General features: G+C 41.7%; 1 protein-coding gene and 1 long non-coding RNA gene across 3 annotated transcripts; one reads left to right on the top strand and one right to left on the bottom strand.

Moving 5' to 3' along the window:
- Window positions 1-39460: 39460 nt before the first annotated feature.
- Window positions 39461-120147, bottom strand: ly86 (lymphocyte antigen 86). 2 transcript variants are annotated; one of them, XM_076291088.1, is made up of 5 exons: window positions 119926-120147; window positions 119633-119722; window positions 95391-95519; window positions 94936-94985; window positions 39461-39883 (listed from the first exon to the last, which is right to left on the bottom strand). In XM_076291088.1, the coding sequence occupies exons 1-5, from the start codon at window positions 120044-120046 to the stop codon at window positions 39848-39850; spliced, it is 426 nt and encodes a 141-aa protein (XP_076147203.1). In that variant the 5' UTR covers window positions 120047-120147; the 3' UTR covers window positions 39461-39847. The 2 variants fall into 2 exon arrangements, with proteins under 2 accessions (XP_076147203.1, XP_076147202.1); XM_076291087.1 differs by lacking the exon at window positions 39461-39883 and adding an exon at window positions 64985-66087.
- LOC143131783 (uncharacterized) lies at window positions 80204-85224 on the top strand. The gene is made up of 3 exons (XR_012988212.1): window positions 80204-80220; window positions 83950-84004; window positions 85194-85224. It is a non-coding gene; the product is annotated as an uncharacterized LOC143131783 (long non-coding RNA).
- Window positions 120148-144179: the final 24032 nt, after the last annotated feature.

Consider the following 144179-nt stretch of genomic DNA (forward strand, 5'->3'; position numbering starts at 1 on the left):
GGTGGAACCACTGCTGGACCAACAGTCGGGCCACCGTAGAAGCCCTCTGGTTCTTGGTTGGGATTGCTTGGGAATACTTAGTGAATACATCAGTCAAAACGAGGACATTTTCCCTGCCATCACTCGCTGGCTCTAATGTGGTGAAGTCCATGGCCAGGATTTCATTCGGCTGGGTAGCCTGGAGTGTTCCCCAGTAGGTGCGAACCTTTGGCTGGACGGCCTTTCCCAGCACGCACCTCTGACACTGTTGGCACCAGCTTTCAACATCCTGTGCCATATTTGGCCAGAAACAGCGGGCCCTCCGTAGTTGGAGGGTTCTTTCGGTACCCTGGTGTCCCTGCTGGTCATGGACACTTCGAAGTACGTCCTCCTTTAGGCACTGAGGAGTCAGCAACTGGTGTATTTCTGGGCCTCCCCCCTGACCGTGGATGAGGCGGTAGAGTACCCCTTCCTCCTCGACCAGGCGGTCGCATTGGCGCAGTAGGATCTTGCTGGAAGTGGACAAGGCCGCTCGCTCCTCCCTCCTTGGCCTGCTCCCTTGTCGACGGTACCTGTACACTGGCCCAATCACAGGATCTGCCTCTTGTAGCAGCCGCAGGTCTTGGGGCGTGTGGCCTGGCAGTGCCACCACTTCTTGGCACTGGCACCTTGTGTTAGCTCGCTGGACGATGCCTGACAATGCTCCCAGCAATGGGGCTTCTGTGCCAATGGCAAAGCGCTCCAAGTATTGCCGGGACAAGGCGTCGGCATTCTGGTTGTTTCTTCCTGGCCTGTACTTGATCGTAAAGTTAAACGATGCCAACTCAGAGGCCCACCGCTGTTCGGTGGCTCCTAACTTAGCAGTCTGGAGATGACTTAAAGGGTTGTTATCAGTCAAGATGGTAAAATGGTTGCCAAGTAAGTACTCTCTGAATTTTTCTGTAACAGCCCACTTCAACGCGAGGAGCTCCAACTTCATCGAGCTGTAGTTTTCCATCTTCCTCTCGGTTGGCTTCAACCCCCTGCTGGCGAATGCGATCGGGCGCAACTTTCCATCACATTCTTGGGAGAGGACAGCCCCGAGGCCGCCATGGCTGGCATCAATCTCAAGGGTAAAGGGCTTCTGGAAATCTGCATAGGCTAAGACAGGGGCGGTGGTCAGCTTCTTCTTTAGCGACTGAAACGCACTTTCACAGGCCTCGTCCCATGATGTGGCCAGTGGGACGGGAGGGGTCTTGCCTTTACGTCTTGGCCCGCTCAACTTCCCCACTAGATGGTGTAAAGGGGCGGCGAGCTTAGAGAAACCCTCCACGAACCGGCGGTAATAGCTGGCAAACCCGAGGAACGACCGTAGTTCAGCTAGGTGCCCTGGACGTCTCCACTCCTTCACCACTTCAATCTTGGCAGGGTCCGTGGCCACCCCCTCCGCCGACACTACATGGCCCAAGTAGCTCACCTGGGGTTGGAAAAAACGGCACTTGGACAGCTTGACTTTCAGGCCCTGCTGTTGTAGCCTCGCAAAAACTTCTCCCAAACGCTCAAGATGCTGCTGTACAGTAGACGAAAAGATGATGACATCGTCTAGGTAAAGGAGGACAGTCTGGTAGCGCCGATCGCCAAACATCCTTTCCATGAGGCGTTGGAAGGTGCCTGGGGCATTGCAGAGTCCAAATGGCATTCTATTAAATTCGAACAGCCCAAATGGAGTACAAAAGGCAGTTTTCGCCCTGTCCTTCTCAGCAACGGGAACCTGATTGTAACCACTTGTGAGGTCAATGGTGGAGAACCACTTTGCTCCTGAGAGAGCATCCAGGGACTCGTCTATCCTCGGGAGAGGGTAGGCATCACGGCGGGTTTTGGAATTCAACTGCCTATAGTCGACACATAGGCGCAAACTCCCATCTTTCTTGGTTACCAAGACAATGGGGGATGAATAAGGGCTGCTGCTTTCTCGTATGATTTTACTATCAAGAAGCTGCTGGATATGCGCCCTTACAGTCTCGTACTGAGAGGGTGGTAGACGGCGGTAAGGCTGTCGGACAGGGGCGTCATCAATCAGGGGAATCTCGTAAACCATCAAGGAAGTACAGCCCAAATCCCCATCCCCATTGGAGAAGATGTCCTTGTACTGTGCAAAGAGGGCTTTAGCCTGGGAAACTTGGGCTGGATCCAGCCCCTCCAGGTCAGAGAGGACCTGGTCAGAGGTTTCAGCGCATGGGGCTACATTCTGGGCAGAGACATACACACAGCACTCCTCCCATGAGGGCTCAAACTTAATACCTTCAGCACCCACCGAAGAGGCCATCACGGTCTGTACAGTGCCAATGGCCTGTCGTGGGGGTAGCCACACCTCAGTGCTCCCGACATTGACAACTGGGGCATATAAAAGGCCATTTTTGGCCGAGACAAGAGTGGGGGACATCAGAAGGCCTTCGGGCAACTGCCCATCTTCAAAATCCAACGGCTCAAGCAGAAATCTACCTGGGGACATGTAACAGGCACCATGGTGAGAGCGCCAGCTCCAATGCGAATGGGCAACTTCCCCTGGGTCTTAACTTTAAAGGGCTGGGAGGCATTGAAGATGGCCTTGATCTTCTCGCAATGTCTCAGGGCACGCAAGGTTGCAGGGGCCGCCGACTTAACTGGAAGGGAGTGAAAGAGCTGTGGGCCGTGCTGCTCAAAAAGGACCTGGTAGCAATCGCCAAGCACATTCATCCCTAGTATACCTGGGGTGGTCGCCTTACGGTTGTGAAAAGTTGTGTCTGTAGGGTTCCTGACAATCAAAACCCCCCTCCCTGGGATACACTGTCCCAATACCATCACATCCAACTCAATGTAGCCTGTGTAAGGTATGTCTAAACCGTTTGCTGCTTTAAGGCCCAGCCATTTGCAATCCTTCCGTTGCAAATGAGAAATTTTTTTACTGAAAAAGCTCTCGGTTACAGTTGTAACCATAGATCCCGTGTCAATTAAACATGGCACCAATACCCCCCCCATAACTACATCTAGAACTGGGCAATTCCCCACTAATTGGTCAAGAGAAGTAGAGCAAACAGAGCCAGGTACCTCCCCTCCCAGTGTGTGGCACTGTACACTGGGGGTTGCTAGTTTCCCGCCTGGCTACTGGAATTACTGGCATGGGGCCCTAATGGACTGGTGGAATTATCAGGTGGCCTACAAGGGGCCCATCTAGTACTATTAGAAGGGGGAGCAGACGAACAATACCGGGCAAAATGTCCAGGCTGGTCACACCGGATGCAGATAGGCTGCCCATCTGGAGTACGCTTATACCGCTCTCCCCCAGAGGCCTGGGAGGCATAAGACCTGTTGATGGGTTGGCTTAGATGTTTGACTAATGTGTCTAGTTGGGCTTGCTGTCTTAAGACAAGATCCTTGAGCTCAGCCATCTCAGATGACTTTGCAAAATTATTCTGGGGAGCTTCAGCAAAAGTAGACTCACACTGACTTGTATAAGCAGTTTCGTTGCCCCGCCCCGAAGGACGAAGACCCCGCTCCCGACCCGTCTGACCCTCCTCCACCCACCTAGTTGCCTCCTGACGTACATCCAGCAATGTTAACCTCCCATTAGCCCACACTGCCCGCTTGAGTTCCCTTCTTAACATGTGATCACGCACATTCTCGCAAAACTGGTCTCTAAGCACTATGTCCGGATTAGTGATGGCCTCGCTGTTGGACTGCTTGACCTTCTCCATAAGGTCCAGCAGTGCATGCGAGTACTCAAATAAAGATTCGTTGTCTCTCTGTTTTCGGTCAAAAAAACGTTGTTGCCAGTATACATATGACTTACTGCACCCATATACCTCTTTTAGAATTGTAATAATTTCAACAGGATTTTCACGGATAGCTATGGGACGATACTTGATTTCGTTTCTGGCTTCAACTTCGAGATGGTCATATAAAAACATGGCTTTTTCAACAACAGACATGTACCTTGACCTTATACAGCTTTCGGCCTCCTCGACCCACTCTTCCACAGATAACGACCCTGCTACCGCAAAACCAGAGAACTTAGGGCATCGTCTTTCACGGGGCAGGTAGAATGCTGCTCTCTTCATGTGGGTGGTACACCAGCTCCATCACCTGGTGCACTAGTCAGTCTCTCATTTTCAGCTTGAAGCTGAGCAATACGTTCCCGCAGCTGCTGTAGCTCCGCCGCTGCAGTGGGTCCGTTGTTTTCGGGGTCCGACATGTTGCCAGTTGCTGTTCTCTATACACACATAAAAATACAAAGTGCCGCAAAAAAACTGGGACCAACGGAATACACGTTCAGAATAAAAGGTCGTCCTGCCGGCTACGCCAAATTGTAGCGCCCCTTCAGGGCAAGCTGACTACGCCACCCCTTGAGAGGTATAGTTTATCTGAGCAAGGGGAACTCTAATAATGTTGTCGTCACAGTTGGTGAAAGTATAAAAATATAATCTTTATTTTAGAAATAGGCTCACAAGGCAGTTGGTTAGTCACCAGATAAACAAAAAAGAAATGAAAGAAGAGAGAACCACATGGACAAGGGTAGGGACTGGGGAACCTCAGCATGGGCCAATAGGAAGACTAAGATTAGGCCAGGTCTTTCTAACACACGTGGTCTGGCGCACACTGAACAACACACGTTTAGGTGCTGGGAAAATACACTCAGGTGATACGTGGAAAGGGAATTAAGAGTTCATCCTACACACACACACAAATGTGACAGCAATTAAAGCCCTCCTTACACTGACAGACTTTGGAAAGATTTGCAAAGATTTGGAAAAGATTTTTGAAAGACTACAGTCTCAGACCCTCTCACATCTAAAGACAAGTAGTAGAGGTTTTAAGTCACAGACTATGATTTTGCAATGACTAGGGATCTTGCAGGGTCACTATTTACAAGACTGCAACTAGATTCCTTTAAATTATTACCCATCGTGCAATAGATAAACAGGAGCTGAAATGATAGCCTATTAAACTCAAAGTTGTATTTTCGTGTTTCTGCAGCATTGTTTCATGCGTGACATCCCTAACCGATATAGAGTTGTTCTGTCACGTGGAAGAGCCGACTAAATATGTATAAGAAATGACAAATATTGTAAGAATAACAAATAATTATAGGCTACAGCTGTCGCCTATACTTTGCCCCTTCCTGTTTGGTGTTGGAGAGAGGTCACTATTGGTTTTTATAGTTCACGTCACTATTTGCATGAGCCACGACTAGAAAGACTTGCGATAATATCAAACATGTTTGATATTGTCGTAACGGCAAAACTAGAAAAGGACTGACTCCGACTGACTTAAAACCGCTAAGATTGGCACCTTACACTTAACGATCTAGTTGACGGGAGCGCGCCGCGATTCCAGGACAACTCCCATGATTTCTGTCCGACTTTGGAAATTTAGTCGCCGACTGTGAAAACAGGCCAAAATCGTACAATGTAAGGCCGCCATAAGAGTTCATCCTACACACACTGCCGTTGCTATTGGGCTACTGGAGTGGGAACACCGGCTACCCCAAAGCTAAGTCGCTAATAGGCCTGCTAAACACTGAGGCTTTTAACTAGGATGAGGGAGGGGAGACACTGGACAAAGAGAGAGAAAAAAACACAAATAATAATAATAATAAAAAAAAGAACAAAATAAATCCACTCTAGCCTACAGCTCACCCTTTTTACACAAACACTACGGCCGGTAGGCCAGAGGAAGATAGTTTATTTGTTTGTTTGGGTTGTCTATGGACGGCACCAAACATATAAGTAAAAAGAGAACAGCAACTAGCAACGTTGTATAGTTGCAGGGATCTTTGACACTGGAAGCAAAAAACAAACACGGTAAGAATGGTTGCACTGTCGAGCAAAAGTAGCAATTACAGACAGCCAACATGAAAAAGGCAATAGAGCATCAACAATTAAATACATGGTAAAATATTAGCCAGTCAGCATTGCAGTGTTCTACATTATTAGAACCAACATGAATGGCCGCTATGGCCTGACAATATGCAAAGCAATGTACAGATCAGGTTTAGTACATACCTGTCCAAGGAGGCTATGGCTTCTGGAGAACCAGTCACCCACCGCTACAGTAACCGTGCTGCCGGACACTGGTGAAATAGTACATAAAATGCTACATTGAGTCCAGTATCATACAACAGACAGAAGAAGGCAAACACACAGCTCAGTTCTATAACGTACCTTCTAGCTGACGTTACTAAAAACACGGCCGCATTCGCACACATGCACACACAAGCCTGCCACGGTCTTGCCCGTGTCTGCTCTCCTATACAACAGTTAAACAAATGCCCACTTAGCAAACTAGTTATCGTGACAACAGAACGTGAAAGAAACTCCGACATACCTGTGGACTCGCGGTGCGGTACCACCAACCCGGAACCAGCTGTGTTTACTACGAGCTACCGGCTTAAGGACCCCAGGTGCCTATAAATAAGCCTGTCGGTAATGCGGCAGGTAGCTTAATCAATCACCCCATTCCCACTTAATGACGTAGAGCATATGTTGAGAGAGGAGAGAGAGAGAAAGAGAGAGAGAGAATCATGAGACTAGCTGTGCAGAACGGGAGAGATAGGGAAAACAGCAAACTATTACTGGCCCAGGCTACATAATGATAACTTGTATGCCTACTATGGTTTATTAAACATCATAGTCATTTATTTAGTCAGTCATCATGTTCATGTTAATAAATAGGAAGGACACCTAAACGATAGCCATAAACCAAAATTTCGCGCAATATCTGCCGTTAGTCCTTATAGATACAGTCGGCAACTAGTCATAATCGTGGTTACCGCCCCCAGTTGCCGTGGTTACCGTGGCTGTAATGGAGGTGCACCGGCTTGAGTACAGAAAGCACCTATAAAAATATTAAATCTTTTAGCAAACATCACTAAACGGCACAAACACGTTTCAACTGAGAGTTATCTGTGTGTCAAGGAGGTTAAGGGTAACATTAAGTTCCCTCATTTTGCTAATTCCAGTTAAACGGCCAGAACTGTCTCGAGTGTCATTGTAGAACTGCTTTCAATGGCCGGGCTGTGTAACTCGGTTTAGCAAGCTAACCCTTTTGCCTTAACATCACATACTCGTAAGTTGCATCTGAATTTATTCTCACATGAATGCACATTCCCTACAATGTCCGTGGGAATAGTTTTAACAAGTAATGTGTACCAGTTGGTTATGTTACACTGACGATATAAAGTTAGCCAGTTAGCAACCTAATGATGCTACCATTGAATATAGCTTCCAGAGAAATTTGTTGTCAACATTGGGCAATCGAGGGTGAATTAAGTTGTTAGCATACACTGGGCAGTTAAGTAAACACAATTCCTTCAAATTATTGTGTTCAGAAACAAGCAGAACTCCACCTGAATGTAAAACGAATGTATAAAGTCTAACTGTTAGCTAGTTTGCCCACTGACTTCCATTGTGTGAGGTTAGCATGCTTTCCCCCTCGTGGGGGGCGTTAACCTTTCCGAACGTCTTAACCGACTGTATCTATGCGTGAGTCACAAGCTCCTCCCAGCTGACTCTGGCAGATCACGTGGACAGTCAGTCACGATCGATTATTTAATAAATAAATGTGAATTACGAATAATAATAAAAAGCTTCTACCTAATGTGACTATTTTTTCCATGAACTGTAAAAGAAAACATGATTTTTCCAGCTGTATTCTCCATAAAGAGTAAAGTACTTATTTCCGGAATTTACGTCACTTCCTGGACTCGTCTGAGGCTGGTCTAATGGGTCTCTCAATAGGCGTGTTCGACTTCGGCTGAGTCTGACTTGGTCTGGCCAGAGAATGTCTAATAAGGGGAGAACCGCCACTCTCGGGAAACTTCCGGTTTCTGAACTGGTTGCAGTTCCTGTTCTGGTTCCACATGAGGGCGCTCACGAATAAGTGCAGAATGAATGGAGGTCTATGGAGCTGTACCCCTCAAATCCACTTTTCTCGGGATATAATTTTTTGGCCAGAAATTGGAATGTTGCATGCGAAAGAGGGGGCAGAGAAAATATACACCGCTGAGTATTATATTTTTTGAGTCACTTATTTGTTCTAAAAAGCCTTTCAAATGCGTCAATGACATAATTCATTAGCAGCAAGCTAGTGAGTTGTGGGCAACAACGACCCAACCTGTAAGAAATCGAAAGGACGTAAGTACTCGTTCATTCAACTTTTGACCTATAATCCATATTGATCTTGCAGAAACCACAATCCAATCTTCGATTTGTCAACGACAACCAGGTGAAAGAGACACATTTAGCCGTCTAGCTCCATAGACCCCCATTGTTTTTGCACTTATTCGTGATCACCCCTAGCGGAACTGCAGCAGATTGCAGGTACAATGGAGTTAATAGGGAGTGATCCGGCTCTCCGTAAACGGGCTCTGGTCTGGCTTACTACGTAAACGTGATCTTCAGAGGCTAGCCGGGAGGAGCTACAACAGAGGGCAGCTCATCCCGGACAGACAGGCTACAGTCTGCCTGACGTGACTCACGGGAGACATCGCGGAATTTTGTTTGCAATAAACACAGCAGAACTTTCATTCTTACTCATTAAAATGAGCATGATGACTGACGAAATAAATTCTTATGATGTAGTTTAAATAAACCACTGTTGTCATACAGTTAACAGGCCTGCATTGTAGCAAATAAATTCAATATCAAGTGTTTCCCCTATATGTGTGTCTATCTATTTGGCCAACAGCAGAAAATAACAGAATATCCAAACGTTTTCAGTAGGCTAGCCTACCATTGTTGAAGAAATCACGTATAAGAAGGTATCCCTTCGATTTCTGTTTATTTTCGCATATTCCAACATAAGGAAGCAGCATTGGCCTCTGTTGTAGCTCCTCCCGGCTAGCCTCTGTAGATCACGTTTACGTAGAAAGCCAGACCAGAGAATGTCTAATAAGGAGAGAACCTTCACTCTCGGAACTCTTCCGGTGTGGTACTGCATCTAGGGGCGCTCACGGGCGAGTCCAGAATGAATGGAGGTCTATGGAGCTGTACCCCTCAAAATCCACTTTTCTCGGGATATAATTTTTTTTCAAGTAATTTGAATATTGTATTCGAAAGGGGAGGCAAAGACAATACACTTGGTTGAGTATTATATTTTTTAAAGTCACTTAATTGTTCTAAAAAGCCTTTCAAACGTGCCAATGACGTCATTCATTAGCATGATCATAGCATAGCATAGCATCAATGCTAGCGTGTTATGGGCAACAACGACCCAACCTGTAAGAAAACGAAAGGACATGACTCTTGACTTTTGATTGAAAATCCATATCCATTTTGCGAAAAATAAAATAAAATCTGAGGGTTTCAGTTGTTAAATAGGTGAAAACAACAAATGTAGCCATGTAGCTCCATAGGACCCCATGTATTTTGGACTCGCCCGCGATCGCCATCTAGGTGAACTCTGGTGAACTGCAGCCAAATTCGGTTTGTATGGGATTAATAGAGAGTGGGGAGGCTCTCCTTAGAAGGGCTCTGGCCAGACCAAGTCAGACTCAGCCGAAGTCGAATTCGCCTTATGTGTCTCCCGCGATATTTTAAGGCCATGTGACATGGTGTCACGGTGGTAAGTCCCTCCCCGGCTGACAGAAGTCGGACAGAATTTCTAACCAGCAAGCATTGCGTCCATCCCAGTATGCATCACATCAAGTCAGATCTGCACAGATCTGCCTGAAGTCTTCGGCTGAGTCTGACTTGGTCTGGCTTTCTACGTAAATGTGATCTTCAGAGGCTAGCCGGGAGGAGCTACAACAGAGGACAGCTCATCCCGGACAGGCAGGCTACAAATGGTCATGAGGGGATTCCTCCCAAATGGCCCTATCACGTCTTTGAACTGACGTCATGAGGGCGTGTTTCAGCTCGTGCAGCTCGTGGAAGGCAACTGCAAGATCTGTCTGCAGGCTAAAGCCCTCCTTACACTGACAGACTTTGGAAAGATTTGCAAAATTTGGAAAAGATTTTTGAAAGACTACAGTCTCAGACCCTTTCACATCTAAAGACAAGTAGTAGAGACTAGTAGTCACAGACTATGATTTTGCAATGACTAGGGATCTTGCAGGATCACTATTTACAAGACTGCAACTAGATTCCTTTAAATTATTACCCATCGTGCAATAGATAAACAGGAACTGAAATGGTAGCCTACTAAACTCAAAGTTGAATTTTCGTGTTTCTGCAGCATTGTTTCATGCGTGACATCCCTAACCGATATAGAGTTGTTCTGTCACGTGGAAGAGCCAACTAAATATGTATAAGAAATGACAAATATTATAAGAATAACAAATAATCATATAGGCTACAGCTGTCGCCTACTTTGCCCCTTCCTGTTTGGTGTTGGAGAGAGGTCACTATTGGTTTTTATAGTTCACGTCACTATTTGCATGAGCCACGACTAGAAAGACTTGCGATAATATCAAACATGTTTGATATTGTCGTAACGGCAAAACTAGAAAAGGACTGACTCCAACTGACTTAAAACCGCTAAGATTGGCACCTTACACTTAACGATCTAGTTGACGGGAGCGCGCCGCGATTCCAGTACAACTCCCAGGATTTCTGTCCGACTTTGGAAATTTAGTCGCCGACTGTGAAAACAGGCCAAAATCGTACAATGTAAGGCCGCCATAAGACTCCCGCGATATTTTAAGGTCATGTGACATGGTGTCACGGTGGTAAGTCCCTCCCCGGCTGACAGAAGTCGGACAAAATTTCTAACCTGCACAGATCTGCCTCAAGTCGAACACGCCTAATGACTTAGACCCCGTTTACACGAGCATGTGTATTTTTATAAACGAAGACATTTCCCTACGTTTGAGCCTTTCATTTAGACGCAAACAGAGAATTCACCCCGTAAAAAGGTTATCCAAAAAAACTCCGGCCAAAGTGTTTTTTTTTTAAAACTCTATTTATGCGTTTGGTTCTAAACTGTGGTAAACGGAGTTTTGGGCAGTCACAGTATGCGACAGAAGTACACCAAATGTGCGACCAATGTTTACATTTACATGTTCTCACGTGCAACTTTTCAGGGTTCTGATTGGTTAATGTGAGCTTGAGGCTATCGTTAGACTGCCAGTGTGGTTTGGCGTGCTCATGACAGCATGTATGTACACGGGTTTGTGTAAACACATTTTAAAAAAAAAACGGTCTCGTGTACATGCAGTTTTATTTGCAAACGTAGATGGCCAGATATTCGTTTAGGAAAATACTGTAACAAACTGCAAGGTTGTCTCAGAATGTTTTTTATTGGTTATGCACCAAAACACACGAACACATAATTCCGGACCAGACCTGGCCCTTATGCTCCAGCACTAAACATCTATCTTAGGCTGTATCTAAAACACACATCAATCAACCCTAGTTATGAACAATGTAAACAGGTGCAAATATAAACACAACAGACAGAACATACAACCTGGTTTAGAACATAAACATTACACACATACACACACTGCACAGCATCATGGGAGCACAGTCCTGAACAGCTAGGCTCAGATCATTACACAGCCCCCCGCCCTTGGTCGCTGTGGAGCTCTTCCAGTGCCCCGAACCGGCAGAACATCTCAGTGACCAGTCTGTCCGCTCTCGTGTGGGCGCTCTGATCTGGCACCGCATACGCCTCCGGCCACTTAGTGAAATAGTCCATGGCCACGAGCATGTAGCGATTTCCCCGCTCTGTGACTGGCAGTGGGCCCATGACATCGACGGCTACCCGCTCCATGGGAGCCCCGACTGCGTATTGCTGCAGCGGAGCGTGCGAGCGTCGCGTGCGAGCGTCGCGTGGGGCCCTTCTTCGCTGTGCAGGCGTCACAACAGTGAACATGCAGTTCAACGTCCAGCCTGCATCCCGGCCAATAGAAGTGGCTTCTCAGCCGACGAAGAGTCTTCGCAGTGCCGAAATGAGCCGCCCCCACTGCCCCATGCACATGTTCCAGTACACAGGCTCGTAATCCAGCAGGAACCAGCAACTGGAAAATGTCAGATTGTCTATCGGGGGCTCGCCAGTGTCTATACAACAGTCCTTGACGTGCTACTAATCCCGACCACTGTGAATAAATCGCTTTGGTCTCTGGATCGAGTGCTGATACGTCAGTCCATGGCGGTCGATGACCGGCTTCGATCCATGACCACACTCGGCCGAGCGTGGCGTCCTCCGATTGCGCCTTCCGGATCTCCTCCCTTGACATCACGTCCACCGGCGACTGCGCGTCTGTGGCCCCAGCTGCCGATCTGCAGTGCTGCGTTGTGGCGTGGGGCTGCGGTGCGTTGTCTCCGGTCTCTCGATCACTGTAGCTTGTAGCGGAAGGCGGTGAGACGACCTCGGGGTACTGCTGGCGATCGTTGACCCTCTCGCTGGCGTGAAGCTGGCGAGCGGTGGCTCTCTTGATGGCGCGGGGCTGGCGAGCGTTGAGTCTCTCGCTGGCGTGCTGCTGACAAGCGTTGGCTCCCTCACTGGCGTGCTGTTGGCGAGCATTGACCCTCTCGTTGGCGCGACGCTGGCGAGCGTTGAAAACAGCGACTCTCTCTCTCTGCCAGCGGTGATGCAGCCTGTAGCCGACGAGCGGGCTCCGGGTGGGCCGCGGCCAGGCTCCTCTCCTCCCTCCGGTGGCAGTGTTGGCACTGGTCTGCTGCACACGTGAAGGCGACCCGCCCGGTGTCGAATCTCCATGTCGTAGTCCTGGAGCGCCTCCAACCAGCGAGCCAGCTGGCCCTCTGGTTCTTTGAAGTTCAGCAGCCAGGTGAGCGACGCGTGGTCCGTTCTCAGCAGGAACCGTTTGCCGTAGAGGTAGGTTCGGAAATGGCGCAATGCCACCACCACAGCCAACAGTTCTCTGCGGGTCACGCAGTAATTCTTCTCCGCTCGGTCCAGTGAGCGGCTGAAGTATGCGACCACTTGCTCGCCCTGCTCGCCTGCTTGTGAGAGGACGGCGCCGACGCCCACGTCGCTGGCGTCGGTGTCCAGAATAAACGGCAGTCGAGGGTCAGGGAAAGCGAGCACTGGGGCCTCACATAGCGCCCTCCGCAGCCGCCGGAATGCCGCGTCGCACTCCCGTGTCCACTCAAAGAGCTGGCCTTTGTGCGTCAATAGATGCAGCGGGCTGGCGACTGTAGCAAAGTCCCGAATGAATCGCCGGTAATATGACGCCAGGCCCAGGAAGCTCCGCAGCTCAGCACCGTCGCGTGGAACAGGCCAATGTCTCACTGTCTCCACCTTAGCTGGGTCAGTGGCCACTCCGGCAGCCCCCACGACATGGCCCAGGAACCCGGTTTGCCTCCGGAACAGGTGGCACTTTTTCGGGTGCAGTTTGAGCCCAGCACCTCGTATGGCGTCGAACACCTTCTCCAGATGTCCTATGGCACCGGTGAAGTCTGTTGCATGACACAGGATGTCGTCCAGCATGTTCGTGGAATGCCCGCCAGGACACGCTCCATCAGCCACTCGAAGTTCGCTGGCCCATTCCATAGGCCGAACGGAACTGCCACAGCCCTTGCCCGATGGTGAACGCTGTCTTCGGCCGAGCTTCCAGGGCTAGCTCAATCTGCCAGTAGCCACTGCGCAAGTCCAGCGAGCTAAACCAGCAGGAGCCGGCAATGCTTTCCAGCGCATCGTCAATGCGGGGGAGCGGGTAGGAGTCTTTCCGGGTTACCTGGTTGAGGCGCCTGTAGTCAACACAGAACCGCCACGAGCCGTCCTTCTTCCGGACGAGTACAGCTGGCGCAGCCCAGGGACTACTGCTTGGCTCTATTACTCCTGCCGCGGCCATCTCCTTTATCTTTTCTTCAGCTGCTTGTCGTTTGGCGAACGGTAAGCGATGAGGTTGAAGTCGAATGTGCCGGGCAATTCCGGTGTTGATATCGTGTTGGACCAGGCTCGTTCGGGTACAGTCCTCATCTCTTGCGGTGAAGATGTCGGTGTACGCTGCTAGTAGCCTCCGCACCTGGCTACCCTGTGCTTCACTCAGCCCCTCACAGCTACGAGTGCAGAGTTCATTTACAGCTTGCTTTGTCTCTACAGAGGGCCGCGCTCTCTGAGCGGAGAGTGGTGATTGCTCAACCCGCTCTCCTGGCTCCTCTCTAGTGGGCGTGAGCTGAGCAGTGGCGGACTCAGCAAGCGGACCCAGGGATGGATTACTGCACGGGCCTACCGGGCCCAGGGGCCCAAAGGGTCAGGGGGCCCTGAAGCCCAAGCCTTTGCATGGAATCATTGCCTCAATATCAACAAATCAGGATGTAGGCTATGAATCTGATTGAATTTAGTATTGGCCATCCCCAAAATGCACCAGAATACAGGAAATCACATCAGAAAAATTTAAACAATTCTGGGGGAGGACCCCTAACCCCCCCCTCCCACATATACGACAATAAGTGGGGGGCCCTTAATACATCTGGGCCCAGGGGCCCGAAAGTTCATAATCCGCCCATGAGCGGACCTGGATGAGACCTGTTGTTTTCGCGGGCTTGAGTTTCGCGGGCTTGTGTGGGGAGGGGCGGAGACTCAGCAAGCGGACCTGGATGAGACCTGTTGCTTTCTGCGGGCTTGTGTGGAACGAGTTGGAGGGTTCTTCGTCGCGCCAGCTCTCCGCACTTCGTGCTCTGTCTTCCCCGCCGTGTGCAACACTACGCTTCTCGTCCCTAAGTGTAGTGTGAACCGGGAAATGTCCACCACAGCCCTCCATTTCTCTAGCACGTCCAGGCCGAGAATGCATCCTGAATGCTAGCCAACCAAAGCTGGCGGCTCGCCGTCTCACTGTTGATGCACACACACACCACTTTTTGTCCATACAGCTCCACTCGCTCTCCGGTAACTGTGGTGATGCGTGTTTTTGTCTCTTCCCAGCCTCTGGGTCTGGCTACCAGCGTGCCGGGTAAGAGACCGGGGCGTACCAGCGAGATGGTGGAGCCAGTATCGATCAAGGCGCGACACCGAGTCCCGTCTAGCGTACAGTCCACATAGAGTCCTCTTGTTTGGCCGAGCCGGCCCAGCCGTATGCAGTCCATAGCCAGGGAGGTAGTGAAACTTGAAGGTGGCATCCCTCCCGCCGTGCCACCTCCCTCTAGTTTGACTGGGGCGCGCGCGTGAGGGGTGCTGGGACGGGACAGTACCTCGCGATGTGCCCCGGCTCGCCACACCGGTAGCATCCGTCTCCGCTGGCCGGCCTCTTCCACTCGCGTGGGCGGTGTTGTGGTGGCTGTGCTGTGGTCTGTCACGTCGTCTCCAACTCCTCCCCGTCTTCCTCCATCGATGTCTGGCGTACACAATGCCTCGACTCCATTGTGTGGAAGATGTTTTCCACCCGTTCGGCCTCCGCCAGCGCCACGGCCAGCGAGTTGGGGGCGCTCAGGCGAAGGTGTTCTCTCAGCCGCTCCGAGTGGATGCCTCGCACAAACGCTTCCAGTGCCATCTCTTCATGTAGACTCTGGCTGTACGTTGGGTAGCCCCGCCGGGCATACAGTTGCAGGTCAGCCGCGAACTTGCCCAGTCTCTCGCCCTTGTGTCGCCGTCTGGAAGCGAGTTGTTCTCGAGCATCGCTGGTGAAGATTCTCTGGCCGAATCGTCGTTGCAGAGCGGCTTCGATTGCGGTCCAGCTTGCTTGCTCTGCCGGTGGCAGGTCTTCTAATACTTGTAGCGCTTCCCCCTCCAGGGCCAACGCCACCTGTACGCCCGTTCTCCCCTCCGACCAGCCATTCAGCTCGGCTGCCAGACGGACCTGCACCAGGTATGTCGCCAGCGGCCTCTCACCATTGTAGCGGGGCAACTTGGCGTTGGAGCGCCCTTCCGCCGCCGTCGCACCGGGGACCGGCTGATTTCCCTCGCTCCCGTGTGGAGCGGGTTCCAGTGGCGGGATGTTGCCATCAGCCCGGTTCGTCTCCTCCTGTGGCCTGGGGCTGGCTTCTTCGTTACGGTCACGCTGCAGGCTGGCTCCGTCTGCTGGGCCCAGCAGGTGGCCATGGGCGAGCGCGCTGTCGAAGAGTCGCCTTGGTAGGAAACTCATCATCGCCGGGATATCGGTTGCAGCTTTCTCCTCCCGTCCAGTAGGGGTCGACATCCCACTTCTGACACCAATGTAACAAACTGCAAGGTTGTCTCAGAATGTTTTTTATTGGTTATGCACCAAAACACACGAACACATCATTCCGGACCAGACCTGGCCCTTATGCTCCAGCACTAAACATCTATCTTAGGCTGTATCTAAAACACACACCAATCAACCCTAGTTATGAACAATGTAAACAGGTGCAAACATAAACACAACAGACAGAACATACAACGTTGTCAACCCACCTGGTTTAGAACATAAACATTACACACATACACACACTGCACAGCATCATGGGAGCACAGTCCTGAACAGCTAGGCTCAGATCATTACAATACCCTGCTTCGTGTAAACGTAGTCTTAACCCCTACTGCTAATAGAGCATCACAGTCCCGCCCCTCCTCCGAGAGAGCTTAGTTTCCGGAAGTAAATTTCCCATTCATTTCTCCCATTGACGTTTTGGAAAAATCCATATCTAAAGAGTTTTAGAGCATGTCTTTGGCTAATCAGCTACGGAGTAACTCATAAGCATACAACATATCATTTCGAGTGAAAAAACAAAGAGAAAGTCCAAAAAAAAGTCAAAGGTACAAGACTGTGTACATATTTTTATTTCCGAGCGAAGGAACTACTCATCCCATAAACCACCGCGCCTCACTGAATAATATATAAGCAATGCACGAACCAGCGCGAAATAATTTCCAACCGGCGACAGCACGGGAACCCTTTCCTCCAAACAGTGATTTTTATATAGTGAATGTGCAGTTAATAGCACTTATTTCAGGAGTAATCGTGCAAATAATCGTGTTTTGGTATTGAATGTTATATTTACCATTGTGTATTTTATATCGTGTGTGTGTGAAAGCGGTTAACGTTAGCAACATTGTGCAGTGCTTCGTATCTGACTGCCATCCTGATGCATGGACCGGTGCATGGTCTGCTCTTGGACCACCATATTCAGTTTGCTGTGAATTATTACGCAAAATGTTCATTAAATATACGAAGAAGTATTTCTAGGTTAATGATTGATGATATGACTTGTACAGAAGGCTACAGTAGCCTAGCTAATGTTAACTAGCATTACCAACCTCCCTGCAAAACTCACCACACAACTTTGTAGGTCTTGTACCTCATGCTGGCCTATACAAAACCCACAAGCTAACCCTCGGACACACAACAGTCAATAATGTGACTCGATTTAAAGTGGTTTTCACCCCTTTGGACACTCTTGATTTCGTCCTTGAAACAGTGAAATATTCACGGGGGCATGGACGATTTGCTAACCATTTTACTGCAGTGTCTAGCTGCTAGCCGGTGGTAGCATCCAGCTTGCATGTGCTATCAGCTAGCTAGCTAGTTCAAAAGTTGAAGTACTTAATGAGATACAGGGCTTTTTATGCCTCGACTAAGTTGATGTTTCCTATAAACAACAATTCATGTTCAAGGAAACAACAAGGTCACTAAAACATTATATTAATGTTAGCAGCATTATAATGACATTCTAATGTCTGAAAGGCTAATGATTAGCCTACCGGCTACCTGAAAAGTTAAGTGTTTAAACTAGCATTCAGTGTTCTATTTGATGGTGTATTGGCCCTGACTAAGTTCGTGTGATATATAAACCACAATCCTTGTTGATACAAGTACCAATGTTCGTCTAGAAAGTTTTTATTCACATTAAGATTTTCGCCATAGGCAGTAAAAGACTCAATCCGCCATCTTTGTCAATAATTTTCGCTGATTAAGTTTTTATGGCTTATACCCGAATTGTCAATGGAGAAATTGCATTGAATTCTTACTTCCGGAAACTCCTGTGGGCGGGACTGTGATGCTTTATTTTACTGCCTTTCTGAAGACACACATTGCTTACTGCCAACCAATCAGCGTTCCCCACCGACCACCCAGATTTTGGTGCTAAACCACAGATCTAGTTATTAAAACTGAAGGTAACAGCAAGGGCAGATAGGTCGTAACATTACTGTAAATGAGCACACATGAGTATTTCTGGACTAAAATATTGCAAAGCGATTTGGTTACTTTATTTGTCATGCTTTTATCAGTTGTAACATAGTCAAAACGTTAAGCATATCATATCAGAACATGAAATAATAACTAGCTGCCATAGCTATCCTAGCTGACTCTTATCGTAGCTCATAGTGCTAGGGCTAATGTAACTTGTCAGTTTGTACGTTGCCCAGCGAATAAGTAGGCTTAATTCTTATATGTCTTAAGTTAAAGAATTGAAAGAAATAATTGAAGGAAATAAAGAAAACGCTTGAACGGGTTTATCCATTTACATTCAGATCTTGCCATAGACTTTGCCTAAGCGCTTGCTTGCTTGGTAGTCTACCGTCCTGTTCAGTCTATGGTTGCTATAGCAACCGCTGCTGTGCTTCATAAACTGACGAGATAACCGTGCTTGAAATACTCCCGAAACACAAAGAAAACAAAACAAAATGTACCTATGTAAGAAAATGGGATGTTGTTGTATTCCAAACCATAGACTGTATATATAGAGTTACATTAGCACTATGAGCTACGATAAGCGTCAGCTAGGATAGCTACCTATAACGTTACAGTTGAGTATTATATTTTTTGAGTCACTTATTTGTTCTAAAAAGCCTTTCAAATGTGTCAGTGACGTCATTCATTAGCAGAAAGCTTGTTTGTTTGTATTTTCTCTGCCTCCTCTTTCGACTGCAACATTTAAATTTCTACACAAAAAATTATAACGTGAGAAAAGTGGATTTTGAGGGTACAGCTCCATAGACCTCCATTCATTCTGCACTTATTTGTGAGCGCCCTCACGTGGAACCAGAACCAGTTCAGAAACCGGAAGTTTCCCGAGAGTGGCGGTTCTCCCCTTATTAGACATTCTCTGCTCACGCATAGGGACTCTAGAAACCATCCTTCATTTGATCTTAGATAATTTCTGAAATGATCGTACGTGTGTGTGATTCAGAGAAAACGAACGTACGTACAAAAAAATGTGCGTACGCCACCCTTCCAGATGTGCCCATTAGGCTATAAATCACAAATGAATGTCAACTTGTGTGCAGCCGGATGGTTTTAGGTCTCCGCCTTAAACACCCCCTCATCAATATCATTAGCATAGGCCTATGTTTTAATGAAATCAATGGCCTAAACGCTGTAGCCTAAGTAAAATTATATATTGAAAATATTGTATAGGCCTAGCCTATGCCATCTGATGTTAACTATATGTGTCAGTTCGAATAGCTTAACTAATATGTTTTTTCCAAGCAAAGCTTTTTGGAAAGAGATCGTATGCATCCATGTCCATTGTCCTCTGCTCGCTTTCATTCCTTTTGCTTGCAGTAATGTGAATAATCAACATTTAGCATGTTTAGGCCTACTTTATAGAAAAGGAAAATTGGGTAGGCCTACCTTATGAAGGAAAGACCTCTAGGCCTACAGCATAATCCTGTACGTTATTGTACAGTAGGCTACTGTACATTTCCAATATGACCCAGGGTAATATGCTGATTTAGCCTACAAAACAGAGGACTAAATTATAAGCGTGATATGTCATGTAGGCTTAACGTTTCTTTTTGGATAGGCTATGTTTTTGCTGAAAAAGTAGCCTATAGTTCGCCGGTCATTATTCATTCATTCTGCATATCTTTGCTATCATTTTCTTTTAATAATGTCCAATGGCTTAAACATTGTCCTTTATTGTTTGCTTTAGGCCTACCTTTATATTTTAGCCTACATTATTCAACTCACGTATTGTCATATGATCTTGGGCACTGTAAGTCAAAAAAAGCAAACAGGTGCGCACTCTGCACCTCTTTACGCAACTCCGACGCAACACTAAATATGAAGATATTGCTTTCAGAGGATAACTTCCGTCCCTTGGTTGTGTAGGCTATATATGATATAAAATATCTATAGCCTACATTGTATAGCTTACATTCAAATATTACCTTTCTGTTACGAAGCTGGGAATAGGCCTATGAGCGCAAATTAGGATGTAGTGGAGGCTAAACGCGAGTAAACGCAGTTTATCCACCTCATTTCAGACATTTCAGAGTTTAGGCCTACCCACCTCTTATTAGAGTTTATCCACCTCTCAAAAGACTTTATTCACTTTTAACATTCAAAACTGTATTATCCAATACTATCCTATATTCCCAATACTGCACAATAACCTCCACCTTTATCAAACATGTTCAAATGCCTTTTTTTTTTAAATCTGATACCGCATGGCACAGTCCACCTCACCGAGATTGCAGAATTCATAGTTCACCCACCTCTTATTTTACCACTGCATCCCTGGCACAATGTACTTTTCCTCTCATAAACGAGGACAATTGGACATTTTATGGTCAATATTAGATTGGTGAGAACACTAAATATACTAGATCACCTGTAAGAATGTTTCAATCATTCTATTCTGTCTTGGTGTTTTTAGATATTATGAAATAAGTAAGCTATACGTTTTTTTACTTTCTTAAGTGGGCTATAGTTCTCATTAGCAGTTTTATGCCAAACCATGAAACATTAAGCTGCGTCCAAAAACGTCTTTAAAAATCTTCTGATATTGATCATGCATATGGCAAAGAAAGACATGAGATCGTTGGTCTTGGAATTTTGAAAATGCATCGCACTTAGACCTCAGATTACTTGCAGTATCCCGGCATTACCACAAGGAAATGGTCGTACGTCAAGTTTGAACCTGACGTGGAGAGAAGCACTTTTCCACGTCAAAGACGTTTTTTATAAATCTGAGCATTGGCATGGATTTGAGCGTACGCACGTCTAAGATCAAATCTGTGCGTAAGAACGCTTTATAAATGAGGCCCCAGGGCTCTTATTGCGCTCGGGGCTCTTAATTTGGGGACTTTTGCCAGTGACTGCATACAAATCTTTGCAATTGCAAAATTCATTCACCTAATATATTTATTAATGTTTTTGTGTTTTTGTTGTTCTTTTTTATAGCTCCATCAGCCAGGGCTCTTATAATATAGGACAGGGCTCTTATTGCGCTTGGGGCTCTTATTCTGGAAATTTAAAGGAACACGCCACCCAATGTCAGTAGTAATATATGTTCTTACCTTAACTTTCACGAGTTGAGTCTCTCCCGTGTCCATACATGCACTCAAACGCTCTGGTGCGCGGCTGGACTGTGTTAGCATGTTGCTATGCTAGCGGGCTTTGACGGCAATTAAGCGTAGAAGTAATAAAAAACATCCACGTTTTACCGACTTAAATACAGTTGCACGAGTAGTGTGTGGCGCAATAGCACTTGGGAGTACTTCGACCTAGCGTAGTAGTATTGTTAACACCTAATTGTAGATCCTATCCACCACAGAGTTTAGAATCCATGCTGGATCGACCCTCAGCCTCTCCCTCCCCTCTGAGCGAGAGAGAGGCACACACACTAGAGATGCGCTGATGGGCTATTATTTCAACCATAACTGCATAGCAAAACGTATCATCCATCAGCCATCCATCAACACCAAAGTTTTTTGACCAATTTTCGAAACGACACCCGCCCACCATCCGCTGGTTGTTTTAATGTAGGCTAGAAAGCCCTTGCCTGTTCTAGGAAGACTGATCCAATGCAGCAAATATATTAAAAGGCTAAAGTCGTACATTGGCTATGTTGTAGCCCAGCGGTTCCCAAACTTTTCCCCCCGCGTACCACCGCCTACATTCCGACTCGGCTCGCGTACCCCCACCATCCGACACATAAACACATAAAAACGTAACGCATTCTATATCCCCCCCCCCCCCCCCCTGTTGACAATATTTGTCCGTTTCCCGGTTTTAGGTGTGTGCATTTGGTCAGTTAAAAAGATATGAAAAGTAGCCTGCATAGTAGCCTAACTACATTCACATACAATAATAGGCCTACAACAACGCCTGACAAGGATGTATTAGTTTGGACAACATTAGGCTATACAGCCTAGAAAGGCTAAACTTAGGCTACCTTTAGTTTGTTAAATGTAAAGCCTAGCTTAATGTTACCTTTCTTGCCCATCTGAAATAACTCCTAGCTTTGCTCCTTCCCTCCTTTCTGTTTTTGTTGTTTTCAAAAACCTGTTATATCCCGAAACTTTCCCCCCACGGACCACGGACCATCCAACGCATTCAAAAGTAACGCATTCTATTAGCTATTCCAGGCGTCATGTTTAATAAGCTGCCCTTTTTTTGATGAACACATACAGAGTTTATAAATGATATCCTTTAATTTCATGTTTCCATATCATTATGACCTGATTCGAAATTATGTATTTATTCATGAATTAATTACAAAATATTTAAATTTTTCATTTTACACCTGTCCGCCATAGCCCTTTGCATCTCGCGTACCCCCTAGAAGCAGCTCGCGTACCACCGGGGGTACGCGTACCACAGTTTGGGAATCCCTGTTGTAGCCTATCCCCAGAATATCAGCAGCAAACTCACTCTCTGTCTCGCAAAACAGTCTCCAAATAAAACGCACATCGGCCTGTTGCCTTTTCTGCCAGCTTGTGAAAATATATCGTCCAAAATGCTTGATTGCATTGCATTCTCCACATTTTTAGCTACATTTTCATGTACCACATCAGCATTTTTGTTCAGTGAATCTTTTGTAAATTGCTTTACAATTACCGTCGGGCCTATAGGCCTATTGCCTGGCTTGCCTCAGCTTCGGTCACGTCCTTTTACAATTTTATCATTGTAATAAAAAACGCAATTTGCCACATAATTTCAACATGCTCCTGGCCTACTAATTAATGCCTATTGTACTTTATTTTTTGCAAAAAGAAAGAAATCCTTGATAAAATAACAAGTCATTCACATTATAGGCTACTTTACACACTGTTATGTCAGGGTGACTGCAAGCCTGTTCTGAAGACTCCCATTCATTTTGACTGTACAGGGAACTGTATATGTGCTATACCGAACGTAAATGTGAACGTAAAACACCTTAATTAATTTCTTCATATTTTATTTCTAGGCGAGCTGACTCAAAAAGGGTTCGACTCAAAAGTAAAAAAAACTCCTGATGGCAGAGAACATGGGTAAGCTTCACTGTATTGTTGTATGACTTAAAAGTATTGACTTCTGAATTTGACTAATGTTCAAAGTAGGATTTCCTTATTAAATAAAGAAATGTAACACAAGGACAGCATAATAACATTGACAAATGACTGTCAGTAATCATTTATATTCACTGACACTGACTACTCATTCCTTACCTCATATCGTAACACCAGCCTTTCATATTTTAGGGGAGACCCAAGGGAGTAAGGATGCAGAGTATCTGAGTAAGCAAAGCCCCTATCATGCACATTTACAGTGAGAAACTTGTTCGATAGCTTGGCTTGGAACAATTGTTCACAGAAATGTCTACCTACTGTACAAGTGCAGCAGAGGTTTTTGGCAAAGCCAAAATGTTAATGAAGCAGGAAAAAATAAAAAAAAGACAGTACCCTCTTTCTACTCCAAAGTCTGATACGTCTTCAGTACTTAAGGTTTGTGTCAGCTAAATGGGCAGATTTTACAGACACATGAAGTAACTACAATTGTCTTTGTAAAGTATCTTGGTTGATTATACAACTTGTCACATTGGGTGTGTCATCATGGAATACGACCCCTGCTGAAGTATTAAATCAGGCAAGAATGGGAACTGGTCTCCTAGGCGGGGATCACATTAGCCAGTGGCAAGCGGCAGGTTTCCTATTGTTCTCTATGGTTCGGCAGTGTAACTGTGGCAACGCTGGCGTAACGCTAGCGTTGAACAAGCTGAGCGTTGAACTTGGTTCAACTTTCAAAGCCCAACGCGAGCGTATTCAATTGACAAACCGTTTGTGTTGCTTAGGAACGAGATACAACTTATTATGGTCTGAGCGTTGCATTACGTTTGCCGCTGCCGCTTGCCGCTGGCTGATGTGATCCTCACCTCACCTAACATGTAGAGCAGGGGTGTCAAACTCATTTTGGTTCAGGGGCCACATACTGAACATACACATCTGATCTCAAGTGGGCCGGACCAGTGAAATAATTGCAAAACATCCAAAGCTTAGTTTTTTTCAGTAGGCTATGCTTTAGGCCTACCCTTCAGCCTACATTTGTAGCCTACATAATCACAAGGGATATATTAGATTATTACACATTTATCCAGAGAGGCCAATGAAATTGAAATAAAATGCATTTCACTCTCATAAACAAAAATTATTTTTATAGTTGAGTGGATAGGCCTACATTTTTACATCTGACCACCTGAACCAACTCACCACACTAAACTCAAGTGGGAGCTATGAAGAAAGTTAACATCCTGCCTTAAAAATGTAAATGTGCAAATGTATGAAAAATTAAAATGAATTTAACAAACAAGTTAGCAGTGCATGAGCAATACGATCAACTGATACGATTAGGTTACATCAGATCAAATAATTTTGTAGGCTAGTTGGTGGTGCTGTGTAATAGGCTATCCTGCACCCATTCCGGGCATTTAAATTGCTACTGGTCTGCCTTTTTTCTCCAAGAACTGTCCAATTTCCAATTTTTTCAAAGAAACGCTTGAGTACGGCACCTCGGCTTAACCACCGTACTACAGCGTATGTATGGTAAGCCAGACAGAATGCCATTATCACTAAGAAAACAGTCAAACTGACGGTGAGTCAGACCTCGCGACCTGATTAAATTTACAGTTTGCACAACCACACTTTAACATGATCCAAGTTTAGTGTTTTACAACACAGCACTTCCTGGTGCAAAATACAATAAAATGCCCAAACATCTTGTCCTCCGTTTGCAGGCTGCACTTTGTCTCTGAATTTTGTCGCAACGCCTGCTTTTCTCCCGACAATTTAGCCAAACTGACAGCACAGGACCAGTCAACTCCGACTCCGGTTATTTCTTTGAAAATTCATAACTCCTCACAGGAATGGGCTAGAGATTTTTATTTTTTTTGACATCGTCAGAAATTTATTCTCTACAAGTCTGGGCCGGATTAAACCATCTAGCGGGCCGTATGTTTGACATCCCTGATGTAGAGGCAACACAGTGATAAACAAACCCTTGTCTCAACCACATTTGAGACTTCTTGCAGGCATCACATACACAATTTAATTTTCTGTTTCAATAATTGGACATTGACAGGGACAACAAGGAGGCAACGAGGTCGGGGTGCTATCAGAAAATTATATTGGAGGAAACCCCATCACGGGTCATAATGCAAGGGCATGAAACCTATGATGACCTCATTTCCATAGGACAGGAAAAGTTCTGGCCTGATTGCGCCGAGAGTGAGTTCACCCTATGCCATCCTGATGGCAGCAGGTGGAGCAAGGAGGATTTCATGAGGGAACATTCAACCATGGCCGAGATGTCCACACCATGGAAGAGGACATTATTTGTAGGCCGAAAAGAATTAGGTAAATGGTTAAAGGTTTTCTAAGTCATAACAAACTGTGTTCCAGCTAATCACCGACAAGAAGGATGCACATTCATGACAGTTTCTGGAATCACAGGAGGGAGGGGTAGTGGAGGAGGAAGGGGCGAGCTAGCTCTGTTTTGTTTCATGATGTTTAAAACGTCAAGAGAAGTGATATCACCCAACTGTGCATAGAGCACCTTTAATATGGTGATAATTATTTTGATGTGAATGTTGGTTATTTTGTGGTTTGGTACTTCTGCTCATATTGTCTATATTTATTACAGAAGTCATCTTTGTTGATGACCAGACATCAATGTTAGGTATGTTTACCTGCATGTCTGTCAATACTAAATGATTGAGGGAACTGAGGGAGTAAGTATGTGTGCCAGTGTGTTTTCACTATTTTTCAGTCTGATATGTTTTATGTTTTAGATGAGCCCGCTAAATCAGATGTGGCAGGAAGTTTTGCCAATGAGGTAAAATCATTATGTGCTCTGATCTTGAACCCACAATTCATGAGGCTCTTGTCGGTGTTGTGTATACAAGTTTTGTGCAATCATGCAAATTATGGCTGTTTGTGTTCAGTTCCCTGTGGATTCAGGGAATAGTGCAGATAGAGGCACAAACGATTTTCCATTAGGGTCATCTGGTGTAGAGGAGGCTGTAGACCAACAATGGTCGCCAGACAGTGCTGAATGAGGTGTTGAATGTGAAAGTGCTGGAGATGTTACTGCATCTTCCAGTTCCTTTGTGCCATCATCTAAGTACTATTTTTCTTATCAGATTTGTCTTTGAACAGGATCATTTTAAGCCTTGGTTGAGGTCAAGCAAGGGAAAGATTAAAGTTTTTGTCATAAGGTGCCATAGCCTGAAAATGTAAATGTGACTGAAGCAGCACACAGTAGGTGCTTGATTATGTATTTTGTTTGCATCTGCAGTGTACCTTCCTCGTCTTCCGTATGTGGACACATCTTTGATTACATACGATGAGAATGTTCTCCTTGGAGAGGGAACATTTGGGGAAGTATATGGCGGTTCCTATCAGGGTACTCCGGCAGCGATTTGGCCCGGAAGGAGATGAGGATAAAGACATCCAGCATGAAATTAACGTGTCCCTGTAAGAACTAGATTTAATTATAGATTTGTGTATAGTTGTCTGTGCTTTTCAACATTTTGTGTCATTTGTATTTCATAAAGCTGTAAAGTATTCTTACTGCATTGTGTTCTTTCCTAATTTCACAGGAGACTGTCTAATCCTAACATAGTTAGACTGATGGCAGCTGCCCGATCCGATTCGTGCTTTTTGCTGGCGACGGAATACATTCATGGTGCAACCCTGGATGCTGTGATCCATTGCAACAACTGCCTTGTAACGGTACAAGTATTTATTTAAAATGTGTGCATTTTAAAATATTTTAAAGACAATGTCTTACGCTTCTGCCAGCCGGAATGCAACTGCCTTTGGTAGTCTCTCACACACACACACCTACTTTAGCAAAGTAAGCTTTAATGGAATCCTGCTGTTGCATAGACAGTCGGGTGTGCAAGCAGACTCGCAGAGATCCACACGTGACATTTAAAAATTCCAACCTGTTAGTAAGCTAGGGTTTGCTGTTGCATACAACTTTATTTCAATTTCAAAATAAATACTGGACTGGGACTTCCGGCCGAGACACAGAAACGATGGCAGCATAGCGGAACAGCTCCCGAGTAATTTAACATTTCCCATGCCTCTAAACTTCGAATTGTCTATGCGAATGTTAAATATTGAGTAGAGGGGCAAGGATGTCAGCTAGGGGTAAAAAAGATGGCAAAGAAATAAAAAACCCAAGGCAAACGGGAACACAAAGTGGGAATGCTAACACGGCTAGCCCTGACGAAGAACCCATGGCTAATCTAGGTTTAATCCTTCAAGAGTTAAGAGAGTTTCGACAGGACAATAAATCTCAACTAGAGGAAATCAAAGGAGAAATAACTAAAACCAACACTAGACTGGAGGAGGACGAACACCGAATAGAAAAGGCAGAAGAAAGATTACAAAATGTAGAGTATGTCAGAAATGCTTAAACTCCATGCACAAATGGAAGCTAAATTAACCGAGCAAGAGAGCCGCTCACGACGAGAAAACATGCACCTATATGGGATTCCTGAAGGGGCCGAAAAGGACAGTGCATCGGTGGTGGAGTTTGTAGAAAAACTGCTGAGGGATAATCTTGATATAGTAGATACAACAACTCTACAAATTGAGAGAGCCCATCGCTCACTAGGACCTAAGCCACCGTCACAGGCACAGCCAAGATCAATCGTTGTGAAATTCGCCAGCTTTCGAACCAAAGAGACTATACTTCGCAATGCATGGCAAAAGAAGGGCCTGATGTTGGAAGGAAACCAAATTAATGTTGACAACGATTACCCACCGCGAATTCTACAGGCGAAAGGAGTATGCAGAAGTTAGAAAAGTTCTCAAGGATCGAGACATCAAGTTTCAAACGTTGTTCCCTGCCCGGCTAAAGGTGAAATACCAGGAAGGAGAAAAGATATATGAGACTGTGGAAGAGGCAACGAAAGACCTGGCCAAGAGGGGATTTAACATCGTGCCTGTCAAGCCACCTGAAACAATGATGGAGCGCCTTCAGAAATTAAGTTGGCAGAGAAGAGGACGAGGCCGACAGGGGAATGGCATTAGTACTGGCGGTACCACGCTCTACAAAGAGCGGCTGCAAGCCTTTCGAAGAGATTCTCGAAATGTCTCTGGTTAGTAGCATAAGATAAACGGGTTTTCCAACCGACCCAACCCCCGGCCTTGGAATGGTGAGTTTTGATTATTTGACTGTTTAGCCCATAATAGAGCATGTGACTTTATAGACGACCTAGCGACGCTATATTTCCACAAGAATCGGGACAACTATGGACATGGAACTCTGCTATGCGGACACCCCCGAGGGCCCTCCCACTCATGGAGAGGGAGGCTTTCCCTCAAAGCCACCTATTACTATCTGGTGTAGGGTCACAAGTGAGACCCATACCGTGGAAGACGTCCTTATGTTTTTATTAACTTTTTTGTTAAGTGTTCACAATTTGTTTGTTTACAGCTGTTCTGTGCTGTAAAGGGGAAGTTTTTCATTCAAATGCAGGACATGACAATTTATGTAAGCCTTAATGCAAAGCATAAGATTAGCCACATATAATGTTAACAGTTTAAATAACCCAGTCAAAAGAGGGAAAATTTTGTCAAAACTCAAGAAAGACAAGGTCCAAATAGCATACCTCCAAGAAGTTTCCAAGTTTCCAAGTTTCCTTAATGTGTACGCGCCTCCTGGTAGTGGATGGGTGTTTTACAGGAAAATATTTGACTTGATGGCAACAAAAGCACAAGGGGTTGTAATCTGTGGTGGGGACTTTAATGTACACCTAAACCCTAAACTAGATGTTTCAACTGGCAAGTCAGAGACAAAACTTATAAGTAGAAAGATGATTGTCTTGATGAAAGAACTGGGCATTGTAGATATTTGGAGAGAACTAAATCCTGTTAGCCGAGATTATACTTACTACTCCTCACCACATGCGGTATACACTAGAATAGATTACTTTTTTACTTTTAGTAGAGACCTACACAAAATTGAACGGTGTGATATAAGCACAATCACTCTTTCAGACCATAGCCCTGTATTTATATCTCTGTCAAAGAGCAAAGGTCTACACTATGGAGATTGAATTCAAATATATTGAACAATCCAGACACCAAGGAGTATCTAATAGCAGAAATAAACACATTTTTTGACCTAAATGATAATGGGGAAGTGACACCAGATATCCTCTGGGATACACTCAAAGCAGTTATGAGGGGTAAAATTATTGCCACTACCTCATTGATGAAAAAACTTAGAAGACAAAAGCTACAAGACCTTGAGACCAAATTAAAGCATTTACAAAGGGTTCACAGAGATATGTTAGATGAAAGGGTGAAACAGGAAATAAAAGAAGTAAGAAATGAGATAGAGGAAATAAACACAGGAAATACAAAATAAATATATATTTCTAAAACAACGTTATTATGAGGTTGGAGGAAAGGCAATTAAGCTTCTGCCATATAAACTAAAAAAGCAGCAAGCAGACAATACAATTTTCAAAATCAGAAACCCAGAATCTGGGATAATTGAACACAGACTGGAACAAATCCAACAAAGCTTTGAACATTTTTACAAAACGCTCTATTCTCAGCAATATATTGACAATTCTCATCACATTGACTCATTTGATTTACCCTCTATTTCTAAAGAACAAAATGAACAATTAGCATCAGAAATAACAACTGAGGAATTAAATGCAGCCATCTCTAGGTTGAAAGCGAATAAGTCACCAGGCCCAGACGGGTTCACTGCAGAGTGGTACAAATCTCTGCAAGTGCAGTTACTCCCAATATTACTGCAGACGTATAACTGGATCCTAAAAGAAAACAAAATTACACCCTCTTGGAAAGAAGCTATAATTTCATTGATTCCTAAGGAAGGGAAAGACAAACTTGATTGTGGAAGTTTTCGTCTTATTAGCGTACTAAATATAGACTATAAATTATTTACATCAATACTAGTACATAGAATGGACAAGATTTTACCTAAAATCATACAGACCAGACTGGTTTTATAAGACAAAGGCAAACACAAGATAATTTGAGAAGAACCCTCCACATTATTAATCACATTGTACAAAAAGACACAGAGGCAATGCTTGTAAGTTTAGATGCAGAAAAGGCCTTTGACTCTGTCAGGTGGTCTTTTCTTTATAAAGTACTTTCAAAATTTGGCTTTCACAAATCGCATTCACATTCCAAGCTCTATATGATAGTCCTTCTGCCAGGATTAAAGTTAATGGTGCCCTTTCAAAGGCATTCATCCTGGAACGTGGAACAAGACACGGTTGTCCAGCCTCACCCTTGCTTTTTGCATTATTTCTTGAACCACTGAGTCATTGGATACGACAGAATTGTGATATTAAAGGGATAAATATAAATTTTGAGGAACATAAACTAGCACTATTCGCGGATGATGTCTTAGTCTACCTAACACAGCAGACTGTGACATTCCCTAAGCTAATGACTGCTTTAGAAAAATATGGCGCTCTTTCAGGATATAAACTGAATGTTCAAAAGACGCAAGTGCTTACTTTTAATTATGATCCACCAAGTTCCTTAGTAGAGAAGTACCAACTAAGATGGGAGACAGACCATATACGATATCTTGGTGTCAATCTACCAAAGGATATTTCAACACTGTCCACCTTGAACTATGGGCCGCTAAACACAAATATTAAGTCTGATATACAGAGATGGAGCCTCATTCCATTCTTAAGTCTTAATTCCAGGGTTGAATCTATAAGAATGAATGTGCTACCAAGATTATTATATCTCTTCCAGAGTCTCCCAGTAGAGATACCCATTAAACCGTTTTTGGAATGGGATAAAATGATATCAAGATTTCTGTGGCAGGGCAAAAAACCTAGGATTAGGTATAAAACCCTTCAATTACACAAAGATCGTGGAGGACTAGGTCTTCCTTGCTTGCATGACTATTACCATGCAGCCCAATTAAGACCTCTAGTGTGCTGGTGCAACCCATCATATTCCGCAAGATGGAAAGATATAGAGAGCAATATGACCCACCCGATTCCTTTGGCAGCGATAATGGCAGATGTTAGACTGATGAACAACATGATGGATAAAAACAACAACCCCTGGATTAAAACTACTTTGAAGACATGGCAGAAGACAATAAAACTCTGCGATTTGGAACATACTCTAAAAATATTAAGATGGTGTGCATTCGACACCGATTTCTCTCCCAATAGTCTGGACTCCAGATTTAAGACTTGGATCAAAGTGGGCCTTACCAATTACCATACCTTTGTAAATAAAGGAACACTTAAGAGCTTTGATTTGTTACAGCAAGAGCATGGACTACAACGCCAAGATTTCTATAGGTACCTCCAGGTTAGACACTACTTTCAGGAAAATATAACTAGGGCGTTAGAAGGGCAAGAGACAGGTATTTTGGAAGTGTTCAAAGGAGCAACCAATTCATCATTATGCAAGAAGGTTGTATCTAAATTGTACCATGGGTTGCGCAAAGTTAGTCCTGATAATACTCTATATATTAAAGAGAAATGGGAAAGGGAAGGTAGTTTCTCAATATCTGTAGAAGAATGGGAAAATGTATGTATACTACAATGGGAAATAACATGTTCAAATACATGGCGAGAATATAGCTGGAAGAATTTGTCTAGATTTTTTATAACACCACTACAACAACGAACACACATACCTAGCACAGCCTGCTGGAGGGCATGTGGAACAAATGAGGCCAATCACTTTCATGTTTTCTGGGATTGTCCAGTACTAACTGCATACTGGCAGGAAATTCACTTCCACTTGGAAGCGACCTTCAAAGTAAATATCCCATGCAGATGACACTTTATATTTAGGAAACATCTCATTTGATACATGGGATTACAGGGATAAAAAGTTGTTACTTATACTTCTGGTTGCATGCAAAAAAACAATCTCAAGAAGGTGGTTGAAACAAGAATCTCCTACAATAGGAGAATGGTTGGATGCAGAGCCGGACAGTAACGGAGTACATTTACTTGAGTACAGTACTTGAGTACAATTTTGAGGGATCTGTACTTTACTCGAGTATCATTTTTGGGGAGTACTCATGACTTTACTCAAGTACATTTGAGAGGCAAATATTGTACTCTTTACTCCACTACATTTCTATCCATAACTGTGAGTACCTGTTACTACTTCTAAAAAAAAGGAAAAAATAAAAATCTCGGAAACCCTCAATTTGTTGATTCCCTCTCCAACGTGATTGGATTGTGCAGGCACCACTGATTGGGACAGCCTATCAGCAATCACCTTCAGCTTTCTGCCAAAGTCAACTCCATGGTCAGATTTAGATAAGAGACGAAAACATGGACGAAACAATGTATGAAGACGCAGCAGGTCCATCCCGGGAATGTGCCAACCTGTGGCCCCACCTCGCCAGACTTTCAATTTTCAAATTTCAAGTTAATGATAGTTTTCGCTTCAAGTGTTTCAATTACAAAATAGTATTTTGTATTTGAAATACGTATTTTAAATACATCCCTGGCAACATTGGTAAAAAGATAAAAATGACTTGATTTTACTTCCAATTCATTTTACATTCTCCAAGGTATTAACATTAACATTTTTCATAACTCCATGTAGTACGTTTCTGTACATAAATGTAAGCACTGTGGCAGTAGTAATGCAATATTTAGAAAATGTAGGCTACTCTTGATACTCAAGTACTTTTAAAAACAAGTACTTCAGTACTTTTACTTAAGTAGACATCAGACTGTTGTACTTTTACTTGTACTTGAGTAAAAATTAGCAAAGGGTATCTGTACTTTTACTCAAGTAATGAAGCTGTGTACTCTGTCCGCCTCTGGTTGGATGTGGTTCATTATATATATACTATGGAAAAGTTATCCTACTCCCTCAAAATTCAGACTGACAAATTTTCTAGGATATGGTCTAAATGGACTAGGTATGTTGAACATATAGGCTTAAGATCACATTTTGTCTGGTAATTTAGTTTTTTGTAATTGTCTATGAATATGCATGTCCTTTTTCTCTCTTTCTTTTCTTTTAGATAAGTGTAGTGAAACTCCCCCTATGTTCTAAATGTTTCTATTGTTAATTTTACACAAATGTACAAAAAAAATAAAAAACTTTGGGCCTGGGAAGAAATCTGATATTGACATGAGGATCACTAGGGCCTCAGATAGAAAATCCATGTGGTTTTCTTTTCTATTATATTTTATTTATTTATTTATTTAATTTTTTCCTTTCCCTTTCTGATCCTCGGTACCAGGAATCTGTAAACCATATAACAAAACAGAAAATATGTAAAAAAAAATTAATTCCTACATTGTTTTCCTACATTGTTTTGAAACCTGTTCACCTTCAATAAAGATAAAATAAATAAAAAAAAGAAATACTGGACTATGTTTAAACGGCGACGAAATTGTGTATTTCCAGAGCGTGTTACTCCACACTCGGCAATCGACTCCTACGGACTTTCCCCTAAAGATGCCAGCTGCAGCAGCAACATTTCCAGAAAGGTACTGGCTTGATGAAATTCATTCTGGACTCTCTATCCGACCACATAAAGATCTCGGGATACTTCGGTTTGGCTTTAGGGACCCTCTACTCACTACCACGTAAGTGTAATGTTGTTTGGAACTGTAGAAGAGGTATAAAAATAGCGTTTTGTAGCGGCGAAATGACATGCCCTGGTCACTTCCAGGCTAACAAGTTTTGACTAAAAACGGTAAAATCTAACTTTCTCAAAATACATCCGAATGACATGAATTTGATGTCAACTCAATGTATGTACTCCCAATCATCCGTAAATTGATCTAAAGTGCATTTTACTCCGGATAATTCCTTTAACTGAATCAATAGCAATATGCATCATGACATAACATAACATGCTATAAGGTCAATGGCACAATAACAGGCTTAGTCTAGGCTTACTCTGTGAAGTTTCATGCATTTTGTGCAAATACATTAATAATATATAACATTAATTACACAACGCAATCGCCATTGACGTATAACCTTCTACCATGAAGGAAACGATTCAAACGAAAAATATACTATCACCTTCTTCTGCTAATTTGTTATGTTATGGCTAGCTAGCAATCAAAGTTAGGTTAGCGACAAGTGGAGGCATTAATTTTAATACCACACTTAATACCGGATCTGATGTCTGATAACTTTTAATCTGAGATCTTTTCGTCTGACTCAGTTTTTTCTGAGACCTGACTCCTTTTCATCTGATGTCTGATACCTGACTGATAACTTTTCATCTGAGATCTTTTCGTCTGACTCCGTTTTTTCTGAGACCTGACTCCATTCATCTGATGCCTGATACCTGACTCTGATAACTTTTCATCTGAGATCTTTTAGTCTGACTCCGCTTTTTCTGACAGCGGTTTTCCTGAGACTTGACTCCTTTTCATATGATGTCTGAGAAATTACTGTGTAATTTCTTTAACTTGACAGCGGTTTTCCTGAGACCTGATGCCTTTTCATCTGATGTCTGACAGCTAAGGATGTCCTAAAATGTACACCGTACATGTGAGCATTTGATTGACAAAGGTCACAAGAGCAGTTTGGTTGACAAAAGGTTTGGCATGATCAAAGGCTGGGGTGATGATTAAAATGAATGTTAAAATGCATACACTCTAGAATGTTAAAATGAATGGATGCAACCGCGAGATAGGCTATGCGTTTGATGGCAATGAGTTGTTAACAGACATGAACCAAGACATATAGCCCAGCAGCAATCTAGGGACTGTTTGTTATTTATTGAAGGGGCCACCGGAGGAATTTTGAGTGCTTCAGTCAAAAGTTGCATGACCCTCTCTTGCCTGCTAGAAATTGTTCAATGACCCTCCGACAGAATTGTTAAAAAAGACATGACCCTCCCCTGCCAATTGTCGCTGTCTTCCACCCGCGCCACAGCCACACACTGTGATAACGTTCTTAAATCAATCTTTCCCGTGAGCTTGCATGCTACCAGTCCTTCCTTTTCAAATGTGTTGCGCCTGTTTGCACAATTTCACAAATAATCATATGTGATTAATAATTATGAAAAATAATCCCTGTGCACGGGGACCGAAACAATGCATGCCAGCTTTTTCCGTGTTTATCAGAGCTGAGGCGCGTGCAAGGGGAACTCAAATTCATGCTGAAGGAAGCTAAGGAGGATTACAGAAAGAAGGTGGAACAGAAGCTGCAGGAAAACAACTTGAAGGAGACATGGGACTGCATGAAGGTTATCACTGGCCTGAAGAAGAACAGCAGCTCTGTGGAGGGGGACCTGGACTGGGTGAACCAGTTGAACCACTTCTACAACAGGTTTGACTGCCCTGCTCCAGCTCCAATGGCGGTGGTCTGTCCACCATCCCCCACCCTCACACCCCCTCAATACCAGTGCAACACTCACCTCCATCATCACAGGCTACCGTACCCCCACCATCACTGGATTTTGCACCCCTCCCCCACATGGCGATCACGAACAATGAGGTGACAACGACCTCAGTCAACAGCCATCAGACACACAGATCCCAGATGCACCCCTCCCCCTACACCCCTCACCATTACAACAGATCAAGTGACAGTCCAACTTAAGAAATTGCGCAGCAATAAAGCAGCGGGGCCTGACAGACCGTGTCCAAGGCTACTCAAGGCCTGTGCTGCTGAACTGGGGGAGCCACTGAAGCAGATCTTCAACTTGAGCCTACGCCTTGGACAAGTTCCAACACTGTGGAAGACATCATGTCTTACCCCTGTCCCTAAGAAGCCACACCCTAGTGAGCTTAATGACTACAGACCTGTTGCTCTTACATCACATGTGATGAAGACAATGGAGCGATTGGTCTTAGGCATGCTCAGACCCCAGGTACGCCATGCACTAGACCCGCTACAGTTTGCATACCAGGAGAAAGTGGGCGTGGACGATGCCATCACTTATCTTCTACACAGGACACATTCCCACCTAGACAAGGGGAAAAGTGCTGTGAGAATCATGTTCTTTGATTTCTCAAGTGCTTTTAACACCATCCAGCCCCTCAGATTGGGAGACAAGCTCTTGCAGATGGGTGTGGATGCTCACCTGGTAACCTGGATTACAGATTACCTGACCGAGCGACCACAGTTCGTCAGACTGAAGAACTGTCTCTCTGACACTGTGATCTGCAGCACCGGAGCGCCACAGGGAACTGTGCTCTCTCCAGTCCTGTTCACCCTGTACACATCTGACTTCTGCTACAACACCGAGTCATGCCACATGCAGAAGTTTTCTGATGATACTGCAATTGTGGGGTGTATCAGGAACAGACAGGAGGAGGAGTACAGGAGCCTGGTGGAGGACTTTGTGCAATGGTGCAAACTCAATCATCTTCAACTTAACACTTCAAAGACCAAGGAGATGGTGGTGGATTTCCGCAGGTCTAAGCCCACTCTGCTACCAGTCCACATTGATGGGGTCAATGTGGAGGTGGTTAGCACCTACAAATATCTGGGTCTCCACCTGGACAATAAACCGGACTGGTCAGCCAACACTGATGCACTCTACAAGAAAGGGCAGAGCAGGCTGTACTTCCTGAGGAGGCTGCGGTCCTTCAATGTGTGCAGTAAGCTCCTCAGGATGTTCTACCAGTCTGTTGTTGCCAGTGTCCTCTTCTATGCAGTAGTGTGTTGGGGAGGAAGCACAAGGAAGAAGGACGCGGGGCGAATTGACAGGCTGGTAAGGAAAGCTGGCTCTGTAGTGGGAGCTGAACTGGAGGGCATCACTTCACTATCTGACAAAAGGACCCTGAACAAACTGATCAACATCTTGGACAATGAGTGTCACCCACTCCACAACACCATTGTTAAGCAGAAGAGCCTGATCAGCTGGAGACTTCGCTCACTGCCTTGCACAACGGACAGACTGAGAAAGTCATTTGTCCCCAGGGCCATTGAACTGTTCAATGCCTCACTTGAAAGAGGAGAGATAGACTTCTCTGCATAGTCTGTCTGCCTCTTCACCCCCTCCATGTTTGGTACTGTCTGTCCACTAGCCACTTGGACCACTGTCTTTATGCCTCACTGTTAGCAAATATGCATACCCCCCCCCCCTCCATGCCACAGCCGAACTGTGGCCACACTTATACATTTTCTTAAATAGTTAAATATATAGATATATAGACTTTACTTTACGTCTGCATTGTTGCACTGTTGGACTTACTCATTTGCACTATCACCATGACCACTACCACTATCACCATTGCACTACCACCATGACACTCATTCGCACAGAGCACCTTACCATATATTACTATGCACAGAGAATCACAGGCTCAGTCCCTGCCTCAGTCATTGCAAGCGCCTCTGATTGATTAATCAGCACTATGTGGATACTGTTTTTAGAATGACTTAGATTAAGTGTTAGTTAGTATAATTTGTATTTTAGTATATTTTTATATATTGTATCAAGTGTTAGTATAATTTGTATTTTAGTATATTTAGCATATTCTTTATCTTCTACTGTCCTTATTGCTTAGTTGTGTTTTTATATTATATACTTTAATTACTCTTTCTGATGTTAAATAATGTGTTTGTGTTGTATCTATGCTGCTGAGACCTTGAATTTCCCCTAGGGATCAATAAAGTATCTATCTATCTATCTATCACGTATTTTAACTTTCCCCCGCTGTCTTGCCGTGCTGTGGTTACCCATTTTGAAGTGATGGACACTTCAGCACAAGGAATTTCAATGCTGATAAATGCTTATTTATGAGTACATGATGATGAAGTTGAACTTGTTTTGTGTAGACATTAATTAAATAAACCTGAATGTAAAAACAAACCCTCTTCAGTTATTTTGTTCAGTGATTCATATATTAACATTTTTGTTAAGCATTTTTGTAGCTTTTAGATAATGGTTGAACCATATTGATTCGGTAACATTATTTCAACCTAAAATCAACTGAAATTTACATGTAGATTACCATTTAGATGATGGTTGAATCACCATTGATTCAATGTCAATATGGTTGAAACCAATATTGATTCAGTAACATTATTTCAACATAAAATCAACTGAAAATTAAATGCAGATTCCCATTTAGGTGATGGTTGAAACACCATTGATTCAATGTCAGTATGGTTGAAAATCCGATGTTGATTCAACACAAAGTAGAGGGGACACTTTCAACATCGGATCAATGTTAGGCTTCAACGTTGTTTCAACATTTCTGCCAAACCATATTTCAACGTTGATTCAACTGAATTTTGCTATCTGGGATGGCTAGCAAGCAAAGTTAGGTTAGGGACAAGTGGAGGCATTAATTTTAATACCACACTTTATAACAAAACTTTCGGTTTGTATTATTACTATTATTATTATTTTTAACCAAGGGTGCAAGCCTCAACTAACTTACCGTTGTACTGGCAGAACACTTGTGGATCTGCAGACAGCATTCAGATCGTCGCGTCGCGTGTTGATGACGTGTATGACTCCTCAGCTGAGTTTGTTTGTAGTATCCATGGCAACCGGATCTGATGTCTGATAACTTTTAATCTGAGATCTTTTCGTCTGACTCAAGTTTTTTCTGAGACCTGACTCCATTCATCTGATGCCTGATACCTGACTCTGATAACTTTTCATCTGAGATCTTTTCGTCTGACTCCGCTTTTTCTGACAGCGGTTTTCCTGAGACTTGACTCCTTTTCATCTGATGTCTGAGAAATGACTGTGTAATTTCTTTAACTTCACAGCGGTTTTCCTGAGACCTGATGCCTTTTCATCTGATGTCTGACAGCTGAGGATGTCCTAAAATGTACACCGTACATGTGAGCATTTGATTGACAAAGGTCACAAGAGCAGTTTGGTTGACAAAAGGTTTGGCATGATCAAAGGCTGGGGTGATGATTAAAATGAATGTTAAAATGCATACACTCTAGAATGTTAAAATACATACACTCTGGAATTTCTCACTACATCTGTATGCTACTGAGACCTTATATTTCCCCTTGGGGATCTATCTATATAATATATCTATCTATCTACATATTTTCTCATTTTGTGACCTTATTTATGTTTGAACAAATTCAACAAGTTAAATGTTCTCCAAGTAAAGCTCCAAGGAGATTTAAAAGATCCTTGATGTTCTATGACTGATAATATTTGAAGCTATGTAGCTGTAGGTTTAAAGATTTGGCCCCAGCTGTGGCGCAACTGGCTGGGGCACCTGCACCGTACGCCGGCGACCCGGGTTCGATTCCCGCCCCGTGGTCCTTTCCGGATCCCAACTCTCTCTCCCACCCACTTCCTGTCATTCTCCACTGTCCTGTCATTAAAAGGCATAAAAAGCCCCCCCCCAAAAAAGAGATTTATTTATATACTGTACATCAAAGAAACAGAGATGCCGAAAATGTTGTCTTAATTTTATTGAGTTAGATCCAAGTAACAGTTTTTACAGTGTAGCCTATCGATTCAGAGAGCAGGGTAATGTACAGACTGACTAATGATGTGCAATGTAATACAAAAGGGGAAATTGAAAATAAAGTGATGGTGAGACAGTAGGCCTAATGCTAGTAATATGGAAAAATACAAACAGGTAGCCTACTACTGAGATAAGGTGCAGTGTGTGTCCCACAGATAGTGGGAAATATAAGCAGACGTCGAGCACATCGTCCATTTACAGTAGGCCTATGTCCACTGCCTCATTTACTTCTTGGAATCCAATATAAACACCTGATTCAGAAGGATATTTTCGTCTTATGGCCACAACAACACATGACGGTAGTGGTTTCCGATGCTCTCCCCAAAACTTCACCTTGTAGGGCCCATTCAAGCACGATCCGGTAGGACACCAACCGAGTTTGACTGAGAAGACAGGAGAAGATAGGCTAAGTATAATGCACATAAACAGTAGCATGTTACGTTAGATAGGCATATTTGAATGGTTTCAGCAGGCACTTACTCAGGGGATAGTTGCCAATCAGGTCCACTCGGTGTGGGTCCAATTAACTTTGTCACGTCGGAGAAAGAAGTCAACGACGGCCGGGTGAATCATTGCTGCAAACGCATCGCTTTCTGTGGCACAGCCAGGGTCTATGATCTATGACCCTCGCTACCGATGGCAACACTAGATCCAAGGGCAGAGTGGGGCACTAAAATCCACCGGGAAAATTCTGACGGCAGCGGCCCGAACCCCCCCCCCCCCCCCCCAAACACGCACACACATCAATAACACAAACAAAATATATGTAAATTTAAAATACTAATAGGCTACGTATGGCTACATTTGTAGAAAGGAACTGGATAGCGCTAGTAATGCAATACAACAAGCAAATCAACCACAAACCAGGCACTTTCAATAAATGTGTAAGGAACTATAGATATTTAAGAGTGTGTCCATGAGAGGACCAGGCGGGGGTGACACGTCACCGATTTTGATGAAACTTGGCCAGTTTAAAGGGTCCACCTAAAAACTCAAAAAGCCAAAATAGTACAAAATTTGAAACAACCCAGGGGGAGTTAGGCCCCCGTCCTTGTTTTAGGCCAAAAAACCTCAAAAAAAGGCCCAAAATTGCATAAAATGTTGACATCCCTCCTGCTGTCAGATTTAAACACAGCAAAGTAACAATCCATGCCATCAAAGGTCCATCCAAGGTTAGGTCCATGTGCAGAAAGAATTTTGAAAAAAGGAGGTTGCTCATCGGAGATATTCAGGTCTGAATATTGCTATTTTTTGGGTATTCGCCAAAAAGCATGTGACATAGTGGACATGTGCAGTCCTGGACTGACACCCGTCACACCTTACGCCTTGTAACTCCAGTTTTAACTCATTGAATGCCAAGCTGTTTTCGGGAGCTTTGTCCTAGAGTGCCAGCAATCTAGACCATTGTTGATGATTTTTGTACAGCCACAGCATATTCTGTGTTATAGCTATGAACACATACAATAGCTCGATTAAAAGGTGAAACTTTAAACTCTCGGTGGGTGCAAACCGTTTCTACACGCCTCTGTTTCTGAGAAATCCCAAGCTAAACAGTGGCTAGTTTTCATCAAAATCGCTGTTTTTTTCTAGAAATGGAGATATAACGTCCTTCATGAAATATGAAGTGTTGCCTGTTACTTACTTGTGTAAACCTTCCGGGAAGTGATCAAAGAGACCTGGCGAGACCCACGAAAATGGCCTGGTTTTGACCTGACGTGCATGCTTCACTGATTCGACCCAAAGCGGCAACACGAGTTATGATAAAATGTCCAGATAAAGTGTCCAGATTGTGCGTTTTCATGAGTTTCACGATCGTCATATATTTCATTTCCATTCATCACAGAGTTCCCAAAATCACATATAAGGTGTGCTAGAGTGTCTAGTTTCGTAATTAAAAAAGAAAAGCTAAAAACGTAATATTACGCTTTTGGCACTCAATGAGTTAAAGGTCCAGAATGTAGGAAATAATGGAAAATAAACTGTAACCATTCCAAAAATGATCACCATATGTTGTCAGAGAGTAAGGAAACACGATGAATTGAAGTAATGGCTTATTTGACAACACTACTCTAACCTGTAAAACCCCGTAAAACCTATGAAAAAAAATGAGTTACGGGGCGGAATCTCTTGGAATTTTCGTTTATGTTTTGAACGATTAATTCTAGAATAGCGTATTAATAATGGGCTAGCGTGTCCTCCTATTTGGGTTGCCAAATTAGCAAAGGCCAACTGTCAACAGCTGTCAGTTGTAGTCATGAACGCCTACGAGAGGCAGGCAAATTTCCAAAATTAAAACAAGAAACAAATTAAGTGCACATCGGAGGAGCTTCCTGAGATGGTGACGTCTTCGTCAAACGAAGAATATCAAGTCTGACGCAGAGCTTGCCATATTTCTCCACGACAGGTAGCCTAGGCTAAAATTCATCTGCATCGCTAACTTCAGCAAAATATGTTACGTTGGTTAGAGAGGTATGTTTTGTTTTCACGGTTTCCGTAATGTGTAGCTGGGTCATGGTTGGAGAAACGTTAAAGCAGCTGCAGGTCAACTAACGTTAGCTAAGTCTTCATTACATCTGGCAACCCAGAAGAGGCTCGCGTCTGGTAGTCTTGAGAACGTTCACCAGTGTTTTGATTTTGGCCTACAGAACGTTCAGTAACAATCCTACAAATCGCACCTTTAAACTAACCTTGGATGGACCTTTGATGGCATGGATTGTTACTTTGCTGTGTTTAAATCTGACAGCAGGAGGGATGTCAACATTTTATGAAATTGTGGGCCTTTTTTTGAGGTTTTTTGCCCTAAAACAAGGAGGCGGTCCTAACTCCCCCTGGGTTGTTTCAAATTTTGTACTATTTTGGCTTTTTGATTTTTTAGGTGGACCCTTCAAACTGTCCAAGTTTTATCAAAATCGGTGACGTAGCATGTGTCACCCCCGCCTGGTCCTCTCATGGACACACTCTTAAGTGCAGTATAAAAACAGCTTTGTGTGGATGGAAATTTCAAGCATCATGCAAGGACATATATCTGGGTATCATAGCACTCCAATAGTTGCCTGCATAAATTTAAAAAAGGAAGTAGGCCTAGCCTACAGACAATGCCAACCTAATAACACAGGTAGGCTAATTAAATAATTGGAAAACCAGGCACTTTGAGGTTTGTAGAGAACTATTAAAGTAGGCCTATATAGGCTTACATATAGACAGTTCCAACGAGTTCCACAAACCATTTATCAGCCTGAGTGGCCCACTAATTAGTCATTAGGCTAGGCCTACATATCAACATAAGACAAGCTTGTGCTAGTTTCCGCCTAGCAATAAGGTCAATTCTTTAGCTCCGCTAACCTTTCTCTCTGCCTTCCATCCATGTAACAGCAAGCAACCACGCAAATCCGCCCACTGTCAAAAATCCTGTAGTTTCCTCGAACTTGATCGCTTGTAGGGTCATGCCATTAGACGAGGGGCCGCTCATTTATCCCCCTACATTTCTGTAAATAGACTTGACCTGCAATCGGTTCATTGGATAAACCAGAAACACATCCCCCAGTCCCATGTGGCTTTGCTCCACTCTAGCCTAGGCCTACGTTAATTTAAGAACAAACAAACAAATTAAATTGTCATTTTTTTATTTATGACCATGAAAGTTCTGTAACGCCTGAATAAGACAAAAATGAATTGAATTAAGATAAAAAAAAATGAAGGCTAGCCTACACAAAAATCAGCATGGGAGAGATGAGTGTGCAGGGTAACCATAAATTACATATAGACAGTGAGCGAGTGGTATAAATATTGGTTGGACTTCCTACAATTCTAAAGTGTAGATCACGGAGATTTTTGCGGAAAATTCATATTGAATCTATAATTTCGATGGCTGCGTACGCCTCACGGCCGCGACAAAGACTCTATGGGCCGGCCCGCACCGCGCATATTCCTCGGCCGGCCACCGGGAAAACACCCGATCGTCCCGACTGCCACTCCGCCCCTGACTAGATCCCATTCTCGACAGCACAGGCTCTCCACCAGTTGCTGTTCGCCCGTGTTCTCTCACCGTCTCACTCATCTTTCCCGTCTTTTAACGATCCATAAAAGCTAGTTCCTCCTCTGTGTATTCGGGTTCAAACAAATATGGTTCTGGGTCTGCTACAAGCCAGTCGTCATAGTCATCGTCTATTAAGTCAGCCATTGCAAATAATTTCTTGGTGCTTCCTAGCACAGGTTGAAGTCAACGTCAAGTTGGTTCTATTTACGGAGGTGAATGTGTTGCGTGTGTGCCTCTCTTTCTCGTTGAGAGGGGAGGGGAGAGGAAGGCTGAGGGGTCGATCCAGCATGGATTATAAACTCTGTGGTGGATAGGATCTACATTTAGGTGTTAATTAATATAACTATGCTAGGTCGAAGTACTCCCAAGTGCTATTGCGCCACACATTGTAGTTCTCCTGTTTATTTGCTTGGAAAATCGCCATGTTTCATGTTGTGTGACCTTACACATTTTTATCAACTACTCGTGCAACTGTATTTAAGTAGGGAAAACTTGTGTAGCACCCCAACCCACAGGCGCCGGTTTAGGGAATGAGGGGGACAGAGATCGGCCTAATGGGGTGTCACAGGGTTCGATATCCTACTACTACTACCTACTAGTTAAATAAACAGACCAGACCACGGTTTAACACTATAAGAAAAAGGTTGATAATTTACTTTTAAAAATGTAAGTGGATGAAGATGCAGATGATAATCACAGTATTTACAAAATGAATATAGACTATTTTAAATGACCGTTTACACTATCATAGCCTATCGATAACAGTTCAACAGTAACAAAACACAACTCGCAACATAAATCTTAATAGTGGGCCCACATACACACACACTCACACACGGACAATAACGTTACAGTGATGCAGGCCTGGTCGAGGCTCGTGAACGTTGTGGCTGATAGCCCCTTCACCTCATAGGCAACGTCATGAGGTAGCGAAGCAAAAGAGAGGTTAGCTCACCAGCTAGTGCTAATGGACAGTCCACTCGCAGTCCGTTAAGCAGGGTCGATGTGAAATCCTCCGGGGTGCGTGGTGTAAGTTGCAATACTCTCCTCCACTGAACCGTTCAGCTACGAATGTGAATGTCCTTCTTTTTTCAATGGAAAACCAGCCGCTAGCTTTCAGGCTAATTGTGAACCTGAGCTATGTTGAGTCCCAACGTCCAAACTGTCACTAATAACCACCGTTAACTATAATAATAATAATAATATATCAATAAATCAACTGTAATAAACAAACTCTCTTTCACAGTCCGTCAGAAAGGTACTTAAGGTTATTTGAATGTTGTTGGCTCTCTACCAATCTCTGCAAACAGTAACCAACTCTGAAACAATTCTCTTCTAAACTTTTTTGACAGAACACTCTTTTTCTCTCCTTTAGACCCGCCCCTGAGCCAATCAAAACATTACACTATTAACAATCACATGAAAAGACCAATCGCCAAACAGCACACAGTGCGTGCAGCAATAAAACAAAACTGACTTTAATTACCATGGTAACCTCTGCTGCCCTTAAACCTTAAAGGGGCAGGAGCTACACAAATGCATAAACGGCCAAACGGAGCAAATCAATGAACAGACTTGACCTCTTAACCTATTTTGGCAACAATAAATTTATTAACCATACTATATCAAAATACAATAATATATTAATTACTTTTAATATATTTATTATTTTTAGTAAGTAAAGCTATTTACTACATGTTGTGCCCAGGCAATAAGGCCTGGGTTACACTCTCCCCCTTCTAAAAGTTTTTGATGTCCCCATCAAACTAAAGGTAAGAATTTAGTGCTAAGGGCACTGAATATACTGCTAAGATATAAACCCCACGGACACTATTTGAATCTAGCACAACCAGAGCACAGTGCCACCAAGGGTGTGGCTTCCACATCTTCCCAGGTCTTCGTAGGCCCCATAGCCAGCAAGCACTCCTCTGCTCAAGATGTTCAGTGTGCTATCACAGGGGTTTCCTGGAGCATCATAGCCAAATCTCGTCACAGGTCTATGCTCTATTCGGGGTCTTTCAGCCATTGGGCTTCTCTGAACATCAGCCTCACTGTCTCTGGAGTCTTCTCCCCCTCCAAGACTCAAGAGCCATCTCTGCAGCAGGATCCAGGCTGGACACTGGGCTTCTCTGAACATCATCCTCACTGTCTCTGGAGTCTTCTCCCCCTTCAAGAGCCATCTCTGCAGCAGGATCCAGGCTGGACAAGACCTCTATGACTGGCATGTCACCCGGATCAGCAACATCACATCGTTCAGCTGCAGGTAAGTGGATCAAAGGTCTCTCTCTTTCCAGGTTCCTTCTTCTCCCAGATGCTGAGGATGGTCGGAATCCAAGGTGGATTTCTTCAGCCTCAGAGGAGCTTGTAGCAGCAACCTCAACCAGAGCTGGGGGATCAAACTGCCCACGACGAAACCTTTGGGATCTGGTCACTCGCCTCTGGGGTACATCAGACTCACTGTCATCTCCAGGCAACCTCACCAGATATCCTATGGGCAACAGATGGTTCCGGTGGATCGTCTTGATCGCTCCCATCCCTCTCTGGCTTCACCTGGTACACTGGCAGATTATCCATCTTCCCGATTACAACATATTGCATTGACTTCCACTTGTCTTGGAGCTTGTGCTTTCCAGTGACCCCGAAGTTTCTGAGTAGGACACGATCTCCTGTCCCCAGGACCTGTTCCTTGACTAGTTTGTCATGCGCTCTTCTGTTACGCTCATGACTTTTCCCAGCAGCTTCTGTAGCGAGTTGGTATGCCTTGTGTAGATCTGTCTTCAGCTTCTTAACATAGTGCTGATGACTGACACTTCCACCTTTCTCAGGAGACACTTGGAAGCACATATCAACGGGCAGATGAGCTTCACGGCCGAACATCAACAGGTAGGGGGAAAATCCAGTGCCGTCATTCCTGGTGCAGTTGTAGGCATGCACCAACTGACTGATCTTCTGACTCCACCTATGCTTCTGCTTTGGATCCAATGTACCCAGCATGGAGAGAAGGGTCCTATTAAATCTCTCTGGTTGCGGGTCTCCCTGAGGATGATAGGGCGTTGTGCGAGACTTCCTGACCCCCAGCGTCTTCAGAAGGTCATGGATCAACTTGGAATCAAAATCCCGCCCCTGATCTGAGTGGATTCGACCAGGTAGCCCATAGTGCACAAAGTACTTCTCACACAAGACCTTTGCAACAGTTGCAGCGTTCTGGTCACGGGTGGGGAATGCCTGAGCATATCGGGTGAAGTGGTCGGTCACCACGAGTATGTTGGCAAACCCCCGTGAATCAGGCTCAAGGGAGAGGAAGTCCATGCACACCAGATCAAGTGGCCCCTTACTCGTGATCTGATTCAGTAAAGCAGCTTTTTGCGGAGGGGTCTTCCGTGCAACACATCTGCCACAGTTCCTCACATAGGCTTCAATCTCAGCTCCCATTCTAGGCCAGTAAAACCTGTCTTTGATGAGGTCTGTCGTCCTCTCAACGCCCATATGTCCACACTCATCGTGGAGAGACCTGATCACCATCGGGATATACACTCTAGGCAAGACAAACTGCTGAATTTCATTTCCAGATGGTCGTTGAGTGACTATAGAGCAAACTGTTCATCATCTGCAGCTTGGGCCCCTCTCGCCTCAACAGTGCGGTCTCTTTGGAGTCACGCTGCGTATTATTAGGTGTACATCCACTTTCCACAGACTGTTTCACTGGAGCTATGACTGGGTCAGTATCTTGGGCTTTGCAAAGCTCAGAATTGCTCAACTGTTCCAGATGTCCGACGTCAAGATGAACCGGAAAAGCATAACAGTCTGGAATTGCGTCAGGTGGGACACCAAGAACCTCTGCACACATAGGAAAGGCCGCACTTTCCCCATCCTCAACTTGCTTGCAAAGAGCCTGGATGCTTCCAGAGGGGATGTCTTGCCACTGACTGCTGTTCCCGCCGAACACATTCCGGGATAGTGAGTCTGCATCAATATTACTGCACCCTGGCCTATACTGTATGGTGAAACTGTAGGAAAACAGAGCAGCGAGCCAACGATGACCTGTGGCATTCAGTTTTGCAGTGGTCAGGACATAAGTCAGAGGGTTGTTATCTATCCTGATGGTGAAGTTCACACCATACAGATAGTCGTGAAACTTGTCAACTACCGCCCACTTCAATGCCAGGAACTCGAGCTGATGTACTGGATAGTTCTTCTCAGAGGGACTCAGCTTGCGGCTGGAAAAAGCAACAGGTCGTAGACCCTCAGGATACTCTTGATTTAACACAGCCCCTAAACCATGCAGACTGGCATCTACGTGCAAAACATAGGGCTTGGTGGGGTCGGCAAAAGCAAGGACAGGTGCGCTTGTCAGACTCTGGATGATAGGGTTAAAGGCTTGAGTGCATGAATCATCCCACCTCTCTCCAAAGGGCTCTTTCACCTTGTGATAAGTTGTTCCAGCTGAAGACGTGACAGCTCTCTTGCCTCTTTGAGTCGGGGGGTAGCCTTTGGTCAGCTCCGTCATTGGACGAACTATGATGGAGAAGTCTTTGATGAAACGGCGGTAGTATCCGCAGAAACCCAGGAAGGACTGAAGAGACGGGAGGTCAGTGGGTTGCTTCCAGTTAGTCACAGCCTCTACTTTGGCTGGATCTGTGGCAATGCCAGCCTCTGACACGATGTGGCCAACATACGTGACTTGTGAGCGGCAGAACTGGCACTTATCCATAGACAGCGTTAACCCACTCTCTTCTAATCTGTCAAGGACTTTGAACAGGTGCTCTTCATGTTGTTCTAGGGTTTTTCCAAAGAATATGATGTCATCAAGGTAAACAATGACTTCCAGCAGATGCATGTCCCCAACTGTCTTCTCCATGAGCCGTTGGAATGTTGCAGGGGCCCCTGTGATTCCTTGTGGCATCCTCTCAAACTGATAAAACCCAAGAGGGCAGATGAATGCTGTCTTCTCTTTGTCCTCTTCTGCCATTTGATTTTGATAGTATCCACTGCGGAGGTCGAGGACAGAGAACCACCGGCTGCCACTGAGACAGTCCAAGGCATCATCAATGCGGGGAACAGCGTACTGGTCAGGAACTGTGTGTCGGTTTAAAGTGCGGTAGTCCACACACATGCGCAACTGGCCTGACTTCTTCCTAGCAATGACAATGGGGGATGCATATGGGCTCCTGGACTCCTTTATGATTCCCGCTGCTAACAGCCCCTGTAGGTGACGTCTCAAGTCATCAAAGTCAGCAGGCGCTATCCGACGGGACCTCTCTCTGAATGGCTTTTCATCACTCAACCGGATCCGATGTTCCACCCCCTTGGCCAGTCCGACATCCCACTCATCCATAGAGAATATTCCTGTCCTCTCAGCCAGCTTTCTGGAGAGCCTCGCTTTCCACTCCTCAGGAACAGGGGAGTCTCCAAAATCGAACAGGGCTGGGTCAATCCTTGTAGTGGAATTCGGCTCAGCTCCTTTGGGCTCCACCACAGTATCAGCAACATGAAGGTGTGCGATAATGGTGCCAGCAGGAATGGAGGTCTCCTTGAGTGACTCGTTCCTTAACATGACTAAAAAGCAGAAGAAAACAACACAGTGGGCTGGACAAACACACTGGTGGGGAGAGCAATAGAGGAGGCGCGCTCTGTGATGAGGATGCCTTTCTTTAGTGGCTGCGCTTCAGTGACTTTACAAGTGGCAATGTGCTCACTGGCACCAGGAATGACCAATGGACCAGGGCCCACCCACTTGACATCGGCAACTGTATCTCTGTGCTTGCTGGGAACATATGTAGGCTGAGCTGGCCATTCACTGTGGTACTCGGACGTGCAAACTCTTAGTGAGTGAATTGGGTCGGTGCTTTGCCTGATAGATGAGACACTATTGGCTGGACGAACTTTATGAACATTGGTGCCCACCAGAATGGGGATACTGTCAGAGCAACGAGGGTCAGGGCACACTAAAGCAAGGATGGAGATAGGCCCTGTGTCACCAGCCATCTTCTTTGGAAACTGTAACTCTACCTGGATGTAGCCACGGTAAGGATAGCTGCTATCAGAGTCACTCAGCCCCCATATGGCTAGCCCACTGACAGGTTGAAGGGGGACATGGGCCAGGTGCTTGGTGTACCAGCTGTCAAAAATGATGGTCACTTGTGATCCACTGTCAAGGAGGGCTGTGCATCTCTTCCCCTCCACTTTAACCTGAGCTGTGGATGGTGGCCCTACAAGCCCTTCAGGCAGACACCCAGGTCGAGTTCTCACTGCCCCTCTTCTTACCCGGACGTCAGAGGAGTCATTACCAGCTGGACCACTTCGTACTCCTCTGTCTCTGTTTTTCCGCTGTGCGTCAATGAATTTCTGGACAACTTTCTGTGGGTCTTCAGGAGCTCTGCACTTTGTGGCAACATGCCCATCCTCACCATATCTGTAGCAAAAGAAGTCACTAGACCGGGTCTGGGGGTATGCACTACGCTGATGGGAGCTGGAGGAAGTCGGCTGGCGGGCTGGCTTCTCTGTGGCTGCTGTGGCTGGACGGACAGTCATAACTTTGAGCTGCTTTCTTAACTCCCTCACCTCTTTCTTCAGAGCATTCACATCTCCACTCTCACATTCATCATCAGTGGAGGGAAATTCTTGGCCAACTGCTGAATGTATGGGTTGCACAGTTCCGTGTTCCGATGTCTGAAGTTTTAATGCTGCTATCTCATTCCTGAGTGCTTGCATATCACTGTCAGCATGCGCCACAGCACTTCTCACGCGAACAGGCTTCAGGTTGGACTTAAGCTGTTGGCGTGATGTTTCGTACCCCTCTTCTGCAAGTATCTCATTCAAAAGCTGAATAAACGTGGGTGGATTGTTCCGACGTTCTCTCAGTCTGAGATTTGAAATCATCATGTCCGCCCCCAATGCTCCTTTAATAAGCTGGTCTAGGCGTGCATTGTTCATTGCAGAGGATGGGAGACCTCTTCGCTGCACAACTTTACATAGATATCTTTCAATGCATCTGAGAAATTCAGAAAGCTTCTCCCCTGGCTGCTGGCAAAGGAGTCTGAAAGCAAAGTAAAGCTCTTCTCCAGTCTCATTCACTCCAAATGTGTTCTCAATCACGTCAACATAGTCTCTGGCTGAAGCATGTGGGTTACTACTTCTAACAGCCCTGGCCATCTCAAGCGCTGGCCCCTTTAGACTTTCTATAATCTTCAGGCTCTTCTCTCTGGCTGACCGATTACAGTTCTCAATCATGAAGCGGGCCTGATCTACCCAGCTATCAAGCTGTTCTTCACCAGGTGGGGTGGGAGTGACACCGGAAAACGTGTGTAGCCTCTTGAAAACACTTGACTCACCTGGGAGCCTGCCCTGCCTCTCCATTAGATCTCCAACAGCCCGAATGATTGCCTCTGGAGAACATGCTTGGAAGGGATTGGACACACCTTTTGGAGCGGTTTCTTCCCCTGAACCTGAACTGGGTGACTGTGGGTTCTCTGGGATGATGGCGGAATCGTCAGGAGTTCCCATGATCCTCCATGGCCGGCGGCTGCCCTCAGGCCACACATCAGGAGGAATGGTGTGGACACTCACTCTCTCACGGCACTCACACAACACTGTGAGACACTGGGACACAGAGTCATACATTCTTCCTCTTACTCTCACTCTTCCAAGGACTTTGATGGACTGCAGCGTGTCTTCAATTACGGCCACTTCGGTATCTTCAGGGACATCTTTCACCATCAGGGCATATTCAGGGTTGATGCCTTCACCTTTGCACCAGTTAAGTAGCTGTGCCATGCTCTGGGTTGTGCTTACTAGGTTACAGCTGTTTATTTTGCCTGGAAGCTATTATATTTAAATTATAAATTAATTAATTCCTTGGCTTTTCACTATATTAAAGCACTCGGCCTAATATAATTTAAGCTTAAGGCAGGACTTCACTTTGACAATCGTCACTGTAACAATAGAATTTAATACAGGCTTATTTAATAACCAGTTATTAGGTAGGTGATAAACTATTATTATAAGCCCCAAGAAATAATAATAACACCCTATACAAGAAGCTTATGAAGTGCTATTAAGCATACACGTCAATAACTTAAATAAGTAGCCTAAGCGAGTGCAAGTATAGGCTAAATTGTACAAGAATATTACATAAACAAAGCAGATTAATATTAACAGGCTATATTGAAATAGTTTGATACTATATTGTTGCTTTCTAAAGCAGTCAGAGGATCACTTTAATCACTATTTAAATAGTGTAATCTAAGTGGTCTGATTTATTAACTAAATTAAATCTTATTATCCCAGCGGTGCCTCCATTTTATGTAGCACCCCAACCCTCAGGCGCCGGTTTAGGGAATGAGAGGGACAGAGATCGGCCTAATGGGGTGTCACAGGGTTCGATATCCTACTACTACTACCTACTAGTTAAATAAACAGACCAGACCACGGTTTAACACTATAAGAAAAAGGTTGATAATTTACTTTTAAAAATGTAAGTGGATGAAGATGCAGATGATAATCACAGTATTTACAAAATGAATATAGACTATTTTAAATGACCGTTTACACTATCATAGCCTATCGATAACAGTTCAACAGTAACAAAACACAACTCGCAACATAAATCTTAATAGTGGGCCCACATACACATACACTCACACACGGACAATAACGTTACAGTGATGCAGGCCTGGTCGAGGCTCATGAACGTTGTGGCTGATAGCCCCTTCACCTCATAGGCAACGTCAGGAGGTAGCGAAGCAAAAGAGAGGTTAGCTCACCAGCTAGTGCTAATGGACAGTCCACTCGCAGTCCGTTAAGCAGGGTCGATGTGAAATCCTCCGGGATGCGTGGTGTACGTCGCAATACTCTCCTCCACTGAACCGTTCAGCTACGAATGTGAATGTCCTTCTTTTTTCATTGGAAAACCAGCCGCTAGCTTTCAGGCTAATTGTGAACCTGAGCTATGTTGAGTCCCAACGTCCAAACTGTCACTAATAACCACCGTTAACTATAATAATAATAATTATTATAATATATCAATAAATCAACTGTAATAAACAAACTCTCTTTCCCAGTCCGTCAGAAAGGTACTTAAGGTTATTTGAATGTTGTTGGCTCTCTCCCAATCTCTGCAAACAGTAACCAACTCTGAAACAATTCTCTTCTAAACTTTTTTGACAGAACACTTTTTTTCTCTCCTTTAGACCCGCCCCTGAGCCAATCAAAACATTACACTATTAACAGTCACATGAAAAGACCAATCGCCAAACAGCACACAATGCATGCAGCAATAAAACAAAACTGACTTTAATTACCATGGTAACCTCTGCTGCCCTTAAACCTTAAAGGGGCAGGAGCTACACAAATGCATAAACGGCCAAACGGAGCAAATCAAAGAACAGACTTGACCTCTTAACCTATTTTGGCAACAATAAATATTATTAACCATACTATATCAAAATACAATAATATATTAATTACTTTTAATATATGTATTATTTTTAGTAAGTAAAGCTATTTACTACATGTGCCCAGGCAATAAGGCCTGGGTTACACTTGGATGTGTTTGATTACTGCTATCTTCCTCCCTCTATGGCTACATCTGAGCACGCTAGCAAAGCAACATGCCAACACATTCACGCTGCGCGCCAGAGCGTTTGAGTGCACGTACCGACATGACTCAACTCGTGAAAGTTAAGGTAAGAACATATATTACTACTGACATTGGGTGGCGTGTTCCTTTAATAAACTGCATTTTTTGATGTTTGCAGGTGCTACTTTTGTTTATCACAATAAGTTTCGGTTTTGTCTTCGCACGACATCTACTCCCTCCGTTCGGTGATTAAACAGGTAAAGATTGGCCGGAGAAAACCTAAGAATTTACCGCAAACTCAGACTACGTACTGAAGGAAAATGAAAATTGAGTGGAAGTACGTTGGAGGGCGGAGCCAGGCTAGGAAATTGAGGGGAAATCTAAAAAGGGGTCAATTCAGTAGGCTTTTCTTCTTAATCGACCTTAATCTATGCACATTTCTACTTAAAAACTACTTACAGTGGGCAGTGCTTCGACTTGGCCAGCTTCACTCGCGGTCCGCACGTGGGATCACGCGGTATCACGCGACTTTAATTTGTATTTTTCCAGTGAGACGCTGCAACAACCCAAACAACCGGTAGATGGCTCAAGTGAGCAGAGTGTCTCGTAAAAAGAAATGGAGCCTGGAAAACCCTACACAGACTTCACTACAGACTTTAGCAGACCGGTTTAGAAATAATTTAATAGCCAGAAATATGCCTGCCCTGCCCTAATAAAGAAATATTTGGTTAACTGCGAGTGAATCCCATTTGCAGCCGTAGAAGAAACGCAGGACAAATTAAACATTCTGGTTTTCTCCGAGTGCAACGATGATAGACAGACATCATTTGGACAAAATATAGAGCATATTAACCTCGTTGCTCGGCCAAATGCCTTCCTGTTACGTCCTGTTATCACGGAGTTACAGGCGATAAACAAGTTTTGATGGTCACTTCATTGTTCATGGTTTACTTCATTAGCGGTTTATTTTTTTGATTATTAAAGAGTGTTTTTCATTTAAAGGTTTGACTTCGTGCTTATTCAGTAGAGCATTTAGTGCTCTTCCCAATCCCAGACGTTCACATTGCATGTTTGTCTGTAATGGATGCAACCGCGAGATAGGCTACGCCAGGGGTGGGCAACTAATTTCCCCAAGGGGCCACATGACAAACTGGGACTGTTGAGGAGGGCCGGACCCAAAATACCGAACTCAAGTCTGAACTCAATTCTGTTCAATTCTATTCTGTTTTTGTATAGCATTAAGTAAATCATATGGTTTTGTTTACTAGTCGTAAGAACAGATGAAAATGTGAGGGAGACAAAGGAAAAACTGCAATATTTAATCTATGTCCAGTATTTAATCCTCATTTTCGAAAATGATTTTTTGACATTGACATTTTTTTCAGTTTTCAAAGACTGATATAAAAAAGTACTACAATATCTATATAATTAGGCTAGGTCATGAAAATGTAAAGGAGTCAGTACAACCGATAGGCCTGTGCCACCATTTCATCAACACTCAGCAATATTTCATCATTAAATCATTACCATCATTAAATTAACTCTATGCAGAATTTGACTACAAAAATGTGGAGCAGACAATAGTAGGCTGTCATTAGTTAATCAACATGCACAAAGAAAACTATTTTAAAAATGTAGGTTATGTTTTTGCTTTTGCTTTATGCACATAACTGTGATTGGTCAACTCGCTCTGTGTGTTGAGCCGGCTGCTTCAAGCAACCTGTGGGTAGTAGCATCATACTAGTTCGCTAACATAAGCTTTGCAAATAAACTCAGACATGTTTTGGTTACAATTACGGGGTTATCTGATTGTAAACTGTCTATCTGCCAGTAACGTTTTGAAATGAACACTTCGTATCGCCAACGAGCAGCAGTAGGAGTTCGTTCTAACAACCTTTGCGGTGGTGAGCGACGCAGAGACACAAAACTTTGAAAGGTTTACGCCGACGTAAAGGCAACTGCATTGTGTCGACGCAGAAGCATAAATTCTATTCACCAGCACATCAGTGAGGGTGTTTACGTTGTATGCATCCACGCACAAATGTATGGGCGTACAAATAGCAGTCGCTTTAAAAATAAAAACAACAATATTGATTTGTATGCATTATCTCTATGCTAGGCTCTTGACTATTGTTTACCTTACGCGGGCCGATCAGGGAAAGCCCACGGGCCGGATGTGGCCCGCGGCCGTATGTTGCCCATGTATGGGCTACGCGTTTGACGGCAATGAGTTGTTAGACATGAACCAAGACATATAGCCCAGCAGCAATCTAGGGACTGTTCGTTATTTATTGAAGGGGCCACCGGAGGAATTTTGAGTGCTTCAGTCAAAAGTTGCATGACCCTCCCTTGCCTGCTAGAAATTGTTCAATGACCCTCCGACAGAATTGTTAAAAAAGACATGACCCTCCCCTGCCAATTGTCGCTGTCTTCCGCCCGCGCTACTTTGCGCCACAGCCACACACTGTGATAACGTTCTTAAATCAATCTTTCCTGTGAGCACAAATAATCATATGTGATTAATAATATGACAAATAATCCCTGTGCACGGGGACCATAACAATGCATGCCAACTTTTTCCGTGTTTCTCACGTATTTTAACTTCCCCCACTGTCTTGCCGTTTTAATGTTTTCCCGTAGAATATCCCATATTTTATCGGGCCTGTCTCTGTGTTGCCCTGTTGCTACCCCTTGCCCTTCCAACGAAACAGATGTCTTCAAATCATCGTTTTCCTCGCTTGAAGGCGAACTTCGAGTGATGTTAACCTATTTAAGTTTAACGGCGTGATTGTGGTGAGAGCACGAGTGTATGTTCACTCCAAGTTGGCCTATAACTTACCAACTTTGCACTGCAGACCCTAACTGGCTATTTATATTTTTCTGTGAAATAAGCAAATGTATTTGTTCAACTTTATGAAGCAGAATTACGCACTAGGCTACTTGGAACATAACACATTTCACAAAGGAATATTAACTTATTAGGCTACTGTCAGTGACTGCCGTGAGAGAAGCGGGTTCTGTGTTTCGTTCATGTCAGGTGACTGACGCGAGAGAAGCGGGGTCTGTGTTGTGTTGCGTTAATTTATTTTCAATTGGGCATGCCGTGCCGTGTCGTCCACAGCTTAGTTCTGACAAAGCCGAAATTAGGCTACTCCTTTTGAAACAATGAGTGCGCGCGTTTGTATGGTTATATTGCTTGACAGGGGGGGATCCCAAGCAGCTTTCAGCCATAAGGCTATGAGAACATTTCCTAATTCACTCGACACTAATATTCAAAATGTTGAAAACTATTTCGGAATAGCCTATAAGCAGTTTAATTAAATGTAATGTTAGTTGTAAACAAACGGGCTACTTGGTGAGGCTTGGCCTCACAGATGCGCCCGTGCCTTAGATGGCAAGAAAAATCTTCATGATATAGGCCTAGAGGAGTACGGTCACAAATATGTGATTAGAATGTTTGCGAACCGAGAGTTCCACATTATGATGTGACAATTAACCTCAGAGATTTCCCCCATAGACTGTATTGAGAACACTGAAACTATAGATCGTTTGCGTAGAATTCTAGAAGGAAACAGGAAAATAATTCACTCCTCAACAGGTTAACTGACCGATTCACGTTGACTGGGGGGCAGGGGGGCCATCAGACATTTGTGCCCAGTTAATCCGGCCCTGCAAATCACACCTTCCCACCAGCTGTGACAGCTTAAAAGAAGTCGAGAGGACTCCTAACTCACAGACCTATTCACAAACCGGTTTTGTGGCATTTCGCCTGAAATCCTATGCGGCTACAGGAGCTTCCAATCGTGAGGAAGCAATTTTGCATTGTAGGCATAACTAACATGCAATAACGCCACCAACAACAACCAAAACTAGGCTACTCATTGTCAACATTATTGTGAATCAAATTAAAATGTTCTCTTTTGCAAACGTAGGCATAGGCATAGTAACAGATTAATTTAATAATATTACAAAGATACTACATCAATCCGTATGTTTCATTAGGCTACTAGGCTATTTGTTTTGCCTTACTCTTGATTCATTTAGGCTAGGCCTTTTTATTCAGTTATTCATCATCTTCCGTCCTTGTGTAGCGCACGCATTCTCAGACCTGGCACCTGTCACTCATCATCGTAAGGGAGGTGTTTGGAATCATTCCCGCGTTACAATCATCAGCCAATCAAGGTGGTCACTTCAGTCAAGCTAGTGCATGAGTAAAAACGTCATCCATAGCAACGAAGACTCACTCACTCTTAGTCAAAGATTCTAGAGCGCTCAGCTCCAGAATCTGTTCAGGAGTTGTCATTTTCCCTTACTAAGAGTAGGTCTGAAAGGCTTTGTGAATAACTTAATAAGAGAAACACCTATAGCTAAAATCTTTTATTGCTATTTAGGAGTAGCCTACTCCTAGTGGTAAGATAAAAGGCTTTGTGAATATGGCCCCTGGTGTCTAACCCAATGCATAGCCCATTTACACAAAATAATGGTCAAATATTAGCCTACTGATGATCATTGTTATTTAAGAACATGCAGGGCACCAAAAAAATCTTGCTCGTAAAAAATCATCATACCGCACATTGTGGCGGGTCTGTTATTTAACCTACTTAGTGTAGGCTGCGCAAACCACAGGCATTTATTTTGGGCAAGCCTGCATTCGAGGCAGGCCTTCTGTTAAAGCCTGCGCTAACAGTAATCCTCCTGCCCCCGATACCACAGCTGTGGATAGTGTGGAATGTTCAAGTAATAACACAATCTAATGTGTGTCTCAATTGTCCCCCGCTGACCACCTCACACATTTCTCTAGATTTTGCAACCTTACATGACACAATGCCATAAAATGCCAGTTTTTAGGACACAGAATAATGTTTGTAATGATACCAGTTAGGCCTACGTTCAAGTGTAATGAGCTATTCATTGTCGAAGGTGCATGGTGAAGTGAAATTCTTACTTTGGAAAACAAACATTTGCCGATATCATTGGATAGAGAATAGGCCTAGGCCTACTTGTTTATTTTTATACGTAGGCTAGCCTACAATGGGCAGTTCAGACAAAGCCGAAATTACTCATTTTGAAACATTTGTATGGTTATATTGCTTGACTTCCCAGAGAGTAGGCTAGGCTACCACTGATGGGCCTAGCGGTCAGTGTGGGGTATAAACAAGCTGATAATTTAGCGGTGTCACGTCTGCCTGTCACAGACGTGGGGAGCTGAAGCTTGGGATACAGTTACTACAGTAACACTATTTTATTTTACTTCTTATGGAATATTTTTTTTTTCTTTCACTTTTATAAAGGCTTTGTTTGAATGCTAGTAGTTGATTATAAAGGCAACTTTCTGTTGCAATATTCTGTGTGTTCTGTACTGCAGGTAGCTAACTTGCCAGTGGTTCTCAAACTTTTTCTTTCATTCCCCACTTTGATCAAGGAGGCATTGACTGATGATAGTGGAGATAACGTGTTATCCCGAGGCCTTTGCAAGTCAGCATCTCCGATTAAAAATATAAGTTTTCGATGTCCCAAACGGAGAGCCATACTTTATTGTTTTAACGATCTCTATTCTACTCACCAAAATGTAGGCATGGGAACATGATGAAGTATCCAACTGTCGTGTGTTTGTGATTACGAGCCAGTGGTTTTCAAACATTATGCGTGACTCAGACATCTATACAACAGACTCATATCGTCCTCGCATTCGCAAAATTAGGACATAGACTGCTCAGATAACAGGTGTACCTCCAGTTATGCACGGTTTTAGTCAAATCATTTAAATGTGCTGGTGAAACAGTTGTGTACTCTATTGTTATTTATCCCTAGGCTATTCATCCACGCCGTCAATTCTGTGGCGCAGTGCGTTAAGGCCGGCTGATGACAGCCGCTGTTACGCAGCAGTTATCAGTCCCCTGTCCAAGAGTTCGAATCTGGGTTAAGCCCTTATTTGGAGAAATGCTGAATAGACCACAACCAATTTCAATTCTTCAACACGGTCACCGTTAGACTAGAGGGGAGAAAGAATGGGAAAAGATCTGGACACAGTTCTTCCAGAGCTTTGTGCCAAGTAATAAGCGTTGAGTCGAGATGTTTGTGTGAATGAAACGAAGCGTATATGCCATAGTGTGACATGCGTAAACCAATGGTCTAGAGATGACGCCACAGGGTTTTATTTAAGAGAGCCTACGTTTGTATGTAGGCAATTTATATTCACAATACTTAGGCCTACTAAAATAAATAGTATTTTATTTGTATTGGTTGTTTAGAGTAAATAAAAAATCGTTCGTCTTAACGCAAGTTTACAACCGGCAAGTCTGTCGGACTAAAAGGAGGAAAAAAATATTTGGGTCGGTTCTAAATTGACAGGGTCGGTCGGGTTACGGCAAACGAAAATATTTTTAAGGATGGCCTGGCAGTGTTTTTTTGCGCGTCTGCAGAAGTCAGCCAAATATGAATGTAATTCTGCGGCATAAAGCAGATGTATTTGTTTATTGTACAGAAAAATAAAAATTACATGTCAAGCAGTCAATTGACTACATTGCAGTCAAGAAGTAGGGCAAATTAATTTACGAAACCAAAACATGGGTCATAGTTGTCTAAGCCTCTATTGCGTAGCCTGTTAAAAATGTCGCCAGATAGTATTACATCGGCAACAACATTGTTTTCTGCAGAAGCCTACCCAAGGCTACAGATTAATTCTGAACAGTTATTTCTCTACTGGCTCAATTATCACACCACTGTTTTGATTTGCGTAGTTGCGTTACCCCCAACACTGACAATAATGTAGACAGCAAATTTCGATTTCGATTTTCGTTACCACCGTGTAGTCAAGCCTTAAGCCATACCCAAGTAGCCTAAATCGAGATAATGTTTAATTATGCATGATTTATTTTGTTATTGAATTCATAGGCTGGGATTACTCTCGGCAAGTCTCCTGCTTTTTCAGAATGGGCGGCAGGCAGAGCGATGTACAGTGGCAGAGCGACGCACAGTGGCTGAAAGTGGTACTAAAGCTTCACGCAGCTTCAATGAGCTGGAGCTAAAAGTGCTACTGTAACTGTAACTTGTTGACTAGGGTGTTTTTCAAAGGTTTATGAACTATTCCTGAGTCCTCCTACTAAAGGGGACAGATATTTTTCTGTGTAAGTCCCAAAGCTCTGGAATGCACTTCCTGAGCAGACAAGGTTAGCTGATTCTGTGACATCTTTTAATCTCTCCTTAAAACTCACTTGTACCGCAAAGCCTTTAAAGAGTTTATTAAGTGTGCTTGCATAATATTGCATATTACATAATATTATTATTATTCCCGTCTCCCTAATTTTTTTCCAGCTCCTGTGTCTAGGCCCTTTGAGACAGAGACACCGTTCCAACTTTAAAACGTCCGGGCAGTACAGGTGTAACTTGCTCGAGAAGATGACGTCAAGTGGGCGTGTCATTCGTCCGCCATATTGGATTGAAAAGAAAGCTAAACTAAATTTTCACAGGTCACAAATTTGGTCCGAACGCCACGAAACTTGACGTACATTATCATTGGACCAAGCCTCACAAAAGTTACTAGAAGGATTTTTGATTTTCGAAAGCGTTTGCCCGTCACAGCAAAACAAAATCGGCGGCGAAGCTCCGAAACAGGAAGTCGTCCATATCACAGGAACGCTGTCACATATCGATACCAAATTTTGTATATGAACTGGGGACTCCAATGTGAGGGTGCATAAGCTAAAAAAAAAAAAGAAATATTCCAAAAGTTTTCATCATTTGGCAAACCACCCACAGGTGTTTGGTAACTCTCACCATTCACCTTTGCACCATTCACCTTCTATCACAATGCCTTCCAAGTATGCTCAATGTCTCTGGGCAGCCACAATGTCTCCGGGCAACCTTGCCCAATCATGAAATCCTTGCTCTGCCATGGGATAGTATGGACTTACGAACTGAAATAGCAAGGAGAACAGTAGCTATATATAGCTTACATAATAGAGTTGTTTTCACATTGACGGTATTCAAATAAAATTTTTCCTTATTGTTAAATATCATGATGGGAGACTATTATTAAAAATGTTACAAGTATGCACATTCATATGTTTACGGGAAATTAGGTTTTACTGGGTTGTTTTGTTGTAAAGACATGCAAGGCATTCTGGGCCATGTAATAGACAAACAGTGGTTGGCAGCGTTAACTTGATTTCCATACGTATTAATATGAATAGGTGTTTATGTAAACCTAGGGACAATAAACAGCCATCTCTGTTACAAAAACGACCAGGTAATCGCTCACTGAAGAGGAAACGAAATGATAAAAATGATAAAAATGACGACAGTACAAGCCGGACATGTCACGTTAATGTTAAATACATCCGAACGCTAGGTGGCGACGTTGTATTACATTTCACATACATACGGTGACATCATTAGAATTATGTGAGCTTCACAATTAAGGAAGTTGCAAATATTATGTAATTTATAATGGGAAATTATTGGAAATGTTATTTCTTGTTTATTCTAATTGCAAACCACACACATCCATTCGTAATCACACGTACACATTTAATACTGAAAGACCCTAATTTCGTTTATTTGATGTTGCCCCTAGCAACCCTGGTGGGTGCAGCCTACAGTAGTCCAGTTTCAGAGTGACGAGTTCGTGGGCAAACAAGTGCCCAAAATATCGGTTTCCATGTGTAGAACTGTGCTGGATGGTGTGCGTCCTTTATGAAAGTAAGTGTTTTATAGAGTTACAGACATGAGTCATGTTGTAGTGGTCAACATAAATGTGCCCCTTCTGTTATTAGAATGCTAAGCGGAGAAGCATGCTAAACTGAGATTAAGTATCATTAATTTCTTGTGTGGCTAGCTATAGGGAGGAGATGTATGTTGCTAATTGGGATTTATGTTGTTTAGCGTAATGTCATGGTCATTTAATATGAGATGCTTGCACTCGTAACTTCGTCACTTGTAACTTTAAGACTGCTATTTTTTTTTACTAACAGTAATTCACGAAGCACTTTAGCCCTAAAAGTAGCACCTAAGTCTGTGACAGCTTAAAAGAAGTGGCGAGGACTCCTAACGCAATGTTTTGAAATGCGTCTATATTGTCTACAGGAGCTAACAATCGCGAGGGAACTTGCATTGTAGGCATAACTAAGGGATGCAATAACACCACCAACAACCAAAACTAGCCTACTCATTGTCAACATGTACATTAAATGTAACGTTTCATGTGAATCAAATTAAAATGTTTTCTTTGCAAACGTAGACATATGGTGACAGATTAATTTAATAATGTTGCTGCGTGAATCACGGTAAGCCCGAATGAAGTGGCCACTTCTTAATGGGACTCACTGTATGGAAGTAGGCTAAAATAGAGATGTTTCAAATAAGATAAGGTTAGGATATGCCCGCTTGACAACGGCAGAGATAACTGGCCTTTGGCCATAGCAACCATCCATTTAGAACGACTGGCCTTCATAGCAACCAAGGATCTTAGCTGTGATTCATGTAGCTACAGTAAGCATACAATGTGATGCAAAGTATAGAAAGGTGATGAAATATACAGAGACAGGTCAAGAAATATAGTGCAATGTAGACAGTAGTATACAGTTGATTTACAGAAGGTGGTTTAGAGTAATATGAATTAAATATAAATATGTGCAGTGTATTAGCAGTTATCTCATACAATAAGTAGAATAATGTATGTAGATGTAGCAGTAACATTAGTAGAAATAATAATATAGATATATGCAGTGTATTAACAGAATATAATAAAAAAGAATAAATATGGATATTCAATATGAAAAATATATAACAGATATGTACATAACATACAGCTATGTGCAGTGTGGAAACAGTGTCATTGTAGTACAGAAACAACATTGTAAGAGTAGTAAGAATAAGTCTATGTGCAGGATGAATAGTATGAAGATCAGTAGAATAACTATGTATAAATGTAATTACAGTAGGCCTATGTACATTTGTAAATAAATAGAAAACTATGGGTGAGAGGGATAAATTCATTTTATTTAATCGTAAAAGTAAATTGCATTCAATTAAATTGCAATTAAAAATCTTTCCAGTAGGCTTTAATGTCATGCAAAAAGTACAACCAAAGCTGAGCTTGATCAACTAGAACGTCTAAAGAACCAGAACTTGAGTGTAGTTTTTTGCTGGGTCCCAGGCCATGTTGGTCTGAGGGGAAATGAGAAAGCGTACAGTGCTGCCAAGCAAGCCATCAATGAAGAAGTCACAGAATCCCTGCCCCAGACCTTAAACCTATACTGAACTCTTACATCACAGATAAGTGGCAATCTGAATGGAATTAAAATGTACCAACAACAAGCAAGGAATGTTAATTTTTTAGCACGTTTTCATGATCCACTGGGTCGTTATGGGCCACACAAAATACGGTGTTGCTAAAATTACTCCTATTGTGGCTGTTAGAGACATGCGTTCATGAGTATCCAGCTACATTCAATGAGTTAAGTAAAATCATACCTGCAAACTCAGAAGGGCTGAAAAAGGTGACATATTTCTGAAAGACGCCCCCCCCCCCGCAGAAGATTTGAAAAAGATTTAACATTGAAGGGATGAAATGAAGGGTAAATGAAGGGATATCGGGAATAACCGATATTTCCATTACAAGCACATAGTTAGACCTGCAATAATGATAAATATTGAATAATTATGAATTAATAAATATTGAATAATTATTGAATTATTGAATATTATATTATAATAAACGTGCAGTAAGCAGAATTTAAATATGGCTGCATTTGACACATATTAAAATGAAAACACATTGCCCACCTTGGCCTTCATGTATGCAGCCAAAAAGAGACCAAACAACATAAATGTTGACAATCTGTTTTAAAGCCTACTCCTTATCTATAAAAATCACTGGTGTTGATAGAAAGAGACTGTGGATATCCATTTTCTGGTCTCTATTCTAGCATGTCTGGTTTATTAGTACCTCTTTTCAAACCATTATTATTTGATATTTTTTTGTGAAGAAATACATCTATCCCTGATGTTATGTTGGTGTCTTTCTGCTCCTCTCGTGTCTACTGAGGCTGCAATAATCACATTCCAACTAAAGGGGCGGGTCTCAGCAATAGTGCGTTATGTCAGTCTACTCTAGAAGCCTAGGTCTTGCTTGTTTGCGCGCTAATTATCAAGAATTATGATCTATATGCTACACAGAAAACAAACAAATTAAACACCTATCACTGAGCAAGTCAAAATATTTTGCTACGTCCACTTTCAGATTTATTGCAACTACATTTGGCCTTGGAAAGGTCTGTGCTCCCTGAGAACGTCATGTCTAACCATCATTGACACATGGAAAATATAATGCTAAATGAAATAACCCGTGAACAAGCAATAACTTTCCAAGACAATATTAAACCTATTAAGCCGAGCTAAATTCACAATCGCACTCAGTGCAGAGTCGTTTTGTTTCGCAAAGCAATTCAAAACGCCAGTTGCGGGAACGTGAATTTGCGAGTAAACACTTGTTAACCTCACCTCAGCAAGTCTTTCCTTTAACCCACCGAGGGCAAGAGAAAAGTAGCCTAACAATATGATGTTTTACCTTGAGTTTATAGTCAGAGAGTGTAGCATGTGGCCCGTGTTTGTTAGCTAACATTTTCTTTTTTCCTTGGTCATATCGCTGCTGCAGGCCATAGCAGGCAGGCTATGCGTAACAGAAAGTGAGAGAGATAAAGCCCGCCCTCAGAAACAACTGATAGGTAGGTCTTCAAAAATAGCACAAAGAGAGGCCAATCACTTGCCTATCAAACTCGCATGAAATAGATGATAGTCTCACTCCAGACTATGGGAAGTTGGACCCCCCCCCCCAAAAAAAAAAAAACTCTTCGGATCTACACGATTCACGTGAATGACATATTTTGATTCAAAAACGGCGAATTTCGCCGAAAGGTGACTAGTTTGCAGGTATGTAAAATACATTCACACACACACAAAAAACATCACTAATGTTGTGGACATTCCTTTATTCTGAGATACATCAATAGGCTCTCAAAACAATCCCAAACAGACATAAGGTCTTTATAGAGCAAATCCATATAGATTATTTGTCAAATAAACCAGTAAAACAGAATTAGGGGATGGAATATATTAAAATAAATCAGTGGAAAAGTATCCTGACAAACAAGCAGCATTTTAATGCCTTAGTCATATTTTGATAATTTAAATTTTTTTGTCTAGGTTACCTGATAGCCCAGTTTGAGAGGTGCAAGATGCGTGACATTATTTATTTTTGCAGCCAATCACTGCTGTTGTTTTATTTTATTGATTTGATCTCAGTCATAGAAGCTAAATTCGAAGGCAGGCCAAAGGTAAAATCCAACGAACCGCATTCAACCCGCAAGCCAATAGTTGAATAGCCCTCTCCTAGAGCTTTAGAGGTATTGCCACTGCTCCAACACTGAAAGGCACTGTTAGAATGCTTGGATCAAGCCAGGTTCAGCATAGCGTATGTCACTGTCTGCTCACGTTGGTGACCGGACCAGGGCAAGCACACTTTCGCAGTTCCCGCCGGAAATGCAGTCTAGTTAATATTTGTTTTGTTCTGTGTTTTGTTTCGCCTTGTATACTTTCTAATACCTGTAGTTTGTGTTAATTAAAAAAGAAGATTTTTCCATTATTCCATTTCCATTATTTTTGCCAATTTTTCTTTTAGACATTTTTGTAAAGCACTTTGTAACTTAGTTTAGAAAAGCGTTCTATAAATAAAGATTAGTATTATGAATTATTATTATTATTATGTTAAGGTAGTTAACGTTACCACGATAGACGATAATGATTTATAACAATAGTTATAAACTAGAATATTTTAACTAAATGTTCACACATTATCCATGTGCTCTCTAAATTGATTACAGTCATAATCATTAATCATGAATAAGGGTTACATTTGCACATGCTATCTGGTAGCCATCTTGGTTCAAAAGCTGAATCCATATATTGAAGAGACCCTAGAAAAAGAGAAGAGATTTGGTTATTTGTTATTTTGGTCTGCATTAGACCAAACATAGCTGCATAGCAGGCAGCAATTGACGGGGTCCAGGTAGTTGAAACCTCGATACTTGTGATTTGCAGTATTTATTTAAACTGATTATTTTTGTCATTAAATGTTCAATGTGGCTCGCTTGAGTGCAAGACAAATTCAATTCGGGGCAATAAAGGTTTCATAATTTCTGTCTGTGTGAGAAGTTCATTTAATTTCATTGGTTGATCTAGTTGCAAAGCAGGCTTTGAAGTAAAATTGAATGCAGAGTGCAGAGACTTGTGGCCATATTTGAGATCTTGCACTGAGTTTGTGTAGTATATGTGTTCTCGTGTGTGTGTGGTATTTGAGTCTCTGTGAGGGGTTCATTTCATTTCATTAGTTGATCTTGGCTGTAATTGGGGCTTTGAAATAATTTGCATAACAACACATACTATGTCTCATGTGGGTTTCGAACCCTGGTCTCTCCAGGCGGATATCTTACCATTGAGTTGAGGTTTGAGTGTGAGCATATCACTGTCAACATTTCCTTTATTTTTGACTTTTCTGAAATTTGACCAAATTTTATGTGTCCATAGATTATTGAGCTGATTATTGTGAAATTGTGAGAAAAGTTGACATTTTTAGAACAGTTTTTTAAGATATAAGCAAAAATGTTTAAATGTATTATTATAGCGCCACCTATAGGCACAGTACCTCATGGTTTGGTGTCTGAGTAGCGATGGAGGTCTGGGACCAGATTATGAAGTTTCACATTCCTAGGCCTTACGTTTTTTGCTGCACAACCACTTATCCGGAGAAAAATTATAATGAGAACAATAATGAGTACATCAGTGAAGACCTCTCCTGGACCACCAACACTGCATCACTGGCGAAGAAAGCTCAGCGCCGCCTCTACTTTCTGCGGAAACTCAGGCGAGCAAGTGCTCCACCAGCCATCATGACCACATTCTACCGAGGCACCATTGAGAGCATCCTCTCCAGCTGTATCGCTGTGTGGGGCGGAAGATGCACTGAATACAACAGGAAAGCCCTGCAGCGCATAGTGAACGTTAGGTTACTTAACGTAACCCTGGTTCTTTGATAACAGAGTGAGGTGTTTCACTATGGGAATCACTCCGGTCGTGACCATCTACAGAAGCTCCAATGACATCACGTCTGTCAGTGACAGACAGGTCGACCTAAAACTGGGCTCCGCCCCTCTGCCCTTAAATACTGGTCAGCCCCCCTGCTCAGGCGTTCAGAACGGTTTCTTCCCGTCCTTCTGCAAGGAGGGAAGTGTTGGTGAAACACCTCACTCTTATCAAAGAACCAGGGTTGTGTTAAGTAACCTAATGTTCTTTTTCTAACTTCGTTTCGGTGTTTCACTATGGGAGATATAGCCAACTCCCGGATTGCACAGTCACCTACCAATGACTTAGGCCCAGGCCCCTACATCGAGAACGAGTCTCCTGTTCCCAGCACAGAGTGAGCTAGGGATGGACCCGACACATCTAGCCTGTAGAACCACACAAAAGTGTTCCCTGAGGCCCAACAACTGGCCGCTGCACAGAGGTCCTGTACCGAAACACCTCTAAACAGGGCCCAGGATGTAGCCATGCCTCTAGTAGAGTGAGCTCTCAAGCCCTCTGGTGGCTGCGAGCCCTTGCAAGCCACTGCAATAGCTTCTATAATCCAGTGAGAAAGCCTCTGTCGAGATAAAGATTTCCCTCTGTGAGAGGTAGCCCATGACACAAAAAGTTGGTCATGTCTCCTAAACTCTGCAGTCCTCTGTATATAGTGACGAAGTGCCCTGACAGGGCACAAACAGTTCAACCTTTGGTCCTCCACTGAGGAAAAAGGTGTGGGATGGAAGGCCGTCAGTTCTACAGTTTGACACCTATAGGCCGTGTCCACCACCTTAGGTACAAACGCCGGGTTGGGGCGTAGGTGCACCCTGGTGTAGTCTTGATCAAACTGTAAACACGCAGGGCGGATGGAGAGCCTGCAAATCACTTACTCTCTTTGCTGTGGTCAGAGCTAAGAGCAAAGCTGTCCTCAAAGACAGGAACTTTAACCATATTCCCTCTAATGGTTCAAATGGATGATGACAGAGAGAGTCTAAAACCAGGGCTAAGTCCCAGCGAGGGACTAGAGGCCTGGAGACCGGGCGTAGGCAACGAACCCCCTTCATGAACCGACAGACTAGGGGGTGCTGACCTGCAGGTTTGTCCCCAAAACCCACATGACAAGCTGAGATGGCCGCTAAATAGACCTTGATAGTTGAAAACGCCTTGCCTCTATCCAACAGGTCTTGCAGAAAGCAGAGGAGTTCTATCACTGTGCATTGAAAAGAAATGATGTTCTTTCCAGCACACCACTCTTCAAAAACGCGCCATTTATAACCATATAATACACCCGTAGAGCCGGTTCGGGCACTCTGAATCGTGTCAATGACTGTCTGGGGTAGGCCTGCTGCATTTAAATTCCACCGCTCACAGGCCAGGCCGAGAGCCATCCTGCCTGGGTGGGGATGGTAGATTTCCCCTCTCGCCTGTGACAACAGGTCCCTCCGTATTGGGAGGGGCCATGGCTGGCCCTTCAGCAGCTGCACTATTTCTGCCACCCAATGTTTGGATTGCCAAAGTGGAGCAATTAGGATCAGTGACAGGCCCTGTTCCCTCACCCTGGCTAGAGTGGGGGAGATTAAGCTCAGGGGTGGGAATGCGTATAGTAGGGCGCTTGGCCACGGGTGGGCTAATGCATCCACACCCAGCGGTGCATTTACGTCTGTTAGGGAGAAGTAAAGAGGACACTGGGCGTTTTCCTGCAAGGCGAAGAGATCTACGGTAGCTCTCCCGTACCTCCGCTCTCGGACACGAGGATCGCGTCTTTCACCCAGTGTTTGAACCACTTCAAAACCGCAGCGGACGGTCTCATTCAGACTGTGCCTGAGTTTGCTAGGCCTCATGGCGTCTGCAATCTCAGTAGTGAAATGGGGACTTTTAATGATGAGGGACTTTCAACGATGGGTCTCGTCTCTCCGCTTATGCTCGCGCCGGCACCTCAAACGATTGGTGAGAGTGCCAGCGGCGTGCATGATAGCCCTCCGCTACTGGAGAAATCCCTCAGTTTTGAGGACGGGGATTCCTCTGGGGGGCGTGTCCACGAGAATGACGTTAACGACAGACGCCTCTCTACTAGGCTGGGGTGCGACGGTGGGGGGCAGAGCTGTGAATGATGTCTGGTCCCCCCAGCTGAAAAAGGAACACATAAATTATTTAGAACTCCTTGCAGTGTTCTTAGCTCTGAGACACTTCAATGGAATTCTAAAGGGCCAGCATGTGTTAGTGAAAACAGACAACTCCACAGTCGTAGCCTATATCAATCGCCAAGGCGGCACCCGCTCCTTGAAACTACACAGGCTGGCAAGGAGACTAATCCTGTGGTGCAGCCCCCAGTTTCTCTCAGTCCGCGCGACAAATCTCATGTCACGGGGAAATCCCCTATACGGAGATTGGAAACTCCATCCACAAGTAGTGGCTCAGTGATCTAACACTACTTTGGAATCTATGAGGGCTTGGTCTCTCGAGTGGGCGCAAAGCAGAAAATGATGCGTTTGTTCCTTAACGGGGCTAGCGCAGCTTCCATACATTTGCTGAAACAGCGGGGCGCTAATGCTAACCCAAATGGGATAGTTAGGAACTCGTAGGCTTTGCCCTCGAAGGCAAACCTCAAAAATTTCCTGTGTGCGGGGAACACATCGATATGATAGAACGCGTCCGCCGCCACAAACCAATCGTGGGGGGCGGATTGATTGACATAACACTTTGTGTAGTAGCTCCTGAACGTGTATTTTCGTAGGTGCTTGTTTAACACACAGAGGTCCAAGATGGGCCGGAGAGCCGAGCTCCCTTTCTTTGGAATGACAAAGTACCGGGAGTAAAAGCCCTGTTTGCTCTCCTCCGGTATAGCTCTGATTGCTCGTTTGTTTAAAAGAGATACGATCTCTTCCCTTAAAACACGAGCTGAATCCCCTTTGGCCACTGAAACTAATACTCCGTGGAACCTTGGAGGTCTCATGGCAAATTGTAGCCTGTAACCTAGAGTTATCATGGCTAAAACCCACGGGCTTGTTGTGTTGTTGTGCCACTGTTCCGCTCTGGCCGAGAATGAGCCTCTCGTGACGCATATTGATGACGTCACGCCCACCGCGTGAAATTCTGCGTGAAGGGTGTTCATTGCCTGAGAGGGAGCATGAGCTGGTGGCTGAGGGCAGGGAAAGCACTGGTTTGAATGTGTTTTGAGACCAACAGAGAAAATCACCCTTGGCCCAAGGCCTGGCTGCGATTGGGGAAAATTTATTTTTTGGTGACACTGACATTTTTCTTTATTGTTTGGTGACGCTGACATTTTTGAGATAAAGGCCCCAACATCTCCTCTCTGGGAACCAAGAGGAGAGAAAGAGTGGCTACTCTGAGCGAACAGGCGGGGCTTTGTGACTCCCCCAGCTTTCTCTTTCTGGAGAGCGGGGGGAGTTGGGGAGGGGCAGCTGAGGTCAGGCTGACCGCTTCTTTTTGTTCTCAGTGGGTTGTGGTGGACAGTTTTTGGCCGCCACCGCCGCGAAGGAAGGCTTTTCCCACGAACCAGTGTTGGCCCTAGGCAGCTGGTTCGCCTGCTGAGCTGGAGGGGCTGGGCGTTCTGGTCTGGCAGCTCCCTGTTTAGCTCTCGCCGCCGCTGCTGAGAAGCCAGGCTGAGTCGCCTGGGGGGGGGGGGGGGGGCGTGGCGTTGGTTTTCGAGGCAGACAGAGGTTGAATGCCTCGTCCTCCTGTTTCCGGAGGGAGCTTGTCTCCCTCATTCTCTCCAGCGCCGGACCAAACAGACCCTTGGTGGGGTCATAGGGCATCGCTGAGGCCTGAGAGGTTCAGCCACAGGGCTCTTTCACCCGTCACTGCGAGGCCCATCACCCGGCCGCAGCTCTGAACGGCACCGCGAGAGGAGCGGAGGAGTAAGTTGTTTACGACGCAGATCTCATCCCAGAGTGCTGTGTTCAGGGACTCTGAGTCGATCTGGCCCCCCATCTCCTCCAGGATCTCAGTCTGGTAAGCTGACAGGAGTGTGACAGCATTCAGTGTGCAGACCGATTGGGCTGCATGTTTGTACATGTGCTGGAATACGCTGTCAGGCAGTCCATCTTGCTGGGCAAAGGGATGTTGGAGGAGGCGGAAATAGAGCGGCGACAAAGTGATCCTGAATTAGACAGTTTCAGCCATAGACTGTATATATAGAACTGGACAGTGTGGCTGCATTCTGCAGTGTTCTATGGAATTGAAGCCGCCGAGGCGACGCCATCTTGGAAAATTTGCAACCAATTTGAAGTGCGGCTGCGCAGCAAAAGTTGAAACATGCGCAGTGAAGAGGAGTCGAAGGCTAGCTGGCTGGATGAATTTTGCAGCTGTGAGTTAGCTAAACAGTACAAACAACAATCGGTTTGTTCTTGTCTGGTAAGTGTTGTGTATCAACTGAAAAGTTTTTTTTGTCTATTGGTGTTCTTAAATACGTCTAAGAGAGCTTATTATGTTGATTATAGACTGTGACAATTTAGTATGGTGAATACTAATGAGCTAACAACAGAAATACGGACAGCGAATTACATGCTAACGTTAGCAGCTACATCAACGTTACCGTTAACGGGAGGCTAAGTTAGTCGTTGAAGTGAAGATTAGCACACAGCTCCCGTAACAGTCGATGCATGATATACTTGGTTTTATTAGTTGTTGCTGTTTTCAAATATCTCAATGTATGCCATCTCAACATGGAGTAACCATTGACTGTACATGGGGATCAGTGGGGACAGTCAGTACAGTACAGTATATGATGTGATAAAGCAACGGTATGATGTGATAAAGCAACTCAAGTTAACGTTAATGTAATGTGAAGCATGGACCTCATCAACCTGTCATGTTAATGTGACTACTAGCCAGTTTGCCAGCGTTGCATTTTTTCTAACGTTAACGACAGACACCTCTGTTAGAGCTACTTCTGTGATGGTAGGTCGGTAACTTAGCATAGACTGTAAAAAATAGATCGGTAGGTCGGTAGTTGTAGACCGCATAAGTGAATGATCGATAAATGAAACGCCTGCATTAAACACTTCGCCAAGAACCAGTCACTGGTATTTTTCAAGCTGGCGCAAGTTAATAACATTCTAGGCTGTGAAGTTTATTGCACACATTTAATTAATTGGTATTACTAGTGGTGTTGAGTGCCTGATTAGATGCTTTGTAATGTTGTAAAATTGTCTGACTAACTTTATTGTAACTTTCCTTTTTGCAGGTAAGATATGGGTGATGGCTGAATGTACTGGAGGTGGCGGCAAGGTGGTCTCCATGGTCTACATTAGCCTGCAAGCAAGGGAATGCCTACATGAAGTGGTTTGGCTGGGGTGGTCTGAGGTGGCATGTCCTCCCCCTTTCTCCAAGTCCCCTGACATCCATCTCCCTGACATCATCACCCACCGTCACTGGATCAACCTGAAGCCCCTTATACATGGGAAATGGCACAGCACCACTACGTTCTGAAAACACATGACTTTCAATAACTTGCGAGGCACCAAGAAAGGTCTGCCGCTGCTCTGAACCTTCTGTTAATGTGACATCATTCATACTTGAGGCTGTACACATCCCTTTGTTTCTATTTTCTTTATTGATGTCACCCAAACTTCAACTTTCTGTATGCCCCTGAACTCAAATTGTAAATTGCAATGCACCATTTAACCAGTGGTGTAGTCTAGTTAGTTAGTTGTAGTGGTGGGTATACTGTGAGCAATCCCAAATGTTATTAAATACGTATCCTATCTATTTTAAATGGGTATACTGAGACGATGATGCTTTTTAAATGGGTTTACTGTGTAGTCCTGTGTATCACATTGACTATACCATACCACGGTCATTTAACTGCCTTGGTATTTAAGTCAGAGGCCATTGCTTAGTATTTAACTGTAGCCTACACAAAGATGTAGACGTTACAAGAATATTAATATCAGAATAATTATTGGTTGATACTAGTGATGGGCAAATGAAGCTTTGGTGAACCACTAAACCACAGCAGTGTGAAGCTAGCAACACTAATGAAAAAATCCAAAATGGCTGCCACATGTAGATTTTTCAACATAAAAGTCCTTACCCAAACCAGTATATGTAACCAAAAATATTGGTTTGCTTAGGACTTTTATGTTGAAAAATGTATGTGTGGCGGCCATCTTTTTGCTTTTCAGCTAGTGTCGTGCAACATGACTGGTCTTCAATCAGCCAAATCTCTCTTTGGCCTATAGGACACTGACTGGATCTGCTCCTTGTTATTTTAATTCAATGATCAAGATACACATCCCCAACCGCCCACTGTGGTCTTCTGATGAGCGTCTGTTGTGTCGACCAGTCTTAAACGCTAGGTCAAATTCAAGACTCTTTTCCTCAGTGGTTCCATGTTGGTGGAATGAGTTGCTCTTCGTTCTTGTGATAGTTTTTGGTCTTTTAAGCACTTCTTATACATTATGGTTTGTATGCAGTAGTACTGTTTTATTTTCATTATAGGCTGTTGATTAATTTGACATTGTTTATTACAGTGCATGAAAATGCACTGTACTGTTCTTCCTAGGCAACAACTTCAACAACAACTTATTATTATTCCGCTTACCACTTTTTCCGTACGCAATTTGTCTTGAACAGTTTAACTTAGAAACTTCGTTCAAACTTTGTAACGTAGGTCTTCAAACGGACCAAGCTGCTATGTCTTTTCAACTTTGAAACTTTTATACTTTGTAAACTATTAAAGAAAAACTTTTTTAAAATCCCCATAGACTTAACATTGCCGATTATGACATCATAATACGGCCATTAAGCAATTAGAATCCTATGGCAGGTGTTCAGGCCACCTGCAGCCTCAGGCTTTAAGCATACAATCTGGGTCAATTAAGACTACACACCCAAAACTGTTCCAAATAAAAGTCCTCACTACAATAATCCACTGTTAAACAATGTAACCCATTAAACTACTGAACTTTTTACATTCAACTTTTAAACGGTCTACTTTTAAACTATCTATCTATTAAACTAGCTGTCTATCAACAACTTTTAAACTATATACATTCAACTTTTAAACAGTCTACTTTTAAACTATTATTAAACTATCTATTAAACTAGCTGTCTATCAACAACTTTTAACTTGTCATCAACTATGTCAACACTCGTCATCAACTATGACTCCTACCCACTGTAGCTAGTTAGCATGGTTAACATAGTGTTAGCATTGCTAACATTGTTAGCATTTTTAGCAAAACTGCTAAAAATGATTAGCTAGGTAAGCTAAGTCACATGGTTAGCATGTTAGCATAACTACTAAAAATAAGCTAGGTTAGCATGTTAGCATGCTAGTTAGCATAACTACTAAAAATGATAAGCTAGGTTAGGTAAGTCACATGGTTAGCATGGTTAGCGTTGTTAATATGCTAGTTAGCATAGTTAGCATAACTATTAAAAATGATAAGTTAGGTTAGCTAAGTCACATGGTTAGCATAACTGTTAAATATGAATAGCTAAGTTAGCTAAGTCACATGGTTAGCATGTTAGCATTCTTAGTATTTTAGCACAACTGCTATAAATTATTAGCTAAGTTAGCTAAGTCACATAGTAAGCATTGTTAGCATAGTTAACAGGATTAACATTATTAGCATTTTTTTAAAAACTGCTAGAAAACATTAACTAAATTAACTAAGTAACTTGGTTAGCATTATTATCTTTGCTAGCAGTTATGTTAACTATGTTAACAAACATTAGAGCCATTCCAACTGTCAGTTATCGTCAACTATCTACCTAAATAATTTAACCATTTAAACTATCCACCTATTTAACTGTTCAGTCATTCCAACTATATTAAACCTCATCTACCTAGCAAATAATTTAACCATATAAACTATCCATCTATTTAACTGTTCAGTCATTCCAACTATATTAAACCTCATCTACCTAGCAACCAATATAGTTTGTTTTTACTCTGTATGATATTTTACCTCATATTTTTGCATTTTCATGCACTGTATTTCCTTCAGGAAATGCTTTTCTAGTTATTGATATTCTCCTTAATGTAGTCTTACCATGTTTTTGTTATATTATTGATTGAATGGGCATTATTATTTATTATTGCTTTCCCCCCTCATTTTCATTGTTTATTTCATTAGGCTATTGATTGATTTTAAGTATTATATTGTTTTGTATATGTAAGGGTAACCATAACCATCATCATAATGTGGTATTTTCTTATGCACTTGAAACAAAGAATAAAAATGTTTCTTTAAACGTAGTACCACTTTAGCACATCCCTCACTGAACAGCAAAGTAGCTTTCTGATTATGTGTAAAATGTTTACAGAGTATCCTGATGTAGTAGGTCCATGTTCTCATATTTTTACAGCTGACATGAAGGCTGCAATATTACATTTTTGATTTATAATGGAGCACCCTCTCTGGTGAAAGACTAGCAAGCCTGTGGTAGAGGCATACGATTACAGACATATTGAGAGAGCCTATCAATGAGTTGTCACAGTTTTCAATTTAGACGTATTATTTTGAAATGATGTACGTCTACGGGAGGATTTACACATCACTGGCAAGACCTGATCAAATCATACCAATGCAAAATGCTTCTCCAGCAGTGCAATCGCAGGTAACAACACCTTAATGCATTTTCAGATACCGCTGTTCTGAGCATACTAAGCAAATTGTCATTTGTTGAATCCCTCCTCACGTTAAGCTATGGTCCAATAATGTGTTCACTAAACACAAGTAACGTTATTTGTCGGGCTGATTCATAAATGGGCATATTACCGAGGTTGTCGACCTAGCAGGCTAGGTGGCGTTTATTGCCATTCGCAAAACTAAGCAAGAGTTAACATTAATGAAACTTAACATCGCCTTCTCCAGTGACTTAAGTGTATTGAAATGAAGTTGCAACAATGATGGCGGCAATCACTGGTTACGTTAAACCATTTGAAACAAGTAGGACTGTAAATGATGGTGACTATGGCTAATGTCACTTCGGATCAATATAGCAGAGCCCTTTTACTTTACCTATCAACTGGCTAATGCTAGCATGATGTAGCATGCTATGAGCTAATATACTTAGCATCTACGAAAGAACAGCACATATTTTTTTTCACAAAGAATCTGTCACAACTAACAACGATGTCTCTTACAAACAACTACACAATGTATGACTATCAATATGTATTTAGTCAGACTGTGATAAGATATAGCCTAATGATAATAACAGCAACACTTATTTAGGTTAGATTATGTGTCGACATCAGGTGTCGTTAAAATAAGTGAGCGATGACGTGTAGTGTCTGCAGCCTAGACGGTAAAACATAATGGACAAAGCGTCGTGTCTGCAGCCAGCCAGCTGTCAATCATAGGTGTAAACACGCCCTTTTTAGATTTGTTAATATAATATAAAAAAAAATAATTTCAGCGAGAAAAGAAAAATTGTGTGTATTGAAGCATCTTGAAAACTATTTTTTCTAATAAAAAGTTGTTGATACAAAAATAGTTTTAGGTGAGAAAAGTGACACGGAAAGTTGGCTACTTGGCCATTGAAATACATGGGGATGGGCGGAGTTACACACTGTACTGCAGCCAGCCACCAGGGGGCTCTGGACTAACGCTCGCATCACTCTTAACAGACGGCACACTGTCCAGTTCTATATATACAGTCTATGGTTTCAGCAGACGGAAGAGGACTGGAATTTTGACACTGAAATGTTGCCAATTGACCGTTCGCAAAACCCCGCCCATCGAACGCAGATGAGCCAATGGCAATCCAGTAGCTCCGTGCAGGCAGACATGGCCCGTCAACTTCACCTTATGGCTCTATAGAAATGTATTGGGAGCCTTGATATTTGTCCGGTTTTATGGGATTTTATAGTGATATTGAGTTGAGTGAGTTGAAAAGGACAGTCAAATGACATATGTGGAATTAACACAACACCGATACACAGAAAAATGCCTTTCAATCTTGATTACGTTTTTCTGTAATTATGTTAAATTAGATTAAATTCTCTCGTCCCAGATCTCCACTATTTTAAAGTCAAGGGTTACTCCTTAGCAAACCATAACTAAACAGTGCTCCACCACATCTGTGGATTAAGCCACACAATCAACTCAATGTCAGTAAGATAAATAAGGATGTTAATTGTTCACAGCATTGCCAGCATTGTTGATTGTCACTTGGAGGAGACTTGTTAGCATAGTTAGCTAACCGCTGCTAATAACGTACTAGCTTCATCACGTCAGAGAAGCATGGGGATGTGCCACTGATCTTTATAGATCAGTGGGCTGTGCACAGTAGTGTAACATTTATTCACCATATAATAATTAAGTGGCTCTGCAATGTAGGCTATGTTTCCGGCAGCACCATGTTCCTTACATGACATGGCCCAGTGTCCTTGTAACATGCATGCATGGCCCAGTGTCCTTGTAACACACATGCATCTATCTAGCACAGCTAATGTTAATATTAATATCAGTGAATCACACTCGCCTCCCGTTTAAGTTTGTCACCCAACAAAGCTAGATATGAGTTTTTATACATGTATCTCCATGTCATACTGCAGTCTTTTAACGGATTGTAAATGATTGTAAATGAATTTAGGTCCGTGGCTCTCTAAAAGAGCCTCTTGTGCTGTAACTTTTACAGTCTTACAGCTACTGTACCATTGAATTTCTAGACAGCTCCGTTCTGAGTTTGACGGGCGTAGTAACAATAACTAGGGGGCGTGGCTTTTGCGAACGGTGTTGGACAAAGACTGTATAGAGCTGCACAGTCCCGCCCACAGCCAAAATGCGGTTAGGTGCCGGATGTAAGATTCCCATTCATCTGTCCCATTGACGTTTGGAAAAATCTGTATCTAAAGAGTTTTACAGCATGTCTTAGGCTAACCAGCTACGGCATAACTCATAAGCATACAACATATCATTTCGAGTAAAAAAACGAAGAGAAAATCCAAAAAAAGTCAAAGGTACAAGACTGTGTACATATTTTCATTTCCGAGCAAAGGAACTACTCATCCCATAAACCACCGCGCCTCACTGAATAATATAGGCAAAATCGGCGCGATTTATTTTGCCATTTCCAACCGGCGACAGCACGCGAACCCTTTCCTCCAAACAGTGATTTTTATATAGTGAATATGCAGTTAATAGCAGTTATTTCAGGAGTAATCGTGTAAATAATAGTGTTTTGATATTGAATTTTATATTTATCATCATGTATTTTATATCGTGTGTGTGTGAAAGCGGTTAACGTTAACGGCAGTGCTTTGTAATGTTACCTGACTCATCCTATGCTGTCATCAATGCTCAGTTGGGCTGATGCATGGACTGGTGCATGGTCTGCTCTTGGACCACCATATTCAGTTTATTAATTTGCCGTGAATTATTACACAAAATGTTCATTAAATGCGCAAAGTATTCCTAGGTTAATGATTGATTGGCTACAGTAGCCTAGCTAATGTTAACTAGCACTGCTAGCAGCATTAACGTTACCAACCTCCTAACTTTGTAGGTCTTGTCCCTCATGCTGGCCCTTACAAAACCCACAAACTGACTCTCGGACACACAACAGTCAATGACCCGATTTAAAGTTGCTTTCACCCCTTTGGACACTCACTAAAACATAATATATTTCATACCTGTGTTGCAGCATGTAGGCTAATGTTAGCTGCATTATGTAATGACATACAGTGTCGGAAATGCTAAAGGTTAGCCTGTCGGCTACCTGAAAAGTTTGAGTGTTTAAAGCTACATTGTGTACTTTTTTGAGTTAATTCTTAGCAAAAACCCATTTGTTCTTTCAAAAATATGTGCTCATTCATGTGTAATTATTTCCACCTACTAATCAAAGTATTGTCGTAAGTGTAGAATCTGCTATTCCAAATACATACGCGCGAATGGCTGAATCATAGACAGTAAAAGAAATGGACGAACAGACTCCGTCGTTTTCAATGGGAGGGCACTGAGTCAAATAGAACGATTTTTCAGTTGGTACTGCGTAGTACTGCGCAGACTCACACTTAACTTCGTGACGTTAGCCATCGAACTGAATCTTGTAACTCATATGATAGATACACAGAAATTCTTCTCACACTTCCTTCGCCTTCAAAGTCATCAAAGTTAAACATTTATTTATGTATTATCATCCTCACCAAGTCGAGTTAATGTTGAAGCTACCACACATGATCATCTTCAAAAACAGTCATGCTAAAACAAAACAAAGTTATAGCCTTGAAGCTAATCTTCTTTCCACTTTTCCGACCTACGGTCAATCCATCGAAAACCTCTGAAATGATTAGTGCCCTTTTTAAAAAAAATTAGATTTACTTTTTTATTATTATTAGGTTCCCTCTGTGTAATGCTTTACCTTAACATACGGTCGTGTATGCTAGGTTTTGCTTATGAGTTACCGTCAGACAGTAAGGTGGACTGAGCTTCTTATCCAAACAATACGGTTATCTCCCTACGGCGCGAAAGAGAGATTACGTCAAAGCTAGCTTCCCTCCAACCGAACAAGCTAACCGTTCTTCTTACGGGTAACCAACGTTACGGACGAGGTAGTGGAGTCTGTTTTGCCTTTGTAGTGTTTATGTGGATTACACAGAAGCTACAATATCGGCACAGGATATATGTTATATGAAGTTATGGTATTTCAAAAAAATCCTACAATGAATGGACTTCTATGGGAGTTAGCAGAGAGGTGGTCCCTCCAGCCTACGTCGATTCTTCTACTTCTGGGAATTCACCTGCCCCCTTGGGCTGAATCCATGTTGCGCCTCCATCTTTGAAATACATTCGCCAACGAGGGACATTCCTGGATGAAGATGGAGGATTACATTTATTCTCGAGGACATGAAAAGGAGTCGCCAAGGAAGCAAAAAAGAGAATTAAAACGCCAACGCGACCGGAAAAACAACAGACCAAAGTCAATATTGGAGTGGCTTTTCTAAGATGGAAAGAGCTCGTGAGGAGCAAGGATTTTAAAAGGGACGCCGAAGTTGCCTGCTTTCTCCTCGACAGGTAATTCGGCCTATTCGTGTAAACATATACAGTCTATGGTGTAAATTCGAAGTTTTATAGTTGCTTGGCTTACTATAGCATGGTTGTCCATAACGCTAGAATGACATCTGGGATACTTTTCCTCACGTCGATGAAAAAGGATTGTCTAGTCTACGTTGTAAAATAAATCTGCTATGACGGATCACAGGCAAAGGGCACTGTACATTGTAGTTATTTTTCTTTGCTTTTGCTTTGTAGCCTAAATGTATCCTAATCTGATAATGCTAGGGTAGCCAATTCCAAGGGTGACGTTCACATCCTGAGGCCTGTCCTGTAGTCTTATTAATTGTAGACGTAGCCAACTAATTACTAAGGGCCCGTCCACACGGAGACGCTTTTTAGGTTAAACGCAGAGGTTTTGCTTCGTCTTGGCCGAGCGTCCAAACGAATCCTGTAAACGCACTGCCCGAAACTGCACCTTTCTGAAACCTGGTCCCAGAGTGGAGAAATCTGAAACCGTAGCCCGTTTGAATTCGTTTAGACAGCGAAACCGCACATCCTGCTTGCGTATCGATGATGTCATTGCCACACCTCAGCTGCCCTGGACTTGCACTTATAGTATTGCCTAGTTTTCATACATGACATTACCTACGATTACACTCCATAAGATAAATATCACAACTGGTCAGTGACGCGAGAGAACTTAAGTTATTAGGAAAGTGCGGTGTAAGTTTAGGCTACATTAATTTGTGCGTAGTGCCAGTGTCATTCATTTATTTTACACGGCTTACAACATATATACATGCATTCACAGTCGAGTGAAATCAGATATAAGCATACAAAGACGCTTAGAACTCACGTTAAGCCGATGGTAGCACACTGAATACGAATGCGCGATTTGATGCAGGCAAAAGTATTGACTGTTACTAACGAGGGTTTTATAGCAATAGTATAAATGTGCAACAGAATAGCCTAGAACTTGGGTAAGCCTTGCGTTTAGTAGCCTAATTGCGGTGAATCTAATGTGAATCATGGACTATCCTACAACCAAAGAAAGTAAAGGTGATTAGTAGGCCTACCTGCATTAGCCAAATAAAGGACGGGACTGCACCCTTCACAAACCGTAAAATAAAGTTTATTAGTTTTACAGTTGACTACAGTTGACAGTTCACCATCAGTCCACACAAACAATTCTGGTTTCCTTGCACTAGCCATTTGGTCGTAGCCTATTCTGTCTGTTTGTAAAGCGCAAATTTTGGTGAATTTCTGTAAAGAAACAGTGCCACCTATAGGCCTGGGGAATGAAGTAACGTGTTGAGTCGTGTTGAGATGGATCCGTTTGGACGCAAATATTCTTGATGCGGTTTCAGGGAAGACGGAGGAAAAAAAGATCGGTTTCGTACGTGTGGACAGGGCCTAAATTGTCTGAAAGTTTTTCATCATATGAGTGTAGCCTACACCTCAGAATGGGGGAAGGGTAGACTAGCCTAGTCCATTACACTTGTGAATGGAGCAATTAGACCAGCCAGCCCATTGAGACTGATCATTGAGGGTCTAAGTCATTATCATGCAGAACAATAAAATACAGACAGAACTGCTTTGATTGAACTTTAATCAATGCAACTACCAAAATACATCTTTCCTCACAGTCATAAAATGAATGTACTTTGTTTGTGGTTAAAGTGAGACATTCTAACATGTACTGCTCTTTTTTTGTCCAGCTATGAGGGAGAACTGAGAGCAGTCACATCAACACCAATGAAGGGAAAGCCCTCTAGTATAAACTACTCCAGGGGCCTCATTTATAAAAAGGGTTGCGTAGAAACCATCCTTCATTTGATCTTAGATCATTTCTGAAATGATCGTACGCACAAAAAAACGTGCGTACGCCACCCTTCCAGATGTGCCCATTATAAATCACAAATGAACGTCAACTTGTGCGCAGCCGAATGGTTTTAGGTCTCCGCCTGGTAAACACCCCCTCATCAATTTCATTAGCATATGTTTAAATTAAATCAATGGCCTAGAAGCTGTAGCTTATGTAAAATTAGATATTGAAAACATTGTATAGGCCTAGCCTATATGCGTCAGTTCGAATAGTTTAACTAATTATGTTTTTTCCAGCAAAGCTTTCTGGAAAGAGATCGTATGCATCCATGTCCATTGTCCTCTGCTCGCTTTCATTCCTTTTGCTTGCAGTAATGTGAATAAATCAACATTTCGTATGTTTAGGCCTACTTTGTAGAAAAAAAATGGGTAGGCCTAGCTTATGAAGGAAAGACCTCTAGGCCTATATACTCCTGTACATTATGGTACAGTAGGCTACTGTTTCCAATATGACCCAGGGTAATATGCTGATTTAGCCTACAAAACAGAGGACTAAATTATAAGCGTGATATGTCATGTAGGCTTAACGTTTCTTTTAGGGTAGGCTATGTTTTTGCTGAAAAAGTAGCCTAGTTCGCCGGTCATTTTTCATTCATTCTGCATATCTTTGCTATCATTTTCTTTTAAATAATGTCCAATGCCTTAAACATTGTCCTTTATTGTTTGCTTTAGGCTTACCTTTATATTTTATCCTACATTATTCAACTCACATATTGTCATCTGATCTTGGGCACTGCCAGTCAAAAAAAGCAAACAGGTGCGCGCTCTGCACCTCTTTACGCAACTCCGAAGCAACACTACATATGAAGATGCCCTGCTTTCAGAGGATAACTTCCGTCCCTTGGTTGTGTAGGCTATATATGATATAAAATATCATTGTATAGCTTACAGTCAAATATTACCTTTCTGTTACAAAGCTGGGAATAGGCCTATGAGCGCAAATTAGGATGTAGTGGAGGCTAAACGCGAGTAAACGCAGTTTATCCACCTCTGAAATTTCAGAAATAGAGTTTAGGCCTACCCACCTCTTATTAGAGTTTATCCACCTCTCAAAAAAGTTTATTCACTTTTAACATTCCAAACTGTATGATCAAATACTATCCTATATTCCCAATACTGCACAATAACCTCCAACATTAATCAAACTGTTCGAATGCCTTTTTGAATGCCTTCCTCTCCTAAACAAGGGCAATTGGACATATGATGGTCAATATTAGATTGGTGAGAACACTAAATATACTAGATCACCTGTAAGAATGTTTCAATTATTCTATCGTAGGTGTTTTTTTTTTTTTTAGATATTGTGAAATAAGTAAGCTATACGTCTTTTCACTTTCTTAAGTGGGCTATAGTTCTCATTAGCAGTTTTATGCCAAACCATGAAACATTAAGCTGCGTCCAAAAACGTCTTTAAAAATCTTCTGATATTGATCATGCATATGGAAAAGAAAGTCATGAGATCGTTGGTCTTGGAATTTTGAAAATGCATCGCACTTGGACCTCAGATTACTTGCAGTACCCAGGCATTACCACAAGGAAATGGTCGTACGTCAAGTTTGAACCTGACGTGGAGATAAGCACTTTTTCACGTCAAAGACGGTTTTTATAAATCTGAGCGTTGGCATGGATTTGAGCGTACGCACGCTCTAAGATCAAATCTGTGCGTAAGAACGCGTTATAAATGAGGCCCCAGAAGTGTCCAGCATTTCTAGTGGGACAGACAGGTCAGTCACTGCATGAAAACAATTGTTGATTCTATGTGATTGTTGTTTGATAATAACTGAAAGTATATTTTTAATAACTTGGTGTTTACCATTTTATGTATTGTTATATGTTGTGAAACGCTCTGCTTATTCATTTCAGATGAGCATCTTGGTGCAATTGCAGATGCCCCTGAAATTGAGAACCTTGAACAGAGGTTGTAACGTGACTAATCTGAATCTTTTTATTTTAAATTTAGAGATCAAATTGTCTCTGGGGTGCCAGGCAGTATTTGGCTGCCAATTCAAATGTAGCCACCTTTACAGCGAAACTATCACATAAATCAAACAACACAAACAGGTTTTATAAATTTCAAATCATATATTGTGATAGTTTAAATTAAAACAAACAAATATTCATACACATAATCAATATCCCTCTATACAATGGAAAATAAAATGCTATTTAACAAAAAGGGAACGTATGAAAGAGTGAGTCACTGAAGGAAAGTGAGTTGTGGAATACTTTGAATTAGTTGTATACTGGCGGAAGGGAAACGTGAACTCGGAGATGAGTGTTGTTACCAGCGGGAGACTAGCCAGGGGAACTGCAGAGTAGGCCTACGACTTGAACCAGGGATCTTCGCAACACCTCGACAAGAAAAAGGAAAACATCTTGCCATGCTGCCGATCCATTCCGTCGTGCGCAACACGAAGTAGTTTGAGCCGGTCCTATTTTGCTCAGGATCCGTGCTGCTTCATAGTAATTCCTCAAAGGGATTAATCCACAAGGGTATCCAAGGAATCCAATTGTACTACATCCAGTATGAATGTTCTGTTTAACTATCCAGTGTGAATGTTCTGTTTAACTATCCAGTGTGAATGCTCTGTTTAAAATGCTCCCGCCATGTCTCACAAGCCCTCGGTAACTACTCTCTCCGATAGAGCTTCCTGTAATTAGCGCTCTCCTCCCGCAGGTTAGGCCAAGCAGCCTTTTATCGTCAGCTGACTGCGTGACGTTAACCTAATTAGTGCTTAAGCAACCGGGTTGGATAAGCCTAAAGTAATATATACATTTTTATTATAAAGAATATGGAGCGGTCCGCTACAAGGTAACCCATCAATGGTCATAATGTCTATACCCTAACCCTACATGACATTCTCTATTGTATATTTTCATGATATAAGCATTTATATATATTTTTTACAAAGCCTACATGACATGAGCATCGTGGAGGAGGATGTGGACGAAATTCAATGGTCTTGTTATGTGATGCATGTGCATGCCTTCATTGTTACCTTGCCTGTAACTCAGTCTAGGCAAAATAGCACTATACAGATTAGTAACAATATGTTGAACTATATAAAATGGTGTGTATGTCTAACGACACTGCATGTCTTCCACAGGATCAGCTTTCCAGGAGACTGCAAATTTAGAATGATGGCCCATGTTGCTTCAAAGGCACCATACAAAAAGGAAGGGTTCATGTGTAAATACCATAATTTGTTAATTTCTGTAAATAAATATATTGCAAATAACATTGTTGACCATGTTACTGTCATTTGGTGTTTCAAAATGGTAAATTACCACAACTCCTTTTTTAGCTAGATGTACCGCAGAGCGGTACAAAATATGACCGCCGCCCAGTCCAGCACATTTTTTCCACAAAAAGAAATCACGCTGAAAGGCCTATATGATTCTAACTGTCTCACTAAATTGCATTATCCACACTCAATTCTCACTGGTATCTGCTAGACAACAAGTACCAAAACATGATTAGTTCATAGATTTCACATGTAAAATTCATTTTATACAACCCCACCTCCATCTTTTCTGAGAAATTCTTGATTGTTTGTGTTACGTTTATGTTATGTGTGTGGGTGTGTGTGTGCGTGCTTGTGTGTGTGCCTGCGTATGTGTCTGTGCATGCAAGCATACATATGTCTACTGTGTGAGTATGTGTCATACGTATGATTACTGTGAATGTATGTGTGTGTGTGTGTCTGTTTGTGCACGTGTGCACATGAAATGGGTTAACATGACCCCTGGAGGCAAACATACGGAAAAAAATGGTCATCCTAGGCCCTACAGTTCTCAAGATATTCACAGAGAACTGTGTCTGCCCTACTTTCCTTTCGGGGGGTCCAGTCCAGCGGGGGGGGCTACAGATCAAAATGAAAAACGATGGTTCCATGCTATCTATGTGGGGTTACATGCCCACCAAGTTTCGTGTACCCCGGTCTTTCAGTGTCCCGGGAATCATTGACGGAAATTTGGGCATGCGAAAAAAAAAAAAATCTGACTAAACCTGCGCGGCGGTCATAATTATACGTTTGTGGATGTAATGTATAAGAGGTACAGCATGAACAGTCTCTTATCAATTCTAAAAGTTTTTATTTTCATGAAAGCAAAATATAGCGATGTACCGGTGTAAAATAAATTAAATACAGTTTTAAAAGGAACAGGCAGTACAAGAACACTAATACAAAACTATTTACAATAACACAACATTACAACATTATAGGAAGGTGATATAAATTCCAGAGATGTCCCTGAGGGTCAGGGAATTTATCCCTTATCCTACACACACAGCTTGGGATCACTCTTCTATTACCCTGTCCTAGAGACCCATGCTGCCAGAAAATGAAATGTCTGTAGGTAGCATATCTGAACTCTATTGTCATCAGCTGGCTCTCTTACATGGCCTAATGCTGTGATGTACTGCCTGTGAATCTGGAGAAAACCTTCATCTAGGCAGTGCTGTGTGTAGTGAGGCAGAAGGCTCACACAGGTGGCAGGGTTTTGTCCACAGCATTTTCTCTCCTGATCAGTTGGCATGTCTCTGCAGTATGTACACCAAGGCATCCCTGGCACAGGTGGGGGGATGACATGTCTGCACTGATGCATCAAACACCAGACCTGGCTGCCTCACTAGCAACTGTGTGGTTAGGTTCCTGTGCTCTTGCAGGCTCATTCCATCCACAAGTCTCTGAAGAAATAAGACACAAGAAATAAGATCAGATAGGCTTGTTTAGTGTCATTTTTCAAGTGTTCACACAAAATGATGAATACTATGTGTATGGACAATGAAAAGGTGAAAATGTTGTGTAACATTTTCTATAGACCATAACGTAATTATGTGTCGTGATTTCACTGGCAGACAACTCGCATCATGCAGTTGACTGGCAACAGCTAGAAATTGCTACATATAAACAATGGAGATACAAACAGGCAGGGAAGCTACACCAAGCGCGTAACTGAAGCGTTCCGTTCACAACGCGTAAAATAAATTTTAGAAGAATGGTCTATTTTTTTTCTGGTGTAGTGGCAGCAGACGCAACGCAAACGAACGTGCCTGGTGCAGCTTCCGAGCTAATTTCGGTGTCATTGACATTGATACTGTTCAGAGAAATATATTAAAAACACAAACCTCCGTTGCTTCTCTCCTTTGTCTTTGAAGTTCTTCCACTCTCTCCTCGTCATCTTTGGAGTCTTACTTTTTCTTTGCCTAGGAGGTCTCAACGATCCTCTGCCACCGGCTCTTGGCTTTTCTTTACCTTTCCCTCTTCCTTTATCTTTCCCTTGCACCTCTGTTGCATCGACTGATCTCTGACTCTGCTCACTGAGAAAAATAGTAGGCTACGCTGTAAACATTGCCTTTACACTATTAATCTCGCACATACAGAATAACGATAGCACTGATACTGACATTAGCATGCATTCGTTTGGGAACTTGATAGCTGATGCTAGCAATGAAATAGTAGCCTACCAAAATAACGAAAACGTAAAACTATTAGGCTATTCGCTTTACATAGAGGTCATACCCAACATGTTTACTGGCTATATAACTAAATGCAACCTGTAATTGTTTTCTAAAGTAACCTCATCACTGGAAGGAACACTGGACGAAGTCGTAGTACTGGAAGCCATGTTAACCTTGGCATGAAACGGCCACCGTAGGAGTTAAAATGCGCTCGGAATGGGAGGGGCTAGAAAGTAATATTCAGTTGGTTGTCATATAGAATTTCACCGCTAGATGGGAGAAGTTCTTACACAAGGTAGCTTTAAACTAACATTTACAGTGGTCTATTTCAGTGATTCTTAAACTAGGGGTCGCGACCCCAAATGGGGTCGCCAAAAACTTCCGTGGGGTCGCCAATTATTTTCTGTATTCAGTCTGAAATTATTATTAGGTGAAACAAAGGAAAATAATATTGGCCTTTTTCTTATTTACACGCAGTTAAGAGAAGAGAGAGAAATGTTTTCGTCTTTCAACGAGATCTGGTTCAGCCTATGGGCTACTGGTCCGCTGATAGAAACAATGTAACTTTCTGCTCCACTACGCAAACCCAACTTGTTCCCGCTATTTTAAGTAAAACAAAACAAAAGACATAGGTAGCCTACTAGCCAAAATGGACAGGTGGCTGCTTAAAAAATGTAACAAAAGCTCGGAAGTGCCATCTACCAGTGCGTCTTCTCCTCCGTGATCCTCAGATGGGACAAGTCTACAGGCCGGTGAGAATAAAAAAGGCGCGTCGGCTTTATCAGAAAGAATTTCTGAAATATGGATTCACTTGCCAAGTTAAAGATAACCTCGACCACCCACAATGTGTGATTTGTGGCTATCTTCTGGCGAATGAGAGCTTAAAACCTGTCAAAATGAAACGACATCTCAAAATACATGTCGGCTCAGCATCGTGGAGGAAAATCTCCGTGTCGCCGTATGCAGCATTCCTCCTAGAATTAACTTGCTATGTTCACGGAAGCATGCCCACCCTTCCCATTGAAATTGTTAAAGATAGTAAACCAGAAAAGAGAAATAAAAAAATATTGTTATTGTTATCGCCATAAATATAATTAATGTAACGTTGTAGGCCTAATGCGGCAGGCTGTGTACGTGCTTGTGTGTGCGCGCGCTACGCACATAGCGCTCTGATCTGATATGGCGGCAGCCTACACCCTGCACTTGTTTAATCGTGATTGTTTGGTTTTCTCGGTTCTTGTTCATATGGAGTAAATAAAACAAATGACATTGCTTTCTAGATTTTGCTTGATTTAGTTCAGGGATTCCCAAACTGTGGTACGCGTACCCCCGGTGGTACGCGAGCTGCTTCTAGGGGGTACGCGAGATGAAAAGGGCTATGGCGGACAGGTATAAAATGAAAATGTTTAATCTTTTGTAATTAATTCATGAATAAATACATTTTGTTCAGGTCATAATGATATGGACTCTGTATGTGTTCATCAAAAAAAGGGCAGCTTATTAATAAACATGACGCCTGGAATAGCTAATAGAATGCGTTACTTTTGAATGCGTTGGATGGTCCGTGGGGGGAAAGTTTCGCGGATATAACAGGTTTTTGAAAAAAACAAAAACAGAAAGGAGGGAAGGAGCAAAGCTAGGAGTTATTTCAGATGGGCAAGAAAGGTAACATTAAGCTAGGCTTTACATTTAACAAACTAAATGTAGCCTGTTTAGCCTTTCTAGGCTGTATAGCCTAATGTTGTCCAAACGAATACATCCTTGTCATGCATTGTTGTAGGCCTATTATAAGATAAGATGTTGTATGTGGATGTAGTTAGGCTACTATGCAGGCTAATTTTCATAACTTTTTAACTGACTAAATGCACACACCTAAAACCGGGAAACGGACAAATATTGTCAACGCGTGGGGGGGCGGGTGTTATAGAATGCGTTACGTTTTTATGTGTTTATGTGTCGGATGGTGGGGGTACGCGAGCCGAGTCGGAATGTAGGCGGTGGTACGCGGGGGGAAAAGTTTGGGAACCGCTGATTTAGTTGTTAACGTTTGAGGGGGGTATTTGAGTAAGGACTAAGGGTGCATTCAGAGCACCTCGGAATGACAAGGACCGCCCCCATGGCTACTTTGTTTTTCCGACAGCAAGTGTTCAAGTGCTTTGCCATCGAATGTGTGACAAACACGGATGCCACAACAAAGGGTAAAACATACACTCACTAATCCTAAACAAACAACTGTATTTGCTTAAAATATAGTGTAAGATGCTCGTGAAAGAAAGATATGCAGCTTTTCAAGTGATAAAAAGGGCAAATTCCCAAGTTCACATTAAAACTGTTGGACATGAAAGGCCACATGGACTACAAACGAACTACAACGTGACGACAAAAGTGATGACGAGTCCCTAACTGGGCAACTCTGTTAGCAAAATCTAGCCCCAGTTTCCGACCTCTGACTCACACATTAAGTGACGTGAATGACGCGGAATGATGATGTTTTCACTCGGAGAAAGGTTTTTCCGAAGCCCATGAACGCTAGATTAGAATGGGTTTGGGGAAAGTCGATTGCATCACGTCGTTGCACGACATCACGTCACGTGACATTTCAAAATTCCAACCTGTTAGAAAGCTAGGGTTTGCTGTTGCATTCAACTTCATTTCAATTTTGAAAGAAATACTGGACTATGTTTTTTTTTTTTTTTTTAAAAACGCCGACGAAATTGTGAATTTCCAGAGCGTGTTACTCCACACTCGGCAATCGACTCCTACGGACTTTCCCCTAAAGATGCCAGCTGCAGCAGCAACATTTCCGGAAAGGTACTGGCTTGATGAAATTCATTCTGGACTCGGGATACTTCGGTTTGGCTTTAGGGACCCCTCTACTCACTACCACGTAAGTGTAATGTTGTTTGGAACTGTAGAAGAGGTATAAAAATAGCGTTTTGTAGCGGCGAAATGACATGCCCTGGTAATTTGTTTATGAAACAAAAGGAGCAATTTTTTTAAATAATGCAAAATAGGGTCTGACATTTTCACAGTTTCACATTTCACAGATTTATTACTGTATAGACACTGAAAAATATTTTTGGTGGATAACATTGCTGATTTGGCTTCACAATATTTTTTTTAGAATAGGTCTATGGGACTTAACATTGGAGCTGCTCTTCGATAGGAACGCAACCACTTGGGGCGCTGGTTTTCACTTTCCCTCCCTATATACAGTCTATGGTGTTGTAAGTAAGATTACACCATTTTAGCAGTTGATGCAATAGAGCATCACAGTCCCGCCCACAGCCGATGCCGGAAGTAAAAATTCAATGCAATTTCTCCATTGACAATTGCGGTATAAGCCATAAAAACTTAACATGCGTGTGGTAGACTTAAAACCAGCTACGGCTGTACTAAGTGATTGTATATGCTCATATAGACGGCAAAAGTTAATGGGGCACTAACCTTGTTTTGAGATAAATGTCTTTTAATCGCAATCTCTTGGATAAGTAATTCATTACCCACAATCCTGAACAATCCCACAGTGATGCCTCTGATTGGTGGAAAGGCCGTTATGGTCATAGATTGAAACTTTCTCAACGAAAATTATTGACAAAGATGGTGGAGTCTTTTACTGCCTATGGCGAAAATCTTGTGTATGATGTGATTAAAAACTTTCTTGACAAATATTGGTACCTGTATCAACAAGGATTGTGGTTTATACATCACACAAACTTAGTCAGGGCCAATACACTATCAAATAGACTACTGTAAATGTTATTTTAAACACTCAAACTTTTCAGGTAGCCGACATTGTATGTCATTACATAATGCAGCTAACATTAGCCTACATGCTGCAACACAGGTATGAAGTATGTTTTAGTGAATGTCCAAAGGGGTGAAAGCCACTTTAAATCGGGTCACATTATTGACTGTTGTGTGTCCGAGAGTCAGCTTGTGGGTTTTGTAAGGGCCAGCATGAGGGAAAAGACCTACAGTCTCAAGTTGTGGCAAGTTAAGCAGGGAGATTGGTAACGCGCTGCTAGATAACATTAGCTAGGCTATTGTAGCCTTCATACTGTATGTTTATATCAATCATTAACCTAGGAATACTTCTTCGTGCATTTAATGAACATTTTGTGTAATGATTCACGGCAAATTAATAAACTGAATATGGTGGTCCAAGAGCAGACCATGCGCCGGTCCATGCATCAGCCCGACTGAGCAGTACAGCATAGGATGACAGTCAGGTACAAAGCACTGCACCATGTTGCTAACGTTAACGTTAACCGCTTTCACACACACACACAATATAAAATACACGATGATAAATATAAAATTCAATATCAAAACACTATTATTTACACGAATACTCCTGAAATAACTTCGATTAACTGCACATTCACTATATAAAAATCACTGTTTGGAGGAAAGGGTTCGCGTGCTGTCGGTGGTGTTCAAATGGCAATATTCGCGCGGTTTCATCCTTGCTTATATTATTATGACCGCCGCGCAGCGAATTATTATTATTTTTTTTTTCTTTTTCGCATGCCCAAATTTCCGTCAATGATTCCCGGGACACTGAAAGACCGGGGTACACGAAACTTGGTGGGCATGTAACCCCACATGGATAGCATGGAACCATCGTTTTTCATTTTGATCTGTAGCCCCCCCGCTGGACTGGACCCCCCGAAAGGAGGGTAGGGCAGACACAGTTTTCTGTGAATATCTCGAGAACCGTAGGGTTTAGGAGGACCATTTTTTTTGTATGTTGATCTCAAGGGGCCATGTCAACCCATTACATAACCACTCATTTCATGTATAGCGCCACCTAGTTAAACACAAAAAAGTAAAAATGAGGTGTTGTAATCGCAGGTATCTGTGACCTAACATACTCAAAACTGCATGAAATTGGAAGTGTAGGATCATTATGACACCCTCTGTATGCACGCCAAGTTTTGTGGAATTCCGTTCATGGGGGGTCACACAATAAATTAATTTATGTTACTATACACCAACTGGCCTGTAGGTGGCCGGAGACAGTTTTCTGTGAATATCTCGAGAACCGTAGGGCCTAGGAGGTCCACCTTTTTTATGTATGTTGGTCTTAAGGGGGCATGTCAACCCATCCCATTACCACTTATTTCATGTATAGCGCCACCTAGTTAAAAATTAAAAAGCAAAAAATCTGGTGTTTTCATCACAATATCTCTGGCTGACAAGGTCAAAACTGCACGAAAATATAAGTGTAGGATCATTATGACACCCTCCGAATGCATGCCAAGTTTTGTTTACTTTCGTTCATGGGGGGCTTTACAATAAAATAATTTATGTGTACATTTAGTGACGTACACCAACAGGGATTCCCGGGACACTGAAAGACCGGGCTACACAAAGCTTGGTGGGCATGTAACCCCACATGGATAGCATGGAATCGTCGTTTTTCGTTTTGATCTGTTAGCCCCCCCGCTGGACTGGACCCCCCGAAAGGAGGGTAGGGCAGACACAGTTCTCTGTGAATATCTTGAGAACTGTAGGGCCTAGGATGACCATTTTTTTCCGTATGTTTGCCTCCAGGGGTCATGTTAACCCATTTCATGTGCACTCATGTGCACAAACAGATACACACACACACACATACATCTACAGTAATCATACGTATGACACATACTCACACAGTAGACATATGTACCCTTGCATGCACAGGCACATACGCAGGCACACACACAAGCACGCACACACACACACACACACACACAAACACACACATACACACACACCCACACACATAACATAAACATGTACATGCACACATGCACACAATTCAAGAATTTCTCAGAATTATGAACAGGCAAGATGGAGGTGGGGTTGTATAAAATGATGTTTTGGTACTTGTTGTCTAGCAGATACCAGTGAGAATTGAGTGTGGATAATGCAATTTAGTGAGACAGTTAGAATCATATAGGCCTTTCAGCGTGATTTATTTTTGTGGAAAAAATGTGCTGGACTGGGCGGCGGTCATATTTTGTACCGCTCTGCGGTACATCTAGTTCAGTGAGGCGTGGTGGTTTATGGGATGAGTAGTTCCTTCGTTCGGAAATGAAAATATGTACACAGTCTTGTACCTTTGACTTTTTTTGGATTTTCTCTTCGTTTTTTCACTCGAAATGATATGTTGTATGCTTATGAGTTATGCCGTAGCTGGTTAGCCTAAGACGTGCTGTGAAACTCTTTAGATACGGATTTTTCCAAAACGTCAATGGGACAAATGAATGGGAATCTTAATTCCGGCACCTAACCGCATTTTGGCTGTGGGCGGCACTGCAGCTCTATTGCACACAATGTGTTATGGTGAGCAGTGTTTTAGTATAGCCAGGTGTTCCACACATGGGAATTTTTCTGCATTTCAGTGATCTGTGAGTATAGCTCACACACACACACACACAGGGAGCAGTTAGGGGTTAGATGCCTTGCTCAAGGGTACTTAGAAGTTAAGGGAGGGTAGAGCACATCATGTGTCCACAGAGTGTGATTAAAGCAACACCAAAGCACTTTTCCTCTGTCGCACGCATGCTGTTTGTTTATCCAGCACTGGCTCTGGAAATAACAATGTCCACAGACAAGGTATAGTATGTTGCATGATATTATGAAAGTATGATGTATTGCGACATCAGAAGCAAGTCAAATGTGTAGTTTCTTATGTCTCATTCCATCGAACTACAGATCCGCTACCCGATCTGGCAAACTTGCATAGTGCGGTTATAGCTGATAGAGGCTCGCGAAGCAAATGCAGAAGTGCCGTTCACCCTGTTACGAGTTGATAAACCACTAAAACGATTTTGGATTTTAAGGTACAAAAAACTCTTTGGTGTTGCTTAAGTGGATCAAGTTTCATGATTTGTTGACTTTTAATAAGCAACTGTCTATAGAGTCACAACTGAACACAGCCCTAGATTTAAGATGGTCTTTAAGCTGTTCTTATGCCGAATGTTGAAGCCATGGCCAGAATCCGACTCTCTTGCTATTATTTACTTTATTTTTGAGGACAATGCAAGGTTGTAATCAAGTTGTAATCAATTGAGTAACTGTTCACAATCTTGAAACATGTCATTGCTGCAATTAGTAGCCTAAATAATTGTTCTGGTGAAATGCTGCCCCACTTTGTTTGGAGGTAGCCAACTGTACACATATGACTGGTGCTGAAACATACACACAGCACATTTAAAGCAGTACCCTAAAACATTACATTACAAATAAATTTGTCACAATTAATTACTCTAATTTTGTCGATAAACCAATATGACCATTCACCCTCTTATCATCTTGGACCCCTAATAAAAGTAATCAGTAAAAATCTAACCCCAACTCTATTGATATATATATCAGTATACATGCAAACCTACCTTAAAAGGTATCAACTTGATCTTCAAAGGCCAGTCATGATTAATTAGCTCTGTAGAATAAAAAATAATATATATATATATATATATTATATATATATATATATATATAAAAGTTGTGCAGCTAGTTAATCTTTAACAGAATCATTTAATTTTAAACAGAGTTTTATAGAGAAGCATGACAAATAGCATTTCTCAGAGTGTTTACTTGGTGTTAGACAATATACCACATGATGTAGGACTCAAATACCACATTTACCTAGGATACATTGCTTTCATTGTCAAGTGTAAAACAGTGGAAGATAATATGCTGCAGTAAAGTAAGGAAGTTAAATGTGTTTGAGGAGTCTGATCAGTATAGCCAACATTGCAAACGTAGGGCCTTAATCATATTTGAAAGGGGTTATAGTACTTGACACATGTTGTAGCTTTTCATCACATCCATTCTAGAATCTTACCTCCCTTCTTTCGCCCACAGAAGGGAAAGCGCGGGAGGTGGTGCAAACACAGGGATTCATCATAGTGCAGAAGTTTTTGGTCACCATGAAGTAGATCCAACGACAGGTACAACTCCTCAGTGGAGTGCTCTAAAGAACACAGCAATACAACAGACTTATTGTGATTTCCCTGAGGACCAAATTGTGAGCAAAACCCAGATAGTCAGCAGGCTTCCAGATATCGGACCACCACTTCTGGCCCATGCACTGTCGACCATCATAATATTTTAAACTTGCCAGAATATTAAGATAATACCATTGATTGTTTTCAAAATACGTTTTGCTCAAAATTGTCAAAACTGGAGGATGGGCAGAACACCATATCTGCCCGGCTGAAAAAAACAGCTTACCAGCTTAACACTTTGAATGCCGCGCTGTTTTCGGAAGCTTTGGCCCAGAGTGTACACCTTTATGCAGATGATACAATCCTTTATGCTAATTGCTCCCTCAATACAAGAGCCAATGGATACCCCCCACCTCAAGCTGGTGTGTGGTGAGCGTTCTGGCGCATAATGGCTGCCGTGCATCACCCAGGTGGGTGCTACACATTGGTGGTGGTTACTAGTGAGGTCCCACCATCCATGTGTTGTAAAGCGACCTTGGGTACCATGAAAGGTGCTATATAAGTCGAAGGTATTATTATTATTATTATTATTACACACTGCATTTAATTCACTACAAATGTCTTTAGTCAACTTAAAACTGGTACTAAATGGTACTACTATGGTGACTTAATATATATGCGTGACCAGCTAAGAATTACCAAAGCACACAGGAAACGAGTTGAGACTGATACAAAAATATATTTATTTTCCAAATTGTCAAGTTTGTCACATTACAAAAACATTCAAAATGTACTAGTTCAATATCCGAAAAAGTTCTGTATACATAGTCTTTAAAAAGCAATGATGACAGTTTGGTAGGGCACTCAACATAGGCTTCAAGTTTACAAAGAGCATCCACAAAGATCAACCAGGACGGGGTCTCCTCACAATAAATAGTGGCACACAGGACACAAAAGAAAAAAAAAAGAAAGGGAAATGTATGATTTACAGCACAGCAAAAAATGGCCTGAGCCAAGGTACAGTAAGGTGCACTACAAGCTGAGCAAACAAAGGTGACCACAGCAAACACTGAGGAGTGAGGAGCCCTTTTTAAGATTATTACCTTCTGGGAATTAATGTAGTACTTAAAGCTTAGGTCTGAGGGTATCACAGATACTTTAAGAGTCTGCTAAAAGCCCACAGTGTAAGTGTACTAAGTACAGAGTTATAGCAAATCTAATTCAACCTATACAACCCGAGTCATAGACCCCTAAGGCTCAGGAGTAGGCTACCAGTTTCCAGTATGGATGCGCTAAATCAATGGTTAAACCCGATAGTAAATCTATGAACTAATACCGCCGGGAGCATAGACCCTATGCCCCCGGAGTAACAGTCTCCCGTATGGAAATACCGTGTGAATGTACTCTTTTACTGTCTATGGTGTGGATGCAGCTCGCACTGTAACAGTTGTTAAAAAGTAGCAGTTGTTACGACTGAACTGATGTTAGTTAGTGCACTTAGAACAAAACGGGAGGAACTGGTTGCAGTTCCTGTTCTGGTTCCAGATGAGGGCGCTCACGAATAAGTGCAAAATGAATGGAGGTCTATAGAGCTGTACCCCTCAAATCCACTTTTCTCGGGATATAATTTTTTGCCCAGAAATTTGAATGTTGCATGCAAAAGAAGGGGCAGAGAAAGTACACACCGCTGAGTATTATATTTTTTGAGTCACTTATTTGTTCTAAAAAGACGTCATTCATTAGCAGAAAGCTAGTGTGTTGTGGGCAACAACGACCCAACCTGTAAGAAATCGAAAGGACGTAAGTACTCGTTCATTCAACTTTTGACCTATAATCCATATTGATCTTGCAGAAACCACAATCCAATCTTCGATTTTTCAACGACAACCAGGTGAAAGAGACACCGTCTTGCTCCATAGACCCCCATTGTTTTTGTACTTATTCGTGATCGCCCCTAGCGGAACTGCAGTAGATTGCAGGTACAATGGAGTTAATAGGGAGTGATCCGGCTCTCCGTGAACGGGCTCTGGTCATACCTAATAATGGACACAGCAAGGGTACGGAACCTCCAGTGTTCGTTTGGCATATCCCTTGTCCATCAAAGTTACTATGCGCCCAGTCTAAAAGCATTCGTTAGGTTAAAGACACTTGACTACCACAGCTACAATACATTTCTATGTCTGCTCAAACATAAATAGCATATCTGTGTGAAAGCTCTAAACCACCACAGTAGTCGTCCTAAACGAGATGCTTTGCTTCGTTGCTGAACTGAGGACAAGTAGCCTATTCTTAGTGTTGTGTCCAATGAAGCGAGGCTTCGGAGCTTGTGTTGAGCAGAAAGGGGCGTGCCAGATGAAGCCCCGGTTCGAGGCTTGTGTCGTTTCCATAAAAATCACGTGACAAACGAGGCCTCGGTTTGTGAGTGTGACGTCTGAAGCTTCGTTTGGGACACCCACGTGACTGCTTCGGAATCTGATTCAAAGGCTTTGAATTGTGCAAACCAGGGCACCCGCTCTAGTGTCGGAATGAGTTGTGTGAAATTTGTGTTTCTATAGGGTAGCCCTGTTTTATATAGGATGCTTTCTCTGTTTGGGAATTTACATTCTTTTCTTTCCGGAAAATGTCCATAATCCAAAATATCATGCACATAGAAATAAAGAAGAAATAGCCTAGGCTTAGCCTAAAGTTTGCCATTTAGAACAATGACATTAAAACATGTCTGTGTTGCAATCTTGTCTCAACTTAAAAGCAATACAGGCTAATAATTTCTATGTAGGCCTAACAATAATGGCTGACATAATATTTTCCTTTTATTGAAAGTTTGATTCATGAAACGTAACATGTCGGGCCATTTAGGGTTTGGTTTAATTAGGCGCCTGGTCGTTTCCTTTTCACTCTCGTCCATAGCGTGTTGAGGTTGATAATACTTCGTCCTGGTTCAGAAGCTAAGTAGTGTCTACTGCGGTCATTAAGTGGATGGGAGACCGATTGGATCATTGACTAGGATAACACATGATTTCACGCCCCCAACGAAACACCAATCTTCACGTGATAACGAGTGACGGGATTAAGTTGCCTAATCGTATTTTATTGTATTGAATTGAGACAGACAGAAATCCAAATTGCTAACACTTTTATTGTAATGAATGAGAATATTTTGAAGCTTTGGCATTGTGTTGAACGTTGTAGCCATTCTTTTCACTAGTCTGTGGCTGCGATAATTTATGCAAACCACCAGATGTCGCTGTGTTTTCCTTGTCTTCCATGTTTCGAAGCTTCGGCACATTACTCGGCACATTAGGGAAATGTGCCGAGTAGTGCTCGAGGCTTCATTTACCCATCACTAAGTATTCTACCAGTGACAACTCGGCAAAAGCACAGGTGTTGCCTTTTGTTAGTGAATGACAAACAAGATCAAACGATACTTTGCCACGGACACGAGACTTTATAGAGTGTCCCAGTGACTTCCGTTTTACTTCCGCTACAAGGGACCTATCTTTCAAAAAAATATGAACGGGAGTTAATGGAGAGATAACAATTATTTTTTGGTCCAGTTTGAATTGTGCCATGAATTTCACATATGATGTGTGTGAATTTAAAAGATAATTTTTCACGTCAAGAAAGTACTGTTGTTCGATAGATTTCAAAAGTTATGTTGGTTTTGTGCAAATTCGCTCAGTGGACTGCATCTCTCGTCTCGAACGATGTACGTCACCAACGTAATTAACGATAAGATTAGCTGTTATGCTAGTTAACGGTTGCATCTTGCTGCCTGCTATGTCACTTAACAGTATCTAATGTACAGTCTATGGACGAATACAACTTACCTGATGTGTTTAATCCTCTGACTCATGGTATTTTCATCGGCAAGGAAAGACAAATTAAGACCTGTTGCTTAGCCTAGAAATCTAGACGCACCCTAGCGGCGGCAAATTAATTTGCTCAGCCTGTACGTCTAGTATCAAACCATAGGAATTTCTATTGGCTGACGCCGTGGACTTCATCCAATCACAGCGCTCTATTTTGTTAGAGAGTCTTAAGGCGGGCTTAACAGGATAACGACAGTCCTGCGACGGTGAACAACAAGGAAGGTGGCTATGGCGAACGAAGAGCGGTAGTTTGAATCGGCGTTGGCGTCAACTTTGGAGGAGTTGGACTTGTGCTTGTGTAGAGCAACACAATGCACTTAAGTCATTCCTTTCGAAGAAGGATGTATTTGCCGTTTTGCCGACCGGATACGGATATGGTCGTAGCGCTGGCCTATTGCATGCCTAGGCAGTTTGAAAGACAATTATCTGCCCGCCCCTTGGATTAAGCAGGTGAATGATTAGATTCCAGACTATACATTTCAATGATATAGGATGGCTCCCAGGCTACCTGTTGCTGGTATGCTTGTACAATCTAGTGTGGCTGTGAATGAGCTAACGTCACTAGCGCAACTGATGGGTTTGTAGTCGTTGGAATTACGATCTTTCACAATGTTGTAATTCAATAGTTACGAAACAAACTGCAAATGTCTTTACATGAAAAATTGTCTTTAAAATTGACAAACATCATATGGGTAATTCAAGTAATTCAAAATTTTTTGAAAGATAGGTCCCATGGAGGCAAATGGAAGTGACGTCACTGTGACACTCTATTCGTCCCATCAATCACCTGTCAAAGTAAAAGCCCCCCTCCCCAAATCAACAAACAGCTCCTGCTGCAGGCTACATATGCATGCCTCTCTAGGCCTCCTAAAGAAACTGGATGTTGTGTATCACTCTGCCTTGCGGTTTGTAATAGGAGCACCTTGTAGAACACATCACTGCATGTTATATGAAAAGGTTCAATGGACATAATTGCATTTAAGAAGAAAGATACATATTTTAATCTTTATAGTAAAGGCCTTGCCCTTCTACATACAACACCCGTTCCTCAAACAAGCTCATCCTACAGTCTCCAACTCCAAATCTGCCTTTTCATCCTTTTGCACCACATGCTTGGAATGAACTACAACATACACTCAGACTACGTTTACACGAAGCAGGGTATTTTCCTAAACGAATATCTGGCCATCTACGTTTGCAAATAAAACTGCATGTACACGAGACCGTTTTTTTTTTTAAATGTGTTTACACGAACCCGTGTACATACATGCTGTCATGAGCACTAGGGCTGGGATAAACGATTATTTTTTAAACGATTAATCTAGCGATTATTTTTTCGATGCATAAAAGTGATTAGGGGAGAGGCGAGAGACACGTATGGAGCACAGCTGAAGACACACTGTCACGAGATATAAGCAACTCCTCTGCAGGATAATGTTGTTTTATTCAGTCATTTGAGCAACATTAGGGTAAGTGTTGCTTTTTCCAGCCTATGTTTTCGATGGTAACCCATTGTCAGTCAATAGTGAAAGTAACTGCATATAACTGTCTTGTCGTTGACTGACTCCTTGGTGAAGTTAGTTTCACTTTGCCAATGAGTTCAAATAATAGACTAGTGCAAATGCGTGAAGGCTATGCTAGGTTTTAGTAAAGCATGGTTTAAGAATCACTATTCCATACGGTCTCGCAAGCAGCCTCCTTCAAATGTGCTGTTGAATGCCAAAATACCGATGCATTTATTTGACATATCGCGCGTTGCGCCGTTTAAGGGAATGACAGATGTCATTCTCATTGGATTAAAATGATGTTACGCCCCAAACACACCTATATGACTGATTAAAAGACCTAGGAACACCTTGTTACGCCATGCACTTTTGAGAACAAAATCCCTCCCAATGTGAACTGGACATCCTACTAAATTTGAATAGACTTTTGACGAGTGACGATGCACTTTAGAATGTCATGATAGGGCCCTTGGTGTACTTCTGTCGCATACTGTGACGTTGGCTGCCCAAGACTCCGTTTACCACAGTTTAGAACCAAACGCATAAACGTAGTTTTCAAAAAAAAAACACTTTGGCCGGAGTTTTTTTGGATAACCGTTTTACGGGGCGAATTCTCCGTTTGCATCTAAATGAAAGGCTCAAACGTAGGAAAATGTCTTTGTTTATAAAAATACACATGCTCGTGTAAACGGGGTCTCAACTTGGACTCCTTACCCTCCTTAAATGTTTTTTAAAGTATTTTAAAGCTGGCTTACACTGAACAGTGTCACTGCTTCTAGTGTTCTATTTTATTATGACCACCGTGCAGCGATACATGAGTACAGCGTCTCGTCACCAGTGATATGCTAATGAGTCCCAGAACGTCCACGCCCTTTTTAGTTGAAGGAAGTAGGCACTTTGCTACTACTGTTGACAGAACAGTAGGCTACTTCAATGAGCAGGCACCATGCCTAAAAGCTGCTGTGTTGTATTTTGCAACAACAACAACAAAAAATAAGGATTTGCAGTTTAGTATGTTGCCACAAAAAGAAAGGGAAGGGAAAAGAAGGGGTTTGTGGCTCCAGGCAATCAGAAGAGAGAATCCCGATGGGAGGCGGTGGGACCCGGCGTCTAAATTTGTTTACATCTGCGGCAAACACTTCGTTAGCTAAAGTCAGTCAGTCATGCTAGCTAAAGTCAGTTGATGTCCTATGTTAAATATGTCTAATCTAATAATGAAGGAATTAATGAAACTTTGCAAACTACTAGGAGCTGTGATTACATGTCATAGTTCAGCTCTGAGTTAGCACTAGTGCTAGGTGTTGCAGGCTATCATGGTTGCACTCTGCATGTTAAATGCGCTATAAAATAGCCGGTCAGGACTTGGAAGAGAATTTGTATAACTCGTCTGCTGGCTGGCCATAGCATTAGATCGGTATAAATAGCTACATATAACACTTTGGTAAAGTTCAAAAATGTAATGCACTGAAATTCTCATAGACCCCCATTCAAATATTTCCAGGTAGTTTCACCTAAAAATGCCCGGATGTGTCAAAAAAACGGAAAGTACCCGGATTGTTGGAGCCATGTATAGCGCCACCTAGTAAAAAATTAAAAAGCAAACAATTAGGTGTAGTAATTGTAACCCAATGAATTTCCACTTTCCATTATGATGCGCAATAATTCCCTGGTAGCCCCTAGATGCGTGCACGAGACAAATGTTAAAAAACAACAACACGAGACAAATGTTAAAAAACAACAACAGAAAACCGTCAATTTGTAAATGAAGTAGAAGTAGCATTACGTCTGATGAGAGACGGAGAGAAAGATTGAGAAGATTTAAAATACGGACGACTTTGAAATCATAATAGATACTTGGAACTACGGACACTTGGACACTTGGATACTTAAAGGAACCATATCTAAGAAATGTATTTCAAAATGCCACTAGACATTAAGAAATCATGTTCATTTCAAATACTTATATCACTGACAACTGTAGTCCGGCCAGTATATTGTCATTTAAAAAGTGAAGTTGCAGCCCTCAACTGATGTTTATGTTGTGTTTTGTCATGTCATGTTGTGTTTTGGCCTGATGCGCCACCCTCCACCTATCTACTAATCACAAAGTCAGTAGTGTTTCGGCATCTGGGTTGGCAACCTCGAGTCAGGGTGTGGGGAAGGGGATACACCGCTCTACAGTAATTTGAAAGTGATTGCAGTACCAGTTTTGGCCACAATCTTACATATGGTTCCTTTAAAAACGAACATTGGAAAACAATATAAAGATCCTCTTTCCCCCGCACAAAGCTTTGGTGAGTCGCAAGTCACAGCTGAACGCAAACAGATTTGCATGTTTTATGTAATCAGAGCCAATTATTTAGTACATCTTAATTTTACCCGAAAACCGATGATCACCCTTTGAAAAGAAAAGAAGAAAGAAGACTTTTCCCTTGTATTTTGTATGGTACTGGAATCCTGGTGAGCAAGCCTTGAACACTTGAAACCTAAGCTAGCCCAAGTCAAGTCAAGTCAAGTCAAGTCAAGTTTATTTATATAGCGCATTTCATACACAGAGGTCATTCAATGTGCTTTACATAAACAAAACCAAACAATAATAACAAATAAAAAGCATAGAAAGGCAATATAGTCAAAGAATAGTTAAAAGGTAAAGATCATAATAAAAAGAAAACATAAAACACAAGGTAAAATAAAGGATAATTAGTAAGCAAAAAACAAAGGCAAAAGTAGTAAAAAAAATTAATAATAAAAGATAAAGTAGAATAATTATCAAGGCAGATTCAGAATTTGTAACTCGGCACAGTTAGCAGAAAGCATCTGAGAACAGTTTGGTCTTAAGTCTAGATTTAAAACTGGCTACAGTTGGGGCCTTTTTGATGTCATCCGAAAGTTGATTCCACAGCTGAGCCGCATAGCAGCTAAAAGCTGCTTCACCATGTTTAGTTCTAACAGTAGGTTTTACTAGCAGGTTTTTCACCTGGGACCTGAGAGGACGCGAAGGTGTGTACTGCTGAAGCATGTCTGACAGGTATTTAGGTCCTGCTCCATTTACTGATTTATAAACAAGCAATAGAGCTTTAAAGTAAATTCTGTGACGGTAATTCCGATTTGATTGCTAGACATTTAAAACCAGTCAAGACACCCAATCTATAAATCAACCATAGAGTTTATTTAATGTATGAAATTTGGACAATTTAATATAATAATGTGCTTGTTAAAAGAACTGTAAGCTCCGGTTGCCGTTAGCCGCCGACTCAGGCTACATGGCGTCCACGGAAGCCATAGCAACCAAGCTAGACGTGGACAGATTTAATAACGCTGTCTGGCTGTTATGCAGCCTGGCTGCAATGACATTTATTAGACTGCTCCTACAGCAATATGCTGCTGTTGTTAATCAAACTCAGAAATTAGTTATATTTAGTATTTTGTGTTATTGTTATGATAGAGATTGAAATTAATAAGAAATCTGTAATCCAAATGTTGGATTCACGATCGTTTTGCGTTGTGTTTTAGTTCTGATGTCTGTATTGAAGATGGTCAATAAAGCTTGACGGCTGGATCAGGATCGGTGATCAAAAGAATTTATTGTAGATGGTACAACACTCACTAACCGAGCACAGGCTAAGTCTCAAACAGTAAAACTGCACAGAGTCTAACAGGTGTGGTAGTTAGTAGAAGCGGGCTGCTGTTGAGCGTCTTGGCATAAGATGCTCCCTGAGTCGCTTCCTCGATCCGTCTCCGAGTCAAAACCTAAGACAAAGCCTGTTATACTAAAACATACAAACGTCAATCATACCAACGTGGCAGGTGCCAACCAGTGTACAAAACCCGGCCCTGGCCAGATGGAGATACTAGCCCGAATAGGCAGACATGCAGTCTCCCTCGGCCCATGTTATCACTGATGTTCCTAAACATCGGCCTGTATGACCTTCCTGCTGGTACACAGGCCTAAGGCACAGTTATGTACACTAATATGAACCTCTCCCTGTTGTATACTACACACAGAAGTAACATATGAACACATCAGAATACAGTAAGAATACCCCAGAATTCTACAGTCCCCCCTCTTGATCAATCAAAAAACACAGATTTTTTTATAGATCAAACAATCGTAAACAGTCTGATGTGTCCTAACAAAAAATAGAAAAACAATAAAACAAGCATTACTTCTCAGGCACTTTAAGGAAAAGAAAAGAAGTGCAGGCACCTTGAAAGAAAACTTAAAAACTGATTATGTTGCTGATGATTATCTCACATTCTAAGGGTCAAAAGAAAAGGAAAGCAAAGTCTTTTGGAAGTTCAGGAAACCAGCAGGCAACAGTTCAGTTCAAAGGCAAAGTCTCTGTCCCAGATGTTGTCTGTAGCTCCCGGCAACCTCATAGGCACATGTGGAGTGAAAAGAAAGAGCAGTATCAGTTGAAGGATAGTCATGAAAACAACAGTGTATATATATACATATATATATATATATATAATCATCTATTATAGGATATTATAGGTGTAGTATCCTCCCAACCCTGGTCCCCCAATGAGTCCCCGGTTAACCCGTTGCTGCGTGTTCAGCTCCCTTACGGGTGTCCCCAGAAACCAACCTCTAGAACCAGGACTACAGGATTACTCCCCCCTCTCGATCTAGCTTAATTGGGGCGGTGGTAGTGTAGTGGTTAAGGAGCTGGGCTAGCGTGCAGTAGCCTGAAAGTTGTCGGTTCAATTCCCGGCTTCCACCAATGTGCCCTTGAGCAAGGCACTTAACCCCAAGTTGCTCCGGGGACAATGTGATCCCTTGTAATATAGCTGACATATGTAAGTCACTTTGGTCAAGAAGTGTCTGCTAAATGTAATGTAATGTAATGTAATGTAATTGTAATCATTCTCAAAAATCGGCAATTGTAATTGTATCCTCAGTTTAAACATTTCATATATCAGTAATCACACATATTTAATCATCAAAATCAATTATAAGACTTATCTAAGTCTATCATTTTCCATAACATGAGTTTGTGTCAAGAAGAGTCCACTACCACAACACTCTGAGCATGTTCGGATTCTCAAAGGAAAGATTCTACCCTCGGATCCCTAACCTTTCATTTCTCCTGACGTCATAAATTCCCTGTCAAAATGAAAGTCTCCCGTGAATCTTCCCCCCCTCTAGTTCACACCTCACCCCTAAAAGAAGATCGGCGGAAACTCAGATAGAATTCGTACCCTACCCAAGCGCGTCATGTTTCAGGCGGTTCTATTAGTTTGCAATGGCTTGCATGTATCCACTTTTCTCTCACCCTGGACCTTCACTGCCAACTATGTTATCAACAAAATCTGATATGGCCCATCATACTTTGCCCCTAGCACTAACCTTTGGGGATTGTGAATCATCACCCATTGTCCTGGCACTAGAGAGTGGCCTCCTTCCTGAGGGTCTCCCCAGGCCTCTTCCTGGTTAGCCGCTGTTTGGACTGCCTTCGTCAATTGCACACAGTAAGTCAGCATCGCATCCGATGTCAGGTGGATGTCGGCTTTCCTCAAAGCAATCGTTCCTGGTGCCGAGAAAGGCTCAAATGGGCTGAGTCCTGTGTCTCTGTTGCTTGTAGCACGCATGCTACACAGGACTGTTGGTAAGGCGTCAACCCAAGGAATGCCTTCTTGATGTTTCTTGGCCAGTCGTTCCTTCAACGTCCGGTTGGCTCTCTCCACCTGCCCAGAGGATTCTGGGTGGTAAGGGCAGTTCAGGGACCATTGCACATTCAGCATGCGGGCCACCTCGGCGCAGACTGCTCCAGTGAAGTGTGTTCCGTTGTCTGAGCAGATCTGTTCCGGCAATCCGTATCGGGGAATGATGTCTTTCACAAGGACTTTGGCAGTGTGTAGTGCAGTTCCAGATTGTGCAGGGAATGCCTCAATCGACCTGGAGAACTTGCACAGGACAACCAGAACATCTCGGTAGCCTTTGCACTTGGGAAGAGTGATGTAATCTATCTGGAGAACTCTGAATGGTCCTGGTGGAGCTGGTGTCTTCAGCATTGGCAACTTAACCTTCTTGTCGTGATTGTTTTGCCGACAGGTGACACACCGCTTGACGATGTCTTTGGCCGTTGTTGTGAACTTCGGTGACCACCAGACCTGTATGAATCTGTTCCTTATCTTCTCCACTAGGGATGTCCCGATCCAGCTTTTTGCACTTCCGATCCGATACCGATATTGTAGCTTTTAGCATCGGCCGATACCGATACCGGACGATCCAAGCATGTATTAAAGATTAAAGATATTTACTTATTTTGTTGTTATACTCATGTTGAAAAGGGTTTTACTCTTAAGAACAACTAGCCAACTTAATTAGGTTAGTTTGAATAATCCACAGTGGTTGGTAATGAGAAGTTGACCTGTTTATTCTTAACAGGGTTATTTAAACACAAAATAATAAATAGTCAATTAACCACACAAACTGAATTGGCATCAGTGCTCTGCTCTTGAACAACAAGAGTGTAAACCAAGGCTTAAAAAGCCATCAGTGCAAACAATATTGTAAACTGTATAAAAAAAGCAAAACACACAGAAAAGCTGAGTAGAAAATAAATAGTCAATTAACCACACAAACTGAATTGGCATCAGTGCTCTGCTCAAGAGTGTAAACCAAGGCTTAAAAAAGCCATCAGTGTAAACAATATTGTAAACAATATAAAATGATATATAAAAGCAACACACACAAAACCTGAGTAGAAAATAGTCAAATTACCACACACACACACTGAATTGGCTATAACAACCCAAATAACTGTCATGCCTTCTACAGTATTGCTATCTCCTCCACACTTTACTGCTCCATCTCCATACTCCCTTTAGTTTCTACTGTTTGCCCTGGCTGCAGTCTGAGCATGATGGGGAGATTCTTCTTCTATTCACAAAGGTGATCATTTCAACATGCTCAGGTGTCAGCCTGCCCCTGTGCTCATCAATGATAAGTGAGACTGCGCTAAAAAGCCTCTCACTGTTGCGTTTTAAAAGCGAAACTGATGCCACAACTGGTCTGGGTTTGCTGAAGTAACCTAGGCTACAGGCTGCATTTATTACAGAAAATCAAGCAACATAGCACGTAGGCCTATCTACACTATTTAGACACAGGAGCTTAAGTTTACCGCGACAACAGCTGTCACTAATTCACATCGTCGTAGGCTGCGCCGATGCACAGCCTAAACGGTAAAAAATGTTATGATAGCCTACTGGAGGCCTAGGTGCACTTAGTTGTTAGCGACTGACCAGGTTGCTTTTTGAAATGAAATGCGTTTGTTAGGCTAGCCGATTGTAAAAATAGGGAAATTAAAGTGCGTGCTGTGCCTATACATTACACAAACAATCTTAAATCGCGGAGATAACATTCGTTAGACAGGCAAAGCTGTCAGCAGCAACATGCATAAGAGCCTTAATAGTAAGAGGGTCTCGCGGACACTCGCGGTCGCGGTAAACATTAGGCTATATTAATTCAACTGTGACATGAAATGTTTGCTCGATAACTTTAAATTCTTAGTGGGACATGCACAGACAAGTGGGATGCTGGACAGGTCGCTAGGTGTGCTGAAAAATGCGGACCGGATTTGGGGGGAAAAGCTGAAAAAAACTGGTATGGATTACCTACATCGGTGCGCTGGAAAACACGAACCGGAGTTTTGAAAACAAACTGGATCGGGAGTCCGGATCGGGATTTTCCCGTGCAGGCCGATCCCACATTTTTTGCTAATATCGGCGGCCGATCCGATCCAAATATCGGATCGGGACATCCCTATTCTCCACTCCCACGTGTCCAAGCGAATGAATTTGCGCCGTCAGATATGGTAGAAGACTTTCTGGAGCCACTGTTCGTGTTCCAAACCTCCACAAGTTGTCATCATGGAGCTTCGCCACATTTTCAATCCAAATCCACTTTTCTTCTCGGCTTGAGCTGTTCTGCATATCTATGATGTTGGCCAAACTTTCCCGTTTTCCCTCTTCAGATGTTTCCTTGACAAATGTTTCCTTGACCTTCTTTGTCACTCTCATCATGCATTTCTCGTCGTCATTTTCCAAAATGTTCCTGTTACCGTTAGATCCGTCCGTGTTTCCATTTCCGTGTCCATTCTCGTTAGTCGTTTCGTTATCTCCTCCCTCTCTTTTTCTTGCAGCTGTTCTTGACGCCGCATCCGCCAATGCATTGCTCGCTGGTTGGTAAAGCACAGAAACGCCGTCGGCGGTGGCTACTGTGCGCACAGGGATATGAGTGCCTCGTCAGCTGACTCATCCCAGGCATCCCAGTCCTCCATCGCTGGCCTGGTTTTCATTGTCTTAGGCCTTGTTACCGGAGCAGTCGCTCCCTGGGCAGCATTGGATGTAGATGCCCCATCATTCACTGGTGCAGGTGGGGGTGGGTGAGGTAAAGAGTTGACAGGTGGGGTGGTGGAGGTTGTGGGGTAGGGAAAGAGTTGACAGGTGGGTGAGGTGGGTAAGGGCTTGTAGCCAGTGGCATTGGTAACAACAATGGAGGAGGAGGAGGTACTGAAGCTATGGCTAGTGGCTGTGGATAGCCATACTGGAGTGGTGCAGTTTGATGATGGTTGGTTGCAGACGTTCTTCCTTGTCTTTGTGGATTGTAGAAAGCAGTGGCTGTTGATGGGGCCAGAATGATTTGTTTTGTGTCACCTGCTGGCTGTTGGTCAGGTGGGGTGCTGTTTCTTGGCCCATGTGGGGTCCCCATAACAGCAGCATTCTGTCCAATGAAGCTGTCTTTATCAATGTCCACTGCACTTCTAGATGGCTCCACCATGGCATATGGTGCTGTTGAGTCCAAGTCAGGCAGAGTCGGATTGAGGCTTGGTTGCCTGTTGCGACCCCCGCCCCCACTAGGTGCCGGTGTGTATGGGAGGAGTTGGCTCCTCCCCGTTGAGTGGGCCTCTGAGACTACTCCTCTTCGCCTCATTCCACTCTGTTCTGGCAACACATCCGCTTCCATGAGTTGTTCCTCCAAATCACGTCTGTCCATCTCTGTTCTCCAAATCCTGCCTCTGATTTCTAATTCCAACTTCTCTATTTTTCTTTGTAATTTTTTTCTCAAATTTGCCCAATTGTAATTTCACTGCCATCCAATCTGACACATAGTCTTGTATCTCAGCTAAGGCCTGCAACTTAGTTTTCCTACCAAGAACCATATCTGGATTGTGCTAATATCAAATCATTAAATATTAAATTGTACTATGTGTTTCGTGCAGTGACGTGATCCTTTTAAATATATTTCTTTATATTTTTCTGTGATGTGGTAGTGATATAGTGACAACTTTGCACTTTGAAAATTTGGTTAGTAATTTTTTCGCCTCTCAATTGTTCACAAGTTGTCTCTCTTTTATTTTTATTTTTTCCACACTCACACACACACACGCTCGCTGCTCCCCCCAGGGAAAAGGAAACACACTCTCTCTATCTCTCTCGCTCCATAACCTGACACTTGGTAAGTTATTTTACTCACAGCATGAAGCCACAACAATAAATTTCACCAGTGTCAGTTCCACTTAACTCAGACTGTTTCTTTTCTCCCAAAACGGCTGGACAACGATAAAAATTAATGTCTCACTCACACCTTTAACGATCTTTCGTTAAATTCACAGTTGACCAAGTCAACAAAAAAACATAGGTGGAAACCCTATCCCACTTTTCAAATACTGCACAACCAAAACACCCCACTCTGGTGATTTCGTCTCCTTTCCGTATCACTGTAGCACTAAGTTTAGTCCTAGGCCATTAAACTAAACAAAGACCGTTGAGAAACAACCACACAGTTCACTCAGCAAAATAATGACCGTAGCAACTCCTCCTTTTTTCTCATTGGCACACGCACAGCATTTTTCTCATAAAACTCACACAGCTTAACATGTAATGGCAGTACAGAAAAAGAAAAGATTTAATCCCCCAAGCTTGTCCGTAGTTAATCGATTACGTCTTTTAATTCGTTCACGAATCTATCTAATTACCCAAAATATGTGTACACTTTGACCTTTTACTTTTTTCCAGAAAACTTCTTATATCAAATGACATCTAGAGCTCATCAATCATTCATATAGGTATGTTACTTGTCAAAACACTTAATGACACAAACTTCAATACTCTCATTAATGTGCAGCTTTTAATTTCTGATTTATCTAATAAATTAGCTTTACTTTTGTTCTTTTCCCGCATAAGGGAGTAAAGACTTTTTGGCTTCACCTGGTCAGAATGTCTTCACTGCATGCAGGGTGCGCAGTGCAGCAGTGTTTCCCCTCTTGGCAGGCTTCCAGCTGGGATTCAGTCACGTCAATCAGGGTGCCAAGATGGACTCTTCTTACAGATGTTCAAAATCCAAAATCTGCCCCCGAAGTCTCTTTGAACCCGTTGGATGTTCTCGTCTTTCCTCTCCTCTTGCAGTCGGGTCACGATAACCAAATGTTGTCGTCTTTCTTCTCCTTTTGCGAGAAGGGTCACGGCACCAAATGTAATCGTGACCCGACTGCAAGAGGAGAGGAAAGACGAGAACATCCAACTGGTTCAAAGAGACTTTATCCACGAGTGCGTGTGTTGTCTTTGGGGTGAGTACTAGAATCTGGTCTAGTAAAAACCTACACCAATCTCCACTGAACCTAGATATTAGACTATAGACTGTCCCTGCACAAGTATAGGCCATTACCCTGTCGTGCAGGTTACATAATCACAATATCTCTGACTGACATGGTCAAAACTGCACGAAATTGAAAGTGTAGGATCATTATGACACCCTCTGAATGCATGCCAATTTTCGTGGACTTTCGTTCATGGGGGGCCATACAATAAATTAATTTATGTGTACATTTAGTGACCGTACACCAACAGAGTTTTCTGTGAATATCTTGAGAACTGTAGGGCCTAGGATGACCTATTTTTTGCGTATGTTTGCCTCCAGAGGTCATGTTAACCCATTCCATATGCACACATGTGCATCAACAGATATTCACACACACACATACATTTACAGTAATCATACTTATGACACATACGCACACAGTAGACATATGTACGCATGTGTCAGGATCTGGACTGGACTGATTATTTTGTGCCACCCTGGTGGCCATTTTGTGTATTGTCCTGTGTTTGTTTTTGCCTGTTCCCCATGTGCTTTGTGTTTACCTGCCTATCACCTGTCTTTGTCTCCGCCCCATCTCCTTATTTTGTCTGTGCTTCCTGTCTTGTTAGTTTTCCCTCCTTTCTCCTTCCACACCTGTTCCCCATTATTGTCTCGTTGGTTTCGTCCAGTCCTCTGTCTTTCTGTTAATTGGTATGTGTATTTCTACCCTCCTGTTTCTCTGTTCCTTGTCGGATTGTCTCTCTGTTTTGTCGAGTCAAAGTCGTGTGTGTGTGTGTGTGTGTGTGTGTGTGTGCGTGCGTGCGTGCGTGCGTGCGTGCGTGCGTGCGTGCGTGCGTGCGTGCGTGCGTGCGTGTGTGTGTGTTCGTGAAATTTGTAGTTCATTAAAGTGTGTTTTCTGTCAGAAAGAGTCTTGCGCATGGGTCCTATATTTCTAACCCTGACAGCATGCATGCACACACACACACGTACATGCACACAATTCAAGAATTTCTCAGAATTATGAACAGGCAAGATGGGGGTGGGTTTGTATAAAATGTATTTTACATGTGAAATCTATGAACTAATCATGTTTTGGTACTTGTTGTCTAGCAGATACCAGTGAGAATTGAGTGTGCATGATGCAATTCAGTGAGACAGTTAGAATCATATATGCCTTTCACCTTTTGTTTTTAGCCAGCAGCCAGACCAGCAGATACCCTGACTGCTGAATTATTGAAGCTAAGCAGGCTTTGTTAGTACTTGGATAAGAAACCTCCTTGGAAGAGTAGGTTCCTGCTGGAAGTGGTGTTGGTGGCTGGTCAGTAGGTGGCACTCTTCCCTGTGGCCAAAAGCCACCAAACAAATATCAATCCCAATGTCCTATTGCAGTGACAGGGACACTGTACTGCAGGAGATGTTTTCCTTTGCATGAATGTTAAATTGACGTCCTGACTCACCATGGTTGTTAAAGATCCCATGGCACTTATCGCAAAGAGTAGGTGGTTCCCTGATTTGCTTTATTTATGTACACATACATAAAGACAAACACACACACACACTACACATGCACACACACATACATGCACACACACACGACACGCACAAACACACACACATACACACACACACCCTCACACACATGCACCCACACATACAAACACACCTACATACACAAACACACACAAAACACATATACACAAAAACAACCAGACACTCTGCACACACTCAATTACAAACACAAAAAAGGAACAAAGTAGGAAATTAGCACAATTTGACAAGCGTGACTTATTTTTGTGGAAAAAATGTGCTGGACTGGGCGGCGGTCATATTTTGTACCGCTCTGCGGTACATCTAGTTCTAATGCATTTTAGCTCTCCCTAGTCTTTGTTGTCTCTGACTCTGTGTCCTCTGTGTTAGTGTGCTATTGATGTCTTTCATCTGTACCCATGTCCCATGTTGTATTTTCGTTTTCTTTGTCTGTGTCTCAATGGGACCTTCCTGGTAAAATAAAGGTTTAAATAAAAAAAATAAAAAAATACGTTCTCCAAGACATCTTCAGACCCTTACACGTCTGTTACAGGGTGAACCTGCTCTCATTTGTGAAAAGCACAGGGCGTCAGTGGCGAACCTGCCAATTTTGTATTCTATGGAAAATGCCAATTGAGCTGCACGGAGCTCGGCAGTGAGCATAGATAGATAGATAGATACTTTATTGATCCCCAGGGGAGATTCAAGGTCCCTCCAGAGGCCATCGGGCCCTCAGGCCACCTTCATGAAGTCTGTTTCTGACAGTGTGGTCAGAGACATTCACACCAGCGGCCTGGTGGAGGTCATTTTGTATGGTTCTGGTAGGGCTCTTACTATATGTTGTTGCACAAAGGAGCAGATACTGGTCCTGCAGCTGGGTTAAGGACCCTCTACCATCCTGCCCAGCTCTCCTAGAGCAACTGTCTCCTGGAATCTCCTCCATGCTCTTGAGACTGTGCTGGGAGACAGCACAAACCTTCTGGCAATGGAATGTATTGGTGTGCTATTCTAGAGGAGTTGGACTACCTGTGCAACCTTTGTCCAGGTACTGGCTTATGCTACCAGTAGTGGCACTGACCCCTAGCCAAATGTGAAACTAGTGAAAAATCAGTCAACAGGGATAAAGATGGAAAATGTATAATTTGCCACCAGCTGTAAAACCATTACCGTTTTTACAGACCTATCTCCCTTCTTCCTTTCTTGTCAAAGTCTTTGGAGAAAGTGGTCTTCAAGCAAGTTTGTGATTTACTATATCAGAACAACCTGCTAGACCCTATTGCAGTCTGTTTTCAAGATGTTTCCAGCTAAAACAGCTATTCCCCAACAAATCCACCACAACAAAGCACCCAAGGACTGGGTGCTGAGCGCACTAGCCAGTGTCCTAAAACCCCAGAGTGCTGGTTCACTGACTAGCATGAGTCCTGTGTCAGGAGGGAGCTAAACTCAAAGTATTACGTATTTAAATTAGCTTTATTGTCATTAACAAGACATTAAATCATTGATGCTAGGACTGGTATAACCATTTTATGGGATGCAAAATGTTAAACTATAATAAAACAAAATATATATTTTCACACTATCACTATATGCCTTAAAAGAAACTTTGGCATATGCTAATTGGCCCCATCCACCTCCATTAAATTAAGCTAACAGTGGGATGTGTTGGACTGGGTTATTGCACGTGTAACGGATGCCAGCTAGCTTAGCTGTGCTTGTGGAACGTTGGTAAACCTCACTCCCCGACGCCTCAAGAGTGCTGCTGGCATGCGAGCCAGTAGCCTGGGCTATTGGCTCAATTGTTAGCGCGCTCGCCTCCCGATCCGAGGTGCTGCTGTTTGCGGGTTCGAATCCGGGCGTGTGCAGGGCTGAATCGCGCAGGTTCAACACAACGCAGGTTACACACGCACAGAAAAGAAAAGTGTTTGTACTAATTTATCTAACTCTAGGACAGAAGACAAAATAGCTAATTTCTCAAAAGGCAGCATATGTTTCTTTAAGAGACTTGACATACGCTATCATCCATGGGTTTTAGCCTCCTTGCTAGCATGGCAGCCTCTAGGGGGCAAATTAGACGGATTGAGCCCAGGCAAGGGCAGGGTTTAGTCACACAGTCAAAACTTCACACAACTTCACGCCTAAATGCACCACAGTTTTTGACTCAGTGTCTCAATTTATGGCTACTTTCTTAAAATCCAACATGTCTGCCATTTTAATTATGCATGATTGTCACAGTATGTATTTCATAATGCTGAAAGATGGCTATAGACACGTTATATTATGTGTTAAAAGCGGCATAGCATTATAAATGTAGAAAAAAGGGCATATTTTGGTGGCCTTATTTGAAGTCAAGATAGGGGCCACTAGGGGGCGCTATGTGTTGGGGTCCATTTAAATTTTTGATCACTAGGGGTAGTACTATAACTGTACCAAGTTTCGTGCTTTCTGCAAAAACTGAATGATTCAGGTAAAAATCTGGCCTTAGCCGCTGTACTATAAAGATAATACGCTGTACTATAATATCTAGCACAGCTAGCTATAAGTGAGTCCCACTCGCCCCCCGTCTAAGTTTGTCACCCAACAAACCTTTTTATTAGGGCTGTCAATCGATTAAAAAAAAAATCGAATTAATTACATACTCTGTGATTAATTAATCTAAATTAATTGCATATATATTTTTTGCTGTGAAAGTATTTTAAATATTTAAATTCAAATGAATCATTGAATAATCAGCATTAGTGACATTAAAGTTCAAAAACTCTTTTATTATTATTTTCACTGTTCAAATAATTGCCATAATAATCTATGATATGACCTAATATGCTGAGGAAATAAATTCAAAAGTGCTTCGGGAAGAAGTTTTTTTTTTACATACAAGGCATTTCAGGCCACAGATATAACCTAGGGGACACAATGAAAATAAATTAACACTCCCCTCAATGTCAACACTTATTTCTTTGCATTGATGTGCGACTATAGAGTTGATGAACTCCGGTGATATGCAAATTCCTTGCTGCAGACATTGCAGAGGACTTTATTTTCAACACTTTATTTTTTATGAACACCATCAGGCCGTTTTTAAAAAGTAAATGTTCCAATCAATGATCCAGGCAGCACGTTTTCTTCTCTCTCCTTCATTTTACAGTCTAATTTTTACTGACTAGAACGGCTCGGGGTCAAAGGTCATACGGAATCGATTAATCTGCACTAATTTTTTTAATCAGTTATTTTTTCTTAAATTAATTAATCGAAATTAATCAGTTATTTTGACAGTCCTACTTTTTATACATACGTGTCTCCATGTCATACTGGAGTTGTTCAACGGATTCTAAATTAAATCAGGTCTGTACAGGGGCGCCGGAACGAGTCCCCCCCCCCCCCCCCCCGAAAAAAAAAATCGCGTACACTGTATTTTGTCTTTCTTGCGCAAACAAAATATGTGCGTTCCTAATAGCCTGCGTAATTCTGCTTCATAAAGTTGAGCAAACAAATGCGGTAATTTTACAGATGAATAGAAATAGCCTACTGTCATGCAGTTTATGGGGTAGGCCAAAACTTGGAGTGAATTTACACACAGGAGATTCTTTCTCTCTAGGCTACTCGTAGCTGAGCAGAGTTTGGTGTAACACGTCCACATTGCAGTTCCTACAGTGTGCGAGCAAAGATATTCAGAATTCTGGGAGGGCGACAAGAATATTGGCAAAAAAACAAAACTCATCGGAGTAGGCTATTTGTTACCTTACTACTGAGTGGAAAACAGTGCACAACTAACTAGCTAATGACTGTCAATCACACCACGAATTGATTCCAAAAACAATATCAGGGTGTTACAATTGGGACTGCACTGTTTTCAGTGTGAAGAAGAGCATCTAGTAGACTATTAATGACCGAAGGAACGCAACTCGCAAGCGCACTTCACTCAAAGCAGTTCAATGTTTTGCAAGTTGTGTGCGTGTCACCATTCAACTTTGTGAAGGAGTGTGCGCGAGCTGGGCAGCAACCCTTCCATAAAGCAATTCGAATTGGCACAATTTTTAAAAGCACTAGCTAGTGCCGTGTTCATTAACTTTTGAAGGTAGATTAGCTATAAGAAATGCCTGGTAGGCCTACAGCACAACCTGGTTTGGACTAGATTATGCTTCATAATGTTTCACAACTGTCATTAAGTAAATAAGAAATAAAAGGGGACGATATCTATAATGTCCATAGAAACATTTCAATGCATTAATGCAAAAGTAGCCTAAAGGTGTTAATCCCCATAGAGAGTAAAGAAGTTATGCAATAGATTACATTTTTTTTACAGTAGCGAGTAATGTGTAGGCCTAATACATTACTTTTTTGAGCAACGACCCCAACACTGAGTAGCCACCTGCAGGCGCCAATGACTACAGACGCTAATAATTTCAAATAGCAGATAGGACCACACACGCATTTGCCAGGGGTTCAGCACCGCATGTCATTTCAAAAGTAGACAGACAAAGCCTAAGCCTATGCTATCTGAAGTTAAACAAAACATACCGTATTTGAAGGCGGTTTATGACGCTGCTTATCAAAGTACGCAGCAGGTCTCTTTCAAAATGTCCTGTTACAATTGCAGCTGCTTCCGATGTTGAATATTTAGAAAGTAGCCTACATGACGACATTTTTGAGCTAGAGTCAGATTTTTGGCTTCTGGTAGTAATTTGCTAATTAACTAAAGCAATACTTGAGTGATATCACACAAGGCGCACAGAAGTGAATTAAATGAAATAGGTTAACATGCTTTATTTGAACATTGCAATACCCAGAGAGAAGGCTTGGTAGATGTTTCGGATAGATGACAGCACCTTGTAACCGATTAATAGCCCAATTCTCAGTTTTGCAATAAAAGCAGTATCATCATAGCAGTATTATCATATATCATCGATAATCGTTCACATTTTACTATAGGATAACAACCACTGCCCCTCAGCTGGAGTTGCAGAGGAGTCTCAAAAGTAGGCTACAGGGAGACAGAACACGAATGACTTGAGTATGAATATTTTGAAAAGGGGAAAAAGACAACGAGTAAAGGGCGAGGCTAGAGTTGGAGGAATTGTGTCTTGTTGCTGTAAAGGAGAACGCGAGAATGACCGCAGCTGTAGGCTCACAATTAAGAAGCATAAATCAGCCTTAAACTGCATTAAGATGTCCACATGTAATGCAGCCTCATTTTTGTCGGCAGAAGTTCTTATCAGCAAATGTGGTTTGGTAAACGGGGACACAGAAGTGAAATAGGTTAACCTGGTCTATTTGAACATTGCTGGTAATCTTAAGTGATAGGCTATCATACAAACCTTGCGAAGGCTTGGTAGCTTACATGTTTCGGATATATCACGTTGTGCATGATATTAATTGAATCTCATGTCGCGCAATAGGCTAAATGTGGTTATTCAACAGATTCATAACTTCAGTAATTGTCATTAGCCTTTATTAATTTTGTTTATTAAAATATATTTTGAGCCAAAAGTGGAGGGGCCATTGGCCCCCTGGCCACTGTGCTTCCGGCGCCTATGGGTCTGTAAAAGAGCCTCTTGGGTTGTAACTTTTACAGACAGGCTTACAGCTACCATTGAAGTTCTAGTCAACTCCGGTCTTAGGCTATCAGACTTAGCAACAGTAACTAAGGGGGTGGGACTTCGTGAAAGGTCAATTAGGCTACCTGCAACTTTTTTTATTGTCAATTTTAACAAAGGAACAAGGCCTACTGGGAATGTGAAAATGTGTAATGATGATCTTACTTCCTGTCATTCATGATTGTGTTCTGGACGTGTTGTAGCTTAGTTATAATAATCAGCAATGCAATCAGCAATTAGTAAGCACAAATGCTGCTGCTGGCGTTGATGCTAGCACTGATGTTAAGTCCTACCTAAGGAGTAGGCTGGCTAGCATGGGACACAAACAATTTGAGTGGATTGGATATTGTGTAGGCGCCACCACGTATTTGCTGTTTTGCTTGATGCTTTTCTTGATGGCTAATTAATTGTACTGCAGCTATCTACGATGTTGTGGAAATTCAGAGGTGGTAGCAATGATTAGTCACCCACTGTGGCTCTGTCTGATCATATGGCGAATCTCCATGACATACACATGATTTTGTGTGCGCTTGCGGGTGTGTGTCTGTTGCGAGGTGGGGTGTGTGTGTGTGTGTGTGTGTATGTCTGTCATAGGGCCCGACCGGGAAAATTGGGCAGTCCACCCCTGGCATCAATAGTCATGAAACAATGTAGCTCAGAGGAGGCAATTCCTATATTAACTCCTAGTAAAGATGCATCCCATCACCCTTACCTGTCTCTCTTACAGATAGTGTAATAGTAGCCATATGATGTACTTTTTTCCTATTTTAATATAAAATGTGTTTAGATATTATTAAAATGTTTTTAATACTAAAAGTTGATTATAAGGGCAAAGTAAGTTGCAAATCATTGTAATTGTAATTTCTTTGGTCTTTACCATGTATAATAAGTGTGGCTGCTACCCAGCTTACATATTGCAATCAATGACATGATTCTAGCTTGTTGTCCCCTAAAACATGGCACTGAGAACTAGTGCACACTAAAGGGTTATTTATGTTTATTACAGTTTTGCATGCATCACAGTAGTTTAATCATTTCAGATACAAACTTTACACTTACGTAACAAAAGTGAGATTGTGCTGTTGAACTCGCTTTGGACGTGAAGATCAGTGCAAGGGTTTAAAGTGAATCCAACATCTTGGAAAGGATCTGAAAAATGATAATGGTATTTACTAATAGAACACACAATCACAGACCAATGCATAATAAAGCTCCTTTAGGATGCACTTTAGGGTGCTTTGAAGTGTTCAAATCTGTTGCATAATATTTGTTATTCTGGTAATGTGATCAGTCTAACATGATGTTATAGCTCTGAAACCATGTACAACAAACTAATGTAGATATTTGCTCACCACAGCTGGCATAGGATAGTTGAAAATGAGGGGAAGAGCAGACCACATGTTCAGGCCAATGTACCCCCTCAGCCATAGTCGTAACGAAAAACACAGTCAGAGACAGAAATGAAAGCTCCATAGTTTCCAGCCTACTGTACACCTTTACTGTGTACCTGACTGGAATAAAAGTTACTAAAACTACCCGATGCTCCTGATAACTACATTGAAATACAAACTTCCTCAAAAGGTGAAAACAATAGCAAACATGAATAGTCACATGGCAGCGGGTTTCAGTTCCCTCATTGTCCTGATCACCAGTCAACATTACCAAAGTAACAATTTGACCTTTCCCTCCTCTGTATGAAATCATACAATTACAGTGCCTTTATTGGCACCCCTAGAAAATATTCTAAATAACACATAATCAAAGCTCTTCTTTCCATTTATATTCAACTTTTTTTAAGTTAATCATGAACTTTCAAGCAGTAATCCATGACTTCCTGTCACTAAGGCAGAAAGAAGTTACAAGACACAAAGGTACTGTAGTCATTTTTCAACATTGGAAAATCAAAGGAACATACAATTCAGATAAGCTAAAGTGTGTTGCCCTTCATAAGTTTGTGTGTGTGTGCGTGTGAGAGTGAGAGAGAGAGAGAATGGACAGACACATTACATGCCATCATTGTCCATGGTTCATCAGCCTGGTTGCCTGTTACTTAGACTGCAGTTTTATTGTGAACTTGGAAATTTGCCGTTTTTGTCACTTGAAAGCTGCATATCTTTCTTTATGAAGCGTCTTACACTATATTTTAAGCAAATACAGTTGTTTATTTAGGATTAGTGAGTGTATGTTTTAACCTTTGTTGTGGCATCCATGTTTGTCACACATTCCGACGGCAAAGCACATGAACACTCGCTGTGGGAAAAACAAAGTAATCACATGGGCGGTCCTTGTCATTCCCAGATGCCATGAATGCACCATTTGTTGGCACCTCCAACAGCATGGCGTACTAGTTGAACATGTGGACTTCAGTAGCTGGTTGCATGCCATCCCTTTAAAACACCTTGTCATCCCCCCAACACACACACCAAGACCCCTGGCAGTTGGGTTAGCCCCTTGAGCCGTGGATATGCCCAAGGTTTCTTCCTTGGTAAGGGAGTTTTTCCTTGCCCCTGTTGCTCTTGGGTGCTCCTTGTTGGTGCCCCCCCCCCCCAATCCCAATCCTCCCCCACCTTTCTTATGCAGCCCTTGCCACTTAATCTACTAAACCCCTCTTCTATTGCACTTTTTACCCCCCCCCCCCCCATAAATGCACAAATAGGCTGACACCAGACTTAATTTCACTGCATTTCTTACTTCCAGTAACTATATGCATGTGACAATAAACTTACTTGTATCCTTGTATCCTTGTATCTTGATGTTTCTTGGTGTTGGCAGCAGGTTAGTCACAGAGCGCAGGAGAAAGCTAAACTTCCCTTGGTCGGTCTGCCACAGTTCCTTCCATGACAGCGGTCTCTCCTGTGCCTGGCTGTCGGAATGATCAGCAGCACAAATGAGTTCGCTAAAATATTGGTGGGGGCAATTTTGTCATCTTAAAATTTTGATTAGGACTAGTCCTTAGCGTCCCACCATAAATCTACGCCAATGGCAAGGATGGCTGCTGAGGCTGGTATGGCTTCAGGTGCAACTTCAAAATACCGCGCGGAGTCCCTGACTGCTGGGGGAGAGGCAGTGGACAATTATAACAACAAACATTGCGCCCATAAAACCGCAGCCCCATTGAAAACACCCAAGTATGTGGGTAAATCAGATTGACTTTACATGCACAGTTTGAGTTGTTGGCTCATGCAGGGGCTTGGACAGTGGAAGAGAAAGCTCTGCAGCTAGCAATGTGCTTAACAGATGATTCATTGAAATGCCTCCTTCTGCTTAGCCCAGAGGACAGACATAACTAGAAAATGTAATTTCGAGGAAATTACCAGTACATGAAAATATAAACATACTGTATATTAACATAAAATGCCAAACAAACTTTTATTTGGAAACAGTTTGCAGGAGTCATAGTTGATAACAACTGACAGTTGAAATGGCTGAACAGTTAAATAGTTGAGTAGTTTAAATAGTTAAATTATTTCATAGTTAATTATTGTAGTGAGGACATTTATTTTGAAACAGTTGTGGGCAGAGGAAATAGTAGTCTTAAGGGAGCCAGATTGTATGCTTAAAGCCTGAGACAGAGTATATAGTTTAAAAGTTGAATGTAGATAGTGTAATGGATGTTGATAGACAGAAAGTTGAATGGATGTTGATAGGCAGATTGTTTAATGGATGTTGATGGACAGTTTAATGGGTGGATGAGTGAATGGTTTGAAGAGGATGAATGGATAGAACGTTGGATGGAATGTGCCTTATATCCTTGTAGAATGGAGAGACACAGTTGAGAGTTGGCCTAGTTAAGCAGAAAGCAGTTGATACAGGTGCAATCAGTTTAACTGGCCCTTTGGTGGGTCCTAGTTGAGCAGCTGGAAGTTGATACAGGTGCAAATCAATTTAATTAGTCCATTGTGATGTCATAGTGCTAATGTGACTTAGCTAACTTAGCTAATCATTTTTAGCAGTTTTGCTAAAAATGCTAACTAGCATGCTAACATGCTAACTATGCTAACCATGTGACTTAGTGAACTTAGCTGATCATTTTTAGCAGTTTTGTTAAAAATGCTAACTAGCAACTAGCATGCTAACATGTTAGCATGCTAACTATGTTAACCATGTGACTTAGCTAACTTAGCTAATCATTTTTAGCAGTTTTACTAAAAATGCTAACTAGCATGCTAGTATGCTAGCATGCTAACTATGCTAACCATTTTACTTAGCTAACTTAGCTAACTAGCTACAGTGGGTAGGAGTCATAGTTGATGACAAGTAACACTTACAATGGCTGAACAGTTAAAAAGTTCAGTAGTTTAAAGGGTTAAATTGTTTAACAGTGAAATATTGTAGTGAGGACTTTTATTTTGAAACAGTTTTTGGCAGAGGAAGCAGTTGGACAGGATGTGTAGTCTTAATAGGGCCAGTTTGTATGCTTAAAGCCTGAGACTGGCAGTTGATGCAGCTGGCCCGAACACTTGCCATAGGATTCTAATTGCTTAACGGCAGTCTTAATAGAGCCATATTGTATGCTTAAAGCCTGAGACAGAGTATATAGTTTAAAAGTTAAATGTAGATAGTGTAATGGATGTTGATAGACAGAAAGTTGAATGGATGTTGATAGGCAGATTGTTTAATGGATGTTGATGGATAGTTTAATGGGTGGATGATTGAATGGTTTGAAGAGGATGAATGGATAGAAAGTTGGAGGAAATGTGTCTTATATCCTTGTAGAATGGAGAGACAGAGAGAGTTGGTCTAGTTCAGTAGAAAGCAGTTGATACAGGTGCAATCAGTTGAACTGATTCTTTGATGGGGCCTAGATGAGCAGCTGGAAGATGATACCAGGTGCAAATCAAGTTAATTAGTCCATTGTGATGTCATCAGCCCATGTTAAGTCTATGGGGATTTTATAAAAGTTAATAATTAATAGTTTAAAAAGTATAAAAGTTACAAAGATGAAAAATACAAAGCCTACATGTCCTAAGTAAGACCTACGTAACATAGTTTGAATGAAGTTTCTACGTTAAATGGTTGAAGCTGCATTAGCTACGTTAGAAGAAGAATAATAAGAATAAGAAGACTTGGAAGAACAATATGGTGCATTTTCATGCACTATAACTAGAAAAGCATTTCCTGAAGGAAATACAGTGCATGAAAATGCAAAAAATATGATGTAAAATATCATACAGAGTAAAAACAAACTATATTGGTTGCTAGGTAGATGAGGTTTAATATAGTTGGAGTGACTGAACAGTTAAATAGGTGGATAGTTTATATGGTTAAATGATTTGCTTGGTAGATAAGGTTTAATATAGTTGGAATGATTGAACGGTTAAATAGGTGGATAATACTTAACTTAGTTAACTTAGCTAATGTTTTCATTTTTAGTAGTTATGCTAACTAGCATGTTAGCAATGCTAACATGCTAACTATGTTAACCATGTGACTTAGCTAACTTAGCTAATCATTTTTAGCAGTTTTGCTAAAAATGCTAACTAGCATGCTAACATGCTAACTATGCTAACCAAGTTACTTTGCTAACTTAGCTAACTAGCTACAGTGGGTAGGAGTCATAGTTGATGACAAGTAACAGTTACAATGCTGCCGCACTAAGGCAGAAGGTCGTAACTTCGAATTTGGCGAAAATGAGTTTTTGTCATTATTAGGACAATAAACATAAGTTTTATCATGTAGACAAACATCAAGTTTCAATTCGGTTGTTTTTTGGGAGAAATAAGATTATGTTTTTGCCGTAACTTCAAAAAGCCTAGGGGAAACTGTGGCAGAAGCCCGTAACATCAGATACGGTGTTATGCCTTCCTTTCACTCTGCTACTGAACACTCGATTGAAGTTACGGTGCGAAGGGACGGCTGCATTCTGACCGACCATCTACGTGAAGTTGTATTGCGGCTAGCGTTGTGTCTAGGCTATGCATTATTCAATTAAATCACCTCAGACACACACTAACTTCAATAAAGTGTATACAGTAGCCTACATGTTTTGCAGTGCTTGCTTTTTGTTAGATTGATGGCTTTGAAACGTAGCCTCCCCTAAATGCCAAGGACAAGGAATTATTATGCTGGTGCATTAAAGATAGGGCCTAGGCTAATCTTGATAACCTAGCCTAACTTAAAAGCCTAAACTCAACAACATATTAAGTAACAAGCGGTGCATTAGAGCATGGCTTGTAGCCTAGGATATCTTAATTCACATCACAGCCCGTAATACAAGGCTACATGTCAACTGGAAAAAAAAGTTAGCTCTCGCCAGCAAATGATAGTCATTGACTGAAAACTACGCGAGTTTGTTGGAGCCGCAACGACACACCTTACACACACACACACACACATCAGCAGCAGAGATGTAGTAATTTAGAGCCTACCTTTAGTTGAACCCTGGTTAAAATCCATACCAAACAACCGACGAGAAAGCAAATTCATAAAATCGAGTTTTTTAAACTTGCTGCCGGCTAGTCAAAACTCCCAAGTTGTTACAGGCTGTCAATTTTATCAATGCAATCCTAAAGTTTAGTGTAGCTGCAGGTTAGTTGGGAAATTAAAGCTAGTCGCAAAGCAGGCAGCTTTAAATTGCAGTAATATAAAATGACCAAATAAAGGCAACCGATCACATCCTAATCTACCTAATTTGTGTGGGAGAACTTTGTTGTATCATCTGCATTTGGTTAAGTTTCCATTGTATCCAGGAAAATGTATAGGCCTAGGCTACAGTGTTTAATCATAATTTTGAAAAGACCTACACACATCATCAAAATGTTTTCCTGATTTCATTATAATAATGCAAATACTGCAAGTAAAATCACAAGAAATATGAATTCCTATGTTTTCACTGAAACTTTTCAGCAGACATTAAGATGCTACAATGGGATGATTCTGAAATATTTTTGCTGTTCTAGGCTGGTTATAAAAATAAACTAGCCAATGAGTCTAAATTAGTGCCTCATATCCAAACAGAAAAATATGCTTTATATATATTAAAACATCAAAACACTCATTCTTAATTCTGACATCTGTCAGAAGTGACTGTCAGTGTGGTAGGCTACTATGAGTATGAAAAACAGAAAAAAATGAAAAAATCTATCATTTTCATATGATGTTGATAAATGTGAAGCCATTTTATCATAGTGAGTCCAATAGGGTTAATATTGCTTACATTTTAAGTAAAAGTTATCATTGTTATCATAACATTGTGCTATAAAATAGAAGTTAAGGTATTTTGCCTTAGTATGACCGATTGTCATTTTGTGGGCAATACTAAGGCAGAATACAGTAACTTCCAAAAAAGGGTCAAAGGTCAAATTTGAGTTCAAATTTTTGTGTAGATAGATTAATACAGGTAAACACTAAAAAATGTGAAAATTACAATATTATACCTATTACTCAATTGTCAGGACATTAAGATAACTTTAAAGTCATTTTTCTCAGTTTCACACTCTGGTGAGTTAAGGTCTTTTGCCTTAGTAGGGCAGAATGGCTGAACAGTTAAAAAGTTCAGTAGTTTAAAGGGTTAAATTGTTTAACAGTGAAATATTGTAGTGAGGACTTTTATTTTGAAACAGTTTTTGGCAGAGGAAGCAGTTGAACAGGATGTGTAGTCTTAATAGGGCCAGTTTGTATGCTTAAAGCCTGAGACTGGCAGTTGATGCTGGTGGCCTGGCCACCTGGCCTAGGATTCTAATTGCTTAACGGCAGTCTTAATAGAGCCATATTTATTGTATGCTTAAAGCCTCAGACAGAGTATATAGTTTAAAAGTTAAATGTAGATAGTGTAATGGATGTTGATAGACAGAAAGTTGAATGGATGTTGATAGGCAGATTGTTTAATGGATGTTGATGGATAGTTCAATGGGTGGATGAGTGAATGGTTTGAAGAGGATGAATGGATAGAAAGTTGGATGAAATGTGTCTTATATCCTTGTAGAATGTAGAGACACAGAGATAGTTGGTCTAGTTCAGTAGAAAGCAGTTGATACAGGTGCAATCAGTTGAACTGATTCTTTGATGGGGCCTAGATGAGCAGCTGGAAGAATATACAGGTGCAAATCAAGTTAATTAGTCCATTGTGATGTCATCAGCCCATGTTAAGTCTATGGGGAAATTTTGAGCAGTTTTTAATTAATAGTTTAAAAAGTATAAAAGTTACAAAGATGAAAAATACAAAGCCCACATGTCCTAAGTAAGACCTACGCAACGCAGTTTGAATGAAGTTTCTACGTTAAACGGTTGAAGCTGCATTAACTGCGTTAGAAGAAGAAAAATAATAAGAATAAGAAGAAGCCTAGGAAGAACAGTAGAGTGCATTTTCATGCACTCTAATAACTAGAAAAGCATTTCCTGAAGGAAATACAGTGCATGAAAATGCAAAAAATATGATGTAAAATATCATACAGAGTAAAAACAAACTATATTGGTTGCTAGGTAGATGAGGTTTAATATAGTTGGAGTGACTGAACAGTTAAATAGGTGGATAGTTTATATGGTTAAATGATTTGCTTGGTAGATAAGGTTTAATATAGTTGGAATGATTGAATGGTTAAATAGGTGGATAATACTTAACTTTAGTAGTTATGCTAACTAGCATGTTAGCAATGCTAACATGCTAACTATGTTAACCATGTTACTTAGCTAACTTAGCTAATCATTTTTAGCAGTTTTGCTAAAAATGCTAACTAGCATGCTAACATGTTAGCATGCTAACTATGCTAACCATATGACTTAGCTAACTTAGCTAATCATTTTTAGCAGTTTTGCTAAAAATGCTAACTAGCATGCTAACATGCTAACTATGCTAACCATGTGACTTAGCTAACTTAGCTAATCGTTTTTAGCAGTTTTGCTAAAAATGCTAACTAGCATGCTAACATGCTAGCATGCTAACTATGCTAACCAAGTTACTTAGCTAACTTAGCTAACTAGCTACAGTGGGTAGGAGTAGTCATAGTTGATGACAAGTAACAGTTACAATGGCTGAACAGTTAAAAAGTTAAGTAGTTTAAAGGGTTACATTGTTTAACAGTGAAATATTGTAGTGAGGACTTTTATTTTGAAACAGTTTTTGGCAGAGGAAGCAGTTGAACAGGATGTGTAGTCTTAATAGGGCCAGTTTGTATGCTTAAAGCCTGAGAATGGCAGTTGGGCCAGCTGGCCTGAACACCTGCCATAAGATTCTAATTGCTGTGATGTCATAAAGGGCAATGTTAAGTCAATGGGAAAATTTTGATAGTTTTTAATTAATAGTTTAAAAAGTATAAAAGTTACAAAGTTGAAAAATACAAAGCCCACATGTCCTAATTAAGACCTACGCGTCAATGTTTGAATGAAGTTTCTACGTTAAACGGTTGAAGCTGCATTAACTGCGTTAGAAGAAGAGGAATAATAAGAACTAGAAAAGCATTTCCTGAAGGAAATACAGTGCATGAAAATGCAAAAAATATGATGTAAAATATCATACAGAGTAAAAACAAACTATATTGGTTGCTAGGTAGATGAGGTTTAATATAGTTGGAGTGACTGAACAGTTAAATAGGTGGATAGTTTATATGGTTAAATGATTTGCTTGGAAGATAAGGTTTAATAAAGTTGGAATGATTGAACGGTTAAATAGGTGGACAATACTTAACTTAGTTAACTTAGCTAATGCATTTTTAGTAGTTAGCAATGCTAACATGCTAACTATGTTAACCATGTGACTTAGCTAATCTAGCTAATCATTTTTAGCAGTTTTGCTAACTATGCTAACTAGCATGCTAACATGTTAGCATGCTAACTATGCTAGCATGCTAACTATGCTAACCATGTGACTTAGCTAACTTAGCTAATCATTTTTAGCAGTTTTGTAAAAAATGCTAACTAGCATGCTAACATGTTAGCATGCTAACTATGCTAACCATGTGACTTAGCTAACTTAGCTAATCATTTTTAGCAGTTTTGTAAAAAATGCTAACTAGCATGCTAACATGTTAGCATGCTAACTATGCTAACCATGTGACTTAGCTAACTTAGCTAATCATTTTTAGCAGTTTTGTAAAAAATGCTAACTAACATGCTAACATGCTAGCATGCTAGCATGCTAACTATGCTAACCATGCTAACTAGCTACAGTGGGTAGGAGTCATAGTTGATGACAAGTAACAGTTACAATGGCTGAACAGTTAAAAAGTTCAGTAGTTTAAAGGGTTAAATTGTTTAACAGTGAAATATTGTAGTGAGGACTTTTATTTTGAAACAGTTTTTGGCAGAGGAAGCAGTTGAACAGGATGTGTAGTCTTAATAGGGCCAGTTTGTATGCTTAAAGCCTGAGACTGGCAGTTGAAACAGGTGGCCCGAACACCTGCCATAGGATTCTAATTGCTTAACGGCCGTATTGTGATGTCATAATCATAATGTTAAGTCAATGGGGAAATTTTGATTAGTTTTTAATTAATAGTTTAAAAAGTATAAAAGTTACAAAGTTGAAAAATACAAAGCTCACATGTCCTAATTAAGACCTACGTAACATAGTTTGAATGAAGTTTCTACGTTAAACGGTTGAAGCTGCATTAAGTGCGTTAGAAGAATAATAATAATAACTAGAAAAGCATTTCCTGAAGGAAATACAGTGCATGAAAATGCAAAAATATGATGAGTTCATATGGTTAAATTATTTGCTTGGTAGATAAGGTTTAATATAGTTGGAATGACTGAACAGTTAAATAGGTTGATAATTGAAATGGTTAAATTATTTAGGCAGATAGTTGACGAAAACTAACAGTTGGAATGGCTCCAATTTTTGCTAGCAGTTATGCTAACTATGTTAACAAAGATAATAATGTTAACCAAGTTACTATGCTAACTAGCATGTTAACAATGTTCAAATGTTAACTATGCTAACCATATGACTTAGCTAACTTCACTAATCATTTTTAGCAGTTATGCTAACATGCTAGCATGCTAACTATGCTAACCATGTGACTTAGCTAACTTAGCTAATCATTTTTAGCAGTTTTGCAAAAATGCTAACTAGCATGCTAACATGCTAGCATGCTAACTATGCTAACCATGTGACTTAGCTAACTTAGCTAATCATTTTTAGCAGTTTTGCTAAAAATGCTAACTAGCATGCTAACATGCTAGCATGCTAACTATGCTAACCAAGTTACTTAGCTAACTTAGCTAACTAGCTACAGTGGGTAGGAGTCATAGTTGATGACAAGTAACAGTTACAATGGCTGAACAGTTAAAAAGTTCAGTAGTTTAAAGGGTTAAATTGTTTAACAGTGAAATATTGTAGTGAGGACTTTTATTTTGAAACAGTTTTTGGCAGAGGAAGCAGTTGAACAGGATGTGTAGTCTTAATAGGGCCAGTTTGTATGCTTAAAGCCTGAGACTGGCAGTTGAAACAGGTGGCCCGAACACCTGCCATAGGATTCTAATTGCTTAACGGCCGTATTGTGATGTCATAATCATAATGTTAAGTCAATGGGGAAATTTTGATTAGTTTTTAATTAATAGTTTAAAAAGTATAAAAGTTACAAAGTTGAAAAATACAAAGCTCACATGTCCTAATTAAGACCTACGTAACATAGTTTGAATGAAGTTTCTACGTTAAACGGTTGAAGCTGCATTAAGTGCGTTAGAAGAATAATAATAATAACTAGAAAAGCATTTCCTGAAGGAAATACAGTGCATGAAAATGCAAAAATATGATGAGTTCATATGGTTAAATTATTTGCTTGGTAGATAAGGTTTAATATAGTTGGAATGACTGAACAGTTAAATAGGTTGATAATTGAAATGGTTAAATTATTTAGGCAGATAGTTGACGAAAACTAACAGTTGGAATGGCTCCAATTTTTGCTAGCAGTTATGCTAACTATGTTAACAAAGATAATAATGTTAACCAAGTTACTATGCTAACTAGCATGTTAACAATGTTCAAATGTTAACTATGCTAACCATATGACTTAGCTAACTTCACTAATCATTTTTAGCAGTTATGCTAACATGCTAGCATGCTAACTATGCTAACCATGTGACTTAGCTAACTTAGCTAATCATTTTTTGCAGTTTTACTAAAAATGCTAACTAGCATGCTAACATGCTAGCATGCTAACTATGCTAACCATTTGACTTAGCTAACTTAGCTAATCATTTTTAGCAGTTTTGCAAAAAATGCTAACTAGCATGCTAACATGCTAGCATGCTAACTATGCTAACCATGTGACTTAGCTAACTTAGCCAATCATTTTTAGCAGTTTTGTAAAAAATGCTAACTAGCATGCTAACATGCTAGCATGCTTACTATGCTAACCATGTGACTTAGCTAACTTAGCTAATCATTTTTAGCAGTTTTGCAAAAAATGCTAACTAGCATGCTAACATGCTAGCATGCTAACTATGCTAACCATGTGACTTAGCTAACTTAGCTAATCATTTTTAGCAGTTTTGCAAAAAATGCTAACTAGCATGCTAACATGTTAGCATGCTAACATGCTAACTATGCTAACCATGCTAACTAGCTACAGTGGGTAGGAGTCATAGTTGATGACAAGTAACAGTTACAATGGCTGAACAGTTAAAAAGTTCAGTAGTTTAAAGGGTTAAATTGTTTAACAGTGAAATATTGTAGTGAGGACTTTTATTTTGAAACAGTTTTTGGCAGAGGAAGCAGTTGAACAGGATGTGTAGTCTTAATAGGGCCAGTTTGTATGCTTAAAGCCTGAGACTGGCAGTTGAAACAGGTGGCCCGAACACCTGCCATAGGATTCTAATTGCTTAACGGCCGTATTGTGATGTCATAATCATAATGTTAAGTCAATGGGGAAATTTTGATTAGTTTTTAATTAATAGTTTAAAAAGTATAAAAGTTACAAAGTTGAAAAATACAAAGCTCACATGTCCTAAGTAAGACCTACGTAACATAGTTTGAATGAAGTTTCTACGTTAAACGGTTGAAGCTGCATTAAGTGCGTTAGAAGAAGAATAATAATAATAATAATAAAATGCCTTGGAATAACAGTACAGTGCATTTTCATGCACTGTAATAATAATAATAACTAGAAAAGCATTTCCTGAAGGAAATACAGTGCATGAAAATGCAAAAATTTGATGAGTTCATATGGTTAAATTATTTGCTTGGTAGATAGGGTTTAATATAGTTGGAATGACTGAACAGTTAAATAGGTTAATAATTGAAATGGTTAAATTATTTAGGCAGATAGTTGACGATAACTAACAGTTAGAATGGCTCCAATGTTTGCTAGTAGTTATGCTAACTATGTTAATAAAGATAATAATGTTAACCAAGTTACTATGCTAACTAGCATGCTAACAATGTTAAAATGTTAACTATGCTAACCATATGACTTAGCTAACCTAGCTAATCATTTTTATTAGTTATGATAACTATGCTAATTAACATGTGAACTATGCTAACCATGTGACTTAGCTAACTTAGCTAATCATTTTTAGCAGTTTTGTAAAAAATGCTAACTAGCATGCTAACATGTTAGCATGCTAACTATGCTAACCATGTGACTTAGCTAACTTAGCTAATCATTTTTAGCAGTTTTGCTAAAAATGCTAACTAGCATGCTAACATGCTAACCATGTGACTTAGCTAACTTAGCTAATCATTTTTAGCAGTTTTGCTAAAAATGCTAACTAGCATGCTAACTAGCATGCTAACATGCTAGCGTGTTAACTATGCTAACCATGTGACTTAGCTAACTTAGCTAATCATTTTTAGTAGTTTTGCTAAATATGCTAACTAGCATGCTAACATGTTAGCATGCTAACTATGCTAACCATGTGACTTAGCTAACTTAGCTAATCATTTTTAGCAGTTTTGCAAAAAATGCTAACTAGCATGCTAACATGCTAGCATGCTAACTATGCTAACCATGTGACTTAGCTAACTTAGCTAATCATTTTTAGGAGTTTTGCTAAAAATGCTAACTAGCATGCTAACATGCTAACTATGCTAACTAGCTACAGTGGGTAGGAGTCATAGTTGATGACAAGTAACAGTTACAATGGCTGAACAGTTAAAAAGTTCAGTAGTTTAAAGGGTTAAATTGTTTAACAGTGAAATATTGTAGTGAGGACTTTTATTTTGAAACAGTTTTTGGCAGAGGAAGCAGTTGAACAGGATGTGTAGTCTTAATAGGGCCAGTTTGTATGCTTAAAGCCTGAGACTGGCAGTTGAAACAGGTGGCCCGAACACCTGCCATAGGATTCTAATTGCTTAACGGCCGTATTGTGATGTCATAATCATAATGTTAAGTCAATGGGGAAATTTTGATTAGTTTTTAATTAATAGTTTAAAAAGTATAAAAGTTACAAAGTTGAAAAATACAAAGCTCACATGTCCTAAGTAAGACCTACGTAACATAGTTTGAATGAAGTTTCTACGTTAAACGGTTGAAGCTGCATTAAGTGCGTTAGAAGAAGAATAATAATAACTAGAAAAGCATTTCCTGAAGGAAATACAGTGCATGAAAATGCAAAAAATATGATGTAAAATATCATACAGAGTTAATACAAACTATATTGGTTGCTAGGTAGATGAGGTTTAATATAGTTGGAGTGACTGAACAGTTAAATAGGTGGATAGTTTATATGGTTAAATGATTTGCTTGGAAGATAAGGTTTAATATAGTTGGAATGATTGAACGGTTAAATAGGTGGACAATACTTAACTTAGTTAACTTAGCTAATGTATTTTTAGTAGTTAGCAATGCTAACATGCTAACTATGTTAACCATGTGACTTAGCTAATCTAGCTAATCATTTTTAGCAGTTTTGCTAACTATGCTAACTAGCATGTTAACATGCTAACTATGCTAACCATGTGACTTAGCTAACTTAGCTAATCATTTTTAGTAGTTTTGTAAAAAATGCTAACTAGCATGCTAACATGCTAGCATGCTAACTATGCTAACCATATGACTTAGCTAACTTAGCTAATCATTTTTAGCAGTTTTGTAAAAAATGCTAACTAGCATGCTAACATGTTAGCATGCTAACTATGCTAACCATATGACTTAGCTAACTTAGCTAATCATTTTTAGCAGTTTTGTAAAAAATGCTAACTAGCATGCTAACATGTTAGCATGCTAACTATGCTAACCATATGACTTAGCTAACTTAGCTAATCATTTTTAGCAGTTTTATAAAAAATGCTAACTAGCATGCTAACATGCTAGCATGCTAACTATGCTAACCATATGACTTAGCTAACTTAGCTAATCATTTTTAGCAGTTTTGTAAAAAATGCTAACTAGCATGCTAACATGCTAGCATGCTAACTATGCTAACCATGTGACTTAGCTAACTTAGCTAATCATTTTTAGCAGTTTTGCTAAAAATGCTAACTAGCATGCTAACATGCTAACTATGCTAACCATGTGACTTAGCTAACTTAGCTAATCGTTTTTAGCAGTTTTGCTAAAAATGCTAACTAGCATGCTAACTAGCATGCTAACATGCTAGCATGCTAACTATGCTAACCAAGTTACTTAGCTAACTTAGCTAACTAGCTACAGTGGGTAGGAGTCATAGTTGATGACAAGTAACAGTTACAATGGCTGAACAGTTAAAAAGTTCAGTAGTTTAAAGGGTTAAATTGTTTAACAGTGAAATATTGTAGTGAGGACTTTTATTTTGAAACAGTTTTTGGCAGAGGAAGCAGTTGAACAGGATGTGTAGTCTTAATAGGGCCAGTTTGTATGCTTAAAGCCTGAGAATGGCAGTTGGGCCAGCTGGCCTGAACACCTGCCATAAGATTCTAATTGCTGTGATGTCATAAAGGGCAATGTTAAGTCAATGGGAAAATTTTGATAGTTTTTAATTAATAGTTTAAAAAGTATAAAAGTTACAAAGTTGAAAAATACAAAGCCCACATGTCCTAATTAAGACCTACGCGTCAATGTTTGAATGAAGTTTCTACGTTAAACGGTTGAAGCTGCATTAACTGCGTTAGAAGAAGAGGAATAATAAGAACTAGAAAAGCATTTCCTGAAGGAAATACAGTGCATGAAAATGCAAAAAATATTATGTAAAATATCATACAGAGTAAAAACAAACTATATTGGTTGCTAGGTAGATGAGGTTTAATATAGTTGGAGTGACTGAACAGTTAAATAGGTGGATAGTTTATATGGTTAAATTATTTGCTTGGTAGATAAGGTTTAATATAGTTGGAATGATTGAACGGTTAAATAGGTGGATAATACTTAACTTAGTTAACTTAGCTAATGTTTTCATTTTTAGTAGTTATGCTAACTAGCATGTTAGCAATGCTAACATGTTAACTATGTTAACCATGTTACTTAGCTAACTTAGCTAATAATTTTTAGCAGTTTTGCTAAAAATGCTAACTAGCATGCTAACACGTTAGCATGCTAACTATGCTAACCACGTTACTTAGCTAACTTAGCTAATCATGTTTAGCAGTTTTGCTAAAAATGCTAACTAGCATGCTAATATGCTAGCATGCTAACTATGCTAACCACATGACTTAGCTAACTTAGCTAATCATTTTTAGCAGTTTTATAAAAAATGCTAACTAGCATGCTAACATGTTAGCATGCTAACTATGCTAACCACGTTACTTAGCTAACTTAGCTAATCATGTTTAGCAGTTTTGCTAAAAATGCTAACTAGCATGCTAATATGCTAGCATGCTAACTATGCTAACCACATGACTTAGCTAACTTAGCTAATCATTTTTAGCAGTTTTATAAAAAATGCTAATTAGCATGCTAACATGTTAGCATGCTAACTATGCTAACCATGTGACTTAGCTAACTTAGCTAATCATTTTTAGCAGTTTTGCAAAAAATGCTAACTAGCATGCTAACATGCTAACATGCTAGTATGCTAACTATGCTAACCATGCTAACTAGCTACAGTGGGTAGGAGTCATAGTTGATGACAAGTAACAGTTACAATGGCTGAACAGTTAAAAAGTTCAGTAGTTTAAAGGGTTAAATTGTTTAACAGTGAAATATTGTAGTGAGGACTTTTATTTTGAAACAGTTTTTGGCAGAGGAAGCAGTTGAACAGGATGTGTAGTCTTAATAGGGCCAGTTTGTATGCTTAAAGCCTGAGAATGGCAGTTGGGCCAGCTGGCCTGAACACCTGCCATAAGATTCTAATTGCTGTGATGTCATAAAGGGCAATGTTAAGTCAATGGGAAAATTTTGATAGTTTTTAATTAATAGTTTAAAAAGTATAAAAGTTACAAAGTTGAAAAATACAAAGCCCACATGTCCTAATTAAGACCTACGCGTCAATGTTTGAATGAAGTTTCTACGTTAAACGGTTGAAGCTGCATTAACTGCGTTAGAAGAAGAGGAATAATAAGAATAAGAAGCCTAGGAAGAACAGTACAGTGCATTTTCATGCACTGTAATAAGAAGCCTAGGAAGAACAGTACAGTGCATTTTCATGCACTGTAATAATAATAAAATGCCTTGGAATAACAGTACAGTGCATTTTCATGCACTGTAATAATAAAATGCCTTGGAATAACAGTACAGTGCATTTTCATGCACTGTAATAATAATAATAATAAAATGCCTTGGAATAACAGTACAGTGCATTTTCATGCACTGTAATAAGAAGAAGAAGAAGCCTAGGAAGAACAGTAGAGCACTCTAATAATAATAATAATAAAATGCCTTGGAATAACAGTACAGTGCATTTTCATGCACTGTAATAATAAAATGCCTTGGAATAACAGTACAGTGCATTTTCATGCACTGTAATAAGAAGCCTAGGAAGAACAGTACAGTGCATTTTCATGCACTGTAATAAGAAGCCTAGGAAGAACAGTACAGTGCATTTTCATGCACTGTAATAAGAAGAAGCCTAGGAAGAACAGTACAGTGCATTTTCATGCACTGTAATAAAATGCCTTGGAATAACAGTACAGTGCATTTTCATGCACTGTAATAATAATAAAATGCCTTGGAATAACAGTACAGTGCATTTTCATGCACTGTAATAATAATAATAAAATGCTTTGGAATAACAGTACAGTGCATTTTCATGCACTGTAATAATAATAATAATAAAATGCCTTGGAATAACAGTACAGTGCATTTTCATGCACTGTAATAAGAAGAAGCCTAGGAAGAACAGTACAGTGCATTTTCATGCACTGTAATAAGAAGAAGCCTAGGAAGAACAGTACAGTGCATTTTCATGCACTGTAATAAGAAGCCTAGGAAGAACAGTACAGTGCATTTTCATGCACTGTAATAAGAAGAAGAAGCCTAGGAAGAACAGTAGAGTGCATTTTCATGCACTCTAATAAGAAGACTTGGAAGAACAATATAGTGCATTTTCATGCACTATAATAATAATAATAAGAAGAAGCCTAGGAAGAACAGTAGAGTGCATTTTCATGCACTCTAATAAGAATAATAATAATAAGAAGAAGAAGAAGCCTAGGAAGAACAGTACAGTGCATTTTCATGCACTGTAATAATAATAAGAAGAAGAAGCCTAGGAAGAACAGTAGAGTGCATTTTCATGCACTCTAATAAAATGCCTTGGAATAACAGTACAGTGCATTTTCATGCACTGTAATAATAAAATGCCTTGGAATAACAGTACAGTGCATTTTCATGCACTGTAATAAGAAGAAGAAGAAGAAGAAGAAGAAGCCTAGGAAGAACAGTACAGTGCATTTTCATGCACTATAATAAGAAGAAGAAGAAGAAGAAGAAGAAGAAGCCTAGGAAGAACAATATAGTGCATTTTCATGCACTATAATAATAATAATAATAAGAAGAAGCCTAGGAAGAACAGTAGAGTGCATTTTCATGCACTCTAATAAGAATAAGAAGAAGAAGAAGAAGAAGAAGAAGAAGCCTAGGAAGAACAGTACAGTGCATTTTCATGCACTGTAATAAGAAGACTTGGAAGAACAATATAGTGCATTTTCATGCACTATAATAATAATAAGAAGAAGAAGCCTAGGAAGAACAGTAGAGTGCATTTTCATGCACTCTAATAAAATGCCTTGGAATAACAGTACAGTGCATTTTCATGCACTGTAATAATAAAATGCCTTGGAATAACAGTACAGTGCATTTTCATGCACTGTAATAAGAAGAAGAAGAAGAAGAAGAAGAAGCCTAGGAAGAACAGTACAGTGCATTTTCATGCACTATAATAAGAAGAAGAAGAAGAAGAAGAAGAAGAAGAAGCCTAGGAAGAACAGTAGAGTGCATTTTCATGCACTCTAATAATAATAAAATGCCTTGGAAGAACAGTACAGTGCATTTTCATGCACTGTAATCAGATAACAGAACAGTGCATTTTCATGCACTGTAATTATTGGGCTTTGGTCTGGGCATTGAAGAGGCGGTTTGGACAGGGTGTGCAGCCTGACCTGCTTAAAAACGAACTGAGCAGCAGATACAGACTTCCAGGGGAGCCACTGCGGGTCTTGGCCATGACATAGAGAGCCTCACACGGCGGGCATATGCTCACATGCCACCTGACGTGCAGAGTGTGTTGGCCATAGACCAGTTTATTAGAGCTCTGTCCCCCACTGAGTTGCGTGTCCATGTACAGCTGCAGCACCCACAGTCCCTGCAGAATGCATTGGAGCTGGCGCTGGAGAGGGAGATAGTATGGGGTGTGCCAGCCGGAGGCAGCCTGAGGGAGTGCATGTCTACAGCCAGAGCAGCGATGGGGACTGATATGGACCAAGAAAAGCCTGCGTGGGTGACTGAGGTAACTGAACTGATACAAGCTGTATCACTCCAGGCGACACATAACCCGTGCACAGCACCCAGACTGTGTTGGGGGTGTGGCCAGCCTGGGCACCTTCTCAGGCAGTGCCCAAAGACACCCAAGACTCCGGAAAACGGTGTGGGGTCCGCATAAGGGAGGCTGTGCGGACCCCAGCCTCATCCTCCTCCTTTTGGTCGTCTGCAGGAGGGGCCCAACAGTATGGACAGGGGAGTCAGTCACTGGGATAAATGCAGAGACCAAATTTCCCTCACGGGATCAAAAGAGTATATATACTTATACTTATACATCCAGACCAGGGCTACATGCAGGCACTCTATGAAAAGTCAGTCCTTAGGGAGGCACTGAAAGAAGACCCCACACACATCCTGTACGAGGAGTTTGCCCTGCTACCCTCAGGTAGACGCTTTAGAGTAAGTACTAAACTGCAGAAAATACAAAAACTCCTTTATTATGACCGCCGCTAGCGAAGCTAGCGAAGCTAGCGAAGCAGTCATATAGGGATTGTCAAAGTTAGTTTTTTTCCCGTCATCTACTTCTTGAATTTTTGGTCAATGATACCCGAGACACCGAACCACCGGGGCACATGAAATTTGGTGGGTATGTAGCCCCACTAGACTTTTACGAAAAAATTTCGTTTGGTCCCCGGGGGCCACTCCCGCACTGGGCCCCCCGAAACCCAAAAAATATTTTTGTTTTTTTATTTTAGTGTTTAGTTTTTTCTAAATAACTACCTGAACCGTGGCACCGAGGATGAAGACATTTTTATGGTATGTTGGTCTCTAGGGCCCACATCAACCTAGCCCATAATCACTCATTTGTGATTTGCACCCCCCGGTAAAAAATGAAAATGCAATATCATTCTGCTTTAATCGCCCCTCTCTTCAGTTAAGATGTTCAGAATTGCACCAAATTTTATGTGTATGATTAACCTACATTCTCTGGGGGTATGCCAAGTTTCGTAGAATTTCATCCATGGGGGGGTCAAAGTTGTGTGTACATTTAGTGACTGTACACTCATTGGCCTGTAGATGGTGGTGCACACATATACACACGCACACACACACACACACAGGCACGCACATACCATCGGTATCGGCAATTAGAACGGCCGATACATAATTACAAATTCAGTAAGACTAAAGGAAAACCAAATATTCATCATAATAATGTGGCTGCATTTCCAGTATTGGCGTCACATAGTCGTTTGTCCACCAGATGGCGCATCGTTGCAGTGAGACGTAATTTTGTAAAGTTAATCTAAAGTGGGTTGGAAAGACACTACGCTTCCTACAAGGACAAGACTAGTTTACCGCAGAGAGCGTCTAATAAGGGTAGGATGATTTCTGCATGACATGTAATTCCCATTTCTTCTTGAAGCCGAAATAAATCTGTTTATCGGACATGCTTGGTTTTTACTGCAGGTAGGCTACGTTAATCTTAAGTTAGGCTATATCAATAGCCTAGAGTAGGTAAAATAATGTTACCGTTAGCATTGGTTGAGTGATGGAGGCCAATTTGATTACTGATGTATTTGTAGAAAACCATAAATGCGGTTATAGGCTACCAAGCAAATTGATAACAGCACTAATTGCATCTTTCAACTATCATCTCATTTGCTTATGACCATAACCTAGGCTACTAACAGGAGCTAAGTGAGTTAGCCACAACACGTTCGTTACGTGATGGTTTTCTAATGGAAAATATATAGGCTAACGTTACCTGAAAGATAACCTGTCTATGATGCATCCTAAACACCGGGCTGGGACATTTCTGCTCAAAGTCTCAAAAAGCATCTGAGTCAACGTTCATTCCCAAACACCCATATAGGCTACTTCAATCCTCTATTTTCAAAGGTGATTCAAGTAAGGTAGAGCATGGTTTAAAGTTAAGTAACTAGGACTGAAACTACATAAATTCGTCAAAGTGAATAATTTGTGTCAACTCGCCGCAATGTAGATTTATTAACGCACCCGTGATCTACATCTCCATTTAAACCAAATGTTTTAGAGCGCACGTTGAGAGATGTATCCAGGGCAGGGCTGTACCTACACATAATTGTTGCACATGCTACAAAAATCATTCTTTGCGATGGATGATTTAGTACCAACGTTACACCGGTCCGATACAGTTTTGCCTATGGCTATACCGTGAGACTGAGAGGCTTTTTGTTTGTTCGAAGTGCGTGTTTAGGGTGTGAGAGGGGAGTCAATGTGCTTTGATTCCAGCTTGGTAGTTGTAGTCTATGCGATTAAAAAACACCTGTGTGTGAAGTATCCAAACAATGATAACGCTTTCATTACGGCTGCTTTAGCCACAGACCTTGAGCTACTGTACAGTGGGTTGGGTTCCATTTAGAAGTGTCGCTTTCCGTGATTCACACAGCTGCGTGAAATGTATTACTACTGATATGCAAAACTATTAACTTTTCGCCAAGAGGTGGCAGCTTAAGTCCACTTGATACTGTAAGCCATTGGTTCCCAAAGGAGATTTTATTTGGGTCGCCAGCATAGCCTAGTGACAATTTATGTTGTGTAATAGGCCTAGCATAGGGCCTACCTTATATAGCTTATAGTTTGTTAACAGTCACAGGTTTTGTCATAACTCCCTCTATGCATTTTTGCATTTAGAATAGCTCTGAAACCGGGGGCAAACACGTCGCAGGGGGGGCGCCAGTGCGTGGATATCTCAATCGCAAAATTAAACAATATTTTTATCGGGCGCCTACCATGGACTAGGCTGGGTGAACTGAGCCTGATCTGCCGGTGATTCCTTTTCGATTTCTTAAAAGATTGAGCTTGGTCTGGCGAAAGCCAGACTAACCATGGACCTCATAGTTGCAAAATGCAAGGGAACATGAATCAGCTATTATTTGCACAAACAATAACGGACAGTAGCTCTTCAACTTGGCCCGTTAAAATGCGTATCAACAGTCTAGCAAAGCATTTCATGAAGGCCCTTTTGGACATGTCAGTTATTTGCACTGGGTAAAAAGGCATTTTGTTTTAGACTACTGGTATTTCATAATTTGCAGGGCTCCGAAACGGTTCAAGGAACGAAAACCGAAAACGAACGGAATTTTACGAGGAGCCGAAACGGAAACAAAAACAAAATGGTCTTCAACTGTTCCGGAACAGAAACGTTATTCTGAAATCCACAAAACCGGTTAATAACGTTTTTTTTTTCGTTCTCTATATAACTAATAATTTGATTTCTGCAGTTTGAAAAAAAAAAAATGAATAAATGGACCTTTGTTTTGTATATTTTGTCTTGCTGTTGTAATGGTTATGGTTATGGTTATGGATTTAGCAGACGCCTTTGTCCAAACCGACACATAAATACAAAACAACATAATAATATTTAAAATTGAACAGGGAACAGATTAGAATGTAGGTCAAATATAGTAAGGAGAATAGTTATAGTACACAATAATATCAATTCAATCAATAGCCTAATAAAAAAGCAATGGAAAAAAAGGGGAAAGGCAATAATAAAACAATAATGTCCATTCAATCAATAATATAAAAACAATGATATGCTAAGACTACATTAATAATAAACAATAATGTCAAATTAATTAACAGCCCAATTAAAATAAAACAACATTATACAAACCATAACACATAAGCGCTTAAACAACTAAGTATATGTTGAATAGGAATGTCTTTAGACCCCTCTTAAACGACCCAAAACTACCACAGGAACGGAGAGCACTGGGCAGTTCATTCCACCAACATGGAACCACTGAAGAAAAGAGTCTGGAATTAGACCCAGTTTTCATGACCGGTCGACACAACATACGCTCACCAGAAGACCGCAGTGGGCGGTTGGGGATGTAAGGCTTGATTATTGAATTAAAATAACTAGGAGCAGATCTAGTTAGTGTCCTATAGGCCAAAGTGAGAGATTTAAATTTAATTCTGGCTACTATAGGGAGCCAATGGAGAGTAACTAGGAGAGGAGTTACATGTGTCCTCTTTGGCTGATTGAAGACCAGGCGTCCTCCAGCATTCTGAATCAGCTGTAATGATCTTGTTACACAAGCGCGTAAGGCGGCTAATAGTGAATTACAATAGTCCAGCTTAGAGATGACCATGGTCTGAACAAGAAGTTGTGTGGAATCTTGTGTCAGATAAGGTCTGATCTTCCTAATGTTGTAAAGCATAAACCGACATGATTTTGCAATAGAAGCTATATGCTCAGAGAAGTTAAGTCGGTCATCAATTACAACGCCCAAGTTTCGTGCCGATGTAGTTGGGGTCAGTGAAGTTGAGTCAAGCTGGATGTTAATCTGTTGGGGAATAGCAGTTTTAGCTGGAAACACCTAATGTAATGTAACCTATCTGTCTGCCACTTCGGATCTTAGGCCAGCTCGTAGCGTAGGCTACTGAAACTGATTTGGAAATTGTTTGTAGCCTGCGTAATAGCCTATTTTGCCTGTCCACGCCTTGTTGTTTTAAAGTCGGGATTTGAAATGTTTGCGCAATTATAGCCTATTCTATGTAGAAGAGTTAAACGGGAAATTTGATATAGGCCTTGTCAGCAACAGACAGGTTCGTTTATAAACAGGGTTGGAATTATAGCGCAAGCCTTTGAAGATCTCCATATGGATAAAACTTAGGCTACAACCAGGTAAGGAGTTTAGCACGTATCCAGAAATATTTTTGATAAGAAATTATTTATAGGCATAGGTTAGGCCTACAGTAAATCTGTAGGCTATGGGATGGATAGCCCATCTGAATGTTTTTGGATGCCGCCTGTGATTTATTATTTTTGGGCATAGCTACGGTATAGGCTAAATCAAGGGGAAATAATGAGTACGTCTATTTTAAGGTAAAGTCCACAAAAATAGACTTGATAGGCACTGCCGGAACTTTTTGGAATATTTTGCATTCCGAACCGGTTCAGGACCGATATGTTGGTGGCGGAACGCATGCAACAACGAAAATGTGAAACATATGCCTACCTGAACCGTTCGGAACGGAACTTTTGAAAAATAATTTTGTTTTCAAGCCCTGATAATTTGTGCATTGACAATAAAGCTGAATATCATATGAACTAGATCAGTGGTTCTCAAATGGGGGTACACCCCTGGGGGTACGTGAAGGCACTCCAGGGGGTACGTGAGATTTTAAAATATACATATATTTAAAAAGTAGAATCCATGCAAAAATACTTTAAAAACAATTATTTAATAAATATTTCGGGAAAATATAAGTTCATAAAATGAATTTTATATTTCAGTAGGCTATTCAATTTAATTATCCTAAAAACCCAGAGTCCCCCCCATAGGTTTTGAGTCTTTTTTTAAGTCTGTTTTAAGTCTTTTTTTCTCAACTAAAAATGCTTTGCACTGGTTACTTGGCTGAACAAATATTTCACAGGGGGTACATCACTGAAAAAAGGTTGAGAACCACTGAACTAGATGACTAAACTTATGCATGTAGAAGAAGAAACATTTGTAATAGACCTAGAATGTGAGGTCAGATTGTTGCGACTAGAGGAATACTCTATAGAAAAAGCAGCACAGATGTATAAACAGTAATCTTTATTTAACACAATTCATGCAGCTACCAAACATGTCAGACTGGGATTCATGAAGTCTTAAAACCAAATGCTAGCAACCTGGGCGAACAACACACCACTATGAAGCCTGCTACACAGAAGAGACCGCAATAAAGAGACCATCCAAAAGCGATCACACACAATAAATAGGCACAAGCTATAGCACACACCACCTCCATAGGACACTGCACATGTTCACACTGCACGTAGAATTCATACCAAAGACGCCATCAGACTACAACATAAGGATTTAGATCACAACCCTCCCACCCAATCATGAAAGGGCTAC

Source organism: Alosa pseudoharengus, unplaced genomic scaffold (genome assembly GCF_046254945.1).
Source record: "Alosa pseudoharengus isolate Yale_2024_CS ecotype anadromous, Long Island Sound unplaced genomic scaffold, YU_APseudo_1.1 YU_APseudo_1.1_scf_18, whole genome shotgun sequence".
Classification (NCBI taxonomy): domain Eukaryota; kingdom Metazoa; phylum Chordata; class Actinopteri; order Clupeiformes; family Clupeidae; genus Alosa; species Alosa pseudoharengus.

Bases quoted from the DNA above. Each gene is read 5' to 3' on its own strand.
- ly86 (XM_076291087.1), bottom strand. From the start codon at position 120,046: ATGGAGCTTTCATTTCTGTCTCTGACTGTGTTTTTCGTTACGACTATG. The intron at 119,723-119,925 runs GTGAGCAAATAT...ATCATTTTTCAG, and splicing joins ACTATCCTATGCCAGCTGTG to ATCCTTTCCAAGATGTTGGA. The intron at 94,986-95,390 runs GTAAGATTCTAG...TTTATTCTACAG, and splicing joins CTGTGGGCGAAAGAAGGGAG to AGCTAATTAATCATGACTGG.